Source organism: Festucalex cinctus, chromosome 20 (assembly GCF_051991245.1).
Source record: "Festucalex cinctus isolate MCC-2025b chromosome 20, RoL_Fcin_1.0, whole genome shotgun sequence".
Classification (NCBI taxonomy): domain Eukaryota; kingdom Metazoa; phylum Chordata; class Actinopteri; order Syngnathiformes; family Syngnathidae; genus Festucalex; species Festucalex cinctus.
In genome coordinates, this window is record NC_135430.1 from 1,630,647 (window position 1) to 1,774,825 (window position 144,179).

Consider the following 144,179-nt stretch of genomic DNA (forward strand, 5'->3'; position numbering starts at 1 on the left):
TTTGTCTGTAGTTGAAAATCCCCTTTAATCTTGGGATCACAGAAATATATGTGTCCTAATTTTATATAAACTTGTTATCTTATATCGATATATCCCTGTTTTATCGATAACATATAGAAGAGTTTTTAAGCAGATAAAAAAATTTTTTTTTTTAAATGAATAAGCCTCCTGAATCCAAAAATTTTGGAAAATCTATTGTGTTTAAATAGAAAGGAATAAGAATTTTATGTTATCCCATTTTATATTTTTGTTTGTTGTCTGAATATATATATAGACAAAATAATATAGAATAATTTATGGTAAAACATTTTTAAATATATTTTTGTTTTTTTGAAGCATGATATATATCCCACCATTTTATTGCATGCACCAAGCATGTTATATATTTTGTCCACATGATGGCGTAGTCAAAAGAATGAATCATTTTGAGGCCCCGATGTGTGTGTGAAGCATTTTTAGTAGGACTTTATTGTTCTATGGGGTTTTCAGTTTGCCATCACTATCTTGCACCTGCCACGAATTTGTTGAAAGATGGCTGCACTGTGGACACAGTGATGAATATAATCAGAAGGAAAAGTATGGTTCCTGCTAGAGTCAGGAATTGTCTTGTCAGCAGTTATAAAGGTTGCAGTTATCAAAAGAGGGACCTTGGCATTATCTGTCCACCAAAAATTATGAAGACAAAGCCTTACCAAATAAGGTCAAAATTTAGTTATTGGCCAACGAGCTGCAGAAAAATGGGGGGGCCAACTAATGGGAAACTCTTGAGGGGTAAGGATGGGCATCAGAAAAGGGTGGGATCGACCCGATCCTAAATAAGACGCCATAGCCCTGAGGTCCTCACTTTTTATTGAAACCTCTTGGTGGAACAGTAAACATCAACTAACCATGGCTTGGAATGCTACGGGGAAAGGCCTCATTGGGAGACCAGGCGATCTGCAAAATGTGAGTAATAAAGTGGAATATCGGATAATAATATGATTTTTTTTTTTTTTTATTTGTTGTGGCGGATATAGCGAACAACTAAATTAATAGTGTGGGGATTAATTTTAATTCTCCTTTGGTTATGTCTGGTCGACCACTTGGTTTTAGTAATTTGGGTTTTGATGTATTTTTATTTTTATTAATATTATTATTATTATTATTATTTTTTTTTTACTCTCCCGCCAAGAGGTTCCGCTACTCGGAAGAGCGACCACACCCTCGCTCTCCCGTAGTAGAGGTGTTCTGCATCGATGGAGTAGATGCGGATGGACACTTAGACTAAGATTAGAATGTATATATTGGGAGCCGCAATATTTTAGGTTTCCCTCGAGTCTAAGAATTGTCGAATTTTTTTTTTTATATATGTGTTTAACAGGATAACCAAGATAAGCCGCAGTGTGTCTTCTGCGGAGATGAGCTCCTCACCTCAGCTTGGGTCGTGAAGGGAGAATATTACGGTCATTGTTGTTATTCGTTGCCCACGGTGGATGAGAGAAGAGAGATGTGGCTCATCCCAGATGGGCTATTTATAAACTTTGTCAATGATTTTTTTTATTGATATTCAGTGTGGTTCCTGGGTGTGGCCCGGCTTTGCTGACCTCGCGGGTTCAAGTAAGTTGGAAGGTTTGGTTCAAAGTCGCCTGAAAAAGGTACATTATCATGTTAACAATGAGGGTGAGCTCATTGGGAGAACTTTCCCTTTAATGCGCATGATATGGCGCCTGCCTGACGGTACTCGGCGCTTGACATTCAACACCTTGGCTGGCTTTTGTGTAGCCGCCACCCCGTTGAGACAGGTCGGATCCAGTCCGGTTGAGGATGAGTGGCCCTACGAACCAGTAACGCCCAGTTCGCCCATCCTGGACCGGGTTGACGAGCCTGGGGAACCCAGTGCCGCCCGACGGGATGCTCCAGTTGGTAAGGTTATGCCACTGTCGAGAACACCCTCCTCCACGGTTTCATCGAGCACCGATGACCTGGAGGGTGTGCCGGGCGAAAATGGGGGTGGGACGGGGTCATCTCCCTCCCTGATGATAAGGGAACTGGGCCTGTGGTCTCCTCTTGCTGACCCTCCGTCAGACACCTTGCATTCTGAATCCCTGGTGTCTCCGTTGTCGGATGACATGGGGGAAGTGGATGAGGGTGACTGGTTGCAGCTGGGTGACGAAGGGCTCGCGAGGTTGGTCGGTTTGGACACCATTGATCTCTAGGGGGGGGTGTTGAATTGAGTGGATTGAGTGGAGTCAGATGAAACGCCATATCATGTAAAATGAGATAACAAATTAATGAACTAGACTCAATTCGTAGTTAGAGACCAATTGGTGTCTGTAGGACTGAATCATTTTTTGGCCTCTGGGTGTAGTTCCTCAAAGTAACCACTAGATGCCGCCAAACCTGTACAACTAAGCCGCCCACTCAGCATTGCCCGGACACACATTCCTTATAAGGCCAGATACAAATTGAGTGTAAATAAATGATATCCTGAATTAAGTAATAATACACAACACAATCTATATTTGACAATTGTTAACCTGATTTTTGGATCAATGTTTGTAGCACATTGAAAGTCAACTATGAAGTTTTGCTGTCTTTCTTTTTCTTCTCTTTCATTTATAATCGATACTGTCTTTTATCGCTGATAATATTGCTGTAACTGCATTGAAAAGATTGACTGTATGTACTGCTCTCTCAACATGACATACAGGATGTGTAACAGATTTAGAATTAACCTGTTAGGGCCCTGAGAGAATTTGGGATTTAACATGTCATGTATATATATGTTATTCATGCTTGCTTAATTAATATATATATGATTTTATTGATTTTAATGTTCATCATTGTCGAATAGAGCTGAAGACCTTGACATATTTTCATGTATGACTCATCATTCAACGTTGTGTATCCATGACACATTTGTAAAGAATGTATGACTTCATCTTCATGGCTCGTCTGTGGAAAATTACTGAAAATGAGTTCCAACAAGTGCGCGTTGATATTTTTGGAGGCGGAAGGACATTCACGGAAGAAGTCAGTGACGAGGCCCAAGGTGATAAAAAGCCGTCACCAGCTACGATCGGGGTCTTTTTACCCTGCGATTTGGTCTGGATGGGGAGTATTGCTGAAGATGGATTTATGCCTGTTTGAGGACTTTGGATTTTTACGAAGGACTGGAACCAGCCGTGAATGGAATTATCTTCAATAATTGGTAATGTACAACTTTTTTTTTTAGCAATAATGATGTATAATAGGAAGATATGAACGACTAATCGCGTGTTAGGGTAGGGGCCATTTAATACACTCCCATATCTTCAAATTATTTTTAGCCAAAAACATCTTATTGTAAATCAGGTCTTAAGCTTTTCCGAGAAATGATCAATCTCAGAAAGCTTATTGTAAAAGGTTATATTATTCTTAATCTCCTGTCTTTATCTTATTTTATTTTCCATCCATCCATCTATTTTCTTGACCGCTTATTCCTCACAAGGGTCGCGGGGGCTGCTGGCGCCTATCTCAGCTGGCTCTGGGCACTTATTTTATTTTATATTATTTTATTATATTTTTATTGATTTAAGGTTTTATCATTAAAGGTGATTGTTATGATTAATATTGGTTGTCTTATTATTGTCAATAAAATTGTTTGAAAGACAATGTTGTGATTTTTTTATTCATATCGGTTGTCTTATTATTGTCAATAAAATTGTTTAAAAGACAAGGTTCGTATTAGTCATTTTATTGTCTGGTCTCTATTTTAATATTTGCTTTTGATTTTATTTTTGTTTTGGACGTTCTATAAGTCCTTATTTGTTTTTTGATTTTATTTTGATATTTGGACGTTTGATAAGTCCTTATTTGTTTTTGATTTTATTTTTAGACTTGGACGTTGATAAGTCCTTATTTGTTTTTTGATTTTATTTTTATATTTGGACGTTCGATAAGTCCTTATTATTTGTTTTTGATTTTGTTTTGATATTTGGACGTTTGATAAGTCCTTATTATTTGTTTTTAATTTTGTTTTGATATTTGGACGTTTGATAAGTCCTTATTTGTTTTTGATTTTATTTTTAGACTTGGACGTTTGATAAGTCCTTATTTGTTTTTGATTTTATTTTTAGACTTGGACGTTTGATAAGTCCTTATTATTTGTTTTTGATTTTGTTTTGATATTTGGACGTTTGATAAGTCCTTATTTGTTTTTGATTTTATTTTTAGACTTGGACGTTTGATAAGTCCTTATTTGTTTTTGATTTTGTTTTGATATTTGGACGTTTGATAAGTCCTTATTTGTTTTTGATTTTATTTTTAGATTTGGACGTTTGATAAGTCCTTGTTATTTGTTTTTGATTTTATTTTTATTTTTGGACGTTTGATAAGTCCTTATTATTTGTTTTTGATTTTATTTTTATGGACATTTTATAAGTCCGCATTAATATTATTTTTCCCCTCTTTAAGAAGGACAACAGAATTGGACTTTTGGAAGAAGGTAAATGTATTTGAATAACCTCTAACCAATGCTTCCCTCTGTATTAATAAGTCAAATACTCCTGCTTGATAAGTAACAAATCCGTATGATCCTAACAAGGATTATTAAATTACTAGGTCAATAACAAATGCAAACAACTTAGAAAAGTGGAGCTGCCAATTTAAGTGAGGTGTTCAGACTATCCGTCCTGGGCTCTGTGTGTGTGGTTACTCACTCAGGATTGATAGGTGGATGAAAACGGATTGGCCTCATGATAAGAAGACAGTGAACAAACCTAGGTGAATCCACTTTGATATATCGGCTTATCTAATTCCCGTCTCCTCACGCTGACGCCTTAGAGCGGGTGAGGAAAAAGGGGAATTTCTAACCCTTTAATTGGAGAGTCGATCAGGACATATTTCCCGATTTAAGTCCTGCGGGTAAGCGGAAGTTGACAAAATCTAATTATACTCATCTTTAATCCTGTTCTTTTCCGGTTCTTTTAAATCCTGGTCACGGGCACCAAAATGTTGTACCGTCGGCCCGGGCTAGAGGCAGACGGCCGGGCCGAGATTTACGTCCAGGCGGAGGCCGCCTCCACCCTCCCTCCGGGCCGACGCTCATGGGAGATATGTCGGGAAGGGGGGGGGGGGACGCGGGCGGCTGTCCTCTCCAAGAGTGATCGTATATTTTGCATCCCGGGTGTCGGAGAGTCTTCGCCTGTATTCGCTTTGAAGGAGAAGTTCCACAACTCAAAAGCTAGAAGGAAAAAGTAACAGAGTGCCGGGCCGAGATTCAAGCTGTAGACAAAGAGATTTATTTGACACAGACATACAAACAAGACATATATTCTGGCCAGAAGGGATTAGAAATCCGTCGAACAAAGGGATGCACTGGTTTTTATAGCCTTACTGGGATCCATCCCCCAAACTTTTCCTTGGGCGTAACATCTTAAGGCAGCTAACGGTATTGGACAACTACAAAATGCAGTACTGGGTGCAGTGCTATTTTTTGACCATTGGGGGCACTGTTACTCCACGTAAACTTAGGCTCGCCACCTTTGGCCTAATTTAAAGCTGACCTCTGCATGAACTTCATGGTTACGCAAGCTCATGTGTACCTTCCTGCTCATAAATCTTGCGGACAAGACATTTTTATGGCTTGCACCTGGTGTTTTGGCTCACTCACTCACATGTAGCACGTGTAGCTCACGTGTTCGGAAAACCCCTATCTCACAGAATGCCTTCAAGGCCAGCCAGAGCACGCGTGATCGGAAAGCCCCTACATATATCTGCTAGGTCAGAAGAAAGGAAAATGTGTCAGAGCAGGTTTGGGTCAAACCAGGTGGCCTTGTACAGGGATGGGGGGCATGAATCTACATAGATAACTAAAATTATATACTTCAACGCGGTTTGTGTTTGATAGACATTTTGAGTGTACTTTTGCTATTATGGGACCGAAAAAGACCCCACCACAGGCTAGTGTTAAGCCTAATGCTTACCAGCGAGGGACGGCGATTCGGCGGCGCGTTTGCATTGTAGTCAATGGAGTTCGCGCCACTAAAAAAAGCGAAAGTGCCATCACGTACTTCAAAAAAGGAGAAAATCGTGCCACGGCTGTTTAGTCCCAGGAAAGAGGTGAAAGTAGTTGGCGGTGCTCACTTTTTGTTGACTCGCTAAAGTGCTCCACTTCCTTGTTCACCAAGGGACACACCTCCTCCGCTCCGGTGAGCACGAAAGTGCGAATGAGCGACAACCGTTCCATAAACACTTGCGAATGAAGTAAGTCTACCATTGCTACTATCCTTAAGAACTACCATCACAAAGTAAAATAAAACGACTTTATTATACAGTACAATTCATTTCTTTAATTACAATACAATAGCACATTTATTATACATAAAATAAGGTATATTTTTGTGTAGTTTTAAGGCTTATTTAGTAGAAAATTATGTTTTATAGGGACCTGGGAACGGATTATTCTCATTTTAATGGTTTCTTATGGGAAATAAATGTTCGGAAGAAGAACTTTTCGGCTTACACACACTCTCTGGGAACCAATTAAGTTCGTGAGCCGAGGTATCACTGTATATATATATATATATATATATATATATATATATATATATATATATATATATATATATATATATATATTGATATATTGATATATATATATATATATATATATATATATATATATATATATATATATATTTATATATATATATTGATATATGGATATAGATATATATTGATATATAGATATATCTATATAGTAGGGGTGTGAATTGCCTAGTACCTGACGATTCGATCCGTATCACGATTCATAGGTCACGATTCGATTCGATACCGATTAATCCCGATATGAATTTACAAGTCGATTGTTGCGATTTTTTTTTTTTACTCAAATTTAGAAAATACCATTCAGTAAACTTCCCAGAGGGAGCCATCCCAGAGGGATCAATAAAGTCAAGTCTAAGTCTTATACATGTACACTGTAAGATTTGTATGAAAATGTATTATTTATTGATCTCAAACTTCAGTGTTATAATGGTGAGCCACTGTATTTAACAAACAGGTTGTACCAATTTTCATGTTTGAACAGCATTGAAATAAAATTATTAAGGCTTAATGTTCCATGAATATAACATTCTTCCATGCTTAAGGTGTGAAAGTTAGACGTTTTGTGGAATATTTTTCCATCAAAAATGGATGTTAAAAAAATCGATTCGGCTGCCTATTGAATCGATTCGAGAATTGCGTGCTGTAGTATCGCGATATATTGCCGAATCGATTTTTTTAAACACCCCTACTATATATATATATATATATATATATATATATATATATATATATATATATATATATATATATATATATATATTAGGGCTGTCACTAACGACTTTTTTTTTTTAAATCGACTCAACTTCTCATATTTTTAACGACTAATCGACTTTTTATTCTTTTTTTTCTTTTTTTTTTAGTTTTGAGGCCGCAAATGTTGAACGTGTTTAATTGAGTGGATAATCTAGATATAAAACCCACTGTTCCTTATATTTCCTGTGCAATAATAGTCTTCAATTTAAAGTCTAAACTGCCGCACGCACGCACACGGTAATCTTCAACTTCTCGTCGTTTCTTGCCCTTCCCTTCATTTCAGTGTGGTGTGGTCATTAAAACACAGGCGATGGTGGTTGTTTGTTTGTTTGTTTGTTTTTTGCCATGACCAGCAACTGAGCACCGAGTGTTTGTTTTTTTTCGGCGAGTGGAATAAGCTCTTCTTTCGCGACCAAGATGACGTGTCTTGCATTCAAGCCGTGTTTTTGACCGCCAATTCACCATAGAGAGTTATTATGTCACGGTGAGTGGAAAAATGGAAAAAGTTTGCCTACGTTGCCGTGATTTTGGGGTACTAAGCGCCAAACTAACTCCGTGTGAAATGTGTTTGACTCTTCGACAAAACGGCCATCACGACGCCTCAGCGAACTGGTCGTGTTATTTATATGGACCCCTTCAAGGCCTACGTCGCGATGTTTACCGGAGGCAAAAACAACATGCCGCTGCAGGCAACGGAAGTGCAGCTAGAAGTAAACAACGCTGGTTATCTGTAGAAAATGTGGTCTTGTTGTGTTTTTGGTTACCAGAACCGTAAAAACACCAACAAAAACTTGAAATTCTATCGCCTCTGCCAGTCAGAGTAATCGCACACGGCTGTGGTTAAACGTGATTAGTTGAAAGAACTGGACTGTCTAAAGTAACATTCACGGTCGTGGGGAGTCAGTTTACTCACATATTAACTCAAATGGCCGTTTTCCGCAACCTTTCTGACGTGAACTTTCTGTGAAAATATGCTGACCCGTGTTAGAACCACACGCCACTGAGGTGTTTTTGCCTCCAGCTAAGCCCCGCCCTTAAACTCATTTGCTCCCAATAACATGTAAATATGTTTTTCTTTTAATGTTCTAAGTGTCCCAAAGACATATTTATACGTTTTTGTTTTTTTTTTGTTTTATGCTAGAGCATACAGAAGGCTTTGATGCAGCCTCTCACCTGCAAAAAACGGTTGCAGAAATGGTAGTTATTACACAAACGCCCAGCAGGTGGCAGCAGAGCAAAGGAGATCAAACAGGGCCATCTAGAAAAAAAGCTGTATAGGGGGGCAGCAGCTTCAGGAGGGAGACCCAGACTTCCCTCTCCCCAGCCACTTCATCGGTGGGATCCCAAGGCGTTCCCCGGCCAGCCGAGAGACATAGTCTCTCCAGCGTGTCCTGGGTCGCCCCCGGGGCCTCCCACCGGTGGGACATGCCCGGAACACCTCCCCAGGGAGGCGTCCAGGAGGCATCCGAACCAGATGCCCGAGCCACCTCAGCTGGCTCCTCTCAACGCGGAGGAGCAGCGGCTCGACTCTGAGTCCCTCCCGGATGACCGAGCTTCTCACCCTATCTCTAAGGGAGAGCCCGGAAACCCTGCGGAGGAAACTCATTTCGGCCGCTTGTATCCGGGATCTCGTTCTTTCGGTCACGACCCACAGCTCGTGACCATAGGTGAGGGTCGGAACGTAGACCGACCGGTAAATCGAGAGCTTTGCCTTTTGGCTCAGCTCTTTCTTTACCACGACGGACCGATACAGAGTCCGCATCACTGCAGACGCTGCACCGATCCGCCTGTCGATCTCCCGCTCCATCCTACCCTCACTCGTGAACAAGACCCCAAGATACTTGAACTCCTCCACTTGGGGCAGGATCTCATCCCCGACCCGAAGACGACACTCCACCCTTTTCTGACTGAGGACCATGGTCTCGGATTTGGAGGTGCTGATCCTCATCCCAACCGCTTCACACTCGGCTGCGAACCGCCCCAGTAAGAGTTGGAGATCCCGGCTTGATGAAGCCAACAGCACCACATCATCTGCAAAGAGCAGAGATGCAATGCTGAGGCCACCAAACCGGAACCCCTCAACGCCTTGGCTGCGCCTAGAAATTCTGTCCATAAAAGTTATGAACAGAATCGGTGACAAAGGGCAACCTTGGCGGAGTCCGACCCTCACCGGAAACGAATCCGACTTACTGGCAATGCGGACCAAACTCTGGCAACGGTCGTACAGGGACCGAACAGCCCCTATCAGGGGGCCCGGTACCCCGTACTCCCGAAGCACCCCCCACAGGACTCCCCAAGGGACACGGTCGAACGCCTTCTCCAAATCCACAAAACACATGTGGACTGGTTGAGGATCCTGCTGAGGGTGTAGAGCTGGTCCACTGTTCCACGGCCAGGACGAAAACCACACTGCTCCTCCTGAATCCGAGATTCGACCTCCCGACGGACCCTCCTCTCCAGCACCCCCGAATAGACCTTACCAGGGAGGCTGAGGAGTGTGATCCCTCTGTAGTTGGAGCACACCCTCCGGTCCCCCTTCTTAAAAAGGGGGACCACCACCCCGCTGCCAATCCAAGGCACTGTCCCCGATGTCCACGCGATGTTGTAGAGGCGTGTCAACCACGACAGCCCCACAACATCCAGAGTCTTTAGGAACTCCGGGCGGATCTCATCCACCCCCGGGGCCCTGCCTCCGAGGAGCTTTCCAACCACCTCAGTGACTTCGACCCCAGAGATAGGAGAGCCCACCTCAGAGTCCCCAGACTCTGCTTCCTCAAAGGAAGACGTGTCGGTGGAATTGAGGAGGTCTTCGAAGTATTCCCCCCACCGCTTCACGACGTCCCGAGTCGAGGTCAGCAGCACCCCATCGCCACTCTACACAGTGTTAATGGTGCACTGCTTTCCTCTCCTGAGACGCTGGATGGTGGACCAGAATTTCCTCGAAGCCGTCCGAAAGTCGTTTTCCATGGCCTCACCAAACTCCTCCCATGTCCAAGTTTTTGCCTCAGCAACCGCCGAAGCCGCGTTCCGCTTGGCCATCCGGTACCTGTCAGCTGCCTCCGGAGTCCCACAGGCCAAAAAGGCCCGATAGGACTCCTTCTTCAGCTTGACGGCATCCCTTACCGCTGGTGTCCACCAGCGGGTTCGAGGATTGCCGCCGCGACAGGCACCGACCACCTTACGGCCACAGCTCCAATCGGCCGCCTCAACAATGGAGGCGCGGAACATGGCCCATTCGGACTCAATGTCCCCCGCCTCCCCCGAAACCAGGGAGAAGCTCTGCCGGAGGTGGGCATTGAAACTCTTTCTGACAGGGGATCCCGCCAGACGTTCCCAGCAAACCCTCACAATACGTTTGGGTCTGCCAGGTCGGACTGGCATCTTCCCCCACCATCGGAGCCAACACACCACCAGGTGGTGATCAGTTGACAGCTCCGCCCCTCTCTTCACCCAAGTGTCCAAAACATGCGGCCGCAAATCCGATGACACCACTACAAAGTCGATCATCGAACTGCGGCCTAGGGTGTCCTGGTGCCAAGTGCACATATGGACACCCTTATGTTTGAACATGGTGTTCGTTATGGACAAACCGTGACGAGCACAGCAGTCCAATAACAGAACGCCGCTCGGGTTCCGATCAGGGGGGCCGTTCCTCCCAATCACGCCCCTCCAGGTCTCACTGTCATTCCCCACGTGAGCGTTGAAGTCCCCCAGCAAGACGAGGGAGTCCCCAGGGGGAGCGCTCTCCAGCACACCCTCCAAGGACTCCAAAAAGGGTGGGTACTCTGAACTGCTGTTTGGTGCATATGCACAAACAACAGTCAGGACCCGTCCCCCCACCCGAAGGCGGAGGGATGCTACCCTCTCGTCTACCGGGGTGAACCCCAACGTACAGGCGCCGAGCCGGGGGGCAATAAGTATGCCCACACCTGCTCTGCGCCTCTCACCGTCGGCGACTCCAGAGTGGAAGAGAGTCCAACCCCTCTCGAGAGGGCTGGTATCAGAGCCCAAGCCGTGCGTGGAGGCGAGTCCGACTATATCTAGTCGGAACTTCTCGGCCTCACACCCCAGCTCGGGCTCCTTCCCTGCCAGAGAGGTGACATTCCATGTCCCGAGAGCCAGCTTCTGTAGTCGGGGGTCGGTCCGCCAAGGTCTCCTCCCTTGGCTGCCACCCAGCCTACATTGCACCCGACCCCTTTGGCCCCTCCCACCGGTGGTGGGCCCGTGGGAAGGGGGATCCACGTTTCCTCTTTGGGCTGTGCCCGGCCGGGCCCCATGGGTGCAGGCCCGGCCACCAGGCGCTCGCCAGCGAGCCCCACCTCCAGGCCTGGCTCCAGAGGGGGGCCCCGGTGACCCGCATCCGGGCAAGGGAAACGTGCCTCCATTAATCTCATTCATCATAAGGGTCTTCTGAGCCGTGCTTAGTCTGGTCCCTCATCTAGGACCTGTTTGCCATGGGTGACCCTGCCAGGGGCATAAAGCCCCAGACAACATAGCTCCTAGGATCATTGGGACACGCAAACCCCTCCACCACGTTAAGGTGCCGGCTCATAGAGGGGGGATTTATTTCCATTTATATTTATTTTTGACATATAATTTTGGAATTTTATTTTTTTATATTCATTTTTATTTTCACTTTTAGACATTTATTTTGAATTTTGGCAGTTTTGGTCCTCCATAGTACTTGGGCCACGACTGATGACGTTTCAAGACATCACGAGGAAGTAAGTACGGACAAGAATGCGGATTGAGAAACTGTCACAGTGACACGATTTTACAAAATCATATACAGTGGTACCTCTACTTACGAAATTAATTGGTTCCGGAAGAAAGTTCTTAAGTAGAAAAATTTGTAAGTAGAGACGCATTTTCCATGTAAATGCCCTAATCCCTTCCAAGCCTCCCAAAATTCAGACATTAATGTTTTATAAAGCATAAAAATGCATCAAAACATGTAACAAATACATGTTACAATTAGATTATTGCACAATAAATGAGAGTTGTGCATAATGTCAATAACAAAGAATAGAGTAAAGAATAAAAATGATGGTCATTTACCTTTTTAACTGCTGTCCTCATCGTTTTTTTTAATTTTAAAATAACTTGATAAATTTTCTTTCATCCGAAAGGAACTTCCATAAAGTGTTTCAAATAATTTTATTTGTCTATTTTTTTTATTTGTTTTTTATGTTTAAAAATGTTTTTGTTTTGTACCAAAAAAAAAAAAATATATATATATATATATATATATATATATTTTTTTTTTTCTCTACAGCACAGTGCATATGCTGCACTCCACCTTTCAAATTTTTGCCAACATAAATAAATATATATTATTATAAATTCTGTTTTGTCCAAAACTTGCTTACAGTGTTTCTATTTTTTTTTTTATTTGGTCCTAATATTTTTAAACGCTTAAGCATTTTCTTGTTTTGTGCCAAAATATAAATAACCGTTTGAATCATCGTGATTTCAACTATTGCCAAAATAATCCTAATTATTATTTTCTTCCCATAAACGAGCATTAATACACAAAACTATGAACTGATGTTTAGGAGAATATGGCAATCAAATTTAACCAGCTGCAGCTGGGGTACTATGGGAGCCCAAAAGTGTCAAAATTCAAGAAATAAAAAAAGTCACTTTGAAATAAATATCCTGTAGATAAATAACAGACATTTATGTAATATGGCCATTAAATTTTAAAATGAGGTTAGTATTATTACGAAGTGTTATTATGTGACTCTGTAGCGAGTAGTGACGGGAGTCGGAGGCAGAGTGTTGAAGTCCGGAGCCAAAGGCCGACGATTTATTGACATCAGCTTCTCAGCGTTTAACAGCAACAACAACTCACTCTGTGCGAAGCTCACAGACCTACCAACATTTTGTTCTTTTATCCTTTCATCCTTTCATCCCATCCAACTCCTCCTTCATCCCAAGGTTCCGTGGGTGAATTATGTTCTAATCACTACACAAGCCCCCCCAGAATTCACCCACAATCAAACTCCGGATGACGGGGCGGCAAAACTGCCCGACCCCTGCGGGTACAGGACCCAGGGAGCGAGGGCGGGAGGGACACCGCAGAAACACCAGAACAGTCCCGCGCACCAACTGGCGGGGATGCAGGAACAACTGGAAGGGACCCCATACGGTCCACAAGGCGCAGCCCAGGGGGGCAGCCGTGGCGGGGGGCGCGGGGCATGTCCAAGGGTCCGGCCAGGTCAACATGAGCCGGTTTCACTTGCAACCCGGTGTCGGAGCCCCGAAGCGACTGGGTGTCACGGTCGGTAGCCTGGTCGGCCGCCATCCGGGAAAAGTCGAGGCCCAGCTGTACCGTGTTGACGGCTGCCCTGGACAGACAATCCGCGACCACGTTGTCTTGCCAGCAATATGTCGGATGTCCGTGGTGTATTCAGATATGAACGATAGCTGGCGCTGTTGTCGCGCGGACCACGGCTCGGACAACTTCGACATGGAGAAGGTGAGGGGCTTGTGATCGACAAAGACCGTGAACTCACGGCCCTCCAGGATGAAGCGGAAGTGGCGGATCGCCAGCCAGACAGCAAGGAGCTCCCTGTCGAACGTGCTGTACTTGCGCTCCAGAGGGACCAACCGGCGGCTGTAAAAAGGCGAGCGGCTGCCACGCACCTTCGACGCGCTGCTCCAAAACGGCCCCGACGACAAAATCGGATGCGTCAGTAGTGAGGGCGATCGGGGCATCCGGGCGCGGGTGGGCCAACAAGGCCGCTCGGGACAGCGCAGCTTTCGTCTCTACAAAAGCCTTGACTCTCACATCGGTCCAGTCGACTGCACGGTTAGGAGCCACACCCTTAAGTGCGTCGTAAAGCGGGTGCATCACATGGGCAGCGTGGCGGATGAACCTGTGGTAAAAAGTCACCTTCCGGAGGAACTCCCGGAGACCCTGGGCCGTCCGGGGTCGAGGAAAAGCGGCAACAGCTTCCACTTTTCCCGGGAGCGGGGTGGCGCCGTCCTCGTTGATGAGGTAACCGAGGAATTGGATGGAGGGCACCCCAAAGACACATTTAGCTCGGTTAATAATCAGTCCAGCCTGGCTGAGCTTGGAGAAAAGCTGCCGCAGGTGTGAAAGGTGTTCTCCGATGGAGGAGCTGGCCACTAGGATGTCATCCAAGTAGACGAAGAGGAACGGCATGTCCCGGAGAACAGAGTCCATGAGACGCTGAAAAGACTGGGCCGCGTTTTTAAGGCCGAATGGCATCCTGAGAAACTCGAACAGTCCGAAAGGTGTTATCACAGCAGTCTTAGGCACATCGGCGGGGTGTACCGGAACTTGGTAATAGCCCCGTACCAAGTCCACCTTGGAAAACACCTTCGCACCTGCCAGGTGGGCAGAGAAGTCCTGTATGTGCGGGACCGGATAGCGATCGTGCATCGTGGCATCATTGAGGCGGCGATAGTCTCCACACGGTCGCCAGCCGCCGTCCGACTTCGGAACCATGTGGAGAGGCGAGGCCCACGGGCTGTCCGAACGACGAATTATGCCAAGGCGTTCCATGTTGGCGAATTCGGACTTAGCTGTGGCCATTCTATCAGGGTTGAGGCGTCGGGCCTTAGCGTGAATCGGCGGGCCCACGGTCTCGATGTGGTGCTCGATCCCATGCTTGGTAGAAGTGGCTGCAAATGTAGGCGTGGTCAGGCTGGGGAATTCTCCAAGAAGCCGCGTGAACACGTCGTCATCTGAGAGCGGGCTGGCGAGGCCCTCAAACGTCTCCACATCACACCCACATGCAACAGTGGAAAACGTCAAAGCGTCCAACAGGCGGCCATTTTTAACTCATTCACTGCCAGCCATTTTCAGAAAAGCGAGCTTCAGCTTGCCAGCCATTTTTGAGGATTTTGACTCATTTTTGAAGACCCACAGAATATTTTGTTCTATAGGTATATAAACATGGAACCCACGAAATGAAAGGTTAAACCCTCTTCTTTCATTTAAAAAAAAAGTAAGTTTCTAACATTCTCCCTTCTCTAGTTATTCGCAATAGAACAACACTAAGTTTAACCAATTTTTCTGTTTTTGACTAGAAAACGGAGAAAAAGTTTTTTGTGAAAAGGTTCCTTTTGAGTTAAATTTTGACTTTGATGCCAATACTCTCTGCTTTTGTAGCATCTCAAACATCTGAACAGTCCTTTCCTTCGTTACAACAACATAAAAAACACAGAAAAATGTATTTTGATGGTAAATTTATTGATAACTATTGACAATTCAGATGTAGCAAAACAAAAAAACTTTGAACTACATATACAAGTGGGAAAAATTTTGAACTACATATACAAGTGGGAAAAACTTTGAACTACATATACAAGTGGGTGAGAGTGGGTGAGTGTGTGTGAGCATGCGTGCGCGTGTGCGTGTATGCGAGTGTGTACTCCAATTTTCAAACCAAGCTATTTACAATTTCTATATTTGACAAAAAGAAAAAATATTTTGAGCTATGTACAAGTTTGTGTACATGTGTGTGCCCCAATTTACAACGATACAACAACAATACAACTATTTACAATATTTACAAAAAAAAAAAAAAAAGAAATTCATTTTGAACTATATACATGTTTTGCGCATATGCACGAGTATGTGGGTGCGCACTGCTTGTATGAACTTTCAACTATTTACAAGTGTGTGTGGGTGTGTGTGTGCATGTGTGAGAATGTGTATCGCCCCTATGTGTAGTGTTTTTTGGTGTGGTATGATGTGAAGCAGCTTCCTGGGTGCAAGGGTACATGGCAAGATGCACACCACATGGTGGTCTCCCTCCTTAGGCCTTTTCGCTGGCACACCCGACACCTTCTTGTTGGCACCAACTTCCTGCTGGTGGGCACCAACTTCTCCAGCCGATGCCTGCCCATTTGTCCATCAAGCCTGCTCTCCGGGTCTTTCATATATGGGGCCCTTGTTTGTTTTCCCACAGCTTGCTCATCACCCTGTCCAACTTGCTTTTTCACGGTCCATGAAACAACAACCTTTTTTATAAACGCAAGTAAGGTTGCAGGCTTCTGTGGGTTTTTGACCCTGTATAAAACATGTGCATTGAACATGCACAATTGAAAAAGATAAGTGACAAACTTCATTGACCAATTTACAGAGCGCCTGAGGAAGGGGTAATAAACAATGTTTTGATCTAGTTTGTCCACCCCATTCATTGAAGCATTGTACTCCACAACACACTCCGGTTTGAGAATGGTGACTTTCTCCTTGTTCCCCTTCTGCCACACTTCCACAGGATGTGTTCTGTCTTTATGGCAGGTTGTCACCATCTTGACAGTCCGCTTGTCCTGCCATGCAACAACCATCACCTTCTCATTGTGACAGACAAGCTTGCCATTTGCCCCCAAGCTTGTCTTGTTTGCCTCTCTTATGAGCTGAGGTTCCCCACGGTTCTTTCGGAGTGTTCCACACACATTAGTCTTTGCTGAAAGAAGACGCTCACAGAGGCCAATAGAATTATAAAAATTGTCCATAAACAGGGTATATCCCTGTCCTGTGAGGCGGTCAAGTAGTGTAAAAACAATGTCAGGCAGGGTACAGGATACACCAATGTATGGCATCAAGTTGAAGCAGTAGCCAGTCTCAGAATCACAAAGAATATATTATTTAATCCCATATTTGATGGGTTTTTGGGGGTTGTACACTTTGAAAGAGAGCCGACCACGCCACATCATCATGCCCTCATCTATACAAATGTTTTGTTTTGGCGTGTACAGATCTTTGAATTTGGCCACTACATAGTCCAGGACTGGGCGGACCTTGTGCATTTTGTCTGATGAATCATGTGCAGTGCCATTGAAGTGTAAATACCTCCAAATAATTTGATATCTATTTCTGGACATTGTTTGTCCAAAAAAAGGTGCGCTCTCAAATTCCTCTACACTCCAGTAGTCTTCCAAGACAGGTTTCTTGATGAACCCTGTAATGAAACTTAGGCCAAGGAAGGTTTTGAGTTCTTCTACAGTAAGTGGCCTCCAGTCGTGACTTCTACTGTATGGAAGTCCACAGGGGTTTTCCTGCAACGAATCAAGCGCGTTGGCATTTGTCTCATCAACAATATGCTGCAGCAGCTCATTGGTGATGAAAAGCTCGAGAAAATCGACCGGCAGGTCTGACTCCAGCTCCGCAGCAGAGCCCTGGGGTCCAGGCTTAGCAGTGAAGCGAATCCTTTTTGGCCTCCAGTGTGTCTGCTTCCAGGATTGATCCTCACTACGGTTCAATGAATCAACTGTAAATTACAGAAAAATAAATACCATGAAACTTTTATTTATTGATGTGGTGTGATTTTTACTAAAAACGTTTTTACCTCTCTTAGCCCCACACAAAGCAGCCGCAGTATTTCTGGATGTACCTGCTGTGAAACATAGAATCAAAAGATTACTTTTTGTTTTATTGCTATATTTTTTTGCGGATTTTTTTATTTATTTATTTTTTTTACCTCTCTTTGCTCTGCCAATCGGTGAGACCCGACTGGTGGATGGCCAATCTGTAAATAATAGAAGCATATGATTTTTACTGCTGCCTGGATTTTTTTTTCTTTTGACCTTTCCTAAACATTTTCCTGCCCTTTCATACACTTAGATTTACACCAGTCATTTTCTCCTCATTGCTTGACTTAGTCTAGCTTTTTATATACATGCACAGATGTCGATCACTGAAAGAAGAACAATAAATAAGACTAACTAGTCCTTCTAGCATCAATGTTGTACTCCGTATCACATTTTTATCCCCACCCACATCGACAGAAAAACACAACTCGTACAGGATGGGTTTAAATTTGACGATCGCGCAAGTTATCATCAAGTTATCACAACACATTTACGTCCACAGCAATAAAATGCATCATCTGTACAGCCGTTAGTAATGGCAACTGTGGCAACAGTATAATAAATGAAGTGCATGTAACGGAAAGACGAGGAGATCGCGAGTAAAGGCAAAGTTAGCGAGTTAGCACGTTAGCTCTCACCGTCATCGCTACTCTGCGATGTGTCCGAGTCTTTGCTCCAGTCAGGGGTTTTTGTGGGCAGATACTCATCCGATGAGTCGCATGACGTGTCCGTCCATTCAGTGGAATCGATGGATGCAGCAACAGATTCCTCCTGACTGCCTTGTGAGCTCACAGGTTGACTAACATGCGGCTCCGTTTGCACACGTGGTACCTTGCTCCTCAACGTCATCTTTTCCCTTCTTTGATCGTCATTATTGTTCAAAGATGACGATCCTCTACGTTTCTGGCTGGACTTTGGTTTTAACAAACTCTCCTCCAGTGTAAGCTGTCTAAAAGTAGACATAATGCTTGATCTGCTATTCTAATATGCTCTGCTATGCTAATATGCTCCGCTCCTCAACTTCTCCTCAACTTCCGTTGGTGCTTCACGTTGGATAAGCTCACTCCCAAGGCAGTGCTGCCATCTAGTGGTGGAAGTAAATAGGCTACAACCTTGAAAATCACACATCTGATGCCCCAGACTTTTATCCGCAGCTTGCCATAAAAAAAAAAGGGATTGACGAATTAACTCGTCGAAGGCAGGGGGCGCTATTTTTCACTTTAACGAACTGACTCGTCCAAGGCAGTGAATGAGTTAACATCCACCAGTAGACTGTGGGCACACAAAAAGTCCGCGCCAAGAAGGGGAAAAGAAATGTCCGCAGTGACAAAGTCCCAAGTGAACCGGCGCTCTCCAAAACATACATCCATTGTCTTAGTGCCGTAGGTCCGGATAGGTGCATCGTTGGCCGCTGACAGGTGCGGGCCGTGAGTGCCCCCGGCTGCATCTTCAGCCGAGGCAGGCAACACGCTTCTGCGGGCGCCGGAGTCACAAAGGAATTTGAGTCTGGAGAGGGTGTCCATGACAAACAGCAGCCGGCACTCTGCGCCCCCACTCACAGCTGCAACTGAGTGGAGGCGTTGCCGTTTCCCGACGCAACAAAGGAGCAAGGGGTGCGGCACCTCTTCGCCTTGGTTCCAAAACGTGCGTGAAAATAGCATAAGCCAGGGGCTGATCGGCCATCCACGGCAGCGCGTGCCTTATGAGGTGCAGTTGCGGTCGCCGGGAATGGGAAGGTGCGTACAGAGGCCAAGACCTCGTGGTTGTAACGCTGGGTGGCCAGGAAAAAACGGTCAGCTTCCTCCGCCAGAGCACGTGGCTCGGAGATGGTAGTATTCGCTAGCGCTGTCTGGACATGAGGAGGCATGTGGCGCAGAAACAGTTCAATAAACAAAAAGTTCGGCTCCTCCGCGCCAAGCAGGTTCAGCATTTTTTCCATTAGTTCGGACGGCTTACTGTCCCCCAGGCCCTGGATGGCGAAAAGGCGTCGAGCCCGTTCCGGCCGTGACAGCTCGAAGGTCTTAAGGAGGTACGCTTTGAGCCCCGCGTACATATCCCGTGCCGGGGGAGAGGTGATAAAACTCACGGCTCTGGCCGCCGTGGAGCTCCCGAGCGCGGCCACGACGTGGTAGTAGCGCATGGAATCGTCCGCGATTCCCCGGATGGCAAACTGAGCTTCAGCTTGTACAAACCACGTCGCCGCGGCCGACTCCAAAAACTCCGGTAACTTGAGATCAGCGGAGTTCGCCATGTCGCTCAATTCGATCAAATTATCAGCCTCGGAAACGTCAACGGGGTGGATGTCAGGGTCACCAATGTAGCGAGTAGTGATGGGAGTCGGAGGCAGAGTGTTGAAGTCCGGAGCCAAAGGCCGGCAATTTATTGACATCAGCTTCTCAGCGTTTAACAGCAACAACAACTCACTCTGCGCGAAGCTCACAGACCTACCAACGTTTTGTTCTTTTATCCTTTCATCCTTTATCCCATCCAACTCCTCCTTCGTCCCAAGGTTCCGTGGGTGAATTATGTTCTAATCACTACAACTCACATATTAGTATCCAGCTTTCTCATAGAACTCAATTGAAGCAAAATGTTCGCCCACCTGTTAATTACGAAATGTGTGTGCGTGAATGTGCATATTTGTTAAAGAGACAGTAACTCATTTTCAGTTTGTTGATTATGGCTTAACTTCCACATTTCTTGATCAACTAAAACCATTCAAATTTTAAACTGTTCAGCTCATTTCCAATTTTCTTCTAATAAAAAAAAAATCAAAGCACAATATTAAATTTTTGTTTATGAAATGTAATGTAATGAACTGCTATTTAAATGGTGCTTTTTGAGCTATTCTGCCCAATCTCTCACGTCTGCAAAGCAACTGCCTCAGCCAATCAGAGCTGCTTGTCATCTAAGCCTGGGATTTTCGCATCACCGCCCACACACAGCGGCGGCCATCTTGCCCAAATGATTAGCTTGGCCAGGGATTCTCACACTACTGCCCACACAGAGCGGCGGCCATCTTGGCCAATTGTTGAGGTGCGCCCAGGATTCTCGGCCCCTGCCCGCGTGGAGCGGCGGCCATCTTGGCCAATTGATTAGCTAGGCCAGGGATTCTCACACAACTGCCCACACACAGCGGCGGCCATCTTGGCCAATTGATTAGCTTGTCCAGGGATTCTCACACTACTGCCCACAGACAGCGGCGGCCATCTTGGCCAATTAATTAGCTAGGCCAGGGATTCTCACACTACTGCCCACACAGAGCGGCGGCCATCTTGGCCAATTGATTAGCTTGGCCAGGGATTCTCACACTATTGCCCACACACAGCGGCGGCCATCTTGGCCAATTGTTGAGGTGCGCCCAGGATTCTCGGCCCCCATCCACATGGAGCGGCGGCCATCTTGGCCAATTGATTAGCTAGGCCAGGGATTCTCACACGACTGCCCACACAGAGCGGCGGCCATCTTTGCCAATTGATTAGCTAGGCCAGGGATTCTCACACGACTGCCCACACACAGCGGTGGCCATTTTGGCCAATTGATTAGCTTGGCCAGGGATTCTCACACTACTTCCCACACACAGCGGCGGCCATCTTGACCAATTGTTGAGGTGCGCCCAGGATTCTCGGCCCCTGCCCGCGTGGAGCGGCGGCCATCTTGGCCAATTGATTAGCTAGGCCAGGGATTCTCACACAACTGCCCACACACAGCGGCGGCCATCTTGGCCAATTGATTAGCTAGGCCAGGGATTCTCACACTACGGCCCACATAGAGCGGCGGCCATTTTGGCCAATTGATTAGCTTGGCCAGGGATTCTCACACTACTGCCCACACAGAGCGGCGGCCATCTTGGCCAATTGATTAGCTAGGCCAGGGATTCTCACACTGCTGCCCACACAGAGCGGCGGCCATCTTGGCCAATTGATTAGCTTGGCCAGGGATTCTCACACACCTGCCCACACACAGCGGCGGCCATTTTGGCCAATTGATTAGCTTGGCCAGGGATTCTCACACTATTGCCCACACACAGCGGCGGCCATTTTGGCCAATTGATTAGCTTGGCCAGGGATTCTCACACTACTGCCCACACAGAGCGGCGGCCATCTTGGCCAATTGTTGAGGTGCGCCCAGGATTCTCGGCCCCCATCCACATGGAGCGGCGGCCATCTTGGCCAATTGATTAGCTCGGCCAGGGATTCTCACACGACTGCCTACACACAGCGGCGGCCATTTTGGCCAATTGATTAGCTTGGCCAGGGATTCTCATACTACTGCCCACACACAGCGGCGGCCATCTTGACCAATTGTTGAGGTGCGCCCAGGATTCTCGGCCCCCATCCACATGGAGCGGCGGCGATCTTGGCCAATTGATTAGCAAGGCCAGGGATTCTCACACTACTGCCCACACAGAGCGGCGGCCATCTTGGCCAATTGATTTGCTAGGCCAGGGATTCTCACACACTGCCCACACACGTAGCATGCTAATGCCAAGTCAGCATGCTAATTCTAGCGTAACATGCTCATGCTAAATTAGCACATTAATGCTGTTAGCATATTAATGCTAATGCTAATTTAGCAGGCTAATGCTAACTTAATATACCAATGCTAGCGTAACATGCTAATGTTAAGTTAGCATGCTAATGCTAAGTTAGCTTAGCATGCTAATGCTAGCTTGCTGACCGACTGAGAGGTAAAGTACACCAACATTTGGTAAGCTGTTCAGTGCATTCAGCTCTCCACCTTGCAAGAGTCAGCAGTCACATTCAAAATTTCTGTGGAAATTTTTCTAGTTTCATAATGTCCTTTTCCACAATGGTCTTCTATTACATAATGGCGTTTTACAGCCGAATGACTTGGCCTGTCAATCAAATGACGGGGGCGGGGTTTGGGGTGGGGTGGCTGGCGGGAGCTGGGGGTTGGCGGGAGCTGGGGGTTGTGACGGCTTGTTTACTTTATGATAATGATCAAGATAAGGACATTAAACAAAAAAATTGAGCCTAAGTGGAATAAAGGAGGAGTTTTCAGTGTGATACATGATTTTCCAATTCCCATTGTATATTACTTTCTGCAACAAGCTCCAGAATGACAAATTTAAAAGTGGTTTCACAGAAACCAAAATATTAATTCTCATGTAAAAAAATAAAATAAAAATAAAAATTATATATTTCTTGGCACAAGTTTTTTGTCCATCCAGTGAACTATATCCGTAGCTACTTCATACCGTAATAGTGATATATGATCAGAACAACCCCTCTATATATTCTGGAGTGGAATTCCTTCTTTTTCAGTTTTAAGGGCAGCCTTCTTGTGCCTGCAGCACACTATTGTTACAACCACTATGATGATCAGCAGCAAGACGAGGAGGATGGCAGTTGCAATCACGCCCACTGAATACACTGTATGGAAGAGAAGAAGAAGAAGAAAAAAAAAAGACATTTGAGATTTAACATTAATGACAAATGTAAATCACTTAAAACAAAAACACATGTTCCTTTTGTAAAGATATATTAGCAGACTTATATACTTATATATATTTTCAGCGATGGCTATTTCCTACCATAGGTACCTATGAGCGTAAATACTAGATCGGTGTTTGTGCATCGTTCTGGCATCCCATTGGCTAAGAGGAACCTCTACCATAGGTATCTATGAGCGTATACTAGATCGGTGTCTATACAGCGTCCTCATCATTCATCCCGCGGCCCATGAGGTGTTCCGATGTTCGTAAATGTATGAACTAACGGCCGACGAATTCAAACAATTGGTGATTGATGAAGGCACAGTCAGTTTTTAACTCATTTGCTCCCAATAACGTGTAAATACGTATTTTTTTTTAATGTAGCAAGTGTCCCAAAGACGTATTTATATGTGTGTTTTTTTGGGGGGGGATGCTAGAGCATACAGAAGGCTTTGATTCAGCCCCTCAACTACAAAGAACGGTTGCAGAAATGGTAGTTATTACACAAATGGCCAGCAGGTGGCAGCAGAGCAAAGGAGATCAACCAGGGCCATCTAGAAAAAAAGCTCATTTACTTACAATTTTAAATAGATTTATGAAAACTGATAAAACTTAGCTCTCTTCTAATGCTAATTGCTGCAAAACGGAAACAGATAGAAACACTTTTTTTCCTAATAAAAGAAGAGACGTTAATCTTTCTTTTGGTAGGTTCCATGCTTTTATAGCAATGGAACACAATATTCTGTGGGCCTTGCAAAATACGTCAAAATCCAGTAAAACAGCCGGGAGCGAACGGGACTACTTCTGTGAAAATTGCTGGGAGTGACTGAGTTAATTGCGACGAGACGGGCCTTATTTTTGAAAAAGATGCCTTGCCATACTGGAGGTTTCCATGAAGTTTCGGAATTTGTTTAACTCATTCACTGCCAGTCCAGGAAAAAATGAATCTTTGACGTCTAAAGCCGTCTATGGCAGTGAATGTGTTAAATAAATGAAGACAATTTTAACAGCTACTTGAGGTGAAAGGTCAAATGATCATGTTGCTGGGTTTGGGTGGAATCCTCGAAGATAGTTGTGAACGGGATAGAGAGGGAATGACTATTTAACTCATTACTGCCATCCATCCATCCATTTTCTTGACCACTTATTCCTCACAAGAGTCGCGGGGGGTGCTGGCGCCTATCTCAGCTGGCTCTGGGCAGTAGGCGGGGGACACCCTGGACTGGTCATTCACTGCCATTTCAGGAAAAAATGAATCTTTGACGTCTAAAGCCGTCTATGGCAGTGAATGTGTTGAGAGTCACCCAGAAAAAGTGCTCACCAGTCGGGGGTTTGCTCACTAAGATGATGTTTGCCTTGGACATTTTCGAAGGATTGTTCGAAAAAAACAATGAGGACAGCAGTTAAAAAGATAAATGACCATCATTTTTATTCTTTATTCTTTGTTTTTTACATTATGCACAACTCTCATTTATTGTGCAATAATCTAATTGTATCATGTATTTGTTACATGTTTTGATGCATTTTCATGCTTTATAAAAGATTTATGTCTGAATTTTGGGCTGATTATAATCGGCGGCCGATAAATTAACCAGTGCTTCTCAACGAGGAGTGCACGAGCAGCAAGCGCTTCAGTGTTTCCCGCGCACACGTTTTCTAGGAAGTTCAGCGGCTGATTCATCAAAAGGCTACAACAACAAATGCAAATCCACTACAGGTGTATGTATTTTCATGTAACATACACCATAAAAAGGGTAACAACAATGCTTTAATATGTTGAGGTCACTAATAGTAATGCTTATGAATGATATTAGCAGCACAAAAACTCGGTTATTTTGTCGATATAACAATCATGTGAACTAAGCCCCATTTTTATATAACTATATGAGTAGCGCCAACATAAGGCACCACAGAAGTCCATGAATAACTCAGCAGAACGCTGGATTTAGAGCTTTTGGCCATCATTTGTGGGAATCACCTGTAGCTTGTAAGTCCATGTACGAAATAATGGATTGGAACATGGTGTGGCCGGGTAGTACAATCAAATGTAATAATTTACTATGTTAATTTGTTCACAACGCCATCTAGTGAAGGGACTAGAAGCCAGTTTTAAAATTGCAAGTTAAAAACCAGGGGCGAGCAGTGACTTAAAACCACAAAATATACATCAGTTTATTTAAAACGGATTTGAAAAAAAAAAAAAAAAAAAAAAAAAAAAGTTGGCTAAAAGTCACCAAGGCAACAAAATTTAAATTAAAAGCTCATCCTAGAGCAGGAACAAAGACATTGGGACTCGGGGTGGTAGATTCCACTCTTCCTCTTCGACTTGGGACCCGCACGCCAACAGCAGCACTCCTGTGGAGAAGGAGGAGGGTCTGCCAGTGGGGAGTACAGTGGTACCTCTACTTCCGAAATTAATTGGTTCTGGAAGAAAGTTCTTAAGTAGAAAATTTTGTAAGTAGAGACGCATTTTCCATGCAAATGCCCTAATCCGTTCCAAGCCTCCCAAATTTCAGACATGATTTTTTTTTTTTTAATGCAAGAATTTGTACTAAACAAAATACTGTAACGTTAACCCCTCACAACAAGACCAGCAGAGGTTAAGGTTTTCAAGAATCAGTGGCACTCAATGTGCAATTTGCTTGCAATGTAATTTTTGTGTAAGTCATCAAACCCATAACAGTCACAACTGACTTTGTGTTTCATGGCTGACAAGGTTTTGATGCAGAAGTGACTGCTCATACAGTTGCAGGGATTTACTAATTACTATATCTAATCTGTGAAATATTTCTGTCATTCTGAATACGGCAATAATTAACAATGTGATGAGAACAGATTAATGGAGCTATGAAAGGAATGCATGGAAGTTCAACTTCGCATAGCTGATGTTAAGTTGTTCATTTGACAGCAAACTTGTTGCACTGTTTCTGCTGGGTTTAATATGTCTTGAGAGAAGTCACATTCTTTTGAGGGAACTGAATTTAGACGAAAATAGATTTTAAAAAAATGGTCAGAAGCGTTCATGCAAGATGTTTAAAGTTGATACTAGATCAGGTCAGGTGTGTAAAGCTATATTTTTTAGCAACAGAGATTTTAGTCATCGTATTGTTGGTCATGTTGCAACTTTGCTATCATTCAAGTATTCTAAATGATTTGTTGCTAATTAATTTTACAGGGCTTTATCCTAGAGCACAGACCGTCACCTGGAAATCCACAAACTTTAAACCCATTCTGACCTGGGAACCAGTACCAACTGATTACTCATACACTGTAGAGTTCTCTATGTAAGCATCAAAAGTGTACAGTAGAGTTCTTCCAATAGAACTTTCTGCTCTATCATCTGATTGGTATTTATTTTCTAAACGTGTAATATTTTGCAGGGTTTCCAGGGACAAACAGCGCAACTCTAATTGCTTACGTATCTCAACAACTATGTGCGATCTGACCAGTTCACTGACCGACTTGAATGCCTGCTACGTAGCTGATGTCCTGTCTGAACCCCCACTGGGAGTAACCTCTGACCTCACTGAATTCCCACACACAAGCTCGTCACGATTCTGCCCCGCCAATGAGAGTAAGTTTATATTAAACCAACATCATTAAACTGAAGCCAAAAATGCTGACAGTGGCAGCAGTGTGCATACATTACAAACCTGATTGTAGTACAAGTACAGTGGTACCTCTACTTACGAAATTAATTGGTTCTGGAAGAAAGTTTTTAAGTAGAAAATTTGGTAAGTAGAGATGCATTTTCCATGTAAATGCCCTAATCCGTTCCAAGCCTCCCAAATTTCAGACATAAATGTTTTAGAAAGCATAAAAATGCATCAAAACATGTAACAAATACATGTGACAATTAGATTATTGCACAATAAATGAGTTGTGCATAATGTAAATAACAAAGAATAGAGTAAAGAATAAAAATGATGGTCATTTACCTTTTTAACTGCTGTCCTCATCGTTTTTTGCCCTCTGGTTCATGTTCTCCTCTCTCAGAAGTGTTTTTTTTGTTTTTGCCTGGTGTTTTGTAAAGAACTGATCCATGGATGTTTTTTTTTTTTTTTTTTTAAACAATCCTTCATTAATGTCCAATGCAAACATCATCTTAGTGAGCAAACGCCCGACTGGTGAACACTTTTTCTGAGCGATTCTTTTAAACAAATTCAGAAACTTCATGGAAACTTCCGGTATGGCGAGGCATTTTTTTTTTCTTTTTTTAAAAAAAAGGCCCGTCTCGTTGCAGTTAAAAACTTACTGTGCCTTCATCAATCACCAATTGTTTGAATTTTTGCACAAATTCGTTGGCCGTTAGTTCATACATTTACGAACATCGGAACACCTCATGGGCCGCGGGATGAATGATGAGGACGCTGTATAGACACCGATCTAGTATACGCTCATACCTATGGTAGAGGTTCCTCTTAGCCAACGGGATGCCAGAACGATGCACAAACACCGATCTAGTATACGCTCATAGGTACCTATGGTAGGAAATAGCCATAGCCGAAAGTATGTTGCGTTCGGTAATGTATTTTTACCTTTCGTATCTAGAAATTTCTTTCGTAACAAGAGGCAATATTTTCCCGTTGAGGAGTTTCGTAACTCGAAAATTTCGTATGAAGAGACGTTCGTAAGTAGAGGTTCCACTGTATAGCGCTTGAATCATAAAATCGGAAATGCTCCATAAAAATGTATAGAGGGCGCGATTTATTGCAAATTGCACAAGAAATCTCTAAGAATTCATGTTCATGACAAGTCTGATGTGTGTGCAAAGTTTCATGAGTTTTCACACATGGCAAACAATGCATCGCTATGGCAACAGCGTGCGACAAAATAAAAAACTCAAGTTTAAAGACGGTCGGATGAATTTTGTAGGAGTCTGTTAAAATATGACCCCTAAAAAAGGCCACAAAAAATGGCTACAAATCCCACCGTAAATCAAAATGGCGGACTTCCTGTTTGGTTTAGCACATGGTTCCAAGAGACTTTTTTGTACATCGTGGGCTCTTAAGTATGCCTGCAAATTATCATAGCGCTAGGTGAAACGTACAACCGGGAATGCTTTGTCAAAGAGGAGTTTTTTAGCTCAAAATGTGATGTGTCCCTGGGGGACTTCCTGTTGGGTTTAGCACAGGCAACAAGAGACTTTTTTTGTACATCGTGGGCTGTTACATATGTCTCCAGATTTTCGTAGCTCTAGCTGCTTCCTACAACTGGGAATGCTTCATTAAGAAGGAATTTTTTTCTTTGCAAACTGTGCATGCCACGGCATCAGCGTGCGACGAAATAAAAAGCTTTCAATAACTTTTCATCTTCAACATCTTAAGATGAATCACACCAAGTTTGGAGATGATCGGATAAACTCTGTAGGAGGAGTTCGTTAAAATAAGACCCCTATGAAATGGCCCAAAAAATGGCCACACATTCCAAAGTAAATCAAAATGGCGGACTTCCTGTTAGGTTTAGCATATGGTTCAAAAAGAGTTTTTTGTACCTCGAGGGCTGTTACATATGTCCTCAAATTTTGGTTACTCTAGGTGAAACGTACTACCGGGAATGCTTCATTAAGTAAGAATTTTGAAACGGAAAATTTGATGCCCTGCCTCTGGCGGACTACCTGTTAGGTTTAGCATATGGCACCAACAGACTTTTTTGTAGATCATAGTCTGTTACATATGTGTACCAATTTTCGTAGCTTTAGATTAAACCTACAACCGGCAATGCTTCGTTAAGTAAGAATTTTGAAACTCTAAATTAGATGCCCCATCCCCGTCATATAGTATGTCAAAAACTTTAGATTTTTTACAATGATGTTGTCCCAGGTGTTGAGATGGTACAGCCCAAGTTTGAAGTCAATCGGGTTAACCGTGTAGGAGAAGTGGGCAAAAGAATGACCTCTGTATATGTACAAAAATGGGCTAAAATTGGACATTTAAATACTCATACCTCACTTCCTGTCTATTTTAGGGTACACATATCAAAGAGGTTTTTGTTCATCTGGATGTGCTACAGGTGCCACACAATTTTCATAGCCGTCGGACAATCGCAGCGGGCCAGGGATCTGTTTAACCTATGTAGGTGGCGCTATGGAGCCATTTTTCTGTTATCACCTATGGCGACTTTAAAATATCAAATTTTTCGCCAGGCCTGACGTGTGTGTAAAGTTTGGTGAGTTTTCGTTCACGTTTAGTGTCTCAAAAATGTGATTGTTTGCGGAAAAGAATAATAACAAAGAAAAAGAATAATAAGAATTCCTTGAAAAACAATAGGGCCTCGCAGCGGCACCGCCGCCGCCGCTGCTCGGGCCCTAATAAAGGGCCCTCGCAACCCGTGCCACGTTGGGGTATTTGCACGTCGGGGTACTGGCACGTTAGGGTACTGTTTCATAAGAAACCGTCTAAATTGTAAATATTTTTGCCATGCTTTTTGTGTTTGTTCACATTGCTATGGAATACTTTGTCTAGGTATTCAGCTGATAGGTATGCCTCCCAATATTCACACATCTAGCTGAATCATATAAAAAAAAAAATTCTTTGCAAACAATGCATCGCTACAGGGGCGGCACGGTAGTCTAGTGGTTAGCACGTCCACTTCCCAGTTCTGAGGTCTCCGGTTCGAGTCCAGGCTCGGACCTTCCTAGGTGGAGTTTGCATGTTCTCCCCGTGCCCGCTTGGGTCTTCTCCGGGTACTCCGGTCTCCTCCCACATTCCAAAGACATGCATGGCAGGTTAATTGGGCGCTCCGAATTGTCCCTAGGTGTGCGTGTGAGTGTGGATGGTTGTTCGTCTCTGTGTGCCCTGCGATTGGTTGGCAACCAGTCCAGGGTGTCCCCCGCCTACTGCCCAGAGCCAGCTGAGATAGGCGCCAGCAGCCCCCGTGACCCTTGTGAGGAATAAGCGGTCAAGAAAATGGATGGATGGATGGGCATCGCTACAGCAAAGGCGTGCGACAAAATAAACAATTTCAATAACTTTTCATCTTAAATATCTTAAGATGAAACGCGCCAAAGAATATATGATGCCTATAAAAGGCCCCAAAAATGGCAACAAATACCAAAGTTAATCAAAATGGCAGACTTCCTGTTTGGTTTAGCATATGGCTTTAGAAACTTTTTTGTAAGTCTTAGGCTGATAGGTATCCAAATTTTTTCACATCTAGCTGAATCATACATTTCCAAAAGCTTCATAAAAATGTCGAGATGGCGCTATTGAGCCATTTATTGAAAATTGCAGAAAAACTCTCTAAAATGTTAATTTTTATGGCAAGTTTGATGTGTGTGCAAAGTTTCATGAGTTTTCGCATGTTTAGACAAAAAAAAAAAGCAGCATTTTACTTGGCAAACAATGCACCGCTATGGCAACGGCGTGCGACAAAATAAAACACTTTCGATAACTTTGCATCTTAAACATCTTAAGATGAAGCACACTAAGTTTGAAGACAGTCGGATAAATTTTGTAGGAGGAGTTCGTTAAAGTATGACCCCTAAAAAAGGCCACAAAAAATGGCTACAAATCCCAACGTAAATCCAAATGGCAGACTTCCTGTTTGGTTTAGCAGATGGTTCCAAGAGACTTTTTTGTACATCGTGGGCTCTTATGTATGCCTCTAAATTATCATAGCGCTAGGTGAAACGTACAACCGGGAATGCTTCGTTAAAGAGGAGTTTTTTAGCTCAAAATGTGATGCCCAGCCCCTACGGGACTTCCTGTTGGGTTTAGCACATGGCACCAAGAGACTTTTTTTGTACATCGTAGGCTGTTACATTTGTCTCCAAATTTTCGTAGCTCTAGCTGCTTCGTACAACTGGGAATGCTTCATTAAGAAGGAATTTTTTCCTTTGCAAACTGTGCATGCCACTGCAACAGCGTGCGACGAAATAAAAAACTTTCAATAACTTCTCATCTTCAACATCTTAAGATGAATCACACCAAGTTTGGAGATGATCGGATAAACTCTGTAGGAGGAGTTCGTTAAAATAAGACCCCTATGAAATGGCCCAAAAAATGGCAACACGTTCCAAAGTAAATCAAAATGGCGGACTTCCTGTTCGGTTTAGCATATGGTTCAAAAAGAGTTTTTTGTACCTTGAGGGCTGTTACATATGTCTTCAAATTTTGGTAACTCTAGGTGAAATGTACAGCCGGGAATGCTTCATTAAGTTAGAATTTTGAAACACAAAACTAGATGCCTCGCCTCTGGCGGACTTCCTGTTAGGTTTAGCATATGGCACCAACAGGCTTTTTTGTAGATTATAGTCTGTTACATATGTGTACCAATTTTCGTAGCTCTAGATTAAACGTACCACCGGCAATGCTTCGTTAAGTAAGAATTTTGAAACTCTAAATTTGATGCCCCGCCACCGTCATATAGTATGTCAAAAACTTTTGATTTTTTACCATGATGTTGTCCCAGGTGTTGAGATGGTACAGCCCAAGTTTGAAGTCAATCAGGCTAACCGTGTAGGAGAAGCGGGCAAAAGTATGACCCCTGTAAATGTGCAAAAATGGGCCAAAATTGGACATTCAAATACTCATACCTCACTTCCTGTCTATTTTAGGGTACACATATCAAAGAGGTTTTTGTTCATCTGGATGTGCTACAGGTGCCACACAATTTTCATAGCCATAGGACAATCGTAGCGGGACAGGGATCCGTTAAACCTATGTAGGTGGCGCTACAGAGCCATTTTTTTGTTATCATGTATGGCGACTTTAAAATATCACATTTTTCGCCAGGCCCGATCTGCGTGTAAAGTTTGGTGAGTTTTCGTTCATGTTTAGTGCCTCAAAAATGTGATTGTTTGCGGAAAAGAATAATAACAAAGAAAAAGAAGAAGAAGAAGAAGAAGAACTAGAGCTGCGAGCAGCTATAAAGGGCCCTCGCAACCCGGGCCACGTTGGGGTATTTGCACGTCGGGGTACTGGCATGTTGGGGTACTGTCAAATAGGAAACCATCTAAATTGTAAACGTTTTTGCCATGCTTTGTGTTTTTAAAGTTTCATGGAAAGGCCAAAAACGATGCACAATTAACAAAATAAAATCAAAATGGATTGGCACATGGCTATATAGAATACTTTTTTAATATATTCGGCATGCCTGCCAATATTCACACATCTAGCTGAATCATATAATCGGAAATACTTCATAAAAATGTCTAGAGGGTGCTATTGAGCCATTTATTACAAATTGCACAACAAATCTCTAAATAAAATATTCATGTTCCAGACAGGTCTGGTGTGTGTGCAAAGTTTTGTGAGTTTTCACCCATATTTAGACTCTCAAAAAAGCATTTTTCTTCACAAACAATGCATGGCTACAGCAAAGGTGTGTGACAAAATAAAAAAATTCAATTACTTTTCATCTTAAATATCTTAAGATGAAACACGCCAAAGAATGAAGACGATCTGATAAGTTCTGTTGAAAATATGACCCCTATAAAAGGCCCCAAAAAATGGCTACAAATACCAAAGTAAATCAAAATGGCAGACTTCCTTTTTGATTCAGCATATGGCTTTAGAAACCTTTTTGTAAGTCTTAGGCTGATAGGTATCCCAATTTTTACAAATCTAGCTGAATCATAAAACACAAAACATTTGCAAAAGCTTCATAAAAATGTCTAGAGGGCGCTATTGAACCATTTATTGCAAATTGAATAAGAAATCTCTAAAATATTCATGCTGATGACAAGCCTGATGTGTGTGTAATGTTTCATGAGTTTTTGCACATGTTTAGACCAAAAAAAAAAAGCAGCATTTTACTTGGCAAACAATGCATCGCCATGACAACGGCGTGCGACAAAATAAATAACTTTCGATAACTTTGCATCTTAAACATCTTAAGATGAAGCACACCAAGTTTAAAGACAGTCGGATAAATTTTGTAGGAGGAGTTCGTTAAAATATGACCCCTAAAAAAGGCCACAAAAAATGGCTACAAATCCCAACGTAAATCAAAATGGTGGACTTCCTGATTGGTTTAGCATATGGCTCCAAGAGACTTTTTTGTACATCGTGGGCTCTTATGTATGCCTGCAAATTATCATAGCGCTAGGTGAAACGTACAACCGAGAATGCTTCGTTAAAGAGGAGTTTTTTAGCTCAAAATGTGATGCCCGGCCCCTGGGGGACTTCCTGTTGCATTTAGCACATGGCACCAAGAGACATTTTTGTACATCCTGGGCTGTTACATATGTCTACAATTTTTCATCGCTCTAGCTGCTTCGTACAACTGGGAATGCTTCATTAAGAAGGATTTTTTTCCTTTGCAAAAAGTGCATGCCACGATAACAGCGTGTGACGAAATAAAAACCTTTCAATAACTTTTCATTTTCAACATCTTAAGATGAATCACACCAAGTTTGAAGATGATCGGATAAACTCTGTAGGAGGAGTTTGTTAAAATATGACCCCTATGAAATGGGCAAAAAAAATGGCAACACATTCCAAAGTAAATCAAAATGGCGGACGTCCTGTTAGGTTTAGCATATGGTTCAAAAAGAGTTTTTTGTACCTCGAGGGCTGTTATATACCTCTACAAATTTTGGTAACTCTAGGTGAAACGTACAGCCGGGTATGCTTTGTTAAAGAGGAGTTTTTTTAGCTCAAAATGTGATGCCCGGCCCCTGGGGGACTTCCTGTTGGGTTTAGCACAGGGCACCAAGAGACTTTTTTGTACATCTTGGGCTGTTACATATGTCTACAAATTTTCGTAGCTCTAGCTGCTTCGTACAACTGGCAATGCTTCTTTAAGGATATTTTTTTTCCTTTGCAAACAGTGTATGCCATGACAACAGCGTCCGACGAAATACAAAGCTTTCAATAACTTTTCATCTTCAACATCTTAAGATGAATCACACCAAGTTTGAAGATGATCGGATAAACACTGTAGGAGGAGTTCGTTTAAATAAGGCCCCAATGAAATGGCCAAAAAAATGGCAACACGTTACAAAATAAATCAAAATGGTGGACTTCCTGTTAGGTTTAGCATATGGTTCAAAAAGAGTTTTTTGTAGGTCATAGTCTGTTACATATGTGTACCAATTTTCGTAGCTCTAGATTAAACGTACAACCGGCAATGCCTCGTGAAGTAAGAATTTTTAAACTCTAAATTTGATGCGCCGCCGCCGTCATATATTATATCAAAAACTTTTCATTTTTCACAATGATGTTGTCCCAGGTGTTGAGATGGTCCATCCTAAGTTTGAAGTCAATCGCGTTAACCGTGTAGGAGAAGCGGGCAAAAGTATGACCCCTGTAAATGTGCAAAAATTGGCAAAAATTGGACATTTAAATACTCATACCTCACTTTCTGTCTATTTTAGGGTACACACTTCAAAGAGGTTTTTGTTCATTGGGATGTGCTACAGGTGCCACACAATTTTCATAGCCGTCGGACAATCGTAGCGGGACAGGGATCCGTTTAACCTATGTAGGGGGCGCTAAGGAGCCATTTTTCTGTTATCATGTATGGCGACTTTAAAATATAAAATTTTTCGCCAGGCCTGATGTGCGTGTAAAGTTTGGTGAGTTTTCGGTCACGTTTAGTGTCTCAAAAATGTGATCGTTTGCGGAGAAGAATAATAATAAGAATAATAATAATAAGAATTCCTACAAAAACAATAGGGCCTCGCAGCGGCACCGCCGCCGCCGCTGCTCGGGCCCTAATAATAATAATAACTAGAGCTGCGAGCAGCTATAAAGGGCCCTCGCAACCTGGGCCACGTTGGGGTACTTGCACGTCGGGGTACTGGCACGTTGGGGTACTGTCAAATCGGACAAGGACCATCTAAAATGTTTTTGACAAGCTTTGTAAGTGCAAAAGGCCAAAGATGGTGTGCAATTCCCAAAATAAATTCAAAATGGCGGACTTCCTTTTAGGTTTAGCATACGGCTACAGAATACTTTTTGTAGGTCTTAAGCTAATAGGTATGCCTCCCAGTTTTCACAAATCTAGGTCAAGTCATCTTTAGTTGTGTATCGCTTGAATCATACAATTGGAAATGCTCCATAAAAATGCATAGAGGGCGCTATTGAGCACAACGTTGGGTTACTTGCACGTCAGGGTACTGGCACGTTGGGGTACTGTTACATGGAACAAGGACCATTTAAAATGTTAGTTTTTTCCATGCCTTGTCTGTGCAAAGTTTAATGAAAGAGGCCAAAAATGATGTATAATTCCCAAAATAAAATCAAAATAGCGGACTTCCTCTTTGGTTTGGCAAATGGCTACATAATACTTTTTTGTAGGTATTAGGCTGATAGGGGTCTGTCCTAATTTTCACAAATCTAGCAGAATCATACAATCGGAAATACTTCATAAAAATGTCTAGAGGGCGCTATTTATTGCAAATTGCACAATAAATCTCTAAAAATTCATGTTCATGACAAGTCTGATGTGTTTGCAAAGTTTCATGAGTTTTCACACATGTATAGATAAAAAAACAAAGCAGCACTTTACTTGGCAAACAATGCATCGCTATAGCAGCAGCGTGCGACAAAATAAAAAACTTTCGATAACTTTGCATCTTAAACATCTTAAGATGAAACACACCAAGTTTGAAGACGGTCGGATGAACTTTGTACGAGGAGTTCGTTAAAATATGACCCCTGAAAAAGGCCACAAAAAATGGCAACAAATCCCATCGTAAATCAAAATGGCAGACTTCCTGTTTGGTTTAGCACATGGTTCCAATAGACTTTTTTGTACATCGTGGGCTCTTATGTATGCCTGCAAATTATCATCGCGCTAGGTGAAACGTACAACCGGGAATGCTTCGTTAAAGAGGAGTTTTCTAGCTCAAAATGTGATGCCCGGCCCCTGGGGGACTTCCTGTTGGGTTTAGCACATGGCACCAAGAGACTTTTTTGTACATTGTGGGCTGTTACATATGTCTACAAATTTTTGTAGCTCTAGCTACTTCGTACACCTGGGAATGCTTCATTAAGAAGGATTTTTTTCCTTTGCAAAAAGTGCATGCCACGACAACAGCGTGCGACGAAATAAAGAGCTTTCAATAACTTTTCATCCTCAACATCTTAAGATGAGTCACACCAAGTTTGAAGATGATCGGATAAACTCTGTAGGAGGAGTTCGTTAAAATATGACCCCTATGAAATGGCCCAAAAAATGGCAACACATTCCAAAGTAAATCAAAATGGCGGACGTCCTGTTAGGTTTAGCATATGGTTCAAAAAGAGTTTTTTGTACCTCGAGGGCTGTTATATACCTCTACAAATTTCGGTAACTCTAGGTGAAACGTACAGCCGGGTATGCTTTGTTAAAGAGGAGTTTTTTTTAGCTCAAAATGTGATGCCCGGCCCCTGGGGGACTTCCTGTTGGGTTTAGCACAGGGCACCAAGAGACTTTTTTGTAAATCTTGGGCTGTTACATATGTCTACAAATTTTCGTAGCTCTAGCTGCTTCGTACAACTGGCAATGCTTCTTTAAGGATATTTTTTTTCCTTTGCAAACAGTGCATGCCATGACAACAGCGTGCGACGAAATACAAAGCTTTCAATAACTTTTCATCTTCAACATCTTAAGATGAATCACACCAAGTTTGAAGATGATCGGATAAACACTGTAGGAGGAGTTCGTTAAAATAAGGCCCCAATGAAATGGCCAAAAAAATGGCAACACGTTCCAAAATAAATCAAAATGGTGGACTTCCTGTTAGGTTTAGCATATGGTTCAAAAAGAGTTTTTTGTAGGTCATAGTCTGTTACATATGTGTACCAATTTTCGTAGCTCTAGATTAAACGTACAACCGGCAATGCCTCGTGAAGTAAGAGTTTTGAAACTCTAAATTTGATGCCTCACCCCCGTCATATAGTAGGTCCAAAATTTTTGATTTTTTACCATGATGTTGTCCCAGGTGTTGAGATGGTACATCCCAAGTTTGAAGTCAATCGGGTTAACCGTGTAGGAGAAGCGGGCAAAAGTATGACCCCTGTAAATGTGCAAAAATTGGCAAAAATTGGACATTTAAATACTCATACCTCACTTTCTGTCTATTTTAGGGTACACACTTCAAAGAGATTTTTGTTCATTGGGATGTGCTACAGGTGCCACACAATTTTCATAGCCGTCGGACAATCGTAGCGGGACAGGGATCCGTTTAACCTATGTAGGGGGCGCTAAGGAGCCATTTTTCTGTTATCATGTATGGCGACTTTAAAATATCAAATTTTTCACCAGGCCTGATGTGCGTGTAAAGTTTGGTGAGTTTTCGGTCACGTTTAGTGTCTCAAAAATGTGATCGTTTGCGGAGAATAATAATAATAATAATAATAATAATAAGAATTCCTACAAAAACAATAGGGCCTCGCAGCGGCACCGCCGCCGCCGCTGCTCGGGCCCTAATAATAATAATAATAATAATAATAATTCCTACAAAAACAATAGGGCCTCGCAGCGGCACCGCCGCCGCCGCTGCTCGGGCCCTAACTAGAGCTGCGAGCAGCTATAAAGGGCCCTCGCAACCTGGGCCACGTTGGGGTATTTGCATGTCGGGGTAAAGGCATGTTGGGGTACTGTTTCATAGGAAACCGTCTAAATTGTAAATGTTTTTGACATGCTTTGTGTTTGCAAAGTTTCATGGAAGGCCAAAAATGATGCACAATTAAAATAAAATCAAAATGGATTGGCACATGGCTATAGAATAATTTTTGGAGGTATTAGGCTGATAGGTATGCCTCCCAATATTCACACATCTAGCTGAACCATATAATCGGATATACTTCATAAAAATATCTAGACGGCGCTATTGAGCCATTTATTACAAATAGCACAACAAATTATAAAATATTCATGTTCGTGAGAGATCTGTTCTGTGTGCAAAATTTTGTGCGTTTTTGCCCATGTTTAGACTCTCTAAAAAAAAAATTCTTTGCAAACAATGCATCGCTACAGCAAAGGCGTGTAACAAAATAAAAAATTTCAATAACTTTTCATCTTAAATATCTTAAGATGAAACATGCCAAAGAATGAAGACGATTGTGATAAGTTTTGCAGAAAATATGACCCCTATAAAAGGCCCCAAAAAGTGGCTACAAATACCAAAGTACATCAAAATGGCAGACTTCCTGTTTAGTTCAGCATATGGTTCCAAGAGACTTTTTTGTACATCGTGGGCTCTTATGTATGCATCCAAATTATCATAGCTCTAGGTGAAACGTACAACCGGGAATGCTTCGTTAAAGAGGAGGGTTTTTTTTTAGCACAAAATGTGATGCCCGGCCGCTGGGGGACTTTCTGTTGGGTTTAGTACATGGCACCAAGAGACTTTTTTTGTACATCGTGGGCTGTTACATATGTCTCCAAATTTTCGTAGCTCGAGCTGCTTCGTACAACTGGGAATGCTTCATTAAGAAGGATTTTTTTTCCTTTGTAAACAAGTGCATGCCACGACAACAGCGTGCGACGAAATAAAAAGCTTTCAATAACTTTTCATCGTCAACATCTTAAGATGAATCACACCAAGTTTGAAGATGATCGGATAAACTCTATAGGAGGAGTTCGTTAAAATGAGACCCCTATGAAATAGCCAAAAAAATGGCAACACGTTTCAAAGTAAATCAAAATGGCGGACTTTCTGTTGGGGTTAGCATATGTTTCAAAAAGAGTTTTTTGTACCTCGAGGGCTGTTACATATGTCCTCAAATTTAGAGTAGATTGAGTAGGGTCAGATGAAACGCCATATCATGTAAAATGAGATAACAAATTAATGGGCTAGACTCAATTCTTAGTTAGAGACCAATTGGTGTCTGTAGGACCGATAAATCATTCTTTGGCCTCTTGGTGTAGTTCCTCAAAGTAACCACCAGATGCCGCCAAACCTGTACAACTAAGCCACCCACTCAACAAACGGACATACATTCCTTATAAGGCCAGAAGTGTAGATAAATAGATAAATGATATCCTGAATTAAGTAATAATACACACAACACAATCTATATTCGACAATTGTTAGCCTGATTTATGGAGCAATGTTTACAGCACATTGAGCCCAACTATGAAGTATTGCTGTCTTTTCTTTTCTTTTCTTTTCTTTTATTTACAAGTGATACTGTCTTTTATCGCTGATAATATTGCTGTAACTGCATTGAAAAGATTACCTGTATGTATTGTTTGATTTAACAATGATATATACAAGATGTGAAACAAGAACTAGAATTAACCTGTTAAGTTCCCTGAGAGAATTTGGGATTAACATATCATGTATATACATGTTATTCATGCTTGCTTAATTAATATATCTATGATGTTATTTATTTTAACGTTTATCATTGTCGAATAGAGCCATGACCTTTGACATATTTTCATTCAACGTTGTGTGTTATGACTCATGTGTAAAGTATGTATGACTCATATTTTCATTCAACGTTGTGTATCTATGACTCAATTGTAAAGTATTTATGACGTATCCTCATGACTCATCTGTGGAAAATTACTGAGAATGAGTCTCAACAAGTGCGCATTGATATGAGGAGATGCGGAGGGACACTTACCGGAAGAAATCAGTGATATGACCCAAGGTGATAAAAGGTCGTCACCAGCTGGGAGCGACGCCCTTTTTCCCTGCGATGTGGTCTGGATGGAGTGTATTTCTGAAGATGGATTTACTGCTGTTGGATTTTAAGATTTTTTTACGAAGGAACTTGGACTCTTTGGCCGTGAATGGAATATTCTTCACTGATTGGGTAAAGTACAAAACTTTTATCAATAATGATGTATAATAGGAAGATATGAATGACTAATCGCGAGTTAGGGTGGGGGCCATTTAATACACTCTCATATCTTTAAATTATTTTTAGCCAAAAACATCTTATTGTGAATCAGGTCTTAAGCTTTTCCGAGAAATGATCAATCTTAGAAAGCTTTTGTAAAAGGTTATATTATTCTTGATCTCCTGTTTTTATTTTATTTTATTTTTATTGATATAAGGTTTTATCATTAAATGTGATTTTTATGATATTGGTTATTTTATTATTGACAATAAAAATGTTAAAAGACAATTTTTGAGTCAATCATTTTATTGTTTTGTCAGTCTTTATTTTATTTAGTTTTGGTTTTATTCTTTTTGGACGTTTTATAAGTCCGAGGTCATTTTATAAGACCAAATAAAATGATTGAAAACTAATTGTGATTTAATTAGTTTATTTGTTTGTTTTAACTTTTATTTTATTCCTTTTGGACATTTTTATAAGTCCGAGGTCATTTTATAAGACCAAATAAAATAATTGAAAAACCAGTTGTGAATTAATTATTTTATTTGTTTCTTTTTTATTTTTATTTTATTTTTTTGTTGGACATTTTATAAGTCCAAGGTCGTTTTATAAGACCTTATTATTTGTCTTTGATTTTATTTTATTCTTTTTGGACATTTTATAAGTCCGCATCAATATTATTTTTTCCCTCTTCAAGGAGGACAACAGCAACGGACGTTTGGAAAAAGGTAAGTGCACTCGAATAACATCTAATGAGTGTCTCCATCTGTATTAATAAAGTCAAATACTCCAGCTTGATATGTAACAAATCCGTATGATCCTAACAAGGATTATTAAATGACTAGGTCAATAACAAATGCAAACAACTTAGAAAAGTGGAGCTGCCAATTTAAGTGAGGTGTTCAGACTATCCGTCCTAGGCTCTGTGTGTGTGGTTACTCACTCAGGATTGATAGGTGGATGAAAACGGATTGGCCTCATGATAAGAAGACAGTGAACAAACCTAGGTGAATCCACTTTGATATATCGGCTTATCTAATTCCCGTCTCCTCACGCTGACGCCTTAGAGCTGGTGAGGAAAAAGGGGAATTTCTAACCCTTTAATTGGAGAGTCGATCAGGACATATTTCCCGATTTAAGTCCTGCGGGTAAGCGGAAGTTGACAACATCTTAAGATGAATCACACCAAGTTTGAAGATGATCGGATAAACTCTGTAGGAGTTCTTTAAAAAAAGACCCCTATGAAATGGCCCAAAAAATGGCCACACGTTCCAAAGTAAATCAAAATGGCGGACTTCCTGTTAGGTTTAGCATATGGTTCAAAAAGAGTTTTTTGTACTTCGAGGACTGTTACATATGTCCTCAAATTTAGGTAACTCTCGGTGAAACGTACAGGGAATGCTTCATTAAGTAAGAATTTTGAAACTCTAAATTTGATGCCTCGCCCCCGTCATATAGTATGTCAAAAACTTTCGATTTTTTTACCATGGTGTTGTCCCAGGTGTTGAGATGGTACATCCCAAGTTTGAAGTCAATCGGGTTAACCGTGTAGGAGAAGCGGGCAAAAGTATGACCCCTGTAAATGTGTAAAAATGGGCCAAAATTGGACATTTAAATGATCATACCTCACTTCCTGTCTATTTTAGGGTACACACATGAAAGAGGTTTTTGTTCATCTGGATGTGCTACAGGTGTGTTGAGTTGAGTAGATTGAGTAGAGTCAGATGAAACGCCATATCATGTAAAATGAGATAACAAATTAATGGGCTAGACTCAATTCTTAGTTAGAGACCAATAGGTGTCTATAAGGATTGATAATTATTCTTTGGCCTCTGGGTGTAGTTCCTCAAGGTAACCACTAGATGCCGCCAAACCTGTACAACTAAGCCGCCCACTCAGCATTGCCCGGACACACATTCCTTATAAGGCCAGATATAAATTAGTGTAAATAAATGATATCCTGAATTAAGTAATAAAATACACAACACAATCTATACTCGACAATTGTTAACCTGATTTTTGGATCAATGTTTGTAGCACATTGAAACCCAACTATGAAGTTTTGTTTTCCTTTTCTTTTATTTATAATCGATACTGTCTTTTATCGCTGATAATATTGCTGTAACTGCATTGAAAAGATCAACTGTATGTACTGTTCTCTCAACATGACATACAAGATGTGTAACAGAATTTAGAATCAACCTGTTAGGGCCCTGAGAGAATTTGGGATTTAACATGTCATGTCATGTTATATATATATATATATATATGTTATTCATGCTTGCTTAATTAATATATATATGATTTTATCGATTCTAACGTTTATTATTGTCGAATAGAGCTGAAGACCTTTGACATATGATTATGACTCAGCTGTAAAGAATCTATGACTCATCTTCATGGCTCGTCTGTGGAAAATTACTGAGAATGAGTCCCAACAAGTGCGCTTTGATATTTTTGGAGGCGGAAGGACATTCACCGGAAGAAGTCAGTGACGAGACCCAAGGTGATAAAAAGTCGTCACCAGCTGGGATCGACGCCTTTTTTACCCTGCGATCTGGTCTGGATGGAGAGTATTGCTGAAGATGGATTTATGCCTGTTTGAGGACTTACGATTTTTTTCCCGAAGGACTTGGACTAGCCGTGAATGGAATTATCTTCAATGATTGGTAATGTACAACTCTTTTAGCAATAATGATGTATAATAGGAAGATATGAATGACTAATCGCGTGTTAGGGTAGGGGCCATTTAATACACTCTCATATCTTCAAATTATTTTTAGCCAAAAACATCTTATTGTCAATCAGGTCTTAAGCTTTTCCGAGAAATGATCAATCTTAGAAAGCTTATTGTAAAAGGTTATATTATTCTTAATCTCCTGTTTTTATTTTATTTTATTTTATTTTATTTTTATTGATTTAAGGTTTTATCATTAAAGGTGATTGTTATGATTAATATTGGTTGTCTTATTATTGTCAATAAAATTGTTTAAAAGACAATGTTGTGATTTTTTTTTACTCATATCGGTTGTCTTATTATTGTCAATAAAATTGTTTAAAAGACAATGTTCGTATTAATCATTTTATTGTCTGGTCTCTATTTTATTTGACTTTATTTTTATTTTTTTTTATTTTTGGACGTTTTATAAGTCCAAATAAAATGATTTAAAAACTAATTGTGATTTAATTAGTTTGTTTGGTTTGTTTTAACTTTTATTATTTTTATATTTGGACGTTTTATAAGTCCTTATTATTTGTTTTTGATTTTATTTTTATTTTGGACGTTTTATAAGACCTTATTATTTGTTTTTGATTTTATTTTTATATTTGGACGTTTTATAAGTCCTTATTATTTGTTTTTGATTTTATTTTTATTTTGGACGTTTTATAAGTCCTTATTATTTGTTTTTGATTTTATTTTTATATTTGGACGTTTTATAAGTCCTTATTATTTGTTTTGATTTTATTTTTATTTTGGACGTTTTATAAGTCCTTATTATTTGTTTTTGATTTTATTTTTATATTTGGACGTTTTATAAGTCCTTATTATTTGTTTTGATTTTATTTTTATTTTGGACGTTTTATAAGTCCTTATTATTTGTCTTTGATTTTATTGTATTTTTTTTGGACATTTTATAAGTCCGCATTAATATCATTTTTTCCCTCTTTGAGAAGGACAACAGCATCAGACTTTTGGAAGAAGGTAAATGTATTTGAATAACCTCTAACCAATGCTTCCATCTGTATTAATAAGTCAAATACTCCTGCTTGATAAGTAACAAATCCGTATGATCCTAACAAGGATTATTAAATTACTAGGTCAATAACAAATGCAAACAACTTAGAAAAGTGGAGCTGCCAATTTAAGTGAGGTGTTCAGACTATCCGTCCTAGGCTCTGTGTGTGTGGTTACTCACTCAGGATTGATAGGTGGATGGAAACGGATTGGCCTCATGATAAGAAGACAGTGAACAAACCTAGGTGAATCCACTTTGATATATTGGCTTATCTAATTCCCGTCTCCTCACGCTGACGCCTTAGAGCGGGTGAGGAAAAAGGGGAATTTCTAACCCTTTAATTGGAGAGTCGATCAGGACATATTTCCCGATTTAAGTCCTGCGGGTAAGCGGAAGTTGGCATGTGGCGCCCATATCGTGGGGCTTCGATTGACTCATTTTTGTCAAAATCGGGATCGATCGAGGCCCAAAACAGGAACCCGAGTGAGCGAGGCTTGCGGCTCTGAGCGGAGGGCACAGAGCTTAGAGCTGATAGCGAACTCGCTGATAAATTGTCATGTCATACGACCCTGAGTTAACACAAAATAGTCTCTTTGATGAATAGTGTTTCATGGAAAAGAACTTCTTTAATTGTGGAAGTCTAGTGTGATTTTTGAGTTGAAGTAGATTGTATTATTTTGTGTTAAAGGAACGGTGACTGGCTCCCCCAGGAGACTTGCACTCTAAGAGAGGTTGAGTGTGAGGAAAGCCATTCAAAGTGAATGGGTTTTAACAGCAACCTGCTGTTTTGGTCAGCTGTGGAGGTACTGATAGTGTGCTTAGTGTATTTGGCAGAGCGCGCTGCGTCGCGCTTTCCTGAGGGGAGGGCTGGGTTAAGGGGTGGTTCAGGCCTGTCCACAAAGAGAAGGAGGGCTTGAACAGAGTTAATGTTGAGAGGCTGCTCGGAGAGAGGCAGTTTCTTCAAACCTTGTGATGTTAAACTATGCTTTACGCTATATAGGCTTACCATCTTGGGCACGGTGGCCCATTTTATTTGTTTGTCATCTCAAGTATCCATTTTTAGCAAAACTACCATATTCTTTGCTTGGTTATTGTGGGGTGTCGGGAGCTATTTATAGTCTATCCCTGATCCCCCACCCTCTGCCTTTTCTCCTTGTGTTTTTGGGAAAACTGTAAGTTTTCGGTATCCCGACAGGAGTGTCCATTGGCACAAGAAGAAAGTCGTCGAGAACCAAGGAGAGAAGGTAGGTGTTTCCACTAGGCTAATGTTCTAGTGGAAGCAGCCTTTTTCGGTTCCTGACAGGAGTGTCCATTGGCACAAGAAGAAAGTCGTCGAGAACCAAGGAGAGAAGGTAGGTGTTTCCACTAGGCTAATGTTCTAGTGGAGGCAGCCTTTTTCGGTTGCAGAACAGGAGTGTCCATGGACACAAGAAGACATCCAGATCCCGGAGAAGAGAAGCGGGAAGGATTACAACCGATCTAAAGGAAATAACACACCCCACCGTTCGAGAGAGGACATCCGCCTGCGAGTAAAGGTAGGAAACCCGAAGGCGGTAGTCCCGGTAGAAGTAGAGGCAACGTACACGGGTACGGAGCTGAGTAGCCAGGAGCTAAAGTACGTCCCTGAACCCAAAGGCCACGGGAAGGCTTCGGAAATTGATAGCTCCACTCCTACAATAAGAAAGTAAAACAGGCTATAAATATTGTAGGAGCAGAGTAATGGGACAATACTCCCAAAGGAGGAAAAGTGGTCCCAGATGAGTTTGTGTGGGAGGTTATTAAGGCCTACGTGAAGTGCTAGCCATGTAAGGGCCTTGCCCACAAAGAGGGAGCTGGAGAAACTGGAACTTTGGGTCCCAGAAAAGAAAATCCGTTCAGTTATATGAAATTGCGAGTTGTGTATAAGGCAGGATGCTTGGGACAACGAGTGGACGGGTTGATGATTAAAAGCAATGTTCCATGGGCATTAGTTTGCATGGACGTAGCAGGCCCCATGGGTGGTGAATGACACTAAGGGTGAAAAGTATTTTATTGTGCTTGTAAATGTGATGTCAGGACATTTGGGATTAAAAGCGAAGTATGACCAAATTGACATCAGTGATGAAGTTCTAGATAGAAATATAGTGCAATTAAAAAAGGAGGAAAAAAAAAAAAAAAGGGGACTCCAAAGGGTAAAGCAGCTGAAACCAATGCCAGTTAATCCAGCCTGAAGTTAAGGAGTAAGACAAATAATTAAAAAATGGAAGCAGCCACTCCGGCCTTTGTCAAGCTGATATGGTGAAAGGAGCTATCATCGTGCGGAAATAAGGGTTGGAAGGGCATTTAATTTTTGGATAAATGTAGTAAGAGGATATATTGTTAATGGAGTAGAAGGTTTTAGTTGGCAAGCAGCTATCTTGACCTGTGTAATTTGTAGTGGAATATGGAACAGATATCCGACGAAGGCTGGTTGGATGAGCTTACGTCGGATTTGAGCGAGGTAGGCACGGCTAAAATATGTGAAACATAGATATGTGGATATGGTAGAATAAAGGGTCTACCTAGGATAAAAGTGCATGCTCAGTGGGATTTAGACCTGTAAGAGACTATGGAGGCACAGTATTGTGAATGTTTGTGGGACGGAGAGAGCATATTGTATTGTCAACATTGTAGGATGAGGATAAGGAAAGGTTAACTGAATAAGAGCTGGGGTAGCTGAAGGGTGGCAGCTAATCAGAGCAGAAACCCAGATAAAGTCGTTAAGTTTTGATTTGTTGATCTATTGGCCGATGGAGATAAATGAGAGGATGTGTAGCTTGAGATAAAGCATAAAATATATTAGTATAAAGTTAATGATGTTAATTTGATAAAATTATTTGTTTTGGGGAAAAAAAAAGAAGTAAATGTTAGGTTTTTGTTGGTGTTTTAATTAGGAGTCTGTTTAGTAGTGGCAGAGAAATTTTTTTTTTTAAAGATAAATGGAAAATTTATTGTTAGGTGGCTTGTGTTATTGTAATTTTAAAAAAAGAAAAATTGTGTTATTAAATTTATTTTTAGAGAATGGTTAATGGTTATAATTTAACATAATATTTAAAATCAGAATTGAATTGTCTGGTTTGTTTGATTAGTTGTCTTTTGTTGGAAAATAATGTTGCATCTCCACCAGTTCTGACCCGAGATTTTAGGCACGGCTCTATAACAACTGACCGCCAGGAGGAGGAGGAATAACTGGAGATGGGAAAAGTATTGGGAACTCCAGCCGTGAGGTCAAAGGCGGAATCGAAGGAAGGGCCAGCCAAGGGAGAGAGCGCCTCCCCTGACAAGGAGGGGCCAGGAGAGAGAAAATTCAAGTTTGACTTGAGCAAAGACAGTGAGGATGATGAGGTAAGAGAACACCTGAACCTCAACATATCTTTGTCACATCTTTGGAACAGACGCCAGGGTCCACGGCCTTCCACATCTTCAGAGAAACAACAACAAGAAGGAGATGGAAGACGAGATTGCTGAGCTGAAGAACCGGATAACCAGGTTAGAAACAAGTAAAGAACTAGTAGAGAATATCTTACAAGGAGTAGTACCGATTTTATGTAATCTCTTTCGAGATCTTGGTCAATTTAGGCCATATTGGGTGTCTTTAATTCAACACTTCCATGAAGAAGCCTCCTTGAGAGGAGAAGTGGAAGAAAGGATTAGAAAATTGGAAAAAGGAATCGCGGAAGCAGAAGCTAAGATACAGAGGTCCAACCAAACCCCCGTGAATTTTGAACAGGAGAAGCCACCAGGACCCTCGACGGCCCTGTTGTTTGATTATCAAGAGTTTTTACGAAATCAGATGCAAGAAAGATGGCTGAATTGCGGGCCAAACATGATGAAGATAAGTAGTCAAAAAGAAAAAAAAATGGAAAGAAGCTAGGAAAATTGATTATCAATAAATAAAAAATAAAAAACTCGCCTATATTAGAAGAAAATACATTTTTGTAAAAAGATAAGATAATTGTGTAATGAAAGCCAACCCCCAGGAAAGGGAGGAGGAGCTAAGGAGATATTAAAACTCAACAGTTTTTCAGAGGACAAGATCAAAAGGAGAAAGCATGAAGCGGAGCTACAGGATGGAGGGAGAACGAGGATGGAATCCGCCTGGATACGGAAACCCGATGTATGACCTACCTCGACCTACGACTCTGAATTTGCCTCACCCTCTGACCTTAGAGGTAGGAGAAGGGCCGCATGTCTACTACAATGGAGGAACAATTACACACCAACCGAAGCGCAGAAGGACAGAGAATTATTATGAGACTCCAGTGAATGAAGATCCATCGGATACAGTTTATGAACAACCTGAAGTTCAACCTGAAGCTGACAGAGTGTACATGAACATTCGTGTCGACCGCCAGAGACCAAATTGGAGGTATGGAAGAGTTTTGGTGACTATCCAACTTTGTGTCACGATAATATTTTTGATATATTATTTGATGAGTCAACAATCTAGCATCGCTGGCACAGCCCCGATTAATCCCCTCGACCTGGTAGAAATACGACATGGCACCACTAAAGTAATCAACCAGACGTGCTGGAAAGGGGAAGTGAAGCATGTTTATGAAGAATGGAGAAGGGAGAAGGAAGCCTGCGGTGCTGTCGAGGAAAAACCCTGTGAGGTGGGATGGAGAAGGGAGAAGATAGCAGTAATAAATTCCTATCTTCGCACCTTCAACATCACAGATTATAATGAAACCCTAGAGGTTTTGAGAAGAAGTACTACATATCCTGCAAAATCAAAAAGCAAGTGTGTACATCCAGTGATTCTACGAGTTGATAACACAACAAGCGACTTTACAGTCAATATTACTTTGTTATGTCTGGAGAAGCAAGAACAAAGAATGATCAGAAAGAACTGGGTCCAGATCGGGAAGGAGGAACCTGCTTGGTACCTCAGCGAATATTGTGCAGGACTGCCGGATGCAACAGGTGGATATTGGGTGAAGACAGACTATGGTGCCCCTGACTTCACCGACCCCGCGGCCCCACGGAATTACACTTGTATCGAATTTCGCCCGGCATGGGAACCATGTTGGAACTGTATAACTTTTCGGTGCGAGGAGCCAGGGACCGACGGGACCACTGATTACCTGCCAGGTACTCCTACTCCATCATCAGGTAGGACACCTGAATTTTTTTTATTTTTTTTTAAGCTATTTGGGCTGGTAAAACTTGAAAAGCTTGTGTTAATATTATAGAAAAATTAGTAATAATGTGACTATCAGGATGTAAGTTAATGTTAGAAAAGGCCCAGACGTAAAATAGTAGTCATGGTGATTGGAATATGATGAAATATTGTTTTGAGACCTATCATATGTTTTGTTATGCAGATGAGGGTAAGAGAATTATAATTTTTGAGATAAGGCTAAGGGATGATGTAAGTTGAATCCTGAGTCCCTGATGAAAGATATTAGATCAAAAGGAAATAGTAGTGAAACATGAAGTATGGCTAAATTATTTTTTTATGGATATGGGAACAAGGAATAGAGATATTGAAATAATCTTTAATAAATCTATGGGAATAAATGTGTTAAAAGTGGTCTGGGCACAGATGTAGGCTCAACGTATTTTTATATCGATGAATTATATAATACCCCAAAGGGTGATTTTGATAAAATTGACCAATGGTAGGATTGAGAATGATCCCTGATTTTGTTATGCAGATCTTAGAAGGTCACGCATTTAGGAAGACCCTTTGTAAGGGGGATATAGTTATAGGGTTTGATTGGTTGGGATTTGATAAGAGTTATGACCCTGGCACGATTGATGTGTTTTTTTGGATGAATCCCTGAAGATGGATGGGGGGTTTATGAGTGGGTTAAATGGCGTGTCAATAAGTGTATTGTACGTGGTGACGTTTGAAGCCCCATGAAGCAGGTGTATCACGTGATTGACTCAGGGAAGGATTAGCTAGGTTTGCTATGGATTCCCCACTATTTTTTTTTGGGTCCCTTATTGTGATATATATTTTTTTGTTTTTGCATTTGATTCGAGTTTTTGTGATGAAACTAGCAAGAAAGAGATTTTTTTGGTTAGGGGCACTTTGAGTAGATCTCACCTTAGAAGGTAATGTATTGTAATTGTGGTATTATTTTAACAGATTTTAATGATAAAGTGAGATAAAAGGAGACAACATATAAAATTTATATTTTTGTCTGGAGTTGAAAGTCCCCTTTAATCTTGGGATCACAGAAATATATGTGTCCAAATTTTATATAAACTTGTTATCTTATATCGATGTATCCCTGTTTTATTAGTAACATGTAGAAGAGTTTTAAGCAGGTGAAAATTTTTGTAAAATGAACAAGCCGCTTGAGTCCAAACATTTTGGAAAACATATTGTTTTTAAATGGAAAGGAATAAGGATTTTATTTTAGCCCATTTTATATTTTGTTGGTTGTTGTCTAAGTGTAAACATAGACAAAGTAATATAGAATAATTTATGGTAAAACATTTTTTAAATATATTTTGGTTTTTGAAGCATGATATATCCCACCATTTTATTGCATGCACCAAGCATGTTATATATTTTGTCCACATGATGGCGTAGTCAAAAGAATGAATCATCTTGAGGCCCCGATGTGTGTGTGAAGCATTTTTAGTAGGACTTTATTGTTCTACGGGGTTTTTATTTTGCCATCACTATCTTGCACCTGCCACGAATTTGTTGAGAGATGGCTGCATTGTGGACACAGTGATGAATATAATCAGAAGGAAAAGTATGGTTCCTGCTAGAGTCAGGAATTGTCCTGTCAGCAGTTATAGAGGTTGCAGTTATCAAAAGAGGGACCTTGGCACTATCTGCCCACCAAAATTATGAAGACAAAGCCTTACCAAATAAGGTCAAAATTTAGTTATTGGCCAACGAGCTGCAGAAAAATGGGGGGGCCAACTAATGGGAAACTCTTGAGGAGTAAGGATGGGCATCAGAAAAGGGTGGGATCGACCCGATCCTAAATAAGACGCCCTAGCCCTGAGTTCCTCACTTCTCATTGAAACCTCTTGGTGGAACAGTAAACATCAACTAACCATGGCTTGGAATGCTACGGGGAAAGGCCTCATTGGGAGACCAGGCGCTCTGCAAAATGTGAGTAATAAAGTGGAATATCGGATAATAATATGACTTCTTATTTGTTGTGGCAGATATAGCGAACAACTAAATTAATAGTGTGGGGAATAATTTTAATTCTCCTTTGGTTATGTCTGGTCGGCCACTTGGGGTTAGTAAATTGGGTTTGATCTATGTATTTTTATTTTTTTAATTTTTTTTACTCTCCCGCCAAGAGGTTCCGCTACTCGGAAGAGCGACCACACCCTCGCTCTCCCGTAGTAGAGGTGTTCTGCATCGATGGAGTAGATGCGGATGGAAACTTAGACTAAGATTAGAATGTATATATTGGGAGCCGCAATACTTTAGGTTTCCCTCGGGTCTAAGAATTGTCGAATTTTTTTTTTTTTGTGTTTAACAGGATAACCAAGATAACATGACATACAAGATGTGTAACAGAATTTAGAATCAACCTGTTAGGGCCCTGAGAGAATTTGGGATTTAACATGTCATGTATATATATGTTATTCATGCTTGCTTAATTAATATATATATGATTTTATCGATTCTAACGTTTATTGTTGTCGAATAGAGCTGAAGACCTTTGACATATGATTATGACTCAGCTGTAAAGAATCTATGACTCATCTTCATGGCTCGTCTGTGGAAAATTACTGAGAATGAGTCCCAACAAGTGCGCTTTGATATTTTTGGAGGCGGAAGGACATTCACCGGAAGAAGTCAGTGACGAGACCCAAGGTGATAAAAAGTCGTCACCAGCTGGGATCGACGCCTTTTTTACCCTGCGATCTGGTCTGGATGGAGAGTATTGCTGAAGATGGATTTATGCCTGTTTGAGGACTTACGATTTTTTTCCCGAAGGACTTGGACTAGCCGTGAATGGAATTATCTTCAATGATTGGTAATGTACAACTCTTTTAGCAATAATGATGTATAATAGGAAGATATGAATGACTAATCGCGTGTTAGGGTAGGGGCCATTTAATACACTCTCATATCTTCAAATTATTTTTAGCCAAAAACATCTTATTGTCAATCAGGTCTTAAGCTTTTCCGAGAAATGATCAATCTTAGAAAGCTTATTGTAAAAGGTTATATTATTCTTAATCTCCTGTTTTTATTTTATTTTATTTTATTTTATTTTTATTGATTTAAGGTTTTATCATTAAAGGTGATTGTTATGATTAATATTGGTTGTCTTATTATTGTCAATAAAATTGTTTAAAAGACAATGTTGTGATTTTTTTTTACTCATATCGGTTGTCTTATTATTGTCAATAAAATTGTTTAAAAGACAATGTTCGTATTAATCATTTTATTGTCTGGTCTCTATTTTATTTGACTTTATTTTTATTTTTTTTATTTTTGGACGTTTTATAAGTCCAAATAAAATGATTTAAAAACTAATTGTGATTTAATTAGTTTGTTTGGTTTGTTTTAACTTTTATTATTTTTATATTTGGACGTTTTATAAGTCCTTATTATTTGTTTTTGATTTTATTTTTATTTTGGACGTTTTATAAGTCCTTATTATTTGTTTTTGATTTTATTTTTATATTTGGACGTTTTATAAGTCCTTATTATTTGTTTTTGATTTTATTTTTATTTTGGACGTTTTATAAGTCCTTATTATTTGTTTTTGATTTTATTTTTATATTTGGACGTTTTATAAGTCCTTATTATTTGTTTTGATTTTATTTTTATTTTGGACGTTTTATAAGTCCTTATTATTTGTCTTTGATTTTATTGTATTTTTTTTTTACATTTTATAAGTCCGCATTAATATTATTTTTTCCCTCTTTGAGAAGGACAACAGCATCGGACTTTTGGAAGAAGGTAAATGTATTTGAATAACCTCTAACCAATGCTTCCATCTGTATTAATAAGTCAAATACTCCTGCTTGATAAGTAACAAATCCGTATGATCCTAACAAGGATTATTAAATTACTAGGTCAATAACAAATGCAAACAACTTAGAAAAGTGGAGCTGCCAATTTAAGTGAGGTGTTCAGATTATCCTTCCTGGGCTCTGTGTGTGTGGTTACTCACTCAGGATTGATAGGTGGATGGAAACGGATTGGCCTCATGATAAGAAGACAGTGAACAAACCTAGGTGAATCCACTTTGATATATCGGCTTATCTAATTCCCGTCTCCTCACGCTGACGCCTTAGAGCGGGTGAGGAAAAAGGGGAATTTCTAACCCTTTAATTGGAGAGTCGATCAGGACATATTTCCCGATTTAAGTCCTGCGGGTAAGCGGAAGTTGACAGGTGCCACAAAATTTTCATAGCTGTAGGACAATCGTAGCGGACCTGGGATCCGTTTAACCTATGTAGGGGGCGCTAAGGAGCCATTTTTCTGTTATCATGTATGGCGACTTTAAAATATCAAATTTTTCGCCAGGTGTGACGTGTGTGTAAAGTTTGGTGAGTTTTCGTTCACGTTTAGTGTCTCAAAAATGCGATCGTTTGCGGAGAATAATAATAAGAAGAAGAAGAATAATAAGAAGAAGAATTCCTACAAAAACAATAGGGCCTCGCAGCGGCACCGCCGCTGCTCGGTCCCTAATAAGAATTCCTTCAGGAACAATAGGGACCTCGCAGCGGTCGCTGCTCGGGCCCTAAAGAAGAATTCCTTCAGGAACAATAGGGACCTCGCAGCGGTCCAATACAATACAATCACAACAAAGCAACATTCTTCCATCCCTACACACGCTTTGATGTTTGATGTTTGAAGCAGAATCAGCCTCCTTTCAGCAGTTGAATAGAGACGTGATCTCAGCATGCATGACGTCAAACACAAACAAATACCACCGTGTGTGGAGTATGGTTGTACCAATAAGTATAAAATAAGTGTGGGAGAAACTCTAAATACAGATTTCATCAGTAAAAATGTGAATTTAAATTTTCTTCCATAAGATATTTTTCCAACTGCTACTCCAAGATTGGTCTGCATCATGTTGTGAGAAGCATCAACAATGAAATGAAAGCAAAGCACACAAGAAAAAAACAATAGCTGTAAAATAAAAAAGTCACCATTCACGATACTAAGATAATACTCTGAATGGTTGATGGAAACAATGAAGTTGCTAGGCTCTCGTTATCCCATACAGTGATCCTGGCATAACAGAAATATATATATATATATATATATATATATATATATAGTTAAGCGCAGAAATATTTGGACAGTGACACAATTTTCATAATTTGGGCTCTGCATGCCACCACATTGGATTTAAATGGAAACAACTACAATTGAATTGAAGTGCAGACTTTAAGCTTTAATTCAAGAGGTTGAACAGAAATATATGATTAAGCATGTAGGAATTGTAGCTATTTTTATGCAAATGCTCCTTATTCCCGGGGTTCACAAGTAATTGGACACATAAACATAACGTAAAGTAAAATGGTACTTTTAATATTTTGTTGAGAACCCTTTACAGGCAATGACTGCCTGAAGTCTCTGGGTTTTCTCCTTTGTGATCTTTGCTAGGCCTTTACTGCAGCTGTCTTGAGTTATTGTATCTTTGAACGTCTTTCTGCCTTACGTTTTGCCGTGAGAAAGTGAATGCATGCTTGATTGGTCAGCGATCGAGTGATTAACTCGGCCATTGAAGAATATTACACTTCTTTGTAGGGGTGTTAAAAAAAATAGATTCGGCAATATATCGCGATACTATAGCTCGCAATTCTCGAATCGATTCAATAGGCAGCCGAATCGATTTTTAAACATCCATTTTTGATGGAAAAATATTCAACAAAACATCTTACTTAGGGTTAGGATTCACACCTTAAGCATGGAACCTTAATATTTTATTTCAATGCTGTTCAAACATCAAACGGATTACAACCTGTTTGTTAAATACAGCTCACAGTTATAAGACTGAAGTTTCAGATAAATAAATAATACCTTTTCATACAAATCTAAAATCTTTTCATACAAATACAGTGTACATGCACAATTTTAGTGAATAGTATTTTCTAAATGTGAGTAAAAAAATCGCAACAAGCGATTTACAAATTCGTATCGGGATTAATCGGTATCGAATCGAATCGTGACCTATGAATCGCGATATGAATCGAATCGTCAGGCAATAGGCAATTCACACCCCGACTTCTTTGCTTTAAAAAAAACCTCTTGGTTTGCTTTTGCGGTATGTTTTGGTTCATTGTCCATCTCTACTATGAAGCACTGCCAATCAACGTTGCTGCATTTGGCTGAATCCGAGTAGAAATGATATCTCTATACACTTCAGAATTCATCGGGCTGCTTCTGTCTTTTGCCATATTATCAAAAACACAACTGACCAAATGCCATTGAAAGCCATGCATGCCCTTGCCATTACACTAACACCACCATGTTTACAGAAGATGCTGTGTGCTTTGGATCATGAGCTGTTCCAATCTTCTCCTCATCATTTGCTCAGAAGAGGGTTTCGGCCTTCATGATGTCACAACGCGAAGTTTGTGAGTTTTCGCGAATCGCTGTGGGCATGGCTAAACACTGTTAGCCAAGGAAACAACGCCAATTTTGAGGGCCTAAACTCGCACAGAAACTCATGAAACTTTGCAGACACATCTGGCCAAGCAAAATGAGCAATATTTCGTTGTGTATTGTGCTATTTAAAAAAAAAAAAAGACTCAATAGCGCCCCCTAGAAATTTTAATGAAGCAGCCCCAGTTTAAGCAAGAGCTACGAATATTTTTTGGTGTCCGAGGGAGCCCAAGACCTACAAAAAAAGTCTCTTGGACCCATATGCTAAACTGAACAGGAAGTGACCTACGAAGTTTTCAATGTCCCATTTTTGTTGATTTTTGCATATTTACTGGTGTTGTTCCGATACCGATACTGCATTAAAACAGTGGTATCGGTATCGGTGATTACTCACAAGTAACATGCCGATACCATTAATTCCAACGCTAATATAAGAGGATCCTTTGTTGACATTTTTAGCGCATTTGCGGATGGCTGTGTGGCAGAAAAGATGGCGGACTGTATAGAAACACCATACACGAAGAAAGTTAGCGGGTGACTTGCTGTTATTTAAGCACGTTAACGGCCGAAGGGTGGAGGAGGTTTACGGAGATGTATTGGCGACAATTTAAAACTATATGAGACGTGGGATTATGACACAATTTGGTCCGACTCACCTGTTTCCTGGTCACACATCTGCTTTGGGGACAAATTGCTCTTTAATACAAAGCCCTGTGCAATACTGGCAAGGCAAGGCAAGGCAAGTTTATTTGTATAGCACATTTCATACACAAGGCAACTGAATGTGCTTTACACAAGGAAAGACAACACATAAGCATCAAGAAACAATAGTTAACATTCAGAGGAAGAAAAATAAATGAAAATAGGTTGCAAAATTGACTAAAAAGAACATACAATAACAATCTTAAAACATTATTCAACAAACTGTAAAACATTTAACATAAGGAAGTATAAAATAATTAAAAAAAAACACTTAATTAAAGCTGTTTAAAAGTCCCTAATCAAAGGTATAAGAAAAAAGCAAAGTTTTTAACCAGGATTTAAAAGCATTTACACTCGGGGCTGACTTCACTTCTGTCGGCAGCATATTCCATCCGTGTACAGCATAATAGCTAAATGCAGCTTGTCTCATGTTCTTTTGAGAGAGTCCAGTCAGAAGACCGTTACAGTAATCTAGTCTGCTGGAGATAAAAGCATGGATAAGCTTCTCTTGGTCTGCTAGAAGCATGCAGTCCTTCAGTCTGGATATGTTTTTCAGCTGGTAAAAGGCTGTTTTAGTGATGAATTTAATATGATTGCTGAAGGTCAGGTCTGAGTCTATTAGTACCCCAAGATTTCGAACTTGGTCTTTAGTTTCTAAAGACAGTGACTGAAGCTGTTTTTTTTTTTTTCTTCTTCTTCTTTTTTAAAGAGCTCAGAATTGTTCATTTGGTAGTCTTACCGATTCAACGTCTTATCATCATTGCTCTTTTTGTGTGTGTGTGTGTGTGTGTGTGTGCGTTTGCGTGCGTTTGCGTTTGCGTGCGTTTGCGTGCGTGTGCGTGTGCGTGCAAATACGTATAAATTTATACTCATTAATTCACCTAAAACCTTGTAAATATCCCATTACCCTTCGCCTTAACCAGGTACTTCAGAATCTTGCCAGAGTCGTGAGGTTCAAATGGTCAGGAGACCAGAGAAAAGGTCAGAAAAAATAAAGAGAAAAGAAAGATAAATCAAAGTGAAATCCAGCACCGACCAAACACTTCCTGCCTTCCCCATGGTTACAAAATCAAAGTCTTACGCCAACCCCGGAAGCCTCTAAATTCCAACAAATTAGCGAGATCTCAAGAGACCAGAGGAAATACTAAAGAGAGGAAGGAGGGAAGGATCGATGAGGCAGAGTGAGATCCATAGAAGCCAGTACAACCAATCCATCAAAGTGAAATCCAGCACCAACCAAACCCCTCCTGCGGGGTTACAAAACCAGAGTCTTATGCCAACCCCAGAAACCTCAAACTTCCAATAAATTGAGATCTCAAGTGACCAGAGGAAAAACTAAAGAGAGGAAGGAGGGAAGGATAGATAAATCAAAGTGAGATCCACAGACACCAGCACCCACTGATTCAAGGGGCTGTGGGAGGGAGAGGCAAATTCTGTTTGAGTCTCAGTAGATGCTGGTGCGATGGATCTGGCATGCATAAGGACCACCACCAAAGAAAGAAGCCGTCACCCGCGGTCCAGCAAAGCGAGCACCGCCCCCCCCCACCTGAAATCCCCAGGCCGCCGCAGCACCAAGGCCACCCCCAAGCCACCCGAGCGGACACCGGTCGGCGAGCCGACCCAGATGCCCGGAACACCCCCGCCCCAGCCCCCCGAGCCCAAGGCCGCAGAACGAGGCCCGGCGGGCCCCCACAGCGCCCCACCGGTCCCCAGCCCCCATCCCCCCACGACCCCCCTTCACCCCATCCCAAACCCGCCACCCGCCACGACCCAGGCCCCGCCACCCCCGGCCCCCAAACCCCCGAACACACCGCGACCCCCAACACCCAACCCCCCACCCACCCATACCTCCACCCCCCCCCAAACAAGCCGGCCCCCCCCGACGACCGCCAACCGCCCCGCGAACCCCGCCCCCCGCGAGTCCCCCCCCACCCCACCCCACCCCCGGAAACCGGCACCGGGCAGCAGCGCAGAGAGGGAAGACGTGCCCACCCCACCTCCAGCCGTGCGAAAGGAGCACAGCGGCGGGAGGGGGGGAAGCAGAGGAGGAAGCACCGGGGGAGAGGCGGAACACCAGAACACCGAGCCCGGTGGGAAGAGGCCCCGGTCGTCACGCCAGCGTACTAGTGACACCTAACCCTGTTACTGAGTCCGCCAGCTCGCCGACTGGCGAGCTCTACCCTTACACCGTGAATGTGGCCCCACCCAGTGTATATACAAGTGTGTGCGTGTGGTGCATTAAAATTGGGAGCAGGTGAGTCGGAGCAGAGGGAAAAAATTTCGCCTACTCCGATACACCCGCATCCCCCCAAAAAAATGAATATGTATATGTGTGGTGCATTAAAAAAGGAAATGGAGGGACAAAGTGGTGGGGCAGGGACACAGATGGGGGGGACCACAGTGCTGCCAGGCACTGCAGTCCATCCCCCCTGATGGCTCCCCGCCCCAACTCACCCCTCCCCTTGGACATGATGTGCATTAAAATTGGAGGGGAGTTGAAGGGTGAAGACGTTGTTACCACCCTTCCCCACCCCACCAAGAAATGTGTTGTGTGCCCTATGTGTATATTTACAAAGTGTATAGTGCAAAACTAGTGAAGTGAGTAAGAGGAGCGACCAGCGGGGCCTCACCCAACCCGGCGGGTGTAGGTGGCACGCCCGCCCCCCAGCAGCCCAGCCCCACGGCGTCAAGAAAATTGACTAATTAGCATGCAGTAACACCAAGTGTTGATGCTTAGTGCCCACTAGAAATAAATCTTAAGGAGTTAGTGAGTATAGTGTCGTATAGTGTGGTGTGCTCGAGCCCACTAGCAGCAACTAGGTTCCTGACTATATAAAAATAAAAACAATCAGATACAAAATACCAAATACAGAAGCAGCGAAAACAAAAGTTGTAACGATGTGGTGGCTCTCGTTAACAGGCAGAATCTAGGCAGGATTAAGTTGCCAAATTAAGATTAAAATATTCTATGTACATAGACCATATTTGTTTAAATCTTGATACTTGATTTTTATTTAAGGCAGAGATTTTTTCCATTGAGATATAATTTATTAGTAAGTTTAACCAGTGGTCGATATTTAGAGATTGTTTATTTTTCCAATTGACAAGGATTATTTTTTTTAGCAATAGTAAGGGCTATAAGTATAGATTGAGATTGTTTACATGGTAGCTCAATTATTGTTAAGTCACCTAGTAAACACAATCTTGGAGATAAAGGAAGCCTACATTTAATATATCAGCGAGCTTTTCCAAGATTTTAGTCCAGAAATGCAGCACTGGAGTACATGACCATAAAGCATGAAGATAAGTATCGGCAGTGTTTTGTGAACACTGGAGACAAATGTCGGAGTCAGAGAGTCCCATTTTTTTCATCATATATTGTGTAATATATGTTCTATGAAGTATCTTATATTGGATAAGTTGCAAATTTGTCTGTTTGGTCATTTTAAATACATTTTCACAGATTTGGGTCCAAAAGTCTGGTTCCGGAGCTATAGACAAGTCTTTTTCCCATTTTAAAGTCGGTAAATACGTTTTATTTGTGTATAAAAATAACTTATATATTTTTGATATTTTCTTTATTGTTGTTGGAGAAAGCTTTATAATATCTTTAGCTAAGACAGGCAGTTGGAGCGTATCCTGAAGTGTTGGGATTTGTTTCTTAACCATATTTTTGACTTGCAGATAATGTAAGAAATTTCCGTTTTTTATTTCATATTTTTGGACCAAGTTTGTATACGATATAAACTTATTATCTGAGAAAAGATGATGAAGGTGTGTAATTCCTTTCTGCTCCCATAAGCTTAAATGGAACGACTGATTATTAAGTTGAAAGTCGGGGTTATGCCAAATGGGAGAGAGCCCACAGGGCGCCAATTGGGAGTTTGTAATTTCTAATGCCTTCCACCAGGCAGTCAGGGTGGCGGCTATCATTGGGTTTTTAAAACAATTATGTTGTTTTATTGATTTTGTAATAAAGAGTAAATCTAACAGTCTAAGATTATTACAATCCTTCTGCTCCAATTCCAACCAACAGTTAGTATCTCTGTTGGGTTGTGTCCATAGCACAAGATATTGTAGTTGATTAGCTATATAATAGTACATAAAGTTTGGTGCCTCTAAACCTCCTTTAGATTTACTTTCCTGAAGAGTAGATAGACTAATTTTGGCTTTTTTTTTTTATTCCAATAGAATTTTATGATAGCAGAGTCCAGCGATTGGAACCAGTTAGACGTAGGTTTAAATGGAATCATTGAAAATAAATAATTAATCTTTGGTAAAACTTTCAGTTTTATAGTAGCTATCCGTCCTATTAAAGAGATCGGAAGATTATTCCAGTGCTCCAGGTCACTACGGATGCTATCCAATAATGGTAAACAATTTAAAGAAGTTAATTCAGTTAACTTAGGTGAAATTTTAACCCCTAAGTATTTTAAATTCCCTGTAGGAAAGGAGTAGTGTGGATCCTGACTTGTAGGGTTCCATGAATTTTCTGTAATAGGTAATAATGTTGATTTTGTCCAGTTAATAGAGTAATCTGATAAGTGAGAGAATTTAGTTATTAAGTTAAATGCTTCCCCTAACGAGATAGCAGGTTCTTCTAAATAGAGTAATATATCATCGGCATATAGATTAATTTTATGTTCTATTGTCCCAGAGTGGATTCCTTGGATCCGTCTATCCTGACGTATAGCTAATGCAAGCGGCTCAATAAATATAGCAAATAATAAAGGAGACATTGGGCACCCTTGTCTTGTACCCCTTTGTAGAGTAAAACTCTGTGATGTAATCCCATTAGTAGTAACTGTAGCTTTAGGAGAGTCATATAATATTGAGACCCATTGAATGAATGACTCCCCGAAGCCGAATTTATTTAAGACAGCAAAGAGGAAGGGCAGGTTAACTTTATCGAAGGCTTTTTCTGCATCCAGCGAAATAACAACTGCCTTTTTATCATACCGCTGTGACATACTAATCAAGTTAAAGAGCCTCCTAATATTATTAGTAGAATGACGACCTTTAATAAAACCTGTTTGATCGCTATGAATAATTGTCGAGATTACTGTCTCTAGTCGAGATGCCAAAGCCTTAGCGATAATTTTAATATCGGTATTAATTAGTGATATCGGTCGGTAACTTGACGGGAGGGTGGGGTCTTTTTCTGGCTTTAATAAAAGTTTAATTGCTGCTATATTCATATCTTGACGTATATCACCCTTACTTTTAATTTCAGTTACTACTCTTAGAAATAATGGAGCAAACATTAACCAGAAATGTTTAAAAAATATAGCCGGATAGCCGTCTGGACCAGGTGCTCTGCCATGAGGCATACTGTCTAAAGCACGATACAACTCATCTATAGTAAGCGGGGCATCTAGAATATCTTTATGTTCAGTAGATAACTGAGGTATATTTAAGCTATTTAGGAATACCTAATACCTAATATGTTCAGGATTAGGTCTATTAATTACTGAGTATAGATTTCGATAATAGTTATAAAAAATATGGTTAATTTCTTCTGGTGATTGTGTGCATTCACCATTTATATCTTTAATAGCCGTTATAAGAGATTTTTCCCGATTTCGTTGAAGTTGATTTGCCAGAAATTTACCTGATTTATTATTATGTTCAAAATTATTATATCTCAACTGTTGTATTATAAACTCTGTCTTTTTAGATAACATGTTATCTAACTGTATTTTTCTATTCTGTACTTCCGTCCATATTTGATTATTTGGGTTGAATGCATATTCATCCGTTAGTTGTTTAATTTTATCTTCCAGGTATTTTTCTAATTTTTGATCCTGTTTCTTTTTATAAGTTGAATATGATATAATTTTCCCTCTAATTACCGCTTTCCCTGCTTCCCAGAGAAGAGATGGAGATATATTTGGAGAGTCATTTATTTCCAAAAAATCTGCCCATTCCCTTCTAATAATTTTATCAAACTCTACGTCTTTCAGTAGTGAGATGTTAAAACGCCATATCGGGGGTAGTTTAAAGCTAGAGTCCATTTGTAGCGTGAGGGAGACTGGTGCATGATCACTTATAATTATAGAATGTATTTTTATAGCAGTTTTATCAACAATAGAATTATTTGTAAAGAAAAAATCAATTCTTGAGAATGATCGGTGCACCGCAGAGAAGAAAGTAAATTCCTTCTTAGTTGGGTTTTGAAGTCTCCAGCCATCGCTGAGGCCAAAATCCTCCATATATTCATCTATTACTTTAGCGGATCGTAATCGCCTTGTATATATCGTATTATTAGAATATTAGAATATTAATTATCTATTAATGGGTTTAAGACCGTGTTAAAATCACCTCCAATAACAATAGTAATCTTCCAACTTAATCTTCCAACTTTCAGGCTTCTGAATAATGATCTTTTATTTTGTGATAAAGTCAGGTATCTTGGCCATTTCTTTACGGACAAAATGTCTGATGACGATGATATTTGTAGGCAGCGCCGGGTTTTATATGTACAGGCAAATATGCTTAGACGTAAGTTTTATGCATGCACTAAGGAGGTGAAGCTGTCGCTGTTCAGAGCATATTGTACTCCTCTGTATACGGCCCATTTGTGGTTAAATTATACCCAAACTAGCTTACAAAAAATTAAGATAGCTTATAATGATGCACTGAGAGTACTATTAAATCGACCTCGATGGTCTAGTGCAAGTGAAATGTTTGTAACTGAAAGAGTTAACACACTGCAGGCAACATTGAGAAATTTGATGTTTAAATTTGTCTGTCGGTTAAATGATTCGAACAATGAAATTATTGTACATTTGTCAAACATCTGTCGAAGTGCTATACGATATCAGTCCCAGTTCTGGAAACATTGGTACTGTTGTCTTTTATATAATGCTTCTTAGTGTATATTGATATGTATGTATTTCTGCTTTATTTATTTATTTATTTATTTTTTATTGGTCTGTGTGTGTTTGGACTTCGAGTCTGTAATAAAGCTTCATCATCATCATCATCAATAGTCGAATTTGTTGCTAAATCGAGTAACCGAGAGAAAAATTCATGGAAAAAATCCGGGTCATCTTTATTTGGGGCATATAAATTACCAATTGTATATACTTTATGCAACCAGTCCAGGGTGTCCCCAGCCTACTGCCCAGAGCCAGCTGAGATAGGCACCAGCAGCCCCCGCGACCCTTGTGAGGAATAAGCGGTCAAGAAAATGGATGGATGGATATACTTTATTAATATTACCTGGATAATAATATATCGGCCCTCTAAATCTATTACTATATTATTTAGAGTAAAGAATAAACTCAAGCTGTTTTTTAACAGCAATCCTCTTTTCTTTATTGCCGAAAACAATGAGCTCTGTTTTGTTTTCATTCAGCTGAAGGAAATTTTGGTTCATCCAGTTGTTAATTTGCTCTAGAGAATGACACAATACGTTAATAGAACTGCTGTCATTTGTGGACATTGATAAATACAATTGTGTGTCATCTGCATAACTATGATAGTCAACATCGGCGTTCTGAAGCATTTGACCCAAAGGTAACATATACAGACTGAACAACAGGGGGCCAAGGACTGACCCTTGAGGGACCCCACATGTCATGGCCTTTCGATCAGATTCAAAATTTCCAATGGTCACAAAGTAACTCCTTTCCTCCAAATAGGACCTGAACCATTTAAGGACTGTTCCATTTAATCCCACCCACGTTTCCAGCCTGTCTAACAGTATATTATGATCAATCGTGTCAAATACTGCACAAATACTGGGTAATTATTCTTCATTGAAGTGTACATCAGTCGCGCCGGGAGTGACGTCATGCAACCGACAAATTCGGACTTCGGAGGACCCAGCCTTGTGAATTTGGACACAGGCAGACTATTGCATTACATTTAAGTTTGTGGAACGTCACTCCAAACCAACCCCTCAAAACAATCAACATGCAGTCAACAATCAATAGTTCCATGGGGGAATTATGTCAACAAGCAACACAGCTTATTCTTGCTTTATTTTGGGAAATGCAGTGACTTTAGTCCAGTGAGAGTTGTACTGTGTGTGAGAATTTCAATGGCATGTGGTCTAGTTTTAACAAATGAATATCAGAGCTGACAAAATTCTTTTCAAATCCAGTCTTGGAGAAACATGCAGCCATTCTACGTAGCATACTAGCATTGTAGCACCTTTAATGGAGCTGTCAGGATGGAACAACTATAGATGCTGCGTATACACAAGGAGTGAGATCGGCAGGTATCAAAACAGATGCAGAATGCATTATTTATTCGGAGAAGATGAACATGTGGACACTCAAGTATAAAACTAGGCACTTTCCCCCCTCCCCCACTTCTCATTTATAGAAATCCATAACACAATTCTGATATGCCTTTTGATCCTCTGCTCGTAAAGCTGGACGGCTTTCTCATTAGCCTCCACGTTTAGCGATCCAGGATAGCTAAGACAGAGGAATGGCACAAGATTTAACCATCTGCTTCTCTTAATCCTCCTCCAAATGTTCGAAAGCATTGAACTCCATGCAAAACACATTGCTTCTTGCCACTCCTTTCCCATGATGCAATGCGCGAAACATAAACAATACGTCACACAGGATCCTCCTATAGGATTTTGGACGACATTTGCTCACTGCATGCCGATCTAAGATATCCTATTGTTGGCCCTTGAATGCTCTGAACCAATGGCAGGACAGCTTTTTCATGTTGAGGAAAAAAAACCTTAGGTTTCGGTATGGTTAGGGGTGTCCCGATCCGATACTGATATCGGATCTGTATCCGATAAGGGTAGAGCTCGCCAGTCGGCGAGCTGGCGGACTCAGTAACAGGGTTAGGTGTCACTAGTACGCTGGCGCGACGACCGGGGCCTCTTCCCACCGGGCTCGGTGTTCTGGTGTCCCGCCCCTCCCCCGGTGCTTCCTCCTCTGCTTCCCCCCTCCCGCCGCTGTGTTCCTTCCGCACGGCTGGAGGTGGGGTGGGCACGCCTTCCCTCTCTGCGCTGCTGCCCGGTGCCGGTTTCCGGGGGTGGGGGGGTGGGGTGGGCTCGCGGGGTTCGGGAGGGGTGGGGGTGGTTGGCGGGGCGGGAGGTGGTGGTTGCGGGGGGTGGCGGCTTGTTTGGGGGGGGTGGAGGTATTGGGTGTTGGGGGTCGGGGTGTGTTCGGGGGTTTGGGGGCCGGGGGGTGGCGGGGCCTGGGTCGTGGCGGGTGGCGGGTTTGGGGGAGGCTGGGGACCGGTGGGGCGCTGTGGGGGCCCGCCAGGCCTCGTTCTGCGGCCTTGGGCTCGGGGGAGTGGGCCGGGGCTGGGGCGGGGGTGTTCCGGGCGTCTGGGTCGGCTCGCCGACCGGTGTCCGCTCGGGTGGCGTGGGGGTGGCCTTGGTGCTGCCGCGGCCTGGGGGATTCCGGGGGGGGAGGTGCTCGCTTTGCTGGGCCGCGGTTGACGGCCTCTTTCTTTGGTGGAGGTCCTTATACATGCCAGTTCCATCGCACCAGCATCTACTGAAACTCAAACAGAATTCGCCACTCCCTCCCACAGCCCGTTGAATCAGTGGGTGCTGGTGTCTGTGGATCTCACTTTGCTTTATCTATCCTTCCCTCCTTCCTCTCTTATGTTTTTCCTCTGGTCACTTGAGATCTCCTCAATTTATTTGAATTTTGAGGTTTCTGGGGTTGGTATAAGACTCTGGTTTTGTAACCATGCAGGAGGGGTTTGGTTGGTGCTGGATTTCACTTTGATGGATTGGATGTACTGGTTTCCATGGATCTCACTCTGCCTCATCGATCCTTCCCTCCTTCCTCTCTTTAGTTTTTCCTCCGGACTCTTGAGATCTCGTTAATTTGTTGGAATTTAGAGGCTTCTGGGGTCAGCATAAGACTCTGATTCTGTAACCATGGGGAAGGCAGGAAGTATCTGGCCGGTGCTGGATTTCACTTTGATTTATCTTTCTTTATCTTTTTTGACCTTTTCTCTGGTCTCCTGACCATTTGAACTTCACGACTCTGGTGAGACTTTGAAGTACCTGGTTAAGGTGAAGGGTAATGGGATTTTTATAAGGTTTAAGGTGAATTAATGAGTATAAATTTATACGTATTTGTACACACATGCACGCACGCACGCACGCAAACGCACGCACGCACACATAAACATGCACGCAAAAAATACAAATAAAAAAAAATAAATAAATAAAAATAAGAGCAATGATGATAAGACGTTGAATCGGTAAGACTACCGAATGAACAATTCTGAGCTCTTAAAAAAAAAAAAAAAAAAAAAAAAAAAAAATTGTATCGGGACACCCCTAGGTATGGTATCGGTATCGGCCGATACTGCAAAACTGGGTATCGAAATCGGTATCGGGGGCCAAAAAACTGTATCGGAACAACACTAATATTTACAGGGGGCATACTTTTTTCAACTTCTCCTACACGTTTCATCTAATTTGCTTCAAACTTGACCTGGAACATGTCAAGACCTGAGCCAACAACGGGGAAAAAAATCTTGACTTTTTTCGAAATACTATATGATAAGGGCGGGGCATCAAATTTTGTGTTTAGCAATTAAAGGAAAAAATGATATATTTAACAACTCCCCAGTACATGCTCCAAAAAATATCCCAAACTTGACATGTACGTTTATTGTCTAGGCCTGAAGGTATCTCTATGACAACATTCATTTATAAATACAGCGCCACCTAGCCCTTGAGGCATAAAAAAAAAAATACCCCACATACAGTATTTTGTACAAAATTTTTAAACTAATTCGAAGTGTGATAACTAAGTCATTTATGAATATTTGTTTACTTTCCACCACTCAAAATGTTCACTTGCATCAGACCGATCCAAACATATGTACTTTTTTATTTTTGTTTTATTTATTTTTGATAGCCTCTATGGACAATAAAAGAAACATTGTGCAATGAGTACAACAAGCGATGATGTGTATATATACTTTTACAAAAAATACCAATCAGGGCAACTCATTGCCTAAAAATAAAAAAGGAGACTGATTTTTGCAGATGTTAACATTCACCAAAACCCATTGAGCTTTACACACTCATCACACCTGGCAAAAAAAAAAAAAAAAATCCACATGTAAAGGTTTATTATGCCATTTTGAGAGAAATTCTGCTTTCAATGTGCCAGTACCCCAACATGCCAGTACCCCAACGTGCAAGTACCCCAAAGTGGCCCGGGTTGCGAGGGTCCTTTATAGCTGCTCCCAGCTCTAGTTATTATTATTATTATTTTTATTATTTTGTATACATATTTTATACTACTGCATAGTGTTAAAACTGTTGTTGCACAATGCAATTTTTGTTGACAAGCAAAATAAAAGGAATTTTGGAGGAAAAACATTGTTCTCTTTATGCACAAATCACGTACCGAAACCGAACCGAAACCATAGCCCAAAAACCGAGGTACGGACTGTGCCGTAGGCTACCTGTACCGTTGCACCCCTAATGGAGATCAGCGGCGAGCGGTCATAATAAGCTATTAATGCAGTGCATGCCCAAGCCCTTTAATAAAATCATTGAAAATATTTATCTGTCTGTGTACTGCCTTCTGGTGAAAGGGAAAAAGCATGTTGATTGATATTAATGGTTAGTTTGACGACATGTGATGCACATTTATGATACAGACATAATCATTGATTTTGAATAGTGATAGTGCTTGTACTGCCCTCTGGTGAAGAAAGTGAAGTTTGCGCCTTTGTGTGTTTTGACCCTCGAGTGCTGCCGTAGTGCATTCTACTACAAGCAAAGCTCCTACACGGCTACACAACGAATCCAGTGTTGAAGCTTAGAGAGTTTAATTTTGGCTCCATAAATATCTGTCTGTAAGTATATTATTCTGATGAGTGTTGACCTGTAATGTGTTATTGAATCGGACGTTTAAATTGTTTTTTAAGTTTCAATGTGGCATAAGTTACTAGGCGCTAGTTAGCGTAGCATTTTGATGGTAGCACCCATGTAAAGTAGCATTATGCTAACAGCTATTAATGATCCCGTTTTGTAGGATTTGCAGCTATATTTAGTAAATGATGTGAATCTATATTGTTTAAAACTTTATATAACGTGATTGTAATGTACTTTTATTTTTTGTATGTTGTAGTTTTACAGTTTCATCCAGTAAATTACCAAACAGCAAGAGGCTTCCTGGTCTTTATTGGAAAAGCTGTTCGCTATCTGTAGAGCTAGTTCTTAAACACTAGTGAAGACAGAATAGTCAGTGTCCTCTATTATTCAGTATATATGAAGCTTAATGTGTAATCTTATCTTTATTTTGTGTAGCGCAACACATCAAACACTCACCATCAAAGACGGATTGTTTGTCGTCATCGGAGCACTGAGTTTGGCTCAGCTCTCCCAGCTGTTTATTGATGCTGCGGCTTGGAATGAAAGCCTGAACGTTAAAACAGTAGCTTTCTCCTTGATCCAGATCAGTCAGCTCTATTACACTCGTTTTTGAGATGTACACTTTCTGAAAGCACAGGATGAAGAGAGAAATAATGAATTCATCATTCATTTGCAATTCATGCTGAATTTGATGACGGATGAAGTTTACCTTGCCAGAGCTCTTATTTTTACGATATGTAACTTTATACTGTAGTTTCTCTAAGAAAACGTCTCTGATGTTCAGCTGGCGATTATCTTTAAACAATGCAGTGAGTGGCTCAGTCACAAACAGTGTAGTCTTGCTTTTGTTGTTGCTCACCTCCAGCTTAAAATCAGGTCGACCTATATCAGCTAGAAAAAAAGATGCTGATCAGATGTGGTTTGTTGGCAGAAAAAGTAGTGATAGTTTGTTTGACCGCTCATAAATTGTCAATTTTAAAATGTGACGACAGTTTGAATGTAAAAGGTGATCGAACACTTGTTGTGAGTTGACTGTGTGAAGTCAGTTACTGTCATTACTCAGCCATCAGAACACCTCAGTAAACCTGGGTTGTAATTTCTCCGTTTGTATTGTATAGTGTTTTACAATAAAACAAGATTGGAACATTCAACTGAAGGTGTATGCTGCTTGTTCCATCCATCCATCCATCCATCCATCCATCCATCCATCCATCCATCCATCCCACCCACTACTGTTTAGCAGCATTCACCCATCCACCCAACACACCTTACTCTACCGCTTATCCAGGGTCGGGTCGCGGGGCAACAGGGAACACCAGACTGGTTTTACTATCTCTCTCATGAGTTTGTTTTGATTTTTCAGCCCCTTCACGAGGCATAGCAAGGCAAGTTTATTTCGATAGCACATTTGCTATACAGTGGTACCTCTACTTACGAAATTAATTGGTTCTGGAAGAAAGTTCTTAAGTAGAAAAATTTGTAAGTAGAGATGCATTTTCCATGTAAATGCCCTAATCCGTTCCAAGCCTCCCAAATTTCAGACATAAATGTTTTATAAAGCATAAAAATGCATCAAAACATGTGTAAGGGAAATCGGTCCAATTAATTATTAAATCAATAATTGTTTATTATTAAATTAATAATCAATTGGCTCATTAATTGAAGGAGACTCAAACTTAATATTTAAATTAAGTTGAGCTTGCCTGCGGAGCACCACATCTCTTTTTGATAATTTTATCAGGATAACAGATGAGAACCTCGTTGAATCAGTCATTAAAATGAAGGTTGTGCCCTTACTACAATTTTGTGAGTTCTTTGTTCAGCTTAGAGGTCACTATAAATTGATGAAACACACACACAGTAAACCAGGGGTTGAGTTTTGTGCACGTTTATTCTCTAACCTAGGTGGGATAATCTACTTAGAATTTCAAGAAGCAAAACTAACTACTATGATAGGAAATGAAACGAGAACTAAAATAATAAAAATAATCAAAGGAGAAGAAAAGAAGAAAAGAGAAACGGTCTTAACCAAGGTGATAGATTTCTTAAATCAAACCAACATGGGACCCACAATCAACCTAGTTTGCACCAATTTGTACTAGGGCGAAGGCCTGCAAAGTTGCACTTACAGAGGGGGTTGGTCTCAGAAGCAGGACCCTGGATGGAGACTCGCCAAGCCCGTTTGAAGAAGGGATGAAGAAGGTTCAGTTCAGGAGAGGGAGAGACAGGTCGTCCGGCTGGCCAACTGAGCGTCACGGAGTCAACCTGCTGGCTGGGAAGAGGCCCTCTTGATTGAGGCCTCGGTGCTTGGGAAAAGCACCATCCGTTGAGCCTTTGCAGGGACTAAAAGCAGCGTGTTTCGCTGCGCCTGTCGCTACACGCGATGGCTTCTGTGCGTTGCCGTGTGCTGGAGGTTAAGCTAGCTGGGCTAGCCCTTTGTCTGGCAGCCGCGCCGATGGAGACCAGGAAGGAGCCAAGGAGCAGCGAAGAAGCGGGAGCCAAAGAGCAGCGGAGAAGAGCAGCGGAAGAGAGAGAGCAGCACGCAGGGAGTGTGCTTTTAAATTGGGAAGGCGGCGGCCTCCACACCAGGGGGGCCGGTGAGACCACAGTGGAAAGTTACCAGCTTAGAGAAGGTTTTGGTAGAGACTAATCAGATTGAATCTGGATCCCATGTTTGTTGAAATTCTAAGGTCAGAATTCAATCAATGCAACACGTACAATTGAATACCTCAAATGAAATGTTACCTAGCTTACACTGTTAAAACGTGCATACACATGAAAGTTTAGTGGAGAATCTGCCACTGCAATGGAACATTTTCATGACATTTCATGGAGTCAACATTTCACAAATGGCAAACATAACATTTCATAATTCATTGTTCTGTTGCAAAATAAGAAAGTCAAGTTTCTAAGAAGGCTTTTACAGTCCTGATTTGTGTGTGTGTGCGCGTGCGCGTGTCAATCAGAGCATTTGTCTGTTTGTGGGGGATGTTCTTGTGCTCCCCACCCCCCACAGTGGCATGTTCAGGCCACAGGAGCTCAATTCCTTTGGAACTGAGGTTGCAAAAAGTTACAACCGGCCGATAATCGTTACAGATCCTCCCTTTGGCGATGGAAACGTTCTTCGACAGAACGTTTCGGTCGGCACTTCTAGACGTGGCATCGGCAGGTGGACAGGTGAAGCACAACAATGCAGTTACCAGAGTACAAAGTTGGTGCAAACCCACCCCTCCCCTCCCTTTGCTAAAGCTAGACTCGGCAGTTGGCTATGATGTTATCTTTCCCTCTAGGTCTACACAACGTGTCGTGTATAGAGTGGAAGGGGAAAGTAACAGACGCAACAGGAGAAGAACACGAGAGTGAAAAATAGAAGTCCAATAGTTGTCTAAAGGCCTGTGTAGGAATGTCATGTCAATGTGACTGAAAGGGGGCACTTTCGGTTCTTACTATGACTTTGGATCTTCCTAGGGCAAAAGAAAGCTGTATTAAGGGAGCATGCAGGCCGAGAAGACGTTCTCACAACTGAGCTGTTGATGTATCAAACAGATTAGTGCAGCATGTCAAGTCTCAGCGCGGTCACACCTTGCGTGTGAGCGTGCTCTGGTTGGGACACCGAGAAGAAACAAACTGTCTCGTGGTTAGTTTGGTTCAGCTTAGCGTGATGCTAGGCAGATTGAGGACCAGCGTAGTCCTTTTGGTTGTTTTGTCGGGAGACGGTAGATTGGTAATTTGTTTGCTACGCGTTGTTAGGCAAAAGGAATCTCGGTCGTGACTCGCGTGTTTTGCCATTTTAAAGTTAACGGTGTTTGGACTAACAGCGTTAACAGTTAAGGTTCTTATTTTAAATAAGAAGCTAATAAAAGCAGTAGCTAAAAGCACATTTCTTACCAATCGCTTTAGTCGTTTGGGGAGTCTGCTGAAGATCATTTGAGTCACTGTACACTTTCTAGGAAGTTTGTTTATGCACATGGTGTCATACGTATGAGTGCAGGTGTGCGAATGGGTGAAGCACAAATTTAATTGGCTATTCAATGGCGTTATGGCGGTTAGGTTTGGCCCTAGCCACTTTAAATATGTCGTTAGCGCATTCATACACAACAGCAGCAAAAATGTGTTAGCCATTAGGCGCCAGGGTGTCTGAAACCACTGTTTGGGAAGGGACCGTTTGGGTCCTGCATCAGTTGGAAAGGCAAATGCACCCATAGGTGCCTGATGGGTGGGAGCTAAAAGCTCCAAGTCATCTTGGATGAACCACAGGAAGAATCACAGGTGTATCTTGTACCTGCTGATGGTGGTCAACAAAGGTGGGCGAGGTTCGTCCCTCAATTGTAACCAAGGAAGTGAGGTCATGGAGGTTGGACCTGATTGGCTGGTCCAGTCCTGTTGTGATGACCTCCCTTTGACAGCTATGTGTCATGTCATGGGCGTATGATGTCATGACCCCCCCTTCGGCTACGTGGAGCCACGAACGGCAGAGATGTGCGGTCCACGGAGGAGCAAGAAGAAAGCCCATGACAGGAAGCAAAAGGTGACCCCCAAAAGCGAGTGTCTTGGCATGAACAGGTGAGCCGTCGACAGGCGAACGAGGAAGGCACGCGGCGGCGGTGAGCCACACAATGAGCAAAAGCAAGAGAAGAACAATGGACTGCAAGTTCATTGAAATCAGATAAGTGTTGTTGAGCACAAAGGCTGACAACGTGTGGCCCAAAAGAAGTACTGCAGGCGCGAAAGCGGGGGCAGTAAATGGCAGGGCAGTGGTGCGCACCATCTGCATTGCAAGGGTGGGCAGGGTGGGTAACAAATTGCTCAGAAGCAGATTGCAAAGAACAACCACTGTGTTGTTTGGGTTGTTCGATGACAATTTCAAGTGCGATTTCAAGTTCAAAGTCCGCGGTGAAGCTGAATGGTTTGCTTCAAAAGTGAGGACAACGGCCTCAATTTGTGTCATGCGTAGCTCGGAGGTGCAATCCAAGTCGCATTCCGTAAGGTGGCAGAGTTGTACACCCTGAGTGGGATGTTCAACTTGGCCGAGGGGAGAGCTGGTGTTGCGAAGGTGACCTCTTGAGGGCATCTCGGAGACAACAGGCATGGTCCCCCCTTGAGCTGGGTGAGAGTCCTGGTGTGAGTTTTGTACACTCAGAACAGGTTCACAAGAAGGCTCTGTTAGGCTTACCGCATAACAATTGGCAGTTTTGGTCAGCGGTGCTGCTGGCAGAGGCTGCCGCACCTGTGACCAGATTTTGCGTCGGTCGTAATCTATCAGGGGCTTGAAGCGGCCCAGCAGATCTTGACCAATGAGGAGCGGGACTGATTCCACAGCAGACACGTACACAGGGTGGACCAATTTGTGTGGTCCAATCGTCCAGTGTAACGTTGCCATGGAGTCCAGATGGGTGTTAGTCAGTGCAAACGCACCGATCTCCAATGAGCAGTGGTTGAGGCGGAGCATCCGGCCACTGTTCTTCAGCATGGCTTGAAGTTGGTTGAAGAGCGTGTTGGACATTACTGTAATGTCAGCGCCAGGATCAACCAAAGCGTCATAGTCTAATGTTTGTTCAAGTGTCGTCCTCAAATAGAACTTACGCGATGCACCTTTAATCTTGAGGTTACCTAAGAGCTGTTTGAATGGTTGATTCGACTCGGTAACAGGTGCACTGGCAGAAGGCAAAGAAGGTGCTGGATCCAGTTGGACTGAAAGAACGGTGTTGTCCGACACCTCTGGCTCATTGATGGCTGTCGGCTGACTGTCGTTGGACAATTTGCGCAGCCCATCAAGAACTTTTGTCCAGATGTTGCTGTCAATTGAGGAGTCACCTGACGTGGATGGGGGCTCCTGAGGACTATTTGTGCGGGGAGGTTTCTTTTTGCGAGGTTTTGTTTTCGCAAAGGGTTTCTCCCGTCCACAACCACGGCTGGAGCTATGACTCAACCGCGCAGGTGCACTGCGGCCGTACTGGTGCTGCTGATGAGAACCATTTTGAGGCCGTTGTGCAGGATTTGATGGGGAAGCGGCGATGTCATCGTCGCTTTGCTGTGATTCGGACTGTCGTTCGACCTCGTCTGAACCACCTGCAACATGGTAAACAGAGGATTCCACTGATTTAGCAGCGTTTTCGCGTAAAAACACAAAGGCCTTGGATGCAAGTTCACGTAGCTCTAGGCTACTTAGCGTGCGAGGACAAGTTGTCACACCCAAGAGGCGGCTTGTGTTTGGGTGGAGGTTGTTCAAAAATAGTGTTTTGAATTCTACCTGTTCTTCCATGTTGGGTTCGTTACGATGCCCAAAGTATGCCTTGCGCAGGCGACTATAATACAGGCTGGGTGATTCCTTTCGGCCTTGTTTTACTGACCAGGCAGCAAGAAAGCTCATTGCTGATACTGGGCCATCAAATTCACGAGACAATGCGTGACACAGTGCTCGATAATCATTCAAGATGTGGATCGGCTGGCGGTCGATCCAATCACTTACTTCTCGAGTGGACGTCAATTTCATGAGGTAAATCTTGTCTTCCGTTGTTGCCTGTGGGAATCTCCTCAAATGAAAATCAAGGTCTTTGAGGTACACAGAAGTATTATCAGAGCAATCTTGTTTTGGCTGAAATTTCTGAATGTGCTTGGCAATCGTGTCTAACTCTTTTGTAGACATGCCTGGTTGCGCCACATGATGAGGTGAAGAAGCATCTGCTTGTTGAGCAGGAGAAGGAAGGTTGGCAGCAACTGGAGACGCACAAGAAGGCGTGGCGCCTAGCGGGGGTGCCGAAACAAGAAGTGTGCTTCTTGGTGGAAGCACAGAGACAGGTGAGCTTGCTCCTCTCAGTGACACTGCAGAGGGAGGGGGCCCCCGTGTGTGTTGAGCGGCAATTGGAGAAGTGCTTGCCATGGAGCGAGTGGGAACCGGAAGTGGCACAGGTGGCTGAGAAGCAGGTCCAAGATTTGCAGAGGAAGTCTGCAGCACATCAGACAACGTGGCAGCGTCTGAAAAAGGAACAGGTGCGTGCACCACAAGTGGATCAAAATGCAAAGGAGAGTTCACCTGAGACAGGTCCTGAAAGGGGACCTCCAAAGCAGTGGTTTGGGACGGTGTCAATGGACACCTGGTGTTACCTTGTGGGACTTGCTGCAATTTTGATTCAGCCTGGGATGACTCGTCATCCCGGCCAGTGTTGAAGGATGGATGCTGCAATCGCCGGAGTTTTTCTTCCATTGCCATCAACTGAGATTTCAAGCGAAACGTCTGCCTTTTTCCTTCAATGCGTTCATTTTTCAAAAGTCTAATCTTTTGAGTTAATTCCGCAATTTCATCATTCGCGAGAGCTAGCAAGTACTTGTCAAATTCATGCTCAGTTTGGAGATCAATCCAATGGGCTTCAGTGGGCTGATTTGATAGTTCTACAATGCATTCTTTTAGCTCACGAATTTCAGATGTGGCATTATGCCAATTTTGTTCATGCGTGCGGGCAGTTTGTGTACTCACTTTAAGTTCCTGTGTCAATTTTGTAACTTGGTTTCCCAAGTCCACGCGGTCAGATTCATGCAACCATGCTTCCAACTCGGTTAGCTTGCTGCTAACTTGGGCGTGAATTTGCTGTTCTGCTGTCAGAACGCTTTTCACTTGTTCAAGCTCATGGTCACTCAATTTCCACCTAGCCACTAAATTCACCATTAGTCGGCTGAGGATTTGTGCCATATCTTCGTGGGTTAACGACCCTTGTTGAGCGTCGCAAACGAATTGCGCAATGTTAGTGTCAAGAATCTCTGCGCTAGCGCTGGCTGTCGCGTCGGCATAGCCTGGAATGAGATTGTTAGTCACGGTCGCAAGGGCATTTTCCAAAGCATCCATTGTTAAAAGTAGCGTTATGATATCCAAGATATGCGTAAGCTCACTTTACTCAATTTGGAAGGACTAATTGTTAGCCAATTAGACAATGCTGGAAATGCTTAATGCTTAAAGATTGGCTTTTTGGGCTCAATTAGTTGATTCAAACTGTTTTACCAAAATTCTTAAGGCACAGATTAAAGGATGGTATCCAAATATGTTACCAATTATTTTAAATGGCAATGCATTAAATAATTGAGGACCCTCAACAAAGTATTGTGTTAAGCAATTTAGTCTGCTAAATTACTATTAACCACAGCATATATTTGAGGTTACAGGTTTTAGGAAACAAAAGTCTACTAAGGACAGTCACATTAAATTAAAATTACATTTAATTCAATAGAGGTTTCCAAAAGTGCCTAAAAATTGGGTAAACACTTTTACTACAACGAGAAAAGCTATACACTACTGGTTGAGTGTTGCTTTTAATTAAAACAAAATTAAGTACTTGAAAACGGTGGTTAATTATTTAAACAAACTCTTTGGTTAGTCAATAATTAAAGTTATCAAGCGTTTTAATTTTGTTGGCAAAAGTTCCTCGGCTGCGGTACCGTGAATAGCCACAGGAGGACGCCGTCGGCGTTTAAAACGCAACGAGGCTCCTGTGTGTAGTATAGAGTCGTACTTTTGTTCGATCAATAAAGTTTTATGACTTTACCGCATAGACAAAACAACTCCGTCGCTCGTAAGTGACACAGAATGTGTCTTAAAACGAGTGTTTAAATACCTTGCACAAGTTTTTAAATCGTAGCACTTGGCAAGCAAAGTTGTTAGCAAGACGCAGCTAACGTAAACTTTGTCAATGAATGGCACGTCACCGGAAGTTGCGCGTGCGTATGTCACCAGCTGTCAATCTGTCAAACACGTTAAATTCACTCCTTACGGATAATCGCGCGTGTTGTTATGCGCGGCACTGACGCCGAATTATCAAGAAGACACTAATAATTATAATTTAAATAAATCAAGGAGCGGAAACCACGGAAACGTTTTAATTCCCATGGGTTTATATCGCGATGCTAGTATCCTCTAAGGACTCGCGTCGAGGGGAAAGGGAAAAACTACTACTTACTGTAAAACGGTGTTAATTCATTAAACACGACGGAATTAATGAAGATTAAAAAGTGCAAAACGTACAAAAATATTAACCCTAAACTCAGTGTTAACACTTGGTGAAACAGGAGTAGGAAAAATATTATAATGTAACGTTTAAGAGTGGCGAAGACACATGATGTTAAATTGTCTTAAATCCAGTAAGAATCATAGATTAGGACGGTACAGTAGTAGTTTAAATCCCTCGATTAGTTTCAAATCACGGTAACTTGATTATTTAAATTATAAAGTGCTTTGAATGCGATGTTGAAGAAGGCAGACAGTAGGCGCACGGGGGGGAGAGGGGGGCTGCGATGTGTCCCTCTTCACACGTGAGTGCTAGAAAGCAGGAGTCAACTATACTAGCTGAAGTTTGGCAGCTGGCCGTGTAGCAATATGAGTATTAAGCAAACAGTACACTTTAGTGTTAATCAGATGGAAATCTAATTTCAACAATTTAAGCGAACTGTATAACTAGTTATTCAGTGCTACAATTTGGCAGAGACTGGGCTCTCAGTGGGGGGTCACGTGGAGAGACGTGATCCTCTTGGAGCCACAGTCAAATGAGGAGCGACTTGGAAGTCTGGCCGTTGGGCCCGCCCCTCAAATTAGTTTATTGGTCGACTGGTTTCAAGGGGTGGTTACCTGAATCCCAGTTAAGTTAAGGATACGCCTCCAAAGATGGCGGATCTTAACACATGTGTTTTACACAAAAGGCTAGCAGTTTTAGCACCATGTGCTTTACGCTAAACCCGACAAAAGGGAGTCAACTTAACACCTTGAGAAATGTGCTGTGACTCAAATGGTGGTCTGAATGCAGAATTTCGTGCACTAGACTATTTCCTCAGCCTAAAGGCTTGTAACGTAATCAGGTAGCTAAGCTGATTGCGCCACGTGAGGTTTGGAATATATTTTTAACCCAATCAGAATTCGTGACGAGTTAGAAAAAACATTCCCAGGCCTCAAAAGTTTTGCATGCAATAGAAAAAATGTGATCGTTACTCTTCCACTTTTGTGTGTGTAACATTCACATAGTCGACAAATTCATTCTCTTCTCAATAACTAGTCGTTAGACTGTTATTTAGCGCTTCAAATACACTGCTTTTATACAGCGGATTGGCTCTGGCATAAAGTTTTAGTTAGGTTGCTATAGAAACGAGCTGAAATTTTCCCAGAAGAACACGCTGCACTAAGCTGTTTTTGGATTGTTACATGTGTGTGTTTCACAAAATATGTAACATAAATTGGCCTCACCAAAGGGGCACCATTATGTAAGGGAAATCGGTCCAATTAATTATTAAATCAATAATTGTTTATTATTAAATTAATAATCAATTGGCTCATTAATTGAAGGAGACTCAAACTTAATATTTAAATTAAGTTGAGCTTGCCTGCGGAGCACCACATCTCTTTTTGATAATTTTATCAGGATAACAGATGAGAACCTCGTTGAATCAGTCATTAAAATGAAGGTTGTGCCCTTACTACAATTTTGTGAGTTCTTTGTTCAGCTTAGAGGTCACTATAAATTGATGAAACACACACACAGTAAACCAGGGGTTGAGTTTTGTGCACGTTTATTCTCTAACCTAGGTGGGATAATCTACTTAGAATTTCAAGAAGCAAAACTAACTACTATGATAGGAAATGAAACGAGAACTAAAATAATAAAAATAATCAAAGGAGAAGAAAAGAAGAAAAGAGAAACGGTCTTAACCAAGGTGATAGATTTCTTAAATCAAACCAACATGGGACCCACAATCAACCTAGTTTGCACCAATTTGTACTAGGGCGAAGGCCTGCAAAGTTGCACTTACAGAGGGGGTTGGTCTCAGAAGCAGGACCCTGGATGGAGACTCGCCAAGCCCGTTTGAAGAAGGGATGAAGAAGGTTCAGTTCAGGAGAGGGAGAGACAGGTCGTCCGGCTGGCCAACTGAGCGTCACGGAGTCAACCTGCTGGCTGGGAAGAGGCCCTCTTGATTGAGGCCTCGGTGCTTGGGAAAAGCACCATCCGTTGAGCCTTTGCAGGGACTAAAAGCAGCGTGTTTCGCTGCGCCTGTCGCTACACGCGATGGCTTCTGTGCGTTGCCGTGTGCTGGAGGTTAAGCTAGCTGGGCTAGCCCTTTGTCTGGCAGCCGCGCCGATGGAGACCAGGAAGGAGCCAAGGAGCAGCGAAGAAGCGGGAGCCAAAGAGCAGCGGAGAAGAGCAGCGGAAGAGAGAGAGCAGCACGCAGGGAGTGTGCTTTTAAATTGGGAAGGCGGCGGCCTCCACACCAGGGGGGCCGGTGAGACCACAGTGGAAAGTTACCAGCTTAGAGAAGGTTTTGGTAGAGACTAATCAGATTGAATCTGGATCCCATGTTTGTTGAAATTCTAAGGTCAGAATTCAATCAATGCAACACGTACAATTGAATACCTCAAATGAAATGTTACCTAGCTTACACTGTTAAAACGTGCATACACATGAAAGTTTAGTGGAGAATCTGCCACTGCAATGGAACATTTTCATGACATTTCATGGAGTCAACATTTCACAAATGGCAAACATAACATTTCATAATTCATTGTTCTGTTGCAAAATAAGAAAGTCAAGTTTCTAAGAAGGCTTTTACAGTCCTGATTTGTGTGTGTGTGCGCGTGCGCGTGTCAATCAGAGCATTTGTCTGTTTGTGGGGGATGTTCTTGTGCTCCCCACCCCCCACAGTGGCATGTTCAGGCCACAGGAGCTCAATTCCTTTGGAACTGAGGTTGCAAAAAGTTACAACCGGCCGATAATCGTTACACATGTAACAAATACATGTTACAATTAGATTATTGCACAATAAATGAGAGTTGTGAATAATGTAAATAACAAAGAATAGAGTAAAGAATAAAAATGATGCTCATTTACCTTTTTAACTACTGTCCTCTGGTTCATGTTCTCCTCTCTCAGGAGTGTTTTTTTTTTTTTTTTTTGCCTGGTGTTTTGTAAAGAACTGATCCATGGATGTTTTTTTTTTTTTTTCTTTTTTTTTTAAAACAATCCTTCGTTAATGTCCCATGCAAACATCATCTTAGTGAGCAAACGCCCGACTGGTGAACACTTTTTCTGGCCGATTCTTTTAAACAAATTCTGAAACTTCATGGAAACTTCCGGTATGGCGAGGCATCTTTAAAAAAAAAAAAAAAGGCCCGTCTCGTCGCAATTAAAAACTTACTGTGCCTTCATCAATCACCAATTGTTTGAATTTTTGCACAAATTCGTTGGCCGTTAGTTCATACATGTACGAAAAACTATCGGAACACCTCATGGGCCGTGGGATGAATGATGAGGACGCCGTATAGACACCGATCTAGTATATGCTCATAGATACCTATGGTAGAGGTTCCTCTTAGCCAATGGGATGCCAGAACGATGCACAAACACCGATCTAGTATTTACGCTCATAGGTACCTATGGTAGGAAATAGCCATAGCCGAAAGTATGTTGCATTCGGTAATGTATTTTTACCTTTTGTATCTAGAAATTTCTTTCGAAACAAGAGGCAATATTTTCCCGTTGAGGCGTTTCGTAACTCGAAAATTTCGTATGAAGAGACGTTCGTAAGTAGAGGTTCCACTGTACTACTACAAGGCAAATCGATGTGCTTTACAAAAGTAAAGTCAACATCTATCCAGATTATTCGGTGGCTTCAAGCAATGGTAGTTATTAGGTTCCATGTAGGGGTGGGCGATATGGTAAAAATGTCATATCACGATTCTTTAAAAATAAATTCACGATCTCGATTTTATCACGAATCTTTTTTTTTTTTTTTTTACATATTTTTAGACTAATCTTCACATTTCAGAAAATTTTTGTAAAATGTAAAACATTTAAATGAGGGGTGTCCAAACTTTTTCATTAGAGGGCCACATACAGAAAATCAGGAGGATCAATGGGCCACATAAGGTTATGAAGAGAAATTGTGTTTAGTACTAAAAATTGTACAAATAATTTAGTTGTGCTTTTGCATATTTAGTTATATATATATTAGTTATATATTTAGTTTCAGTTTTTTATTTTTTATTTTATTTAGTTAGTTTTAATTATTTTTCAGGGTGGTTCTGTTAGTATTTTTTTTTTTAGTTTTAGCTCTTTAATAAATGCTTAGCTTTAGTTTATGTGTATTACTCGTGCGCAACATTTAAAAAACACAATGGGCGCGACATTATTCCAGTTTATATCAAAATAAATCTACTAAAAGTCACATTTAAAATCATCCCCAAAGGATCATGCATTAAATTAATTACCAAAGACTAAAACAAAGGACTTTTTCGCTATATAGTTTTATTTTAGTTAGTTTTGTAAAGCTAAAATGTAATTTCAGTTAGCTTTCGTTTTCAAAAAGCATCTTTGTTTTTGTTTTATTTCGTTAACAAAATTGTTTATTGAATTTTAGTTTTTTCGTTAGAGTTAACTAAAATAACCTTTAATAGCTGATGTACAAAAAAGTCTCTTGGAACCATGTGCTAAACCAAACAGGAAGTCTGCCATTTTGATTTATGATGGGATTTGTTGCCATTTTTGGTGGCCTTTTTTCCCGGGTCATATTTTAACGAACCCCTCCTACAAAATTTATCCGACTGTCTTCAAACTTGGTGTGTTTCATCTTAAGATGTTTAAGATGCAAAGTAATCGAAAGTTTTTTATTTTGTAACACGCTGTTGCCATAGCAATGCATTGTTTGTCAAGTGCTGCTTTTTTTTTTTTTATACACATGAAAACTCATGAAACTTTGCAAACACATCAGACTTGTCATGAACATGAATTTTCAGAGATTTATTGTGCAATTTGCAATAAATAGCGCCCTCTAGACATTTTTATGAAGCATTTCCGATTGTATGATTATGCTAGACCTACAAAAAAGTATTATGTAGCCATTTGCCAAACCAAAGAGGAAGTCCGCTATTTTGATTTTATTTTGGGAATTATACATCATTTTTGGCCTTTTTCATTAAACTTTGCACAGACAAGGCATGGAAAAAACTAACATTTTAAATGGTCCTTGTTCCATGTAACAGTACCCCAACGTGCCAGTACCCTGACGTGCAAGTAACCCAACGTTGTGCTCAATAGCGCCCTCTATGCATTTTTATGGAGCATTTCCAATTGTATGATTCAAGCGATACACAACTAAAGATGACTTGAACTAGATTTGTGAAAACTGGGAGGCATACCTATTAGCTTAAGACCTACAAAAAGTATTCTGTAGCCGTATGCTAAACCTAAAAGGAAGTCCGCCATATTGAATTTATTTTGGGAATTGCGCACCATATTTTGCGTTTTGATTAAACTTTGCACACACAAGGCTTGTCAAAAACATTTTAAGATGGTCCTTGTCCTATTTGACAGTACCCCAACGTGCCAGTACCCCGACGTGCAAGTACCCCAACGTGGCCCGGGTTGCGAGGGCCCTTTATAGCTGCTCGCAGCTCTAGTTATTCTTCTTCTTCTTTTTCTTTGTTATTATTCTTTTCCGCAAACAACCACATTTTTGAGGCACTAAACATGAACGAAAACTCACCAAACTTTACACGCAGATCGGGCCTGGCGAAAAATTTGATATTTTAAAGTCGCCATACATGATAACAGAAAAATGGCTCTGTAGCGCCACCTACATAGGTTTAACGGATCCCTGTCCCGCTACGATTGTCCTATGGCTACGAAAATTGTGTGGCACCTGTAGCACATCCAGATGAACAAAAACCTCTTTGATATGTGTACCCTAAAATAGACAGGAAGTGAGGTATGAGTATTTGAATGTCCAATTTTGGCCCATTTTTGCACATTTACAGGGGTCATACTTTTGCCCGCTTCTCCTACACGGTTAACCCGATTGACTTCAAACTTGGGCTGTACCATCTCAAGACCTGGGACAACATCATGGTAAAAAATCTAAAGTTTTTGACATACTATATGACGGTGGCGGGGCATCAAATTTACAGTTTCAAAATTCTTACTTAACAAAGCATTGCCGTGGTACGTTTAATTGAGAGCCACGAAAATTGGTACACATATGTAACAGACTATGATCTACAAAAAACTCTTTTTGAACCATATGCTAAACCTAACAGGAAGTCCGCCAGAGGCGAGGCATCAAATTTTGTGTTTCAAAATTCTTATTTAATGAAGCATTCCCGGCTGTACATTTCACCTAGAGTTACCAACATTTGAAGACATATGTAACAGCCCTCAAGGTACAAAAAACTCTTTTTGAACCATATGCTAAACCGAACAGGAAGTCCGCCAGTTTGATTTACTTTGGAACGTGTTGCCATTTTTTGGGCCATTTCATAGGGGTCTTATTTTAACGAACTCCTCCAACAGAGTTTATCCGATCATCTCCAAACTTGGTGTGATTCATCTTAAAATGTTGAAGATGAAAAGTTATTGAAAGCTTTTTATTTCGTCGCACGCTGTTGCCGTGGCATGCACAGTTTGCAAAGGAAAAAATTCCCTCTTAATGAAGCATTCACAGTTGTACGAAGCAGCGAGAGCTACGAAAATTTGGAGACAAATTTAACAGCCCACAATGTACAAAAAAGTCTCTTGGTGCCATGTGCTAAACCCAACAGGAAGTCCCGTAAGGGCCGGTCATCACATTTTGAGGTAAAAAACTCCTCTTTAACGAAGCATTCCCGGTTGTACGTTTCACCTAGCGCTATGATAATTTAGAGGCATACATAAGAGCCCACGATGTACAAAATAGTCTCTTGGAACCATCTTCCAAAACAAACAGGACGTCCGCCATTTTGATTTACGTTGGGATTTGTAGCCATTTTTTGTGGCCTTTTTTAGGGGTCATATTTTAACGAACTCCTCCTACAAAATTTATCCGACTGTCTTCAAACTTGGTGTGCTTCATCTTAAGATGTTTAAGATACAAAGTTATCGAAAGTTATTTATTTTGTCCCACGCCGTTTCATGGCGATGCATTGTTTGCCAAGTAAAATGCTGCTTTTTTTTTTTTTGGTCTAAACATGTGCAAAAACTCATGAAACTTTACACACACATCAGGCTTGTCATAAGCATGAATATTTTAGAGATTTCTTATTAAATTTGCAATAAATGCTTCAATAGCGCCCTCTAGACATTTTTATGAAGTCTTTCCGATTATATGATTCAGCTAGATGTGTGAATATTGGCAGGCATGCCTAATATATTCAAAAAGTATTCTATATAGCCATGTGCCAATCCATTTTGATTTTATTTTGTTAATTGTGCATCATTTTTGGCCTTTCCATGAAACTTTACAAACACAAAGCATGGCAAAAACGTTTAAAATTTAGATGGTTTCCTATTTGACAGTACCCCAACATGCCAGTACCCCGACGTGCAAATACCCCAACGTGGCCCGGGTTGCGAGGGCCCTTTATAGCTGCTCGCAGCTCTAGTTATTATTATTATTCTTATTATTATTATTCTCCGCAAACAATCGCATTTTTGAGACGCTAAACGTGAACGAAAACTCACCAAACTTTACACGCACATCAGGCCTGGCGAAAAATTTGATATTTTAAAGTCGCCATACATGATAACAGAAAAATGGCTCCATAGCGCCACCTACATAGGTTAAACGGATCCCTGTCCCGCTACGATTGTCCTATGGCGACGAAAATTGTGTGGCACGCGTAGCACATCCAGATGAACAAAAACCTCTTTGATGTGTGTACCCTAAAATAGACAGAAAGTGAGGTATGATCATCTGAATGTCCAATTTTGGCCCAGTTTTGCACATTTACAGGGGTCATACTTCTGCCCGCTTCTCCTACACGGTTAACCTGATTGACTTCAAACTTGGGATGGACCATCTCAACACCTGGGACAACATCATTGTAAAAAATCTAAAGTTTTTGATATACTATATGACGGCGGCGACGCATCAAATTTAGAGTTTAAAAATTCTTACTTCACGAAGCATTGCCGGTTGTACGTTTAATCTAGAGCTACGAAAATTGGTACACATATGTAACAGGCTATGACCTACAAAAAACTCTTTTTGAACCATATGCTAAACCTCACAGGAAGTCCGCCATTTTGATTTATTTTGGAACGTGTTGCCATTTTTTTGGCCATTTCATTGGGGTCTTATTTTAACGAACTCCTCCTACAGTGTTTATCCGATCATCTTCAAACTTGGTGTGATTCATCTTACGATGTTGAAGATGAAAAGTTATTGAAAGCTTTGTATTTCGTCGCACGCTGTTGTCATGGCATGCACTGTTTGCAAAGGAAAAAAAATATCCTTAATGAAGCATTCCCAGTTGTATGAAGTAGCTAGAGCTACAAAAATTTGTAGACATTTGTAACAGCCCACAATGTACAAAAAAAGTCTCTTGGTGCCATGTGCTAAACCCAACAGGAAGTCCCCCAGGGGCCGGGCATCACATTTTGAGCTAGAAAACTCCTCTTTAACGAAGCATTCCCGGTTGTACGTTTCACCTAGCGCGATGATAATTTGCAGGCATACATAAGAGCCCACGATGTACAAAAAAGTCTCTTGGAACCATGTGCTAAACCAAACAGGAAGTCTGCCATTTTGATTTACGATGGGATTTGTTGCCATTTTTTGTGGCCTTTTTTAGGGGTCATATTTTAACGAACTCCTCGTACAAAGTTCATCCGACCGTCTTCAAACTTGGTGTGTTTCATCTTAAGATGTTTAAGATGCAAAGTTATCGAAAGTTTTTTATTTTGTCGCACGCTGCTGCTATAGCGATGCATTGTTTGCCAAGTAAAGTGCTGCTTTGTTTTTTTATCTATACATGTGTGAAAACTCATGAAACTTTGCAAACACATCAGACTTGTCATGAACATGAATTTTTAGAGATTTATTGTGCAATTTGCAATAAATAGCGCCCTCTAGACATTTTTATGAAGTATTTCCGATTGTATGATTCTGCTAGATTTGTGAAAATTAGGACAGACCCCTATCAGCCTAATACCTACAAAAAAAGTATTATGTAGCCATTTGCCAAACCAAAGAGGAAGTCCGCTATTTTGATTTTATTTTGGGATTTATACATCATTTTTGGCCTCTTTCATTAAACTTTGCACAGACAAGGCATGGAAAAAACTAACATTTTAAATGGTCCTTGTTCCATGTAACAGTACCCCAACGTGCCAGTACCCTGACGTGCAAGTAACCCAACGTTGTGCTCAATAGCGCCCTCTATGCATTTTTATGGAGCATTTCCAATTGTATGATTCAAGCGATACACAACTAAAGATGACTTGACCTAGATTTGTGAAAACTGGGAGGCATACCTATTAGCTTAAGACCTACAAAAAGTATTCTGTAGCCGTATGCTAAACCTAAAAGGAAGTCCGCCATTTTGAATTTATTTTGGGAATTGCACACCATCTTTGGCCTTTTGCACTCACAAAGCTTGTCAAAAACATTTTAGATGGTCCTTGTCCGATTTGACAGTACCTCAACGTGCCAGTACCCCGACGTGCAAGTACCCCAACGTGGCCCAGATAGCGAGGGCCCTTTATAGCTGCTCGCAGCTCTAGTTCTTCTTCTTTTTCTTTGTTATTATTCTTTTCCGCAAACAACCACATTTTTGAGGCACTAAACATGAACGAAAACTCACCAAACTTTACACGCAGATCGGGCCTGGCGAAAAATTTGATATTTTAAAGTCGCCATACATGATAACAGAAAAATGGCTCTGTAGCGCCACCTACATAGGTTTAACGGATCCCTGTCCCGCTACGATTGTCCTATGGCTACGAAAATTGTGTGGCACCTGTAGCACATCCAGATGAACAAAAACCTCTTTGATGTGTGTACCCTAAAATAGACAGGAAATGAGGTATGAGTATTTGAATGTCCAATTTTGGCCCATTTTTGCACATTTACAGGAGTCATACTTTTGCCCGCTTCTCCTACACGGTTAACCCGATTGACTTCAAACTTGGGCTGTATCATCTCAACACCTGGGACAACATCATGGTAAAAAATCTAAAGTTTTTGACATACTATATGACGGTGGCGGGGCATCAAATTTACAGTTTCAAAATTCTTACTTAACAAAGCATTGCCGGTGGTACGTTTAACCTAGAGCTATGAAAATTGGTACACATATGTAACAGACTATGATCTACAAAAAAGCCTGTTGGTGCCATATGCTAAACCTAACAGGAAGTCCGCCAGAGGCGAGGCATCAAATTTTGTGTTTCAAAATTCTAACTTAATGAAGCATTCCCGGCTGTACATTTCACCTAGAGTTACCAAAATTTGAAGACATATGTAACAGCCCTCAAGGTACAAAAAACTCTTTTTGAACCATATGCTAAACCGAACAGGAAGTCCGCCATTTTGATTTACTTTGGAACGTGTTGCCATTTTTTGGGCCAATTCATAGGGGTCTTATTTTAACGAACTCCTCCTACAGAGTTTATCCGATCATCTCCAAACTTGGTGTGATTCATCTTAAGATGTTGAAGATGAAAAGTTATTGAAAGCTTTTTATTTCGTTGCACGCTGTTGCCGTGGCATGCACAGTTTGCAAAGGAAAAAAATCCTTCTTAACGAAGTATTCCCGGTTGTACGTTTCACCTAGCACTATGATAATTTGGAGGCATACATAAGAGCCCACGATGTACAAAAAAGTCTCTTAGAACCATATGCTAAACCAAACAGGAAGTCCGGCATTTTGATTTACGCCTTTTTTAGGGGTCACATTTTAACGAACTCCTACGAAATTTATCCGACTGTCTTCCAACTTGGTGTGTTTCATCTTAAGATGTTTAAGATGCAAAGTTATCGAAAGTTTTTTTATTTTGTCGCAAGCCGTTGCCATAGCGATGCATTATTTGCCAAGTAAAATGCTGCTTTTTTTTTTTTTGTCTAAACGAGCGAAAACTCATGAAACTTTACACACACATCAGACTTGTCATAAACATGAATATTTTAGAGATTTCTTGTGCAATTTGCAATAAATGGCTCAATAGCGCCCTATAGACATTTTTATGAAGCTTTTGGAAATGTATGATTCAGCTAGATTTGTAAAAATTGGGATACCTATCAGCCTAAGACTGACAAAAAAAAGTTTCTAAAGCCATATGCTAAACCAAACAGGAAGTCTGCCATTTTGATTTACTTTGCTATTTGTCGCCATTTTTTGGGGCCTTTTATAGGCCTCATATTTTCTACAAAACCTATCAGATTGTCTTCATTCTTTGGCGTGTTTCATCTGAAGATATTTAAGATGAAAAGTTATTGAAATTGTTTGTCACGCCTTTGCTCTAGCGATGCATTGTTTGCAAAGAAAAATGCTTTTTTTTTTTTGAAAGTCTAAACATGAGCGAAAACTCAAAACTTTGCACACAGATCAGACCTCTCAAGAACATGAATATTTTAGAGATTTGTTGTGCAATTTGTAATAAATGGCTCAATAGCGCCCTCTAGACATTTTTTATGAAGTATTTCCGATTATATGATTCAGCTAGATGTGTGAATATTTGGAGGCACACCTATCAGTCTAATACCTACAAAAATTATTCTATAGCCATGTGCCAAACCATTTTGATTTTATTTTGTTAATTGTGCATCATCACACCGAATATTGTAACTTTTGGCCATAGGGCGTGGCCGCTACGGGGACGCAAATTTTGAAGATTTTTTGTGACAATAAAAGCTGCATTAACTTGACCGAGATGATCCTATCTTCTCAAAATTTCACACATTTGATGAGAGTCCAGCCCTAAAGACATCTACGAACTTATATTTCATCTTACTGATAGCGCCACCTAGTGGCAATTTTTTTTCTTACGAATTTTCTTCTACGTTTTCCTCCAAACACGTGAATTGGACCGACCTCATATTTGCTCAGATGAGGGTTTCGGCCTTCACGGTGTCACAACACGAAGTTTGTGAGTTTTCGCGAATTGCTGCGGCCGTGGCTAAGCGCTGTTCGCCAAGAAAACAACGCCAGTTTTGAGGGTCTAAACATGCACAGAAACTCATGAAACTTGGCACACACATCTGGCCTGGTATAATAAGTAATATTTTATTGTTGATTGTGCTATTTTTGAAAAAAAAAGACTCAATAGCGGCCCCTAGAAATTTTTAACGAAGCAGCCCCGGTTGTACGTTTAAGCAAGAACGACAAATATTTTTAGGTGTATGAGGGAGCCCAAGACCTACAAAAAAGTCTCTTGGAACCATATGCTAAAATGAACAGGAAGTGAGGTACGAATTTTTGAATGTCCCAATTTTGACGATTTTTGCACATTTACAGGGGGCATACTTTTGCCCACTTCTCCTACACGTTTCATCCGACTGAGTTAAGACTTGACCTGGACCATGTCAAGACCTGTGCCAACGACAGGGGGAAAAATCTTGACTTTTCGAACTACTATATGATGAGGGCCGGGCATCAAAATTTGTGTTTCGCACTGAAAAAGGATATGCTTAATAACTCCCCGGTACATGCTCCAAAAAATCCCAAACTTGACATGTATGTTTATAGTCAAGGCCTGAAGCTATCTCTATGACAACATTCAGTTATATATGCAGCGCCACCTAGCCCTTGAGGCATGAAAAAAAAATACCCCACTTACGGTATTTTTACAAAAATTGTAAACACGTTTCACAATGAAAAAGGATATGCTTGATAACTCCCCGGTACATGCTCCAAAAAATCCCAAACTTGACATGTATGTTTATCGTCAAGGCCTGAAGTTATCTCTATGACAACATTCAGTTATATATGCAGCGCCACCTAGCCCTTGAGGCATAAAAAAAAATACCCCACATACGGTATTTTGTACAAAAAATGTAAACTCATTCTAAGTGTGATAACTAAGTCATTTATGAATATTCTTTTAGTTTCCACCACTCAAAATGTTCACTGGCATCAGACTTATCCAAACATATATATATTTTTATTTATTTTTGATAGCCTCTATGGACATTAAAAGCAATATCGTGAATGAAGGATATGCTTAATAACTCCACGGTACATGCTCCAAAAAAAATCTCACACTTGACATGTATGCTTATAATCAAGGCCTGAAGGTATCTCTATGACAACATTCAGTTATAAATACAGCGCCACCTAGCCCTTGAGGCTTATATAAAAAAAATAAATAAATACCCCACATACGGTATTTTGTACAAAAAATGTACACTCATTCTAAGTGTGATAACTAAGTCATTTATGAATATTCTTTTAGTTTCCACCACTCAAATTTTTCACTGGCTTCACACCGATCCAAACGTATGTACGTTTCCATTTTGTTTTATTCATTTTTAACATAGTAGTAACATTGTGCAATGAGTACAAAGAGCGATGATGTGTATATACACTTTTACAAAAAATACCAATCAGGGCAACTCATTGCCTAAAAATAAAAAAGGACGCTGATTTTTGCAGGTCTTAACAATCACCAAAACCCGTTGAGCTTGACACACACACTGGCAAAAAAATATTCTACATGCAAACGTTTATTATGCCATTTTCAAAGAAATTTTGCTTCCAATATGCCAGTACCCCAACGTGCCAGTACCCCAACGTGCAAGTACCCCAACGTGCAAGGACCCCAACGTGGCCCGGGCTGCGAGGGCCCTTTATAGCTGCTCGCAGCTCTAGTTATTATATATTTTTTTATTTATTATTATTTATATTTTTATTTTTTGTATCCCCTTTTATTTATTTAACTATTTTAATCTATATTAGCTTGTAGCTTTGTTTTTATTTATTTATTTTTTCTATCGTGTTTAACTGTTTTCTTTTAGTGTTTTAAATGTTTTGATTTGGTAGTTATTAAATTTTTAGCTCCAGTGTTTTCTCATGGGGGAGCCTCCACAGTGAGAGTGATGGCTGGTCTTCATCCATCTCACTGTGGATGAACTCCTCCTGGGTGCCTTTCCTTACAGGGTACTTCTGTGCCCCGCCATGTTGTGGTTTTCATGTTTGTTAGGTTTTGGGTGTGTCTGTGGGTACGATCATGGGGACGGGGGGGCTTTTTCTTTCTTTTATTTTATTGAATTATGGATGTCCAGCACTTTGAGTTGCATTTTAAATGTATGAAAGGTGCTATATAAATAAAGTTGATTGATTGATACAGAGTCCGCATAACTGCAGACGCTGCACCGATCTCCCGCTCCATTCTGCCCTCACTCGTGAACAAGACCCCAGGATACTTAAACTCCTCCACTTGGGGCAGGATCTCATCCCCAACCCGGAGAGGACACGCCACCCTTTTCCGACTGAGGACCATGGTCACGGATTTGGAGGTGCTGATCCTCATCGACGTGCGATGTTTATTTATTTACGCAAACTTTTGTTTTACTTCATAAAAGCTGCAATGACGCCATGCTCAGTGGAGCCTTCCTTGCTAGTCTCACAACCCTCCCTCCTGCCTCGCTCTCCATTTCCCTCCCTTCCTCCCTTCTGCCAGTCACTCGCCGTTGTTGCCGCAAGCCCTCCAAACAGCATCGACAAATCACAGACTTTTTAGACACGGTAACCTTCATTCAACACCGTAACTAAAATCCACACGCTCGACAAACGGTATAAAATGCCGGATAGACAATGCTGCGCAGAAACATGGTGAGGGAAGCTGCCTTATTTTGAAATGACTTGGTCAGAACCATCAAAAAGCCGAAAACTGGTCACAATAACGCCAAAGTTAAACGAGTTGTCCAGGCTGTGTCTTGCATTTGGAGTTAATAATAATAATAATAATAATAATAATAATAATAATAATAATAATAATAATAATAATAATAATACTAATACTAATACTAATAATAATAATAATAATAATAATAATAATGTCTGTGGCGGCACGGTGGTCTAGTGGTTAGCACATCCGCCTCCCAGTTCTGAGGACTCGGGTTGAGTCCAGGCTCCGGCCTTCCTGGGTGGAGTTTGCATGTTCTCCCCGTGCCCGCGTGGGTCTTCTCCGGGTACTCCGGTCTCCTCCCACATTCCAAAGACATGCATGGCAGGTTAATTGGGCGCTCCGAGTTGTCCCTAGGTGTGCTTGTGAGTGTGGATGGTTGTTCGTCTCTGTGTGCCCTGCGATTGGCTGGCAACCAGCCCTGGGTGTCCCCCGCCTACTGCCCAGAGCCAGCTGAGCTAGGCGCCAGCACCACCCGCGACCCTAGTGAGGAATAAGCGGTCAAGAAAATGGATGGATGGATAGTTAAAATGTCTCATTTATGGTCCAAACAAATCTCATTACATTTAAGATAAGACTTAGCAAGTAAAAAGTAACTTGTTCTTGGACAATTTCATTCTATTATAATACTAATGATGAAAATATTTTAATTAGAAATCAGACAAATATTTCTGGTAAGATGTAGAGTTTTTGAATTGGAATAAAACATTAAACTAGTAGTTCACCCCCAAAACGACTTTTTTTTCAATTGATTATCCATGCAGAGAAAGCAACAAAACGGAGCAAGTAACTTACTGACAGCTCGGACTCTCAGTGGCAAAGTGGTGCCATCGCTTGCCCTTGGTGCAGGTTCGCGTCCCACCCGGAGACCGCGGTTGTTTGTGTGTGAGTAGATAAGACACTGACAACTTGTCATCATCATCTTGAGAGTCAACAGGGAGAAAATGTGCTGCCATGGCTTGCGAAATTCACAGAAATATATCTTTTTTTTTTTCCTTTCTTTTTTTTTATGAGGCCGTTTCATTGCATATTCACCAAAGCAGTCACTGAATCATCCGTCCATCATCTTAACCGCTGACTCCTCATGAGGGTCGCGGCGGTGCTGGAGCCTATCCCAGACGGCTTCGGGTAGTAGGTGAGGTACACCCTGAACTGGTCGCCAGCCAATCACATGGCACACAGAGACGAACAACCACACACACAAGCGCACCTAGGGACAATTCGGAGCTCCCAATTAACCTGCCATGCATGTCTTTGGAATATGTGGGAGGAGACCGGAGTACCCGGAGAAGACCCACGCAGGCACGGGGAAAACATGCAAACTCCACCCAGTAAGGCCGAAGCCTGGACTGTCCTCTACACTGGGAGGCGGACGTGCTAACCAGTTAGCCACCGTGCCACCCGTCACTGACTCATATATCTGTAAAACACAGGTAGAGTGAGAGCTTGAACTTTGCCTTGATGAAGGCACACCTTTGTTGAAACGCGTCGGCAGTAGTGTTGTTCCGATACCGTTTTTTGGCTCCCGATATCGATACCCAGCTTTGCAGTATCATCCGATACTGATACCATACCGATACTTAACTCATTTGCTCCCAATAACGTATAAATATGTTTTTTAATGTTCTAAGTGTCCCAAAGACGTATTTATACGTTTTTTTGTTGTTGTTTTTTTTATGCTAGAGCATACAGAAGGGTTTGATGCAGCCTCTCAACTGCAAAGAACGGTTGCAGAAATGGTAGTTATTCCACAAACGGCCAGCAGGTGGCAGCAGAGCAAAGGATATCAACCAGGACCATCTAGAAAAAAAGCTCAATTACTTACAATTTTAAATAGATTTGTGAAAACTGATGAAACTTAGCTCTCTTCTAATGCTAATTGCTGCAAAACGGAAACAGATAGAAACATACTTTTTTCTGATGAAAGAAGAAACTTTAATCTTTCTTTTGATAGGTTCCATGCTTTTATAGCAATAGAACACAATATTTTGTGGGCCTTGCAAAATCAGTCAAAATCCAGTAAAACAGCCGGGAGCGAACGGGACTGCTTCTGTGAAAATGGCTGGGAGTGAATGAGTTAAGTTTTTTTTTTTTCCTCAACATGAAAAAGCTGTCCTGCTATTGGTTCAGAGCATTCAAGGGCCAATAGGATATCTTAGATCGGCATGTAGTGAACATGTCATATATGAGTGAATGTTGTGCACGAGCAAGACACAAGATGCTGCATCCAAAATCCTATATTAGCGTTGGAATTAATGGTATCGGCATGTTACTTGTGAGTAGTCACCGATACCGATACCACTGTTTTTATGCAATATCGGCACCTCTGCCGATACCAGTATCGGTATCGGAACAACACTAGTCGGCAGTGCATATTTTCAAGTCCCACTTGACTTTCAGACATTACTACTAGGGGTGTGCAAAAAAACTGATTCATAAATGAATCAAGATTCTCAGTTATTAATCGAATCAAATCGATATTAATATACAAAAATCGATTTTACATAAATTAGAAATGAAAAAGAAGGGGAAAAGGCACATGCTGTTTTTGTGGAAAAAGGCACTTACAATACAAAATTAATAAATGCTTAAACAAAAAAAAGACACTATAATGTCTCTATTTGTCATTTTGCCTTGCAAAGCAGACTGAAGTAGATCATGACAATGTTGTGCTTATCTGTAAATTGAAGCAGAAATCATTTGTCAATCAAATAATTTTGAATCGAAAATCGTTTGAATTGAGAATCGAAAATTGATTCTGAATCGAATCGTAGACCCAAAAATCGTAATTGAATCGAATCGTGAGACAGTCAAACATCCCAGCCCTAATTACTACACAGTGCCTCGGATTCTCAGACGGCTTTTCAAACAAGCCTTTTCAGCAAGTCTACATTTTTCTGCTTCATCCTATTTGGGTGATTTTGCCTCCTGTCTCATACACTTTAAACTAATGCATATGCACATACAGTTGTTATTTGAAAACATTTCTATTAGTTTTTTTTTTAGAATTACATAAATGAAATAAACTGCACGGGCTGTTCGGTCCCTGTACGACCGTTGCCAGAGTTTGGTCCGCATTGCCGGCAGTAAGTCGGATTCGTTTCCGGTGAGGGTTGGACTCCGCCAAGGTTGCCCTTTGTCACCGATTCTGTTCATAACTTTTATGGACAGAATTTCTAGGCGCAGCCGAGGCGTGGAGGGGTTCCGGTTTGGTGGCCTCAACATTGCATCTCTGCTCTTTGCAGATGATGTGGTGCTGTTGGCTTCATCAGGCCGGGGCCTTCAGCTCTCACTGGAGCGGTTCGCAGCCGAGTGTGAAGCGGCTGGGATGAGGATCAGCACCTCCAAATCCGAGACCATGGTCCTCAGTCGGAAAAGGGTGGAGTGTCGTCTTCAGGTCGGGGATGAGATCCTGCCCCAAGTGGAGGAGTTCAAGTATCTTGGGGTCTTGTTCACGAGTGAGGGTGGGATGGAGCGGGAGATCGACAGGCGGATCGGTGCAGCGTCTGCAGTGATGCGGACTCTGTATCGGTCCGTCGTGGTGAAGAAAGAGCTGAGCCAAAAGGCAAAGCTCTCGATTTACCGGTCGATCTACGTTCCAACCCTCACCTATGGTCACGAGCTGTGGGTCGTGACCGAAAGAACGAGATCCCGGATACAAGCGGCCGAAATGAGCTTCCTCCGCAGGGTGTCCGGGCTCTCCCTTAGAGATAGGGTGAGAAGCTCGGTCATCCGGGAGGGACTCAGAGTCGAGCCGCTGCTCCTCCGCGTTGAGAGGAGCCAGCTGAGGTGGCTCGGGCATCTGGTTCGGATGCCTCCTGGACGCCTCCCTGGGGAGGTGTTCCGGGCATGTCCCACTGGCGGGAGGCCCCGGGGACGACCCAGGACACGCTGGAGAGACTATGTCTCTCGGCTGGCCTGGGAACGCCTCGGGATCCCGCCGGAGGAGCTGGTTGAAGTGGCTGGGGAGAGGGAAGTCTGGGTTTCCCTCCTGAAGCTGCTGCCCCCGCGACCCGACCCCGGATAAGCGGAAGAAGATGGATGGATGGATGGAAATAAACTGCTTGCAGAACTTCCTAGTCACTGCAAAATATTTTGCAAATTTCCTAATTTCCAACCTCATCACAGTACAGAAACAGCTCTGATTAACTAATTTGCTCCCAATAACGTGTAAATACGTTTTTTTTTAAGTTTTAAGTAGTGCTGTTAAAGTTAAAAGCGCTAACTAATTAATTAATCGCAAAAAATTATCGCACTAATCATTGTATTACCACAGATTAATCACACTATTAATTTTAACCGCAGATGATCCTTTTAGCCGACGGCGGATGGTTACGTTAAAGGTAGCTGTTGGAGTTTGAGCAATAAACATAACTACATGCATTAAAGTATGTTTATATATGCCGTATGTCATTTTTTCCCCCATTTTAAATTATGCAATTAATTAATTGATTAGAAAAAGCAGGATGAGTGTGTGCAGTGAATATAAATTTTTGAAGACGTCCTCATAACATTAAATGTCGAAAAAATTAACACATAACAGGTGCGCTTCAAATTTAGCTGGCAAAATATGTTGGGGGAAAAAAAGTCCGTTTTTAAGTCAGTGATTAATCACGATTAATCAAAATTCTAAGATGTGATTAATCTGATTAAAACATTTCATCGTTTGACAGCTCTAGTTTTAAGTGTCCCAAAGACGTATTTATACGTTTTTTTGGTGTTTTTTATGCTAGAGTATACAGAAGGCTCTGATGCAGCCTCTCAACTGCAAAGAACGGTTGCATAAATGGTAGTTATTACACAAACGGCCAGCAGGTGGCAGCCGAGCAAAGGAGATCAACCCATGGCCATGTAGAAAAAAAAAGCTAAGTACAATTTAAAATAGATTTGTGAAAACTGATGAAACTTAGCTTTCTTCTAATGCTAATTTCTGCAAAACGGGAGCAGATAGAGAAACATACTTTTTTTCCTGATGAAAGAAGACTTGAATCTTTCTTTTGATTGGTTTCATGCTTTTATAGCAATAGAACATAATATTCTGTGGGCCTTGCAAAATAAGTCAAAATCCAGTAAAACAGCCGGGGAGCGAATGTGATTGCTTCTGTGAAAATGGCTGAGAGTGAATGAGTTAAAGTACTGAATGATATAAGATTGAGCACTGATGCAGGGAAAGTATCGGTGCTTGTCTTGTTGGACCTCAGGGCAGCATTTCACACGATTGATCATAATATGCTGTTGGACAGGCTGGAAACTTGGGAAAAGAGGATTGCTGTTAAAAAAAAAAAAAACAGGTTGAGTCACTGTCTTTAGAAACCAAAGACCAAGTTCGAAATCTTGGGGTACTCATAAACACAGACCTGACCTTCAGCAATCAGATCAAATCAATCACTATGTTTTTTTTTCTCTTTTTCTCTTTTTAATTATTATTTTTATTATAATTTTAAACTTCCTTATGCTAAATTAAAGTTTGCTGAATAATGTTTTATAGGGGTGTCAATTGCCTAGTACCTGACGATTCGATTCGCATTATGATTTATAAATCACGATTTGATTCGATACTGATTAATCCCGATACGAATTCATAAGTTGATTGTTGCAATTTTTTTTATTCAAATTTAGAAAATACTAATCAGTAAACTTGTACAATGTAAGATTTGTATGAAATGTATTATTTATTTATCTGAAACTTCAGTCTTATACAGGTTGTAATCAGTTTCCTGTTTGAACAGCATTGAAATAAAATATTAAGGCTAAATGTTCCATTAATATAACATTCTTTCATGCATGTGAATCCTAAAACGTTTTGGTGAATATTTTTCCATCAAATATGGATGTTTAAAAATCGATTTGACCGCCTATTGAATCAAATCGAGAATTGTGCGATGTAATATCGCGATATATTGCCAAATCGATTTTTTTTAACACCCCTAATAACATTGTCAATGTATGCTCTATTTGTAAATTTGTAACCTACTTTTATTTTCTCTTCTTCCTCTGAATGTTAACTGTGTTTGTTGATGCTTATATTGTTGTCTTTCCTTGTGTAAAGCGCATTGAGTTGCCTTGTGTATGAAAAAACTTGCCTTGCCTTGCCGAATTTGAGTCACTGTCAAGCTTTACATCATACAAAACTATATGCCAATTGGAACTACAGTATTCTTCAGCGTGCATGGTCTTGCTGTGAGATGGGCGGCATGGCTCACTGGTATGGTGGTCGTCTCCCAACCCAGAGGTTGTGGGTTCGATCCCAGGCCATTGTGACCACGTTGAAGTATCCTTGAGCAAGATACTGAACCCCCAGTTGCTCCTGATGCTGCGTCATCAGTAGGTGAATGGGTAGTCAAAAATGTAAAGCGCTTTGAGGGCCTTGAAGGTGGAAAAGCGCTATATAAATGAAGTGCCATTTGCCATTTACATTGAAGAAAAAGACCTCAGCAATGATGAATTGGCAGTGCTGAAGTTACACAACTTTCATTATACACTGACTTCAGCACCGAACATGGAGCTAAGTATACAGTGGAACCTCTACTTACCAACATCTCTTCATACGAAATTTTCGAGTTACGAAACGCCTCAACGGGAAAATATTGCCTCTTGTTACGAACGAAATTTCTAAATACGAAAGGTAAAAATACATTACCGAACGCAACATACTTTCGGCTATGGTTATTTCCTACCATAGGTATCTATGAGCATATACTAGATCGGTGTCTATACGGCGTCCTCATCATTCATCCCGCGGCCCATGAGGTGTTCCGATAGTTTTTCGTAAATGTATGAACTAACGGCCAACGAATTTGTGCAAAAATTCAAACAATTGGTGATTGATGAAGGCACAGTAAGTTTTTAGTTGCGACGAGACGGGCCTTTTTTTTTTTTCAAAAATATATTTATTGTTTTTTTTTTATATATACAGACACAAAAACACACACACACACACAAAACAAAAATATGGCCCAAAAGAAAGAAAAAAAAAAGATAATACTCGCATTCCAAAAACAAAAATTTCTGTTTCAAAATACAAATGTTCTCTTGACAATAGATGAAATTTCAAGTCCAACATAAGTTAAATAAGGTTCCCAGATCTTCAGAAAATAATCGTCCTTGTGATTCAAACGACATGTCAGATAGTCCAAGGATATATGGTTGAAAATGATCTTATGCCATTGTGTCTTTGAGGGTGCATGGTCAGAAATCCAATTTACCAGCAAACATTTTCGAGCACAAAAGGTAAGAATTTGATACAATTTTTTATGATATTTGTTGGTAACAGCAGTCAACAAGTCCAAGCAAAAGAAATAAAGGATTGCAAGCCAAATCAACAACAAATATCTTATCCATTTCTTGTCCAATAGTAAACCAAAATTGTTGTATTTTTGAGCAAGACCAAAAACAGCGTGTGAGGGTAACAATTTCAATTTTGCACTTTAAACACATTGAGGAGGTGTGAGGCTTGATCTTGTGGCGCAGGTGAGGAGAGATATGGGCCCTGTGAAGTATCATAAGCTGAGTGGCTCTAACTCTGTTACAAACACACAGTGTTTTTATATTGTGCCAAACACTTCTCCACTCATTTTCAGTAATATTACAATTGAGTTCCTTCTCCCACTGCTCTTTCAAATGCAACGTATTGACAACAGAAAGTCCTTTAAGAGCATTGTAGAATATTTTAACAGAGCCTGCACATTTGGAAATAAAAATGAGTTTCTCCATGTCTGATATGTTTCTGTTAAGTATTAAGTTTGTAGTATTCTTCTTAATGAAGTCCCTCACTTGCAGATATTGATAGAAATCCTTTCTTGGAATGTTATATTTACCAGTTAATTGATCAAAAGACATCATAATAGATCCCTCAAAGAAATCCTGTAATTTAGACAGCCATTGTTGTGCCCAGTTTTTAAATTTCGTATCGTTCATACCAGGTAGAAATCTCTGGATTGACGGGCCTTTTTTTGAAAAAGATGCCTTGCCATACCGGAAGTTTCCATGAAGTTTAATAATTTGTTTAAAAGAATCGCCCAGAAAAGTGTTCACCAGTCGGGTGTTTGCTCACTAAGATGATGTTTGGCTTGGACATTAACGAAGGATTGTTTTAAAAAAAAAAAAAAAAAAACATCCATGGATCAGTTCTTTACAAAACACCAGGCAAAAAAACAACAACAAAACACTTCTGAGAGAGGAGAACATGAACCAGAGGGCAAAAAACAATGAGGACAGCAGTTAAAAAGGTAAATGACCATCATTTTTATTCTTTACTCTATTCTTTGTTATTGACATTATGCACAACAATCATTTATTGTGCAATAATCTAATTGTAACATGTATTTGTTACATGTTTTGATGCATTTTCATGCTTTATAAAAGATTTATGTCTGAATTTTGGGAGGCTTGGAACGGATTAGGGCATTTACATGGAAAATGCGTCTCTACTTACAAAATTTTCTACTTAAAAACTTTCTTCCAGAACCAATTAATTTCGTAAGTAGCGGTACCACTGTACTAGTACTACAATCAGGTTTGTAATGTATGCACACTGCTGCCACTGTCAGCATTTTTGGCTTCAGTTTAATGATGTTGGTTTAATATAAACTTACTCTCATTGGCGGGGCAGAATCGTGACGAGCTTGTGTGTGGGAATTCAGTGAGGTCAGAGGTTACTCCCAGTGGGGGTTCAGACAGGACATCAGCTACGTAGCAGGCATTCAAGTCGGTCAGTGAACTGGTCAGATCGCACATAGTTGTTGAGATACGTATGCAATTAGAGTTCCGCTGTTTGTCCCTGGAAACCCTGCAAAATATTACACGTTTAGAAAATAAATACCAATCAGATGATAGAGCAGAAAGTTCTATTGGAAGAACTCTACTGTACACTTTTGATGCTTACATAGAGAACTCTACAGTGTATGAGTAATCAGTTGGTACTGGTTCCCAAGTCAGAATGGTTTTAAAGTTTGTGGATTTCCAGGTGACGGTCTGTGCTCTAGGATAAAGCCCTGTAAAATTAATGAGCAACAAATCATTTAGAATACTTGAATGATAGCAAAGTTGCAACATGACCAACAATACGATGACTAAAATCTCTGTTGCTAAAAAATATAGCTTTACACACCTGACCTGATCTAGTATCAACTTTAAACATCTTGCATGAACGCTTCTGACCATTTTTTTTAAAATCTATTTTCGTCTAAATTCAGTTCCCTCAAAAGAATGTGACTTTTCTCAAGACATATTAAGACCCAGCAGAAACAGTGCAACAAGTTTGCTGTCAAATGAACAACTTAACATCAGCTATGCGAAGTTGAACTTCCATGCATTCCTTTCATAGCTCCATTAATCTGTTCTCATCACATTGTTAATTATTGCCGTATTCAGAATGACAGAAATATTTCAGAAATATAATTATAGTAATTAGTAAATCCCTGCAACTGTATGAGCAGTCACTTCTGCATCAAAACCTTGTCAGCCATGAAACATAAAGTCAGTTGTGACTGTTATGGGTTTGATGACTTACACAAAAATTACATTGCAAGCAAATTGCACATTGAGTGCCACTGATTCTTGAAAACCTTAACCTCTGCTGGTCTTGTTGTGAGGGGTTAACGTTACAGTATTTTGTTTAGTACAAATTCTTGCATTAAAAAAAAAAATAAATCACACTGACACAATGGACCCTATGCACAGATAGCCGTGACGTATTTCCGGGAATATTTATGAGCGCATTTGTCAAGGCATCGAAGAAGAGGCGAGACGATAGTACATTGAGCAATCACTGCTATGTGCGCAGATAGACAGGTTTAACTCTGCCTTGTTTTCTCCCCTCTTATGCTAACCACCGGAGACACTTTGTGTTAACTTGTTAACATCGGCAGGAATAACTACTCGATCGCACAAGGGCGCCGTTTGTCATCAGTAGAACCAGAGCTGTATTTTGGAAGTTGAACTTTGTTCATGTCCCATATTCTCATGCTGCTATTTTATTGTATTAAAAACATGAAAATATTTATATGACTCATATTCTTTACCGCTGACAACGCTGTCGGATTGACGACGTCGGTGAAGAGACGTGGCGAAGAGGAGGCTACAGACCAGAGAGGGTTGGTTGGTTTATTGAACATCTTAACAAACACATTACAAAATATAAGTTGAAGTTAAAATTTGAAGAAAGAAAATAATTCATTAATGTCATAAATTACATATTCAAAATGAGTAGGAAGAAGAGGGGCCGGACGAACGTGTCAGCTGCGTGACGTCACTCCAAATTCTTTTTTACTTTTCAAAATCATCTCGCGCGCCGGGTAAAACCCCTTTGCAGGCCTGATCCAGCCCACGGGCCGTATGTTTGACACCCCAGGCTTAGGTGTTAATATACTAATTAGAAGGTTTTTCAGTAATAAATGGTCAAATAAAAAGACCGTTCAGGGCTCTACACTTGACTTTTCCACTACTAGCACTGGTGCGCTGGGTGGCGTGTCGCAAACGGGGCCGGGCGAACGTGTCAGCTGCGTGACGTCACTCCCGCGGCAATTTAAAAGCACGCACAGATTTTTTTTTTTTCCCTCACTCACTCACAGAAGCTTATATGTGTGAATGAGTGAGTGAAAAAAAAATCCGTGCTTGCTTTCAAATTGCAGCGGGAGTGACGTCACGCAGCTGACACGTTCGCCCGGCCCCATTTGCGACCCCCCCCGCTCTGAGATTGGCTGGAGTGGTGTAAACACTGTCTTTCCACAGAAACGTCCCGCTGTTTACAAAACAAACACAAAATGGCAAAATACAGGCTGGAGGTGTGCGGGTTAGGACAAAATCACCCCCACACGTTATGAAAAGCCCATACCTACCTCTGCGATTGGCTGGAGGGGTGTAAACACTGTCTTTCCACAGAAACGTCCCGCCGTTTACAAAACAACCACAAAATGGCAAAATACAGGCTGGGGGTGTGGGGGTTTAGGACAAAATCACCCCCACACGTTATGAAAAGCCCATATCTATAAATTGAGAAGTAGTTTGTTTAAATCCTGTATTTAAAAAGTGCATTTTCCTGAGTGAAACCGGCAGACAGCCCCTTTAAAGTCAAAGTTGTGCTTGAAATGTCTGTTTTTACAAAAAGCCCATTTCTCCCAGTTCTTGGTCAAAAATGGGAATTTTATCAGCGTTTGAATATGGCTATATTCAAACACTAATAACTAAAGAACGGAATACGATAGAAATATACTTTTTTTTTCTGTCGAAAGAAGAGTCTAATCTTTCTTTTGGTATGTCCCATGTTTAAATAGCATTAGAACTCAATATTCTGTGGGCCTTGCAAGATCAGTCAAAATCCAGGAAAACGGCTGCTATTCAATAAGTTAAAGTGCCGTGTCCACGTCACTCGGTCACTGAGTCACCTAGAGGTACTTTGTTTCGCCCCGCGGCTGCTTGACAAGTTGACAACAAACACAGTACGTGATTGAGAGCGTGAGGCGCCTAGCTGCAGTAACTTGCTCCGCGGCAGAAGGACTATGGGGTATATGCCACGGAAGAGGCAGGACTTCCGACTTCCATGTTTTTGCACATCAGCTTTGATTCCGGTACCGGGTTGCGACGTGGGGGCGGTGTTCCAACACTCGCATCCACCACCCCTGTATACCCCCCCAACCATGTGCTCCCGTCGATGGGCGGGAGCGCACAGGGTGTCGCAGCTCTCTGAAGTGCTTCGGACTAGTGCTGTCACTCACGCCTTTTTTAAAAATCGACTTGCCTGTCAATTATTTCAATGATTTCAACGACCGACTAATAGCCCCGCCCCCCCAAAAAAATTAAAACACTTTTTTTTTTCACTAAGTCCAGTAATGTTGAACCTGAGTTGAATTTTGTGGATATGAATACTCATTGTTCCTCATCTTCTCTACACACATGCACATATTACACCAACACCAACAAATTTAGTCGATGCTAAACGATTACTAATCACGATTAGCATTAGCCCTGAAAAAACTCGAATCACTTACCAGGGCTCTACACTAACTTTTTTACTGGTAGCACTGGTGCGAGTAACATTTTTAGTTGGTCGCACAGCACAGGATTTGGTCACACCATTTTTTGTGGAGGTACAGCATGACCTTAGGCATACGCAACTTGATATATTTGCAAAATATTTTATTGGAATATACGAGGTTTGCCTGTAACAGCAGTGGCTATCAAAACAATTCAATAAATTCATGTAGCTTAACTCATGGGAACGTTGTTGTTTAGCTTAGTCAGTACTTGTTTTTTTTTCTTCACCTGCTCCTCGGCCGATACTGTTGTGATTGTGCTTTCAGGCTGTGTGTTTTTGTTTTATTTTCTATTAGCCTCTGATTGACGGATGGGGTGTGTCCTCCTGCGCCGCACCTGTTTCCCATCCTCAATCAACCTTGATAAGGACTGTGACTGCCGACACTCCTCTTCGGAGTATTGACCTTGCTACGCCTTCGCTTTGTGCATTATTCTGACCTTGTGTGAATTCTTTTGATCATATAGCCTCGTCTCTTGTTTCTAGTTGTCTTCGTGAGTCCTTTTGATTCATAGTTTTCTGTTGTTTCCTTAGCTTTTATGCTTGAAGGTTTGTTATTCTCGCGTTGAGCCGTTTCTGCTCCGTAGTTTTATGTTTCCTCAGCTTTATGCTTGAGAATTGTTATTCACGTGTTTTCTACGTCGTCTTTAGTTATCCGCTTTGTATAGCGTGTTTAGTGTTTAGTTTTTGTTTATTCGCGTACACGGTTTTGTAGCCCTCGGGTATATTTTTGTTACTATCTTCCATGCAGGTTTTGCAAGCGTTTACTGTTAACTGTTTTTCTCCTGGCTTCGTCCAGCGCTTTTTGTTCCTACCCTTGTAAAATAAATCATTCAATTGTCTCTCTGTGTTCTGCATTTTTGGGATCCGCCTTCCGGTTCCACCTAACACCCTGAAATGTCACCTTCACTTTGAGCACGCAAATAATAAACAACGCAACACGCTAATTTTTTGCTCTTTCTTTTTCTTGCTTTCTACAGAGCAGACACTTTTCGGAATGTAAGGAGCGGATGTAAGAATTTTAGACTTGGTTAAATAAAATTTTAGACCGAGGATGAAAATATGGCTGTTTTTTTAAGACATTTTAGGCCTAAAATTTAACTTTCTGAATTTTAGACTTTTTTTTTTTTTTACATTTTTTTTTTTTACTTTTTTTTTTTTTTTTTTTTAGACCCTGCGGGAACCCTGCCTTTTCATCTGTTTCATTTGAGCTGTCCAAGCCAAGCTTGCATTCCCCAGTGCGTGCGGATCTGCCATAACATTTCACGGATGGGAAATCACGGCAACGTTGAACCAATTTCATATGGACCACTATAGATTAAATATTGAGATTCACGACCGGCTCGCGAAGCTATTTCTGAATGGAGACGGTATCGGAACATCACTATATATAAGGCGCACCGCATTATAAGGCGCACCTTCAATGAATGACATATTTTAAAACTTTTTCCAAATATAAGGCGCACCGCATTATAAGGCGCACCTTCAATGAATGCCATATCTTAAAACTTTTTCCAAATATGAGGCACCGCATTATAAGGCGCACCTTCAATGAATGACATATTGTAAAACTTTTTCCAAATATAAGGCGCACCGCATTATAAGGCGCACCTTCAATGAATGGCATATTTTAAAACTTTTACCAAATATAAGGCACACCTCATTATAAGGCGCACCTTCAATGAATGACATATTTTAGAACTTTTTCCAAATATAAGGCGCACCGCATTATAAGGCGCACCTTCAATGAATGACATATTTTAAAACTTTTTCCACATATAAGTAGTGTTGTTCTGATACTGATACTGGTATCGGCAGAGGTGCTGATACTGCATAAAAACAGTAGTATCGGTTAGGGTGGGACAAAAAAACGATTCGACCGAACCATCGTTCGTCAAGGGGAGCTAAACGACCGTATCGGTAGCAAACGCGTCAACCGATACAAAATCCGCCGGGAATCCTTAGATACATTGCTTGTAAAGCTGTGGACCGGATATCGCGTGGCTGTGAATCGGTTGCGAGTGAGGCTTTATAGTTTTCATAACAATAGCAAGAGTTCTGCTCTACTTGTTTTGTTTACGTTTCAGTAGCATCACTTATTCAAGCTACTTCCGTGTTTACAGAGAGCTAGCAAAGTAGTGCTCAGAGATGCTTCATTCCCCGGATGTTGTAAACATAATGCAAAGACGTCACACACCTTTTTGGGGGGCCTGCCCACCGTCAACGCCGGACTCGCGACATGTCCCGGGATAGTGTGAGCGCGCGCGCGCGCGTGCGTCACAACGAATGACAGCATGCAACTGATGACAGTAGCAGGAGGCCATGGCTCTCGAGTCCTCTCGGTGCACTTGTATGTCCCGGCGTTGGTACTGCCCGCGAGCCAAAAGAATAACTTCCGTGACGATCCAGTGCAATGGATCCAAACTACACAGGTATGTCGCACAGCCACCAACACACCAGCGAAGCTAAAAGCATACTGCAAGCATCTCTTTTCTCAGTTTGTGGCTCCCTGTCAATGTACACAACTAGCATGGGCAGCAGATAGGAGAACTTAGACGTGCCCACAATTACGTCATCAAACTCAAAATGAACAACCCCCCCGAAAAAAAAACAACAACTAAAGAACAAAACATGAACAGTTGTGATTCCGTGGTCATCATCGTGTCTCAGATAAAAAATAAATAAATAAAAGATGTCATACATTAACCAAAAATGAATGTGATGGCAAAAGAAAAACAAAAATTGTTGATAAAAAGGGAAGGGCACTTTTGGAAATATGTTTGCATATAGGGCTGCACAATATATCGAAAAAATATCGATATCGCGATATTGGCCCTTACAATATGCATATTGCAAAGGCATGCAATAAGTTTTAGACTGAATTCTATGCTTTTTATATGAATTTGACCAGTCAGATGTTAACTAAAATGTGCATCGCCATGCAATAGTTGAAAATGATCAAGACATAATTACAATTAATTAACTAAGATTACATTAAGGTTGCTTATTTTGTCACATGAAAAATGTTTTTCTTTCATTAGATAATAAAAATGTAATTTCTTTAGGTACATGTTAAATATCGCGATAATATTGATATCGCTACGTTCGACAAGTATATCGCATATCGCATGTTTTTCCAATATCGTGCAGCCCTATTTGCATATATTAAGTGGTTTAAAATGTGTTTGATAGATTTATTGTTCCATAAGGTGGCTTCATATTTCTTTTGGCTGGACGGTAGGTTTATTTCATGACTTAAATTTATGTTTCTGAAATACTTCACAATGTGCACATATTCTGTTTAATTCTGTTGGTGTCTTTTTAAAGGTTAAATATTTATATTTCAAATTAAATTATCAGACTTTTGTTTTCTTGATCCTTATTTTGAATAGAAAAAAACAATTATAACTGTCAATAACGACTAATAAATATTGAAACTGATACATTTTTCAGTCATACTTCCAGCCCTTTGTTGTGGTCTATTTAAATAATTGATTCAGTATATGAAAATATCGAAGACATTTTTGTTGTTGTTTTTTAACACGTTTGAAGATACTGTAAAAATTTGTGGTGTTTTAAGATTAACGTCTACAAACAAAAAATGTCACTATAAGTTTTGAATATTGAAGTGAATCTTATCGAATCGAAAATTGTATCGTTCCCAAACTTAATCGAACCGTATCGAACCGTTCTGTTCCGAAAGATAATCGTTTTTCAATCGAATCGCAACCTGTGTATCGAGATACATATTGAATCGGCCTCATGTCAGAGATTCTCACCCCTCGTATCGGTATCGGTGACTATTCAGAAGTAACATGCCGATACCATTAATTCCAACGCTAATATAGGATTTTGGATTCAGCATCTTGTGTCTTGCTCGTGCACAACATAAATGACATCACTCACTGCATCACACATCAGACTTGTCATAAACATGAATGTTGTAAAGATTTCTTGTACAATTTGCCCTCTAGACATTTTTATGAAGCTTTTGCAATTGTATGATTCAGCTAGATTTGTAAAAATTGGGATACCTATCAGCCCAAGACTTACAAAAAAGTTTCTAAAGCTATATGCTACACCAAACAGGAAGTCCGCCATTTTGATTTACTTTGGTATTTGTAGCCATTTTTTGGGGCCTTTTATAGGGGTCATACTTTTGATAAAACTTACCAGATAGTCTTCATTCTTTGGCGTGTTTCATCTTAAGATATTTAAGATGAAAAGTTATTGAATTTTTTTTATTTTGTCATGCGCCTTTGCTGTAGTGATGCATTGTTTGCAAAGAATTTTTTTGAGAGTCTAAACATGGGCAAAAATTCACAAAACTTTGCACACACTTGTCACAAACACGAATATTTGTGACAGAGATTTGTTGTGAAATTTGTAATAAATGTCTCAATAGTGCCCTCTAGACATTTTTATTACGTAGATCCGATTACATGATTCAGCTAGATGTGTGAATATTGGGAGGCATACCTATCAATCTATACCTACAAAAAGTATTCTATAGACATATGCCAAACCATTTTGATTTGATTTTGTTAATTGTGCATCATTTTTGGCCTTTCCATGAAACTTTGCAAACACAAAGCATGGCAAAAACATTTACAATTTAGGCGGTTTCCTATGAAACAGTACCCCAAAATGCCAGTACCCCGACATGCAAGTACCCCAACGTGGCCCGGGTTGCGAGGGCCCTTTATAGCTGCTCGCAGCTCTAGTTATTATTATAACTGTAATTCTCTTCTTTTTTTTCTTTTTTTTTCTTAAACTCCCTTGAGTGAAGCGCAATATCTCTCTGGCTATTGCCAGATTACCGCACACACGCACAGAAAGCTTTTTGAAAGAACTTACTTTATGCTCCAGGATCCCGCGCCGTCACACTAGTTCCATTCCATCCCATTCAGATCCATAAACGTCCAAATTTAATTCGTTTCTATCGCCAATGTCCATTCAAATTACCTTCCGAAGTTCCGTCTGTTGCATTGTGTCAATTTAACTTGGTTTTTGCACATTTGGTCACGAAAAACGATGCGAATCAAATCGCCAGGTACTAGGCAATTCACCCCCATTACATAGACTATTAAATATAATTGTATATTTAAACATGGCGCCAAGTAGTACTTGCCAAGTAGGTCTTGCCTTAACTTGGACCATTTTAAAAGGACCACCTCTCTCACACAACCTCTTTTGTGTTCTTGTATTATTTGAGTAATAGTTTGGTAGTTTGGAAACATTACTGTACATTGTGAGTAAAAAGCTGAATGTGAAGAAAATCGCAAAATAAATCAAAATTGCAATCTTGTCAAAAAATCGCAATTCACTTTTTTCTTTTTTGTACGCCCCATAAACTAGGGCTGAACGATAATCAATAGGTACTATATTGTTAACTATAAAAAGTATATATGAATTCTAAATGAAGGGGAAATTAATTCAGGAAAACTAATGTACAGGTTATGTTTGAATCAATTTATTCTGATGGCATTGCTCCTTTTATTTGTGTCTTAATTGTCTCGCTCTGTCTATTTATTTATCACTTTTACAACACTTTGGTAGTGTCCAGTGCTTAACAAATAAAGTTGGATGACTGGACTGGATTGGATTCTTCGTCAAACAAGCAAATTACATTATTCAGCCATGTGTCTTTTGACAAGAACACTGTATAATAACTAATAATAACACGCGCCCGGAACGCACACGCACGCACACACGCTAGTTATAAGTTAAATACACTCAAAAGAAAACTAAATGTACATCCGTTAATAAAGGAAGCGGACTCACCTGTGACGGCATTTGAGTGGAGAAAAAGGAGTATTAACAGCGCCAGAGCTGCCGTTTCCCGCTTTGTCGTCAGCATTTGTGTTAAATTCCACTGAGTTTGTATAATCCAGTCGAAAATGTGTCTACAGTACTTTGTTATTGAGGGATGCGTTAGTAGTGTTACAGAAACCTACTCAACTAAACACTTTAAGTGACGCTTGTGCGATAACTGTGATTTGAATGTGCAGTGCAGTCCTTCAACGATCGACATAGGACTTGGCCCCGCCTTGAGCCAGTGGACCTGTTGCTGGGATACGTAAGCGTGTCCGCCATATTTAATGTGCTAGATCTGCCTCGTACGCCTATCCATGTCAATGGACTGAACTTCATAAAGTGACAATTCACAATGCACATAGTTCATGCCTCTCATTCACAAACACAGACTAATATACTTAAGAAATAGTATGCTGAAATATGCATGCAACTTTTCATCTCATGATATTTAGGATTGTAACGAACAGTTACAGTGTTGCCAGAACCCTTTTACTGGGACACGTGCCCCATGGGCAGTGCTTTTTATCAATGAGAGCTATTTCTCAGGCACAGACGGGCCCATACGGCTGGAGTGGGAATAAAATAAAATAAAAGTTTTTGAAAATTTGCTGCACAGTTTTTATATAATATAGACCAGGGGTACCCAAACTCTTTCCTGTGAGGGCCACATAACGTTTCCCTTCTCTGATGCGGGGCCGGGGTCAGTTTGTAACAGAAAAAAAAGTGTGGCGATTGTAGGGGTGCCTAAATGTAAACGTTTATTGTTTTATAGAAAGCCACAAATACCAAATATTAACAACACCTTACGGTATCTTCACAGAACAAAAGTCCATGGAACATTAAACTTTTTGTTAACAGGTAAAGGTTCATCTTAATTGTTCATCTTAATTAAAAAAAAGTTCATCTTAATTGTCAAAGCAGAACCTCTCTTACTTATATAACGAATATGAGCAGCCTCTCAAACTTTTAGGTTCCATTTGGCTTGTAGGCACCATTGTTTGCCACTCTCTCTCTCTCATCAACTTCCCAGTGAAAATCACAAAGGAAGCAGGCTAAGAAACCAAACTTATGTGATGCATGTAGCCCAAAATATTTCACTACCTTCACCATTATTTGTGGCGTTGGATTTTATGACAGTAGATTTCTATTATATTTGTTTTCTAATACAAAACAAACGCGTATCTCAAAGTTTGCACTAACTCCACGGAAAAAGATAAGCAGCCACGCTGTGGCCTGCGTGGGACCGTGTACTTTTCAGCCATTCGTTTTTCCTTCTGAAGCAAGCACACGTTAAACGGGAAACGAAGCAATTTGTTTTGATGTATATGAACAAATAACTGGAAACGAGTCGTCTCCCGTTTTTGTTTAGAGAAAAACGGGAACTGAGCCCGGTCCGTGTCCCTTTCATTCATTCTATTGGGACATTTTTCGTTTTCAGTATTTGCAGCTAGTTTAAAAAAACAAACAAACAAACAAAGAGCCGTTTTCTATGAACATACAGCCATGAAATTGACTTTTGTGTTGTTTTTCGATTGTGATTTTTTTTGTATTCCCAGATAAACACGAAGAATCAAATCTATGTTAATCCAAAATGCAAAAATTGAAGGATATTTAAAATAAACTATATTATTACAAGGTCAACCGGAAGTAGTATACCCGGAAGCAATATTTTCGCCCGTCTTTAGCTTGAGCGCTAATAGAAGCAATTTTGGTCAATTCTGTATGTCAGCAGTTTGAATTCTGGGCGAGATGGTGTCTCTCGAGCCCTATGGAAAATTAATCAGAGAAATGGTCGCTCAAAATCTCTCGGACGCGGACATTTCCACTAATTTATTGCAATTAGCAGTGCAGCTGTCACGGATGAAGGTGTGTGGATGTGATGGATGGACCCAAAGGTCTAGAAACACGGCAGGGAGAAAAACAGGAAGGACATTAGGAACTTTATTGACTTTATTGAACGTGGACGTAAGAGAGAGAGAGACACATGGCAGGATGTGGACAGATGTGGACAGACTTGGCAGAACGTGGACGTGAGAGAGAAAGAGACACTTGGCAGGATGTGGACAGACGTGGACAGACTTGGCAGAACGTGGACGTGAGAGAGAAAGAGACACTTGGCAGGATGTGGACAGACGTGGACAGACTTGGCAGAATGTGGACGTGAGAGAGAGAGAGAGAGAGAGAGAGAGAGAGAGAGAGAGAGAGAGAGAGAGAGAGAGAGAGAGAGAGAGAGAGAGAGAGAGACTTGGCAGGATGTGGACAGACGTGGACAGACTTGGCATAACGTGGATGTGAGAGAGAAAGAGACACTTGGCAGGATGTGGACAGACGTGGACAGACTTAGCAGAACGTGGACGTGAGAGAGAAAGAGACACTTGGCAGGATGTGGACAGACGTGGACAGACTTGGCAGAACGTGGACGTGAGAGAGAGAGAGACAATTGGCAGGATGTGGACAGACTTGGCAGAACGTGGATGTGAGAGAGAAAAAGACACTTGGCAGGATGTGGACAGACGTGGACAGACTTGGCAGAACGTGGATGTGTGAGAGAGAGAGAGAGAGAGAGAGAGAGAGAGAGAGAGAGAGAGAGAGAGAGAGAGAGAGAGAGAGAGAGAGAGAGAGAGAGAGAGAGAGAGAGAGAGACACTTGGCAGGATGTGGACAGACGTGGACAGATTTGGCAGAACGTGGACGTGATAGAGAGAGAGAGAGAGAGAGACTCTTGGCTTGGACATGTGACACTTGGCTAGGAGGGGAGAGACTTGGCTTGGAGGGGAGACATTTGGGCAGACATAGAGAAACTTGACCAGAGGTAGAGAAACTTGAACGTAGATAAGCTTGACCAGACGTAGATAAGCTTGACCAGACGTTGAGATACTTGGCTAGACGTAGACGCTACCAATACAGCTTAGCACACCTCAACTGGACCAGACAAGACAATATTACCACAACGCATGAACAAACACCACTGACTAAATACAACACTAGGGACACTAAACACAGCAGGCAGAGGGCACTAATTAGCAACACATACGGGGAGGGGAGACACACACAGGTGGACGAGGTTAACTATGACGAGACTAGGGGACACAAAGCCGGACAAATGATAACATAAACACCCAAAACTAAACATAAACCAGCCGCACAAAACCGAAACATGACAGTGAACCCCCACCAAGGGACGGCTCCCAGACGTCCATAAAACAAAAAAATAGCCAAAACGGGGAGGGCGGGGACGGGAACGGGAGCAAAAAACTGACCTCAGACAGGGCCAGAATAAGAGGCCACCAGGGGGCGTAAGACGGCCACACAAAAACGCCATGAAAGCCGGATCAGGAGGTGGCCCAGGAGGTGGCATAATAGCTGGATCCGGGGGTGGAAACTAGGAAGGCTCCACCAAGGGTTGGACCTTGCGCTGGATTCGTCGCTTGCGCCACCTGGCGCTGGATCCGGGATCGGCCGCCGTGATCTCGGCTTGAACCATGGCCTTGAGATGGCGATAGCAGCAGAGACAAAGAGGACGAGGACCGTGGCAGACACGAAGAAACTAGAGGGTGGGGCAGAGACGAAGAAACTTTGAGACTTTGCCGGGAGCAGCTGTGACGAAGAAGCTTGAGACTTTGGCTGGGACCGCTGAGACGAAGACACTTGAGACTTTGGCTGGGGCAGCTGAGACAAAGACACTTGGGACGGCGGCGGCCACGATGAAGGGACTTGGTACGGCGGCGGCGCAACAAGGTGAGTTGAAAATGCGGGAATCGGCTGAGACGAGGGGACCAGGGACAGAGAGGCCAGGGCCTGCGTTGGCCAGCGACCGCAGCGGCACAGGCGAAGCGTCCAGAAGCAGCAGTGGGACAGGCGAAGCGGCCAGGGGCTGAAGCAGCAGCAGTGGCACAAGCGAAGTGGCCAGGGGCTGCCGAGGCACCGTGACGGGGACTTGAAGCCGGTGAGGCGCCGGGACGGGGACTTGAAGCTTCTTCCGGGGAGCCGGAACGGGGACTTGAAGCTTCCGCTGGGTCTTCGTTGGTGGTAGCATTTTGTCACAGCTGAAGGTGTGTGTATGTGATGGATGGACCCAAAGGTGGGGAAACACGGCAGGGAGACAAACAGGAAGGACAATATAAGGAATTTTATTGACAAAGAGGATGACGACAGGACGGGACGGAATGTGAGGAGACTGGGGACCAAGGCTTGACTGGGAAAAGGGAAGCTGGTTGACATGACTGGACTGGACGTGGACAGACTGGGCATTATGTGGACAGACTTGGCAGGACAGACTTGGCAGAACGTGGATGTGAGAGAGAGAGAGAGAGAGAGAGAGAGAGAGAGAGAGAGAGAGAGAGAGAGAGAGAGAGAGAGAGAGAGAGAGAGAGAGAGAGAGAGAGAGAGAGAGAGACACTTGACGTGGCTGTGACTAAATTAACTGACTGAAACTATATTTTATGTTTACAAAACTAACTAAAATAAAACTATAATTATAGCAAAAATGTCCTTCGTAATTGTCCTTTGGTAATTAATTTAATGCATGAGCCTTTGGGGATTATTTTAAATGTGATTTTTAGTAGATTTATTTTTATATAAACCGGAATAATGACGTTGCACCATGGTGTTTTTTAAATATTGCGCACAAGTAATACACATAAAAAATAAAAATAAAAAAACTAAAACTAATACTGAAACTAACTCAAATAAACTAAGCATTTATTAAAGAACTAAAACTAATAAAAACTAACAGACCCACCCAGAAAACTAATTAAAACTAACTAAATTAAAAAAAACAACTCAAAACTAAAATACTACAAACTAAAAACTAAAAACTACAATGAAAAATTACAAAACTAGTTTTTTATTAGTTTAGTTATTTAAAAAATGCTTAGTTTTAGTTTAGTTTGTTAGTTAGTTTCAATATTAGTATTAGTTTTTTTTTTTTTTATGTGAATTACTTGTGCACAATATTTAAAAAAAAAAAACAATTTTCCATTGGCTGCTGCTAGATGACATCACTTCTGTGTGCCATTCTTTCAAATGTCATTATTCCGGTTTATTTCAAAATAAATATACTAAAAATCACATTTGAAATCATCCCCGAAAGCTCATGCATTAAATTAATTACCAATGACTAAAACGAAGGACATGTTTGCTATAATTATAGTTAGTTAGTTAGTTAGTTTTGTAAACATAAAATGTAGCTTCAGTTACTTTTCATTTTTTTAAAAGCATTTTTGTTTTTATTTTATTTCGGTAACAATATTGTTTTTTGAATTTTAGTTTTAGTTTTTTCATTAGTTTTAGTTAACTAAAATAATGGCACCTCTTTTTCGATACCCTCCCTTCTTACTTTAACCATCTCCAAACATTTTTGTTTTGTTTATTTTATTTGAACTGAGTCAAAGGCCATTTTTAGCATATGTCGCAGGCCACTGAAAAATGGACGGCGGGCCGCAAATGGCCCCCGGGACGTAGTTTGGACACCACTGCGCTGCAAGATTTGCTGGAAATAATTCAGTGGACGTCAAACACTGGAAAGAAAATATTCGAGATGTTATTTAAATAACAAAATGTACGAACTGAAATTGTAGAAACGTAAATAAATCTAAGAATTAGGGCTAGATTAATTAATCACAGAAAAATGTCGCATTAATCACGTATTAACGCATATTAATCGCACAATTTTTTTTGACCGCACTTGAGCCTTGAACGTAACCGCGGATGGTTACATTGAAGGCTGCGCAGGTCAGTGATTAGGTCAATGCACGGCATTTCCCACGCTTGTTGTTCCAAAATGAGCGGGTGACTCCAGTTGGTGTTATGGTAGTGATTCATTGCATGCGCTAACCTTGAGCGCCCTCTTGTGACCTGGGGGAAGCAACTGTTAAGAGTGAAAATAAATGGCCACGAGAACATTGCCACACTCAGTCGTGTGTATTAACATAGCCCGCACATACAGCTACCAACACAGTTGGTGAGCTCGGTGGTAAATTTCGCTTTAAAACAAAAGTAATTTGCGTTTAATAAATTAATAATTGCTGAATTGCAAACAATTGATATGATGCTTTTACGTTTTGAGCAATACAAGCATGCATGCAATTGCTTACATGCATTTAATCAATGTTTGCAAATGACATTCAGATAATAAAATGTGTTAATGTCAAAATATTATGGTATTTTGAATTTAATTTAAATTAAAAAGTGTGATTAATCAGATTAAAAATTCTAATCGTTTGACAGCACTACTAAGAATATAAAGGCAAGATGTATAGAAAAATTAATTGATTAAATAAATAATACACAAAAAATGATAAATACACAAATGAATTGCCTGAGATGTGACAAATATTGTCATGTTTAGATTGCTAATGTTTTCCTATTATCATTAAGACGGTTTTTGTGATTTATGAACAGCTAAAAAAAAGAAAGAAACCAAACCGAAGTGAACACATCTGAATTGTGCGTTTCGTTAGCGCTGCTGTACTGACGTCATCGGCAAGCGCGAAGGTGCTTCAATCTATTTGATTATTTCTTCAATCTTAAAGTCTCCTGCTTTTGTATTCTTAGGTTTATTTAATGTTCTTAAAATTTCAGTCCATATATTTTGTTATTTAAATGACAACGTTAATATTTTCTTTACAATGTTTCTATGTCAACCAGATTTTTTTTTCATATGACTTCATTGAACAATTGTAAGTGGATAATTTCCAGCCAATCCTGTAGTGTGACATCATCATTAGGCGACCCCGATACAAATAGGAAGCCCGACCACATCTGGACTGACACCGGGTTTGAGAACCACTGGTCTAACTTTTGACATCTGTTTCCTCTTAACATGTTGATTTGGTGATTTTGACTCAATTGAGTGGGAACATCTAGCCGAGGGGTGTCCAAACGTTTTCATTTGAGGGCCACATATAGAAAATCAGAAGGACGCTTTGCTGGACCGCGGTTGACGGCTTTCTTTCTTTGGTGGTGGTCCTTATGCATGCCAGATCCGTCGCACCAGCATCTACTGAAACTCAACAGAAGTAGCCTCTCCCTCCCACAGCCCCTTGAATCAGTGGGTGCTGGTGTCTGTGGATCTCACTTTGCTTTATCTATCCTTCAGTAGTTGTTTGAACTTCTGGGATTGTTTGTAATTCAAAAAACACACAGGAATGATCTGAAATAGCCAGATCTTTCACCTCAACAGATAAAATGTCAACACCTTTAGAGATGACGAGATCAAGAATGTGACCTTGATTGTGTGTTGGACCTTTTACATGTTGTGAGAGACCAAAAGTATCAAGTATATTACAAAATTCTTTGGTATTTTTATCCAAGTTGTTGTCAACATGAATGTTAAAGTCTCCAGTTAAGACCAGATAATCATAGTCGGTACAAATTACTGACAGCATTTATTCAAATTCCTCCATGAATCTGCCTTTTTGTTTTGGAGGTCTGTAAATTATGACAATGACGATGTTTGGTTCACCTTTTACCAAAAGACTAAGATATTCAAATGAATTAAAGCTTCCCAATGAAATTTCTTTACACTGAAATAGAGATTTAAAAATGGCAGCAAGTCCACCACCTTTTTTGCCATTACGACATTTGTTCATGAAACTAAAATTTGTTGGTGTTGCCTCATTGAGAACAGTGTTGCAGGAACCTTCTGTTAGCCATGTTTCACTGAGGAGAAATAAGTCAAGATCATATGTCATAATAATGTCATGAATCAACAATGATTTGTTAACTAGTGATCTTGTATTTAGTAGCGCTAGTCTCACAGTGGCAATCGGAGACGCTGGTTTCACTTTTATTAGACAATGTGGTCAACTACAACTTTCTATCTTTTCAGGATGCACTGCTGTATCTATGGAAGCCCATTCCCGCCAGTAAAAAAAAAATTAAAAAAAATAAAAAATAAAAAAAAATTTAAAAAAATTCACCGTCAGAAACCTACGGAGCCCCTAAAGTGACGAGAAAATTTCTTGCCCGGATGAGAAAGTTTCTTGTCCTGACGAGAAAGTTTCTTGTCCGGACGAGAAAGTTTCTCGTCCGGACAAGAAACATATTTAAAATGTTTTTGTTTTTTTTCCAATGTCACATTAGGGGCTCCGTAATCATTAGCCCTGTTTTCATGAAGAAAATAAAAAGTTTAATAAATTACACTCTCTCTATCTAAATAATACATGTTGCAAAGTTTGCCAAGGAATAGTTTATCTCTAAAATGCTAATTGATTTAATGCTAATTCATTTGGGCTTTAAATTGTACTCCGGTCTCCTCCCACATTCCAAAGACATGCAAGACATGCATGGTGTTGCTGGCATGTGTTGACAGGTCCTTCATGACTGCGGTGACTTCACCCAGCCCACGAGCAGCCAGAATTACTTCCTTGATTTTATCGCGGTCCTCCTGAAGGCTTGTGGAGTCCATATCTTTAGCACAGGGGTCAGCAAGCTTTCATGTCAAAAGAGCCATTTGAGGCCAAAGAAATAAGCAAAATTGCATCTGGAGCTGCAAAACAAAACATTTGAAGATTGTGATGAAGGCAACAATGTGTTAGTTAGTTAGTACTTTACTGAGTACTGAGGGCTCCAAAGCCAATTAGAGAGCTGCACCAAAAACAACACAAAAATATGCAGCATCCAATACTTTGACATTTATTTTCTTCTACCTTTTGTCTTCAGTTTTTGGATTTTTTGTGTGTGTAATTTTTCATACATTTTTAGACTTTTCTGCTTTTGTCTAAAATTACGGACACTTTTGGCTATTTTATGGACATATGGTAATTTTCTGCCTCTACTTTCTTTTTTTGACATTTTATGTCTTTTTTATTTATTTATTTTTTTTTACTTATTTTCTGCCATTTTGCCAGCAAATTGCTGACATTTTTGGCAGTTTTGTGGGCATTATATTGTAATTTTAGTGATTGATTTTGATTTTGAACCTTTTCTTTTTTGTCTTTTTTAAATTATTAAATTTCGGACTTTTTAGTAAACTTTTTAGACAAAGGCAGAAAAGTCTAAAAATTACACACACAAAAATTCCAAAAACTGAAGACAAAAGGTAGAAGAAAATAAATGTCAAAGTATTGGATGCTGTATAATGTATTTTTGTGTTGTTTTTGGTGCAGCTCTCTAATTGGCTTTGGAGACCTAACACATTGTTGCCTTCATCACAATCTTCAAATGTTTTGTTTTGGGCTCCAGACACAATTTTGGTTATTTATTTGGCTTCAAATGGCTCTTTTGACATGAAAGCTTGCTGACCCCTGCCATAGTTAGGGAGGAACTACATTTCCCATCGCGAGATGCTGTGACTATCGCGTGACCGGTAGCGAGACTGGGAAAATCTAACATGGCGGCGCTCTGCTGCTAAAATAGAATTAGCTTTATATTTCTAATTAAACCCGAATTTAATGATTAGATAAATTCGATTTTTTTCTTTTCTAAGAAAGATCGGAAATATTATCCAGTGTGGACGACCTCGAACGTTTTATTGACGATCATTTTTATAGCTGCGCGATGGATGAGCCGGCGGCCAGTCGGGATAATCCTTCGAAAAAAAAAAGGAAAAATGACTCGTCAACAGACACGGACGATTTAGCAACCGCCGACGTATCGGTGAGTATGCTGGATTCCATAAATAAAAAACTTGACGTCCTCTGTCTTATCCGCGAGGACGTCAAAGAATTAAAGGCAAGTTTGGAATTCGTTAGCCAACAGGTAAGCGATCTCCAATGCGATAACTCCGAGCTACGCTCCTCTCTCGTCGCTGTCACAGCCGAGTTGGAGACGATTAAAAAGGAAAATAAAATGCTAAAGGAAACGGTCTTAGATGTTCAATCCCGTAGTATGCGGGAAAATCTAATATTCTCAGGTATATCCGAAAATTCTCCAGATAATCCAGAGGGTGAGATAAAAAAATTCATGACATCATCGCTAAAGATCCCACAGGAGACGGTAAATAATATCTCTTTTCACCGTGTACACCGGCTCGGAGCTCGTAAGGGCAATAAGCCCCGTCCTATTATTGCTAAGTTCGAACATTTTAAACATAAAGAATTGGTAAAAAGTAAAGGACGGGAGCTCAAAGGGACATCTTTCGGGATGAATGATCAATTCCCAAGAGAGATAAACGAGCGGCGAAAAGTACTGTTTCCTATCATGAAACAAAATAGACAGGAGGGTAAACGGACTTCGATGGTCGTTGATAAATTATATATCGACGGCCAGCTATTCCGAAACCCAACCTCGACCCCTTGGCTGTTCTAACTGACAATTGGTAGAGCCGAGCATTGTGTGATTATTTGACGTAGGTATATGTATATGTATGTGTATGTATATGTGTATATATGTATATATATGTATATGTATATGTATGTATATGTATGGATAATGGGTTACGAAATAGAATATGAATTTATATTATGCATAGGCTATAAAGTAATAATAATAATAATAATAATAATATAGAAATATATTCTTAAAAAAATAAATTAATAATAATAATAATAATCTCGCTTAGGTCACCATTTACTGGTGTATTGTTATGTTGAATCCCCCACAGATTTCCTTCACACTCACTTCCCCCCACGTTTCTTCACTATTATACTTATCTACTTGCTATCTCTCTCTTTATATAAATTATATAAATTGCCTAATTACTCTTTTGCTATCCTACAATATGTTAATATTAATAAGCAGCTTATATAGATGTATACATAAGACTGAGTCTATATTGCTTGTATGCAGAAATTAGCTCTGGTCTCCTGGAATGTGTGTGGCGCTCGCTCCCAGGCAAAAAGAATAAAAATTTTAGACCATCTCTCAAAATTTAAGGCAGATATTTGTCTCCTACAAGAAACCCACTTACAAAAATCAGAAGAAAAATTATTTATAGATAAAAATTTTAGTCAAGTTTACTCTGCCTCCTATAATAGTAGACAAAGAGGTGTCTCTATACTTATACATAAGAATTTATTCTTTACTCTAAATAATATAGTAACAGATTTAGAGGGCCGATATATTATTATCCAGGTAACTATATTTAATAAAGTATATACAATTGGTAATTTATATGCCCCAAATAATGATGACCCTGATTTTTTCCATGAATTTTTCTCTCGGTTACTCGATTTAGCAACAAATTCTACTATTATTATTGGAGGTGATTTTAACACGGTCTTGAACCCGTTAATAGATCGTTCTAATAATACGATATATACAAGGCGATTACGATCCGCTAAAGTAATAGATGAGTATATGGAGGATTTTGGCCTCAGCGATGGCTGGAGACTTCAAAACCCAACTAAGAAGGAATTTACTTTCTTCTCTGCTGTGCACCGATCATTCTCAAGAATTGATTTTTTCCTTACAAATAATTCTATTGTTGATAAAACTGCTATAAAAATACATTCTATAATTATAAGTGATCATGCACCAGTCTCCCTCACTCTACAAATTGACTCTACCTTTAAACCTCCCCCGATATGGCGTTTTAACATCTCATTACTGAAAGACGTAGAGTTTGATAAAATTATTAGAAGGGAGTGGGCAGATTTTTTGGAAATAAATGACTCTCCAAATATATCTCCATCTCTTCTCTGGGAAGCAGGGAAAGCGGTAATTAGAGGGAAAATTATATCATATTCAACTTATAAAAAGAAACAGGATCAAAAATTAGAAAAATACCTGGAAGATAAAATTAAACAACTAACGGATGAATATGTATTAAACCCAAATAATCAAATATGGATAGAACTACAGAATATAAAAATACAGTTAGATAACATGTTATCTAAAAAGACAGAGTTTATAATACAACAGTTGAGATATAATAATTTTGAACATAATAATAAATCAGGTAAATTCCTGGCAAATCAACTTCAACGGAATCGGGAAAAATCTCTTATAACGGCTATTAAAGATATAAATGGTGAATGCACACAATCACCAGAAGAAATTAACCATATTTTTTATAACTATTATCGAAATCTATACACAGAAATTAATAGACCTAACCCTGAATATATTGAGGAATTCCTAAACAGCTTAAATATACCTCAGTTATCTATTGAACATAAAGATATTCTCGATACCCCGCTTACTATAGATGAGTTGTATCGTGCTTTAGACAGTATGCCTAATGGCAGAGCACCTGGTCCAGACGGCTTTCCGGCTATATTTTTTAAACATTTCTGGTTAATGTTTGCTCCATTATTTCTAAGAGTAGTAACTGAAATTAAAAGTAAAGGTGATATACGTCAAGATATGAATATAGCAGCAATTAAACTTTTATTAAAGCCAGAAAAAGACCCTACCCTCCCGTCAAGTTACCGACCGATATCACTAATTAATACCGATATTAAAATTATCGCTAAGGCCTTGGCATCTCGATTAGAGACGGTAATCTCGACAATTATTCATAGTGATCAAACAGGTTTTATTAAAGGTCGTCATTCTACTAATAATATTAGGAGACTCTTTAACTTGATTAGTATGTCACAGCGGCATGATAAAAAGGCAGTTGTTATTTCGCTGGATGCAGAAAAAGCATTCGATAAAGTTAACTGGTCCTTCCTCTTTGCTGTCTTAAATAAATTCGGCTTCGGGGAGTCATTCATTCAATGGGTCTCAATATTATATGATTCTCCTAAAGCTACAGTTACTACTAATGGGATTACATCACAGAGTTTTACTTTACAAAGGGGAACAAGACAAGGGTGCCCAATTTCTCCTTTATTATTTGCTATATTTATTGAGCCGCTTGCATTAGCTATACGTCAGGATAGACGGATCCAAGGAATCCACTCCGGGACAATAGAACATAAAATTAATCTATATGCCGATGATATATTACTCTATTTAGAAGAACCTGCTATTTCGCTAGGGGAAGCATTTAAATTAATAACTAAATTCTCTCACTTATCAGATTACTCTATTAACTGGACAAAATCAACATTATTACCTATTACAGAAAATTCATGGAATCCTACAAGTCAGGATCCACACTACTCCTTTCCTACAGGTAATTTAAAATACTTAGGTGTTAAAATTTCACCTAAGTTAACTGAATTAACTTCTTTAAATTTTTCACCATTATTGGATAGTATCCGTAGTGACCTGGAACGCTGGAATAATCTTCCGATCTCTTTAATAGGACGGATAGCTACTATAAAAATGAAAGTTTTACCAAAGATTAATTATTTATTTTCAATGATTCCATTTAAACCTACGTCTAACTGGTTCCAATCGCTGGACTCTGCTATCATAAAATTCTATTGGAATAAAAAAAAAGCCAAAATTAGTCTATCTACTCTTCAGGAAAGTAAATCTAAAGGAGGTTTAGAGGCACCAAACTTTATGTACTATTATCTAGCTAATCAACTACAATATCTTGTGCTATGGACACAACCCAACAGAGATACTAACTGTTGGTTGGAATTGGAGCAGAAGGATTGTAATAATCTTAGACTGTCAGATTTACTCTTTATTACAAAATCAATAAGACGACATAATTGTTTTAAAAACCCAATGATAGCCGCCACCCTGACTGCCTGGTGGAAGGCATTAGAAATTACAAACTCCCAATTGGCGCCCTGTGGGCTCTCTCCCATTTGGCATAACCCCGACTTTCAACTTAATAATCAGTCGTTCCATTTAAGCCTATGGGAGCAGAAAGGAATTACACACCTTCATCATCTTTTCTCAGATAATAAGTTTATATCATATACAAACTTGGTCCAGAAATATGAAATAAAAAAGGGAAATTTCTTACATTATCTGCAAGTTAAAAATATGGTTAAGAAACAAATCCCAACACTTCAAGATACGCTCCAACTGCCTGTCTTAGCTAAAGATATTATAAAGCTTTCTCCAACAACAATAAAGAAAATATCAAAAATATATAAGTTATTTTTATACACAAATAAAACGTATTTACCGACTTTAAAATGGGAAAAAGACTTGTCTATAGTTCCGGAACCAGACTTTTGGACCCAAATCTGTGAAAATGTATTTAAAATGACCAAACAGACAAATTTGCAACTTATCCAATATAAGATACTTCATAGAACATATATTACACAATATATGATGAAAAAAATGGGACTCTCTGACTCCGACATTTGTCTCCAGTGCTCACAAAACACTGCCGATACTTATCTTCATGCTTTATGGTCATGTACTCCAGTGCTGCATTTCTGGACTAAAATCTTGGAAAAGCTCGCTGATATATTAAACTGTAGGCTTCCTTTATCTCCAAGACTGTGTTTACTAGGTGACTTAACAATAACTGAGCGACCATGTAAACAATCTCAATCTATATTTATAGCCCTTACTATTGCTAAAAAAATAATCCTTGTCAATTGGAAAAATAAACAATCTCTAAATATCGACCACTGGTTAAACTTACTAATAAATTATATCTCAATGGAAAAAATCTCTGCCTTAAATAAAAATCAAGTATCAAGATTTAAACAAATATGGTCTATGTACATAGAATATTTTAATCTCAATTTGGCAACTTAATCCTGCCAAGATTCTGCCTGTTAACGAGAGCCACCACATCGTTACAACTTCTGTTTTCGCTGCTCCTGTATTTGGTATTTTGTATCTGATTGTTTTTATTTTTATATAGTCAGGAACCTAGTTGCTGCTAGTGGGCTCGAGCATACCACACTATACGACACTATACTCAATAACTCCTTAAGATCTATTTCTAGTGGGCACTAAGCATCAACACTTGGTGTTACTGCATGCTAATTAGTCAATTTTCTTGACGCCGTCCCCTGTGGTCGGGCGGGGGTGGTTCTGCCCCCCCCCCCCCCCCCCCCCGTTGTCTGCTCGGTGGCGGTTGCGTCTTGGCCGCTCCCTGGGCCCCCTGTGGGGTGCGGTGTTGGGGTGCTTCCCCTGGTGCCCGGGGCGGTGCCGTCCCGGCGCGGTCCGCTGCTCCGTGCCCGGCGGCGCGGTTCGGGGTGGGTGGGCCTCCGGTGTGCCCCGTGGTTCCCTCTCCCCTCCCCCTTCCTCCCCCCCGTCGCCTCTCCCTCCTCGCCTCCTCCCGCCCATCCTCCTCTGCCTCCCGGTCCCTTTTCCCTTGTCGCCCTCCCTCCTCCTCTCCCCCCCCGCCTCCTGCCCTGCAGCCGCCCTTTCGCCTTCTTGTCGTCTTCTCCCCGCTTCCCCCGCCCCCCCCCCCCCCTTCCCTGTCTGCCCTGCGGCCCCTCCCCCTCCCTCTCCCTGGGCCTGGGGCTCCCTCCCCGGCCCGGGCGTCGGGCTCCGGGGGCCGGGCGAGGGTTTGGGGCCTGCCCCGCTCCGGTATAACTCCTGGTGCCCCGGGCGGGCCCCGGTGGCTGGTGGGCTGTCCGGTAGCCCTGCTGCGCTGGCTGTCCGCCCATTGTGGTGCCGGGTGGATGAGGTGGGGGGCGGCGGGGGGTGGGGGTGCTGGGGGGCGGGCGTGCCACCTACACCCGCCGGGTTGGGTGAGGCCCCGCTGGTCGCTCCTCTTACTCACTTCACTAGCTTGCACTATACACTTTGTAAATATACACATAGGGCACACAACACATTTCTTGGTGGGGTGGGGAAGGGTGGAAACACCGTCTTCACCCTTCAACTCCCCTCCAATTTTAATGCACCTCACGTCCAAGGGGAGGGGTGAGTTGGGGCGGGGAGCCATCAGAGGGGATGGACTGCAGTGCCTGGCAGCGCTGTGGTCCCCCCCATTTGTGTCCCTGCCCCACCACTTTGTCCCTCCATTCCCTTTTTTAATGCACCACACATATACATATTCATTTTTTGGGGGGGGATACGGGTGTGTCGGAGTAGGGGAAATTTTTTCCCTCTGCTCCGACTCACCTGCTCCCAATTTTAATGCACCACACGCACACACTTGTATATACACTGGGTGGGGCCACATTCACGGTGTAAGGGTAGAGCTCGCCAGTCGGCGAGCTGGCGGACTCAGTAACAGGGTTAGGTGTCACTTGTACTCTGGCGTGACGACCGGGGCCTCTCCCCACCGGGCTCGGTGTTCTGGTATCCCGCCTTCTCCCCTGGTGCTTCCTCCTCTGCTTCCCCCCTCCCGCCGCGGTGCAAATCTCGCGCGGCTGGAGGTGGGGTGGGCACATCTTCCCTCTCTGCGCTGCTGCCCGGTGCCGGTTTCCGGGGGGGGGTGGGGGGTTCTCGCGGGGGGCCGGGTTCGCGGGGGGGGGGGTGGCGGCCGTCGGGGGGGGGGCGGCTTGTTTGGGGGGGGGGTGGAGGTATGGGTGGGTGGGGGGTTGGGTGCTGGGGGTCGGGGTGTGTTCGGGGGTTTGGGGGTCGGGGGTGGTGGGGCCTGGGTCGTGGTGGATGGCGGGTTTGGGTGGGGTGCGGGGGGGTCGTGGGGGGATGGGGGCTGGGGACCGGTGGGGCGCTGTGGGGGCCCGCTGGGCCTCGTTCTGCGGCCTTGGGCTCGGGGGTGTGGGCCGGGGCTGGGGCGGGGGTGTTCCGGGTATCTGGGTCGGCTCGCTGACCGGTGTCCGCTCGGGTGGCTTGGGGGTGGCCTTGGTGCTGCCGCGGCCTGGGGATTCCGGGGGGGGTGGGGGGGGGGGGGGGTGCTCGCTTTGCTGGACCGCGGTTGACGGCTTCTCTCTTTGGTGGTGGTCCTTATGCATGCCAGATCCGTCGCACCAGCATCTACTGAAACTCAACAGAAGTACCCTCTCCCTCCCACAGCCCCTTGAATCAGTTGGTGCTGGTGTCTGTGGTTCTCACTTTTCTTTATCTATCCTTCCCTCCTTCCTCTCTTTAGTTTTTCCTCTGGTCACTTGAGATCTTAATTTATTAGAAGTATGAGGTTTCTGGGGTTGGCATAAGACTCCGGTTTTGTAACCACGCAGGAGGGGTCTTGTTGGTGCTGGACTTCACTTTGATGGATTGGATGTACTGGCTTCTATTGATCTCACTCTGCCTTATCGATCCTTCCCTCCTTCCTCTCTTTAGTTTTTCCTCTGGGCTCTTGAGATCTCGCTAAATTTGCTGGAATTTAGAGGCTTCCGGGGTTGGCGTAAGACTTTGATTTTGTAATCATGGGGAAGGCAGGAAGTGTTTGGTCGGTGCTGGATGTCACTTTGATTTACCTTTCTTTTCTCTTTATTTCTTTTTTTTCTGACCTTTTCTCTGGTCTCCTGACCATTTAAATCTCACGACTCTGGCAAGATTCTGAAGTACCTGGTTAAGGCGAAGGGTAATGGGATATTTATAAGGTTTTAGGTGAATGAATGAGTATAAATTTATACGTATTTGCACGCACGCACGCAAACGCACGCAAACGCACACACGCAAACGCACGCACGCACGCAAACGCACGCACGCAAACGCACGCACACATACACACACACAAAAAAAAAAAAAAAAAAAAAAAAAAAAAAAAAAAAAGGAAAAGAGCAATGATGACAAGACGTTGAATCGGTAAGACTACCGAATGAACAATTCTGAGCTCTTCAAAAAAAAGAAAAAAAAAAAAAAAAAAAAAAAAAAATCACATTTGAAATCATCCCCGAAAGCTCATGCATTAAATTAATTACCAATGACTAAAACGAAGGACATGTTTGCTATAATTATAGTTAGTTAGTTAGTTAGTTTTGTAAACATAAAATGTAGCTTCAGTTACTTTTCATTTTTTTAAAAGCATTTTTGTTTTTATTTTATTTCGGTAACAATATTGTTTTTTGAATTTTAGTTTTAGTTTTTTCATTAGTTTTAGTTAACTAAAATAATGGCACCTCTTTTTCGATACCCTCCCTTCTTACTTTAACCATCTCCAAACATTTTTGTTTTGTTTATTTTATTTGAACTGAGTCAAAGGCCATTTTTAGCATATGTCGCAGGCCACTGAAAAATGGACGGCGGGCCGCAAATGGCCCCCGGGACGTAGTTTGGACACCACTGCGCTGCAAGATTTGCTGGAAATAATTCAGTGGACGTCAAACACTGGAAAGAAAATATTCGAGATGTTATTTAAATAACAAAATGTACGAACTGAAATTGTAGAAACGTAAATAAATCTAAGAATTAGGGCTAGATTAATTAATCACAGAAAAATGTCGCATTAATCACGTATTAACGCATATTAATCGCACAATTTTTTTTGACCGCACTTGAGCCTTGAACGTAACCGCGGATGGTTACATTGAAGGCTGCGCAGGTCAGTGATTAGGTCAATGCACGGCATTTCCCACGCTTGTTGTTCCAAAATGAGCGGGTGACTCCAGTTGGTGTTATGGTAGTGATTCATTGCATGCGCTAACCTTGAGCGCCCTCTTGTGACCTGGGGGAAGCAACTGTTAAGAGTGAAAATAAATGGCCACGAGAACATTGCCACACTCAGTCGTGTGTATTAACATAGCCCGCACATACAGCTACCAACACAGTTGGTGAGCTCGGTGGTAAATTTCGCTTTAAAACAAAAGTAATTTGCGTTTAATAAATTAATAATTGCTGAATTGCAAACAATTGATATGATGCTTTTACGTTTTGAGCAATACAAGCATGCATGCAATTGCTTACATGCATTTAATCAATGTTTGCAAATGACATTCAGATAATAAAATGTGTTAATGTCAAAATATTATGGTATTTTGAATTTAATTTAAATTAAAAAGTGTGATTAATCAGATTAAAAATTCTAATCGTTTGACAGCACTACTAAGAATATAAAGGCAAGATGTATAGAAAAATTAATTGATTAAATAAATAATACACAAAAAATGATAAATACACAAATGAATTGCCTGAGATGTGACAAATATTGTCATGTTTAGATTGCTAATGTTTTCCTATTATCATTAAGACGGTTTTTGTGATTTATGAACAGCTAAAAAAAAGAAAGAAACCAAACCGAAGTGAACACATCTGAATTGTGCGTTTCGTTAGCGCTGCTGTACTGACGTCATCGGCAAGCGCGAAGGTGCTTCAATCTATTTGATTATTTCTTCAATCTTAAAGTCTCCTGCTTTTGTATTCTTAGGTTTATTTAATGTTCTTAAAATTTCAGTCCATATATTTTGTTATTTAAATGACAACGTTAATATTTTCTTTACAATGTTTCTATGTCAACCAGATTTTTTTTTCATATGACTTCATTGAACAATTGTAAGTGGATAATTTCCAGCCAATCCTGTAGTGTGACATCATCATTAGGCGACCCCGATACAAATAGGAAGCCCGACCACATCTGGACTGACACCGGGTTTGAGAACCACTGGTCTAACTTTTGACATCTGTTTCCTCTTAACATGTTGATTTGGTGATTTTGACTCAATTGAGTGGGAACATCTAGCCGAGGGGTGTCCAAACGTTTTCATTTGAGGGCCACATATAGAAAATCAGAAGGACGCTTTGCTGGACCGCGGTTGACGGCTTTCTTTCTTTGGTGGTGGTCCTTATGCATGCCAGATCCGTCGCACCAGCATCTACTGAAACTCAACAGAAGTAGCCTCTCCCTCCCACAGCCCCTTGAATCAGTGGGTGCTGGTGTCTGTGGATCTCACTTTGCTTTATCTATCCTTCAGTAGTTGTTTGAACTTCTGGGATTGTTTGTAATTCAAAAAACACACAGGAATGATCTGAAATAGCCAGATCTTTCACCTCAACAGATAAAATGTCAACACCTTTAGAGATGACGAGATCAAGAATGTGACCTTGATTGTGTGTTGGACCTTTTACATGTTGTGAGAGACCAAAAGTATCAAGTATATTACAAAATTCTTTGGTATTTTTATCCAAGTTGTTGTCAACATGAATGTTAAAGTCTCCAGTTAAGACCAGATAATCATAGTCGGTACAAATTACTGACAGCATTTATTCAAATTCCTCCATGAATCTGCCTTTTTGTTTTGGAGGTCTGTAAATTATGACAATGACGATGTTTGGTTCACCTTTTACCAAAAGACTAAGATATTCAAATGAATTAAAGCTTCCCAATGAAATTTCTTTACACTGAAATAGAGATTTAAAAATGGCAGCAAGTCCACCACCTTTTTTGCCATTACGACATTTGTTCATGAAACTAAAATTTGTTGGTGTTGCCTCATTGAGAACAGTGTTGCAGGAACCTTCTGTTAGCCATGTTTCACTGAGGAGAAATAAGTCAAGATCATATGTCATAATAATGTCATGAATCAACAATGATTTGTTAACTAGTGATCTTGTATTTAGTAGCGCTAGTCTCACAGTGGCAATCGGAGACGCTGGTTTCACTTTTATTAGACAATGTGGTCAACTACAACTTTCTATCTTTTCAGGATGCACTGCTGTATCTATGGAAGCCCATTCCCGCCAGTAAAAAAAAAATTAAAAAAAATAAAAAATAAAAAAAAATTTAAAAAAATTCACCGTCAGAAACCTACGGAGCCCCTAAAGTGACGAGAAAATTTCTTGCCCGGATGAGAAAGTTTCTTGTCCTGACGAGAAAGTTTCTTGTCCGGACGAGAAAGTTTCTCGTCCGGACAAGAAACATATTTAAAATGTTTTTGTTTTTTTTCCAATGTCACATTAGGGGCTCCGTAATCATTAGCCCTGTTTTCATGAAGAAAATAAAAAGTTTAATAAATTACACTCTCTCTATCTAAATAATACATGTTGCAAAGTTTGCCAAGGAATAGTTTATCTCTAAAATGCTAATTGATTTAATGCTAATTCATTTGGGCTTTAAATTGTACTCCGGTCTCCTCCCACATTCCAAAGACATGCAAGACATGCATGGTGTTGCTGGCATGTGTTGACAGGTCCTTCATGACTGCGGTGACTTCACCCAGCCCACGAGCAGCCAGAATTACTTCCTTGATTTTATCGCGGTCCTCCTGAAGGCTTGTGGAGTCCATATCTTTAGCACAGGGGTCAGCAAGCTTTCATGTCAAAAGAGCCATTTGAGGCCAAAGAAATAAGCAAAATTGCATCTGGAGCTGCAAAACAAAACATTTGAAGATTGTGATGAAGGCAACAATGTGTTAGTTAGTTAGTACTTTACTGAGTACTGAGGGCTCCAAAGCCAATTAGAGAGCTGCACCAAAAACAACACAAAAATATGCAGCATCCAATACTTTGACATTCATTTTCTTCTACCTTTTGTCTTCAGTTTTTGGAATTTTTTTTTGTGTGTGTAATTTTTCATACATTTTTAGACTTTTCTGCTTTTGTCTAAAATTACGGACACTTTTGGCTATTTTATGGACATATGGTAATTTTCTGCCTCTACTTTCTTTTTTTGACATTTTATGTCTTTTTTATTTATTTATTTTTTTTTACTTATTTTCTGCCATTTTGCCAGCAAATTGCTGACATTTTTGGCAGTTTTGTGGGCATTATATTGTAATTTTAGTGATTGATTTTGATTTTGAACCTTTTCTTTTTTGTCTTTTTTAAATTATTAAATTTCGGACTTTTTAGTAAACTTTTTAGACAAAGGCAGAAAAGTCTAAAAATTACACACACAAAAATTCCAAAAACTGAAGACAAAAGGTAGAAGAAAATAAATGTCAAAGTATTGGATGCTGTATAATGTATTTTTGTGTTGTTTTTGGTGCAGCTCTCTAATTGGCTTTGGAGACCTAACACATTGTTGCCTTCATCACAATCTTCAAATGTTTTGTTTTGGGCTCCAGACACAATTTTGGTTATTTATTTGGCTTCAAATGGCTCTTTTGACATGAAAGCTTGCTGACCCCTGCCATAGTTATTGATGTAAGAATTGAATTCATTTTGGTTACAAGAAAACCATACACAATGACAAGCAGCTGTTGAAATCAACATGTTTTCCCAAAATAATGAAAGTTTTACGAAAATGAGAAACATGGTTGATCCCGCGGGCCCCACCCGTTTACCTCTCAACGGTTACACGCCCTGTTGAACTCTCTCTTCAAAGTTCTTTTCAACTTTCCCTTAAGGTACTTGTCGACTATCGGTCTCGTGCCGGTATTTAGCCTTCGATGGAGTTTACCACCCGCTTTGGGCTGCATTCCCAAACAACCCGATTCCGAGAAGGCCGCTCCCCGGCGTGCCCGGGGCCGCTACCGGCCTCACACCGTCCGCGGGCGGAGCCTCCTCCGAAGGCCTCGGGCCCCCACCTGCGCCGGGCAAAGCGGCCTTCCGTACGCCACATGTCCCGCACCCTCCGGCGGGCGGGAATGCGGCGAGCCCGCGCTTACTAGGAATTCCTCGTTGGTGGGAAATAATTGCAGTCCCTAGTCCCTATCACGAGCGGGGTTCAGAGGGTTACCCGCGCCTCTCGGCGCAGGGCAGGGGCACACGCTGATCCACTCAGTGTGGCGCGCGTGCAGCCCCGGACATCTAAGGGCATCACAGACCTGTTATTGCTCAATCTCGCGTGGCTGAGCGCCACTTGTCCCTCTAAGAAGCTGGACGCCGACCGCGCGGGGGCCGCGTAGCTAGTTAGCATGCCGGAGTCTCGTTCGTTATCGGAATTAACCAGACAAATCGCTCCACCAACTAAGAACGGCCATGCACCACCACCCACGGAATCGAGAAAGAGCTGTCAATCTGTCAATCCTGTCCGTGTCCAGGTTTCCCGTGTGGAGTCAAATTAAGCACATGGAACCCTTCTCCACTTCGGCCTTCAATAATGCACAGTATGTTGATAAATGTTTGACTTCATTCTGATTAACATTCAGGAAATAGTAACCCATCATAAAAGTGTTCATATCAGAGTAACACGGTATAATGGCATCACTGGTGTTGGCAGATTTCATCAGATTTTTCTTTTGCTGCTTGGGGCCAGTAAACATAGTTTTGCATGCTTGTGCATGTTTTGTTAGATTCCTTCATGGCATCTGAGGAAACAAAGGTGGCCTTTGATCTCTTTCTTTTCTGAGACACATTGGAAATGCTGGTTAGGGGATTTATGATGGCAGGCCTTTTCAAAAATATTTAGCCTCATGTTTTGCTTAGACTCATGAAGGTCATAGATGAGAGAACAATGATAAAGTGATGTTCAGTTGTGCAGGCGGAATGCATCCATTTCTCAACATACAAAAATACATTTCCACATTCCTGAGAAACACTTAAGTTTAACATTGCTGGGCAAGTTGAAACACTTAAGTTGAACATTGCTGTATTCCTGCCTCTCTCTCTATCTCTATCTCGATAACAGTTTGCATGGCTTACAGAACCAACCCCAACCTTTTGTTGCGCCACGGACTGGTTCAAACAAGTTTTCGCAGACCAGCAATCATTCGCTATTCTCACGGGTTGCGGTGATCAACAGATAACACGATTGATTGCTACGTTGGTGTGGTGGCTGCACAGCTACCTAAGTAGCGGCTAAACTCTTTATGGTACGTTGGGATTCAGTGGAGCTGTAAAGCATGCACAAACTTGTTCTAATGATTCAACAGGATTGTTGTGTTAATTGTTTTTGAGTACAGTGGAACTTCTACTTACGAACGTCTCTTCATACGAAATTTTCAAGTTACGAAACGCCTCAACGGGAAAATATGGCCTCTTGTTACGAACGAAATTTCTAGATACGAAAGGTAAAAATACATTACCGAACGCAACATACTTTCGGCTATGGCTATTTCCTACCATAGGTACCTATAAGCGTAAATACTAGATCGGCGTTTGTGCATCGTTCTATCATCCCATTGGGTAAGAGGAACCTCTACCTGTCACGCCGCCACCGGCGTGGCGGTCCATGCTTTTATTTTTGTGTCCATGTTTCCTGTCTTACTTTGAAATCCTCTCACCCCAGGTCACTTGCCCTTCCTGCCGCTCACTCATTACCGGTCCCCGCCCATGATTATCACCACCTGCCACCAATCAACCCACACAATAAAAGCCATCTGCATTCTCCCCTCCGTTGCCGAAGTGTCACACAGTCAGTGCATGGAAGCGTCCCACAGTCCTCATGACCTCGTTCACGGTGCCTTGTGTTTTTGCCTTGTTTTTGTGCCTTTTCCTCCCCAGTGGAGCGCCTTTAGTTGCCCCTTTTGCCTTGTGCCCTTTTTCCTCCCTAGCGGAGCGCCTTTTGTTGTCCCCAGTACCTTTTGCCTGTTTTTTCCTCCCTAGTGGAGCGCCTTTTGTTCTCCACTTTTTTGATTCCCCGTTCTCCTCTCGGTTTGAGAGGAGACAGCTGTTGGCCGGAAATAAACCTGTTGCCTTGGTGGCCTACCTTACTCCTGCGTCTGAGTCCTACCTTACCTCGCCTTGTCAGTACACTTCGGCCAGCATGGACCCAGCAGGAAAGGTCGAGGCTAGGCTACAGAGCCAGGAGGCCCGGCTTGACAACCAGGACCGGATCCAACAAGCCATGTTGTCGCAGATTGGGGAATTGACCAGCCAGGTCCACGAGCTGGTGAGCCTCTCACGGCGTCGAGCGCCAGCTCCCACCGGACAACTTCCTCATCCTGAGTTCCCCGTCCCGACCACGCCTTTCACCGGGGTAGGATTAAGACTGGCCTCCCCAGAACGATACTCCGGTGAACCCGGGCGCTGTCAGACTTTCCTCACGGAGTGTGACATACATTTTGAACACTTACCACAGGCATTTCCCACAGCCCGGTCCCGAGTGGCCTTCATGGTGTCGCACCTGACTGGACGGGCTAAAACCTGGGCAACCGCGGAATGGGCCAGGGGTTCCTCGGTCTGTCAAAACTTACAGGACTTTCAAGTCGCCTTGCGCCAAGTCTTCGACCCCGAGAACAATGACCGAGAGAAGGCACGAGCTTTGAGCCGGCTTCAACAAGGCAAAAAACCTGTCAGCGATTACGCAATCCGCTTTCGAACGTTGGCAACGAACAGTAGCTGGAACGCCATAGCGCTACACGATCATTTCTTGAAAGGACTCTCACCTGCCATTCAAGAACTCCTGATTCCCGTAGAACTCCCCACGGACTTGGACGCTTTGATTTCCCTCGCGATCCGCACCGATCATCGTCGCCAGGAACTGGCTAAGATCGGCGGACTCCGAAGGAGAGAGGAACCCACCCCCTGGTCACGGCCACCGGAGTCAGGGAGGCCACAACCCATCCTCCCTCCCCGACTGGAACCAGGAGAGGTGGGTCTCGCCAGAGAGGAACCCATGCAACTTGAAAGGGCTCGGCTTACGCCCGAGGAGCGACAGCGCCGCCGCCGAGAGGGCCGTTGCTTCTATTGTGGGGGTCTTGGCCACCTGGTGGGAACCTGCACCACGAAGGGCGGCTCACCGGTGAGTTCCTCGTCATCCCGACCCACCAAGAACCACAGGCTCACGCAGATTCAGATAACCCACCACAATGTCACTTCAGATCTGCCAGCCCTCATCGACTCCGGTTCCGACGAGAGCCTCATGGACTGGGAGCTCGTAAGGCAAATACGAGCCTCCACCGAACCCCTTTCCTCGACCATCCAGGCTAGAGCACTGAACGGCAAGGAACTCTTCAAGATCACTCACATCACTGAACCCCTGGGAGTCCGAATCGGACAGCACTTCGAGACTCTCCGCTTCCACGTTTTCCACGCTTCATCCCCCACTTTGGTTCTGGGCCATCCTTGGTTGCGTCTACATAACCCCAGAATTGACTGGAACTTGGGAGCCATTCTGGAGTGGGGAAAGGAATGCAACACTCACGGATTGGAACAACCCACACCCCGGAACACCACAGCCCAGGTCCACCAGGTGACTCTCGCTCCACCGGCTCAAGAAGAATACCCTAACCTGCACACCGTTCCCTCCTGCTACCACCACCTGCGGGAGGTTTTCAGTAAGACCAAGGCCATGACTCTTCCTCAACACCGACCGTACGACTGCCCGATTGACTTGATTCCCGGTTCAACCATCCCCAAGGGGAGACTGTACTCGGTCTCAGGACCCGAACGCCAGGCCATGAACAATTACATTGACGACTCCTTGAAAGCCGGCCTCATCCGACCGTCTTCCTCACCTGCTGGCGCAGGTTTTTTCTTCGTGAGTAAAAAGGATGGATCCCTACGCCCCTGCATTGATTACAGTCCCTTGAATGATATCACTGTTAAGAACCGGTACCCATTGCCCTTGATGTCCTCGGTGTTCGATCAGCTGCAACAAGCTAAGATCTTCACCAAGCTCGATCTCCGGAACGCCTATCACCTCATTCGGATCCGTGAGGGAGATGAATGGAAGACTCCTCGGGGACATTACGAGTACCTGGTCATGCCTTTCGGCCTCACGAATGCTCCAGCCGTCTTCCAGGCCATGATAAATGAGGTACTCAAAGATTTCATAGACCACTTTGTATATGTTTATCTCGACGACATCTTGATCTACTCACCCGACCAAAAAAGCCATCAAGACCATGTGAGCCTAGTCTTGCAACGCCTGCTGAATCATCAGCTTTACGTGAAAGCAGAAAAGAGCCTGTTCCACGTCAACACCATCTCCTTCTTGGGATTCGTCGTGTCACCCGGAAGAGTGGAGATGGAAGCAGACAAGGTCAGCGCCGTGCGAGATTGGCCCACGCCGGACTCACGAAAGAAAGTCCAGCAATTCCTCGGATTCGCCAACTTTTACCGGCGATTTATCAGAAACTTCAGCACCATTGCCGCCCCCCTGCACGCCTTGACCTCCCCACAGGTTCGATTTATGTGGAACACGGAAGCCGAAAGGGCATTCAAGGACTTAAAAGCTCGCTTCACTAATGCCCCAATCCTCAGAGTCCCTGACCCCAAACGCCAGTTCGTGGTGGAGGTGGACGCCTCGAGTATTGGTATTGGGGCAGTCCTGTCCCAGCGTTGTCAAGAGGACGGCAAGACACATCCCTGTGCCTTCCTCTCACGAAAATTATCTAAAGCTGAACGCAACTACTCGGTCGGTGATCGGGAGCTCCTAGCTGTAAAAGTGGCTCTCGAAGAGTGGAGACACTGGTTGGAAGGCGCCGAACTCCCCTTCGTGATCTGGACCGACCACCGAAATCTGGAATACTTACGCCAGGCCAAAAGACTCAACCCTCGACAGGCCAGATGGTCTTTGTTTTTTAACCGCTTCGTATTTTCTCTGACCTACAGACCCGGCAGTAAGAACGTCAAGGCTGACGCTTTGTCAAGAATCCACGAGTCCGAGCCATTGGAAGCCGATCCTGAGACCATTCTGCCGGGACTGCATAGTCGGGGCCATGAGATGGCAAATTGAGGACGACGTCAAAGAGGCACTACGGAACGTCACTCCCCCCACGTCATGCCCACCACTTCGACTCTTTGTGCCTGAGGAACTGAGGGCCCAGGTAATACACTGGGCCCACACTTCACGATTATTTTGCCATCCTGGAGTCCGCAGGACCATGTATGCTGTCGCCCGGAGATTCTGGTGGCCGGCAATGGAAACCACAATCAAGGACTACGTAGCTGCCTGTCCTACCTGTGCCCGCAACAAGACGTCCAACCAGTCCCGGATGGGTCTACTCCAGCCACTACCAATCCCATCCAGACCATGGGCGGAAATATCAGTAGACTTCGTAACCGGACTGCCCCCATCTCACGGTAAAACCACGATCCTCACAGTTGTTGACAGATTCTCTAAAATGGTTCGCTTCATCCCACTAACCAAGCTCCCATCCGCCAAGACCACAGCAGATATCATGATTCATCACATTTTCCGGTTCTATGGTTTCCCATTACACATCGTCTCAGACCGTGGACCACAGTTCGTCTCCCAATTCTGGGCACAATTTTGTAAAGCCCTAGGTGCCAAAGCCAACCTGACTTCTGGGTACCATCCTGAGGCCAATGGGCAGGCAGAACGGCTGAACCAGCAGCTCGAAACCGGTCTCCGATGCCTCGTCTCCCAGAACCCGACAACCTGGAGCAAGTATCTGGTATGGGTCGAGCTCGCACACAACTCTTTGCCCACATCTGCCACAGGTCTCACCCCGTTTAAATGCGTCCACGGCTACGATCCACCATTCTTCGCCGAACTGGAAGAGGAGGCAACGGTCCCCTCGGTCCAGGCCATGATCCGTCGGTGCCACAAGGTCTGGTCGGCGGCCCGGACGGCACTTCAACGCCAGGGAGACCAGGTGAAGGGGGCAGCCGACCGGAAAAGGAGACCGGCACCCGAATACCGCTCAGGCCAGCGGGTGTGGCTATCAGCCAAACACCTCAGACTCAAAGTACCATGTCCAAAGCTGGCCAGTGATTTGTGGGGCCTTTTCCAGTAACCAAGTCCATAGGTCCTGCTGCAGTTCGTCTTCGCCTGCCAAGATCCCTCAAAGTCCATCCCACGTTCCATGTCAGCCAAGTAAAACCGGTCCACGAAAGCCCGCTTGTACAGCCATACTTTCGGCTATGGTTATTTCCTACCATAGGTATCTATGAGCGTATACTAGATCGGTGTCTATACAGCGTCCTCATCATTCATCCCACAGCCCATGAGGTGTTCGATAGTTTTTCGTAAATGTATGAACTAACGGCTAACGAATTTGTGCAAAAATTCAACAATTGGTGATTGATGAAGGCACAGTAAGTTTTTAATTGCGACGAGACGGGCCTTTTTTTTTTTTTTTTTTTTTTTTTTTTAAAGATGCCTCGCCATACCGGAAGTTTCCATGAAGTTTCAGAATTTGTTTAAAAGAATCGCCCAGAAAAAGTGTTCACCAGTCGGGCGTTTGCTCACTAAGATGATGTTTGCATTGGACATTAACGAAGGATTGTTTAAAAAAAAAAAAAAAAAAAACATCCATGGATCAGTTCTTTACAAAACACCAGGCCAAAAAAAACAAAAACAAACACTTCTGAGAGAGGAGAGCCAGAGGGCAAAAAAACGATGAGGACAGCAATTAAAAAGGTAAATGACCATAATTTTTATTCTTTACTCTATTCTTTGTTCTTTACATTATGCACAACTCTCATTTTTTGTGCAATAATCTAATTGTAACATGTATTTGTTACATGTTTTGATGCATTTTTATGCTTTATAAAACATTTATGTCTGAATTTTGGGAGGCTTGGAACGGATTAGGGCATTTACATGGAAAATGCGTCTCTACTTACAAATTTTTCTACTTAAGAACTTTCTTCCAGAACCAATTAATTTCGTAAGTAGAGGTACCACTGTACTTACCTTGCACAATGTCTTCATTTACTTCACTAGATACCACCAGAAAAACGGCGGGGAACCATCTTGTCGAAACTGTTCCATCTTGGGAAGATGATGCCAAGTCATAGCTTGATTAGATGTGAGTTCGGTCATTGTTTACTCCTTGTTTCTTTTACTTTCTGTTTACGTCTTCAACTTGCAAACCGCAGAAGAGAAGGGAAATTGGTTGATGTCACACACATTTCCATTGCATCTGATCACTCGATGCTTCCAGGACCATGTCATTATATCACAATGGGGAACTGCACGATATTACGTCACCACACTTAATTAATATTAATGAGCTAGCGAGAGGGTCAAACTCGGCGGGCTAGTCATCCTAGACCAAGGGCCGCATAATGTTATGAGGAGAAATTGTGTTTCGCCCTAAAAATTGTACAAATTATTTATTTGTGCTTTTGCACATTTAGAAAAATGCTACAGTATATAAACAAATTTATTTGTAATATGGTTATCATAGTTTTGGAATTTTTCATTTTAATTTTTATTTCGTTTTCAGTTTTGTTTTCTTTAATTTAGTTAGTTTTAATTAGTTTTCACGGTGGTTCTGTTAGTTTTTATTAGTTTTAATTCTTTAATAAATGCTTAGTTTTAATTTAGTTAGTTTCAGTATTAGTTTTTGTTGTTTTATGTGTATTACTTGTGTTTAAAAAAACACGATGGGCGCGAACTCATTATTCCGGTTTAAATCAAAATAAATGTACCAAAAATCACATTTAAAATAATCCCCAAAGGCTCATGCATTAAATTAATTACCAAAGACTAAAACGAAGGACATTTTTTGCTATAATTATAGTTAGTTTTATTTTAGTTAGTTTTGTAAACATAAAATGTAGTTTCAGTTAGTTTTCTTTTTTTTTAAAGCATCTTTTTAATTTTATTTTGTTAAGGAAATTGTTTTTTAAATTTTAGTTTTTTCGTTAGTTTTGTTAAACTAAAATAACCTTTAATAGTAATAGCACCTGTGTTTTTCCAACATCCTCCCTTCTTACTTTGATCATCTCCAAACATTTTTGTTTTTATTTAATTTGAACTGAGTCAAATGCCATTTTTAGCACATGTCGCGGGCCACTAAAAAATGGACGGCGGGCCGCAAATGGCCCCCGGGCCGTAGTTTGAACACCAATGTCCTAGACGGATGTAACAGTGTACTGGCGATGTCTACTGCAGTAAATCTGCTAATTCTGTCAGAGAATATCTCTGGTGCTAAATTCATTTGTACACGTCAAAGAACATGTTCAATTGAAGAGATGGCTTGCGTGTAGAGGGCTGAAAAAGACGAGGAAAAGATACAAGTCATGTGGCCTTGCGGTCTAAAAATAGCATTCGTGCGGTTCCCCATTCTTAATCATGTAACATGGAGCCCTATTTATATTGCCCTTAGGAAAGTAATCGATAGAGTGTGGGATATTTTAAGGCTTATGTGTATGCTTCAAAATAATAATAATAACTAGAGCTGCGAGCAGCTATATAGGGCCCTCGCAACCCGGGCCACGTTGGGGTATTTGCATGTCGGGGTACTGGCATGTTGGGGTACTGTTTCATAGGAAACCGTCTAAATTGTAAATGTTTTTGACATGATTTGTGTTTGCAAAGTTTCATGGAAGGCCAAAAATGATGCACAATTAAAATAAAATCAAAATGGATTGGCACATGGCTATAGAATAATTTTTGGAAGTATTAGGCTGATAGGTATGCCTCCCAATATTCACACATCTAGCTGAACCATATAATCGGATATACTTCATAAAAATATCTAGACGGCGCTATTGAGCCATTTATTACAAATTGCACAACAAATTCTAAAATATTCATGTTGGTGAGAGATCTGATCTGTGTGCAAAATTTTGTGAGTTTTTGCCCATGTTTAGACTCTCAAAAAAAACAATTCTTTGCAAACTTGTTTGCAAACAAACTTCTTATGCATCGCTACAGCAAAGGCGTGTGACAAAATAAAAAAATTCAATAACTTTTCATCTTAAATATCTTAAGATGAAACATGCCAAAGAATGAAGACGATGTGATAAGTTTTGCAGAAAATATGACCCCTATAAAAGGCCCCAAAAAGTGGCTACAAACACCAAAGTAAATCAAAATGTCAGACTTCCTGTTTGGTTTAGCATATGGTTCCAAGAGACTTTTTTGTACATCGTGGGCTCTTATGTATGCCTCCAAATTATCATAGCTCTAGGTGAAACGTACAACCGTGAATGCTTCGTTAAAGAGGAGTTGTTTTTTTTTAGCACAAAATGGGGGACTTCCTGTTGGGTTTAGTACATGGCACCAAGAGACTTTTTTGTACATCGTGGGCTGTTACATATGTCTCCAAATTTTCATAGCTCTCGCTGCTTCGTACAACTGGGAATGCTTCATTAAGAAGGATTTTTTTTCCTTTGCAAACAAGTGCATGCCACGACAACAGCGTGCGACGAAATAAAAAGCTTTCAATAAATTTTCATCGTCAACATCTTAAGATGAATCACACCAAGTTTGAAGATGATCGGATAAACTCTGTAGGAGTTCGTTAAAATAAGACCCCTATGAAATGGCCCAAAAAATGGCCACACGTTCCAAAGTAAATCAAAATGGCGGACTTCCTGTTAGGTTTAGCAAATAGTTCAAAAAGAGTTTTTTGTCCCTCGAGGCCTGTTACATATGTCTTCAAATTTTGGTAACTCTAGGTAAAACGTATAACCGAGAATGCTTCGTTAAAGAGGAGTTTTTTAGCTCAAAATGTGATGCCCGGCACCTGGGGGACTTCCTGTTGGGTTAAGCACATAGCACCAAGAGACTTTTTTTGTACATCGTGGGCTGTTACATATGTCTCCAAATTTTCGTAGCTCTAGCTGCTTCGTACAACTGGGAATTCTTCCTTAAGAAGAATTTTTTTCCTTTGCAAACAAGTGCATGCCACGGCAACAGCGTGCGACGAAATAAAAAGCTTTCAATAACTTTTCATCTTCAACATCTTAAGATGAATCACACCAAGTTTGAAGATGATGGGATAAACTCTGTAGGAAGGAGTTCGTTAAAATAAGACCCCTATGAAATGGCCAAAAAAATGGCAACACGTTTCAAAGTAAATCAAAATGGTGGACTTTCTGTTAGGTTTAGCATATGGTTCAAAAAGAGTTTTTTGTACCTTGAGGGCTGTTACATATGTCTTCAAATTTTGGTAACTCTTGGTGAAACGTACAGCCGGGAATGCTTCTTTAAGTAAGAATTTTGAAACGCAAAATTTGATGCCCCGCCTCTGGTGGATTTCCTGTTGGGTTTAGCATATGGCACCAACAGACTTTTTTGTAGATCATAGTATGTTACATATGTGTACCAATTTTCGTAGCTCTAGGTTAAACGTACAACCGGCAATACTACGTTTAGTAAGAGTTTTGAAACTCTAAATTTGATGCCTCACCCCCGTCATATAGTACGTCAAAAAGTTTTTATTTTTTACCATGATGTTGTCCCAGGTGTTGAGATGGTACAGCCCAAGTTTGAAGTCAATCGGGTTAACCGTGTAGGAGAAGTGGGCAAAAGAATGACCTCTGTATATGTACAAAAATGGGTTAAAATTGGACATTTAAATACTCATACCTCACTTCCTGTCTATTTTAGGGTACACATTTCAAAGAGGTTTTTGTTCATCTGGATGTGCTACAGGTGCCACACAATTTTTGTAGCCATAGGACAATCATAGCGGGACAGGGATCCGTTAAACCTATGTAGGTGGCGCTGTGGAGCCATTTTTCTGTTATCACGTATGGCGACTTTAAAATATCAATTTTTTTGCCAGGCCTGACGTGTGTGTAAAGTTTGGTGAGTTTTCGTTCACGTTTAGTGTCTCAAAAATGTGATTGTTTGCGGAAAAGAATAATAACAAAGAAAAAGAATAACTAGAGCTGCGAGCAGCTATAAAGGGCCCTCGCAACCCGGGCCACGTTGGGGTACTTGCGCGTCGGGGTACTGGCACGTTGTACTATGTACTGTCAAATAGGACAAGGACCATCTAAAATGTTTTTGACAAGCCTTGTGTGTGCAAAGTTTAATCAAAATGCAAAATATGGTGCGCAATTCCCAAAATAAATTCAAAATGGCGGACTTCCTTTTAGGTTTAGCATACGGCTACAGAATACTTTTTGTAGGTCTTAAGCTAATAGGTATGCCTCCCAGTTTTCACAAATCTAGGTCAAGTCATCTTTAGTTGTGTATCGCTTGAATCATACAATTGGAAATGCTCCATAAAAATGCATAGAGGGCACTATTGAGCACAACGTTGGGTTACTTGCACGTCGGGGTACTGGCACGTTGGGGTACTGTTACATGGAACAAGGACCATTTAACTCATTCACTGCCTTTGACAAGTATACTTGTCAATTGTATTTTTTAGAGCGGTGCTAAATGGGGGAGAATCTGAGCATGCTCCACTGTAAATATCAAACTTGGAAACAACTTTACTGATGCCCAACCACCGGTAGATGACATCATTGCCCCATTTTATAGGAAATAAACACAGTTTCAGAGTCCATGGGAGAAATGGCTGTATTTTGGCAAACCTACATTTTTCTGCTGTCAATTATAAAAGAACGGGACGGGACAAAAAGTAGGGAGTCTATTCTGTTATTTGGTAGATTCGGTTTATATATAATTATTGAATGGAATATCACGTGAGTATTGGAAATGTAAAAATTTTCTATAATGACTGGCAGTGAATGAGTTAAAATGTTAGTTTTTTCCATGCCTTGTCTGTGCAAAGTTTCATGAAAAAGGCCAAAAATGATGTAGAATTCCCAAAATAAAATCAAAATAGCGGTCTTCCTCTTTGGTTTGGCAAATGGCTACATAATACTTTTTTGTAGGTCTAGCATAATCATACAATTGGAAATGCTTCGTAAAAATGTCTAGAGGGCGCTATTTATTGCAAATTGCACAATAAATCTCTGAAAATTCATGTTCATGACAAGTCTGATGTGTTTGCAAAGTTTCATGAGTTTTCATGTGTATAAAAAAAAAAAAAGCAGCACTTGACAAACAATGCATTGCTATGGCAACAGCGTGTTACAAAATAAAAAACTTTCGATTACTTTGCATCTTAAACATCTTAAGATGAAACACACCAAGTTTGAAGACAGTCGGATAAATTTTGTAGGAGGGGTTCGTTAAAATATGACCCCTGAAAAAGGCCACAAAAAATGGCAACAAATCCCATCATAAATCAAAATGGCAGACTTCCTGTTTGGTTTAGCACATGGTTCCAAGAGACTTTTTTTTGTACATCATGGGCTCTTATGTATGCCTGCAAATTATCATAGCGCTAGGTGAAACGTACAACCGGGAATGCTTCGTTAAAGAGGAGTTTTTTAGCTCAAAATGTGATGCCCGGCCCCTGGGGGACTTCCTGTTGGGTTTAGCACATGGCACCAAAAGACTTTTTTGTACATCCTGGGCTGTTACATATGTCTACAATTTTTCGTCGTTCTAGCTGCTTCGTACAACTGGGAATGCTTCATTAAGAAGGATTTTTTTCCTTTGCAAAAAGTGCATGCCACGACAACAGCGTGTGATGAAATAAAAAACTTTCAATAACTTTTCATTTTCAACATCTTAAGATGAATCACACCAAGTTTGAAGATGATCGGATAAACTCTGTAGGAGGAGTTTGTTAAAATATGACCCCTATGAAATGGCCAAAAAAAATGGCAACACATTCCAAAGTAAATCAAAATGGCGGACACCCTGTTAGGTTTAGCATATGGTTCAAAAAGAGTTTTTTGTACCTCGAGGGCTGTTATATACCTCTACAAATGTTGGTAACTCTAGGTGAAACGTACAGCCGGGTATGCTTTGTTAAAGAGGAGTTTTTTAGCTCAAAATGTGATGCCCGGCCCCTGGGGGACTTCCTGTTGGGTTTAGCACAGGG

The 144,179-nt window shown here is 41.3% G+C and overlaps 1 protein-coding gene and 1 long non-coding RNA gene across 2 annotated transcripts; both read right to left on the reverse strand.

Annotated features, from left to right (window-relative positions):
- Positions 1 to 15,432: 15,432 nt before the first annotated feature.
- On the reverse strand, positions 15,433 to 18,201 carry LOC144009528 (uncharacterized). The gene is made up of 3 exons (XR_013280954.1): positions 17,784 to 18,201; positions 17,652 to 17,699; positions 15,433 to 17,573 (listed from the first exon to the last, which is right to left on the reverse strand). It is a non-coding gene; the product is annotated as an uncharacterized LOC144009528 (long non-coding RNA).
- A 1,823-nt stretch (positions 18,202 to 20,024) lies between these two features.
- f3a (coagulation factor III, tissue factor a) lies at positions 20,025 to 109,382 on the reverse strand. Its single transcript, XM_077508941.1, has 6 exons — positions 109,154 to 109,382; positions 100,223 to 100,331; positions 99,933 to 100,126; positions 68,427 to 68,608; positions 68,174 to 68,342; positions 20,025 to 23,069 (listed from the first exon to the last, which is right to left on the reverse strand). Exons 1-6 carry the CDS (start codon positions 109,227 to 109,229, stop codon positions 22,927 to 22,929), a joined length of 873 nt encoding a protein of 290 aa, XP_077365067.1. The 5' UTR covers positions 109,230 to 109,382; the 3' UTR covers positions 20,025 to 22,926.
- Positions 109,383 to 144,179: the final 34,797 nt, after the last annotated feature.

Excerpts from the sequence above, each read along its gene's own strand:
- f3a (XM_077508941.1), bottom strand. The coding sequence starts at position 109,229 with ATGCTGACGACAAAGCGGGAAACGGCAGCTCTGGCGCTGTTAATACTC. Across the intron at positions 100,127-100,222 it reads TACACTGTAGAGTTCTCTAT|GGTTTCCAGGGACAAACAGC; the intron begins GTAAGCATCAAA and ends AATATTTTGCAG. Across the intron at positions 68,343-68,426 it reads AAAATAAGAGCTCTGGCAAG|AAAGTGTACATCTCAAAAAC; the intron begins GTAAACTTCATC and ends CTGTGCTTTCAG.